The sequence below is a fragment of the Dryobates pubescens genome, chromosome Z, assembly GCF_014839835.1.
Source record: "Dryobates pubescens isolate bDryPub1 chromosome Z, bDryPub1.pri, whole genome shotgun sequence".
Taxonomy (NCBI): Eukaryota; Metazoa; Chordata; class Aves; order Piciformes; family Picidae; genus Dryobates; species Dryobates pubescens.
Window position 1 is genome coordinate 16,244,651 of NC_071657.1, and position 144,179 is coordinate 16,388,829.

Here is a 144,179-nt window from a genome sequence, read left to right on the forward strand (position 1 = left end):
AATTGACTCCATCGTCAGTAAGTTTGCAAATGACACCAAGCTGGGGGCAGGATTTGATCTGTTAAAGGGTAGGAGAGCTCTGCAGAGTGACCTTGACAGGCTGGACAGATGGGCAGAGTCCAACAGCATGAGATTTAACACATCCAAGTGCTGGGTTCTACACATTGGCCACAACAACCCCATACAGTGCTACAGGCTGGGGTCAGAGTAGCTGGAGAGTGGAGAGTGGCCAGGCAGAAATGCACCTGGGGGTACTGGTCGATAGTAGGTTGAACATGAACCAGCAGTGAGCCCAGGTGGCCAAGAAGGCCAACGGCATCCTAGCCTGGATCAGGAACAGTGTGGCCAGGAGGAGCAGGGAGGTCATTCTCCCCTTGTACTCAGCACTGATTAGGCCACACTTTGAGTTCTGTGTCCAGTTCTGGGCCCCTCAATTTAGGAAGGATGTTGACTTGCTGGAATGTGTCCAGAGAAGGGCAACAAAGATGGGGAGGGGTTTGGAGCACAAGCCCTATGAGGAGAGGCTGAGGGAGCTGGGGTTGCTTAGCCTGGAGAAAAGGAGGCTCAGAGGAGACCTTACTGCTCTCTACAACTACCTGAAGGGAGATTGTAGACAGGTGAGGGCTGCTGTCTTCTCCCAGGCAACCAGCATCAGAACAAGAGGACACATTCTCAAGCTGGGCCAAGGGAGGTTTAGGCTGGATGTTAGGAAGAAATTCTTCATAGAGAGAGTGACTGGCCATTGGAATGGGCTGCCCAGGGAGGTGGTAGAGTTGCCATCACTGGAGGTGTTCAGGAAGAGACTTGATGGGGTGCTTGGTGCCATGGTTTAGTTGATTAGATGGTGTTGGATGATAGGTTGGACACGATGATCTCAAAGGTCTTTTCCAACCTGGTTAATTGTATTGTATTGTATTGTATTGTATTGTATTGTATTGTATTGTATTGTATTGTATTCTATTCTATTCTATTCTATTCTATTCTATTCTATTCTATTCTAAATACATACTGGAAAGATTAGGGAATATTATAATGTTAATTCTAACATCTTTTCAAGGTTAGGAGTGGTCCTTGAAAGTAATTCTACTCCTTTTTCCTTTGACATCTATTTTCAGCTACAGATATGTCCTGATAGAATCCAAGATGTTTTTTTCATTACCTTTCTTCTGGAATCTGGAGGGATTGTTCAGGTATAAAGATAGTTCATTATGTTTAATTTAGGAGCATGCAGTACTCTGTCTAGCTTGCATGGTTATTCATACAGTTCTTTGTTTAGGTTTTGTGAACATCAGTGATGCCTTGGCAACCCAGATCTGCCAGAAACATGGCATGCCAGTACCCACTGAAATGCCCCAGGTGCCCCTGCAAAATAGATTCACTGCTCTGGGTGTATGTGATCTCAACAAACAATGTTCTGCAAGGGAAACCAAATAATGGCAGCTACGATAGCTTGCCTAGTTTGCACTATTCACAGATGCTAGGATGGAGCAAGCCTAACATCAGATCATCTGCAGTTAAGAAGAAAAGACAGGTCTTTGTCATTAGGGACTCACTTCTGAGGGTGTAGAAGGTCCTACATGCAGACCTGATCCACTCCCTAGGGATGGATGCTACCTCCCTAGGTCCAGGGTTAACGATGTACTGAGAAAACTTCCTACCCTGGTCCCTCCACCCTTTAATGATTTTCCAAATAGGCAATGATGGAATCTCGACAAGAAACCTGAGAGCAATGAAGAAATACTTCAGGGCCCTGGGATGAATGGTGAAGGGATCAGGGCAGAAGCAGTATTTACCTCTATCCCACCATTAGCTATCTTTGATGAGGACACAAACAGGAAAAGCCAGCAGATTAATGCCTGGCTACAGCATTGGTGTCATCAGCAGGACTTTGGGTTCTTTTATCAGAGGCTACTTTACAAGACTCCAGGCCTGCTGACTACACGTAGGAAATGCTTGTCTCAAATGGAAAAAAGAATCTTGGGGCAAGAACTAGCAGGTCTGGTTGAAAGGTCTTTAAACTAGATATGAAGGGATATGGGGACAGAATGGGGCTGTACAGAAAGAATACTAATGTGCCTGGCATGAACAATGAACAGGGGAAAATGAAGGCCATACCAGACAATAGCCAGTGTAGTGGTTTGAAACACACTAATATTCCCCATTATCAGAAATCATGAATTTATGACATTTTATGACTTTAGGGTGTTACCTTTCTGGACAGGATGTTCTAAGTGTCTCTCCCTTTTCTGGGTCTTGAGTGTGCGGGTGCATCTTTGCTTGGTTTTGGGATCCAGATGGTATTTCTCCTTTCCCTTTCTTTCCATTTCATATGTATACTGATGCAATCTGATACTTCTAGTGGAGGAGTAAAATATTCTTTGTAAATCAACTAAGAAAAATCTATCTGCTGTTTTTCCCTCATTGTCTTATCTCTTCATAAGAGGGGAGGGAGGAAGTGGGAGGGGGAAGGAGGGGAAATGGGGGAGTTTTTTTAACTCTCACACTAAACTATAACATAAGGATACTTCAAGAATCCAAAAGGATACTGATGGGCAACTGGTATTTATTGGTGTTTAACAACCCCACCATGAAGGGGCCCTTTGAAAGACCAGACAAGACAGTTAATTTTTCCTTTTCCTCTCTTTCCAAGGCAGCTTGGCCCCCCAGATGGGACCCAAACCCACAATCCATGCTTTAGGAGGCTAATGCCTTATCCATTAGGCAAGAGCAAAAAAAGTGTGAGAGTGAAAAAAACCTGCCCCCCTTCCTCCCCTTCTCCCTCCCTGTCTTATCTCTTGGTAAGAGGGGAGGGAGGAGGCAGGAGGGGGAAGGGGGAGAAGTGGGGAAGATTTTTTTTACTCTTGCACTAAACCATAACAGTCAGCTTCATTGGCTAGCCTGAGTAGTATTACATGAGCATCAGCTGTTTCCCTAAATGAGAATAAAAAGACCAGGCATCTAAAGTGCCTGTATACTAATGCACACAGTTTGGGAAACAAGCAGGAGGAACTACAGCTCTGTGCCCAGTCAGAAAGTTATGATACCTAAGGAATAACTGAAACATGGTGGGCCAACTCACACAACTTGGGAATTGTGATTATGGATATAGGCTTATTGTAAAGTCAGGCAGGATAGAAGAAGAGGAGTCACGCTCTACATCAAGGTGAACCTTGAATGTATAGAAGTCAACTATGGTAATTGTGGAAACCCTATCAAATACCTCCCAGTCAAAATCAGGGGTGTCATTTCCACAGTGGACTCCACAGTCTAGGGCTCCACAGCAGGTACCTGCTATAGATCTCCTAACCAAGACAATGAGACTAATGAAGTGATACTTCAGTCAATCAGGAAAGCTTTAGGTCAGCAAAACCTGGTTCTTATAGGAAACTTCAGCCACCCAGACATTTGCTGTAAGAACAACACCACGGTTCACCTGTCATCCATCAAATTCCTGGAATGCTTAGAGGACTCGTTCCTCATACAAATATTAGATATGCCAACCAGAAACATGGCACTGCTAGACTTGCTGCTCACTAACCAAGAAAACAGGCCCTGTAATATTCTGGTTAGTGACAGGCTTGGCTGCAGTGCTCATAATATTGTGGAGTTTGGGATATAGATGAGTACACTGAAGGTTAGATCCAAGACAAAGGTTTTAGACTTTAGAAGAGCAAACTTCAGCTCACTCAGGAATCAGCTTGAAGGGATCCCATGAGGAGTTTCCATGGAGAACAAAGGAGCCAGTGAGTGCTGGGAATTCTTCAAGAACATGCTCCTATACATAAAAAAACCTGCTCATCCCCTCCAGAAGCAAGGGAAGTAAGCAGTATAAGAGACTCCCTTGCCTTAACTGCAAGATTCTGGGTCTGCTCAGAACCAAAAAGGAAATACACAAAAGATGGAACAGTGGATCATTGCCTACTGAAAACCATAGGGGCATTGCCAGGGTGTGCACAGATGCAGTTAGGAAAGCAAAAGCGCAACTTGAATTAATATTGGCCAGGGATGTCCGAAAGTTCAAGAAAGGCATCTTCAGTTATGCTAAAAACAAGCAAAAAGAGGAGAGTATTGGCTCACTCTTAAACAGGAGAGGTGAACTAGTCACCAACACTGAAAAGGCAGAGGTCCTCAACACCTTCGTCAGCTCCATCTTTTCCAGCACTGTTGGGCCCCAGGTCACAGGAACAAAAACACACACTGATACAGACATAGATTGATCACCAATGAAGGATGGAGCAATGAAGGAAGAGTTGGTGTGTCAACTATTACAAGAGCTTGACCCATACAAATTGATGGGTGCAGATGCCTTCCACCTGAGGATGTTAAAGGAACTGGCTGATGCTGTTGTGAGGCCACTCTCCATAATATATGAGAAATTGTGGAGGTCAGGAGATGTGCCTGAAGACTGGAAGAAGGCTAATGTTACCCCTATCTACAAAACAGGTTCCAAGGAGGATCCAGGTCATTACAGACTCGTTAGTCTCTGAGAAAGTTATGGAGCAATTCCTCCTGGGGACAATTACAAGTAAACTGAAGAAGGTGATAGGGAAAAGCCAACATGGATTCACCAAGGGTAAGTCGTGCTTGACCAACTTGACTGCCTTCTATGACTCAGTTTATACGGGGCAAGTGGTGAACATTGTCTATCTGTATCTCTCCAAGGCTTTCCACAGAGTGTCCCACAGCCTCCTCTGAGAAACTAACACATTATGACCTAGACAAGTGGTTTGTGTGGTGATCTGGATGACATGCTATACCCAGAGGTAGGTAATAAGTAGCTCTTTCTCAGACTGGCAACTTGTCACTAGTGGGGTCCCCCAGGGATCAATATTCGGCCCAATTCTGTTTAGTACCTTCATTAACGATTTAGATATTGGAATTAAGAGCACCCTGATGAAGTTTGCTGATGGCACACAAGTGTGGAAATTGACACCCCAGAAGGGAGAGCCACTGTCCAGGAATCTTGACAGGCTGGTCGAGCAGGCAAGGAGGAACTGTATGAATTTTAATGAGGCCAAGTGCAGAGTCTTGCACCTGGGAACACATAAGCCAAGAATGAAGCTCAGGTTGGGAGCCACCTGACTTGAGAGCAGCACTGTGAAGAGGGACCTGGGGGTCTTGGTGGACAAAAGGCTCAACATGAGTGAACAGTGTGCTGCAGTGGTTAAGAAAGCCATTAGGATGCTGAGTTGCATTAATAATGTTATCATGAACAGGAATAATTGTGTCATTCTCCCACTCTACTCAGCGCTGTTAAGGCTGCACCTTGAGTGCGGTGTACAGTTGTGGTCCTTGCTGTACAAGGATGCAGACAGGATGGAAAGGGTCCAGAGAAGGGCCACAAGAATGATCAATGGACTGGAAGACCTGTCATATGAAGAAAGGGTAAGAGAACTGGGTTTGTTCAGCCTTTGGAAGAGAAGGCTTAGGGGAGATCTCATAACCATGTACAAATACCTGAAGGGCAGCTATCATGAGGAGAGGAGACTCCTGTTTTTACTAAGAGTTGCACAATAAAGACAAGAGATAATAGGTACAAGTTGCTACTGTGTTTGAGCCTTAAGTAGAGTTTAAGAGCTCAGATGATAGCAGTTTGAGAATTCCTCCCCCAGCCTCCCTCCCTTTCCCTCATAAGAAAATGGAAAGGAAAAAAGATTTAAAAAGGGGTGGGGAAAAGGGATGGAGGTGAATCTACAAAAAAGAAGTAATCTGGAGTTGGTGTGGAAGTAGAAGTAAATTTTTTAAACAAAAAATATATATAGCAGTAACAGGGAGGGTTTACAAGTGTAGGGAATAAGTATAAATAGGAAAATATACAAAATCAAGCCTAGATGACCTTGTATTTCCTTGGATATAGGTGGATTTAGTCCTTTAGAGAGCATGGGAGCAGCTTGGAGAGACCAGGCCTGACCACATGGAAGAATCAGGAAAAACTGCTGCAGCTGTTGTCCTCTCAAGCAGGCAAGGCAGGAGAAAAAGAGCAAATGGCAGTAGTGTCCTCCTTTTTATAGGCTTGCTGGACAGGTGGGGGAGTGGAATAGACCACCTTTGACCCAGGGGACCCCTCCTCCTAGGAGGGGGAAACCACGTCCCTTTTTGTTCACCTGGATCAGGTTTCTTTTATCCTTCAGGTGGAAACAAGGCATTCTCAGCCCTCTACCCAGGATGGGTGTAAACCAGCACATGAGGAGATTTGGACTGGATGCCAGGAAAAAAAAAAATCACCATTCGAACTATTGGACATTAGGATAAATAACCAAGGAAGGCGGTGGATTTCCCTACATTAGACAGTTTCAAGGCCCAGCTGGACAGAGTGTTGGGCCATCTCATTTAAACTACACTATTACCCCGAAAGGTTGGACTAGATGATCCGTGAGGTCTCTGCCAACCTGGTATTTTATGAATCTATGAATCTTTACACTTTTTTTTCCACACATCTTCTGGCATTTCCCATTCTGGGAGAACGAAGTAAGATGCATGCATTTCATACTGACAGAGCTTTTATTAGCTAGTCTAACAACAGATGAGCCATACTTTTCTCACAACAAATGTATGTTGGTTCACACCTCTTAAAGCATTTCTTTGTGCCTTCTCTCTCCTCCATCAGAAAATGCTTCCTATATTATCTTTTTTCTAACACATTCACTATTCCTCAAGTTCAGTAACTTCACAAAATGTATAGAGACACATTCTTCTAGACAGCTTTTACGTTCCTCTGACCATGAAGCGGACATTCATACTTCTGTTTCCAACTTAAGGTATATAGTGAAACTGGGATTAAATGACTGTGCAGTGTGGATTCTACCTAAAACTGCAGGGTATTGTTCTGCCACCTGGAAAAATAAAGATAAGGATTTAATGGCTAATTTGAATAGGGGGAAAAAAAAAACCAAAACATAAATGCAGTATTTTTGAAAGAGTAAACTGCTTACTCTTGGAAAAGAGTAAAATTTTTTTGGAGGTAGATGCACAGAGATGCTTCAGTGCTACATTGTCTGTATTGAACTTAATATGAAGGAATTTGCATTTTTCTTAAGATAAAGGTCTTGCCATTAAGTTTTTCTTATTATAGTGCCACTTCATTTTTTTAAACCAAAGGCTAACTACAAACTCAATCTCAGTCTGTATTTTAAATGTATTTTGGCAATGTGTATCAATGTGATTTTTCAGATGAGCTAAAAACTGATGTTTTTTTTCACATAAAAATGGGAAGCATGTGATGATACCTCTGGGCAGTGATACGTGTGTCAAGAAGCAACGGAGGGAAAATGAAGAAGATAAAACTGAGGATAAAATGTGAACCATAGAGCTGGAAATTTGCTTATGTGATTTCCTATAGACAAAAATTCTACCTCAAATTTAATTGGTTGAAGTAATATATAAATTCCTGGTACACCTGGTACACCTAAATCTAATACTTGACAACCTATTTAAAAAAAAAACACCTCACATTGTATTTCTCTTTCTACTTTCCCCAGATTGTTTTTTGGTTTTAATATATATTTAGCAGATGCCAGATTTTGTATTGCATTACAAATGCAAGGGTTTGATTTTCAGAAGAAAGTAGTTCACAGAAATTGCCACAGTAATCACTATTACCTGAGCTTATCATTTTACTGGCTATACTATCAGTTTTCCTGAAGAAAGAGGACAAGTTCTGGGGAAATAGACAAGTTTTCAGCACATGATTAGTGAACACTTTTTTTTAATTAATTGAAAGACAATGGTGTTAATGAAACTGAACAATTAGTATCTCAGCCTTTTTGTTCCACCTGACAATATAAATATTTTCTATTTCTAGATGGAGCAAGAAATCTTGATTTGCCCTTCAAATCCAGTCATTTCAAATCTAGACATTTAATACTCATGTCTTTAAAAGAAACATAGAATTTCTGTAGTGTTAACACTCAAATAAAATGAAATGTCAAGGCTTTCTAATTCACAGCCAGTGGAAGAAACTCCTAAGAAATCACTAGAGTAGACGGAAACATAAATAAAGCCACAAGAATCCCCTTTTGAGTGTGATTTAGTGTGTGAAATATAGTTCATTGATTTCACTTTCAGATAAAACATAAAATACAGTGATCAATTCAGTGCAGCATTTATATCTGGATACCGGGGCAGGGGTGAGAGAAGCATTACAAAATTGAATACAAATTTTACTAGGGAAAAACTAGTTATTTCCAAGAGAAAAGCAAGACTTATGTGATAGAATAGAATACATAGAATACATAGAATAAACCAGGTTGGAAGAGACCTTCAAGATCATCGCGTCCAACCCATCAACCAATCCAACACCGCCCAAGCAACTAACCCACGGCACCAAGCACCCCGTCAAGTCTTCTCCTAAAAACCTCCAGTGATGGTGAGTCCACCACCTCCCCAGGCAGCCCATTCCAATGTGCAATCACTCTTTCTGTATAGAACTTTTTTCTAACATCCAGCCTGAACCTCCCCTGGCGCAGCCTGAGACTGTGTCCTCTTGTTCTGGTACTGCTTGCCTGGGAGAAGAGACCAACATCCGTCTGTCTACAACCTCCCTTCAGGTAGTTGTAGAGAGTAATAAGGTCACCCCTGAGTCTCCTCTTCTCCAGGCTAAGCAACCCCAGCTCCCTCAGCCTCTCCTCATAGGGCTTATGTTCCAAACCCCTCACCAACTTTGTTGCTCTTCTCTGGATGACACATGCAATTTGCTTCTTTTTAAAATGTTAATGAGAAATATGTATTCCTATCAATTTTCATAAGAGCCAGTTCTTTTCTTCCCTTAACAACAGCTTTGAACTAACAGAATTTCCCTTAATGATTACTTCTCTCTCTAACCCTTTTTGGGAAAAAAGGAGGAAAGGGGAAAAGGGGTTTTGGGGGGAAACCCTCCTCCATTGAGGGCGGGTGTTGTGTTTCTCTGCTACATTCTTTCCTGTATATTTTTGTATATACTGTAAATACTGTATATTGTGTATATATTCATTGCATTTCATTCTGCTTGTAAAATACAGCTCTTTTCCATTTTGCTTCTCTGACTGACTTAGCTGTGGTTTGTGTGTGTGGGGACAACTGAACTTTCCTTACTACCACAATCTGTTCTGTTTTTTTATTAGAGTAATAGACTAAAAAAAAGTTCATAATTTTCCATTAATCAAACAACCAGTTTTATAGAAAGGGAAAAATGGAAATATAATCACATTTTGTACAGCAAGGCTGGAAAATGGCTCCTAGAATGTAAATAAGGAACATAAGGGATATTGCTTTTGTTACATGAAGGTAAAGGACAAGAGGATTTTGGATTGTGATTTTGAACAGTCAAAATTAGGGTATACACAGAATTAATGGCAGACACAGTGTCCAAAGTATTTCTAAGGAAAGGTGGCACACAAGAGGAATTTGTGTTTAAATAGAGGGAGCCCTTAATGTGTGAAGGAAATCTGTTTTACAGAGATTACAGAATATGTGATCTCCTAATAAGTAATGTTATGTGACATTGAAAGAAAAATAATTGGCTTTGGAAATAGGTGAGGTGATTCAGCAAACCAATTAATGAGTTCCCTCATACAAGTACAGTTCTACACCCCCACATGCTTTCCATTTAATTGATCTCCTGCTATATTTGATGACCTTTAACTATACTCAGTATAACAGCACACTGGCTAACATGGTGCCATTTTGACTTTGTCTCATCTCTCAGACCAAGAGACTTTCATAGGAAGCAAACAGAATAGAATAATATCATTACAGACTTGCTTTGGTGGGAAAAGACTTCTAAGATCATTGAGTTCAACCATTATATAACTCTACCAGGTCTGGTGCTTAACCATATACAGTATGCACAGGAGCAAAGTATACCCACAAGGAAGAAAGCAGGAAAGAATGCCAAGAGACCTGTCTGGATGAGCAAAGAGCTCCTGGACATGCTGGCACACAAAAAGAAACTCTACAAGAAGTGGAAGAGAGGACAGCTGGAATGGAGGGCATATAAGAAAGCTACCTGAGTAGCAAGAGACCTAGTTAGAAAAGCTGAAGCTCAATTAGAATTAAATCTAGCCAGGGAGATGAAAGGGAACAGTGAAAATGTCTATAGGTGTATTAATGGTTAAAAGAAGACTAGGGAAGGTGTGGCCCCCTTCAGAAAGGAAACAGGTGAGCTGGTGACCAGTGACATGGAGAAGGCTGAGGTTTTCAATGACTTCTTTACCTCAGTCTTCACTGACAAGAGCTCCAGACACACTCCCAGAGTAATGGAAGATAATGGCAGGGACTGGAAGAAGGAACTGCCCATGGTGGGTGAAGATCAGGTTTGTGACCATCTAAGAACCTCAAAGTGTTCAAGTCCATGGGACCTGATGAGATTACACCCATAGGTGCTGAGGGAACTGGCAGATGAGGTTGCTAAACCACTCTCTATTATATTCCAAAAGTCATGGCAGTCTGGGGAGGTCCCTGTGGCAATGCCAGCGACGAGCGGTGTGAGCAACCTGGCAGTGCAGGCCTGGAGCCTGACATGGTGGTAGGCCATGCTCAGCATAAGTGCAGAGCCAGCTAGCAGTGTACCAAACAGTGCTGTGCCTGCAGCATGTAACTAAAACAAGACACTGGTAGCTATAAACACAGCAAGTTATCTTGGGACAACAGGACATGCACCTGCATCAACAAACCTCGCGTGTCATCAGTAGTTGGACCAATAATCTATAACAGTGTGATGTGTGGTCACTCATAGGGAGCCAATGAGTCCATGCCAACAAGGCACTCCGAGTTTATATAAGTTGTAGCAGTTCCCTTGCTAGGCCCTTCTGCCTTTCCTATCCCCTCTTCTTCCATGCTTTACTGTGCTATACTCACACCTTAGGCCTGTGCCATAGGCCTGCAATACTGGAACAAGAAAGGATCGATACTTGATCATATTGGTCAGCCGTATTGATTCCAATCTCCACCACCGATAGGTCCCCACTGACTGGAAAAGGGGAAATATAACTCCCATTTTCAAAAAGGGAAAGAGTGATGACCCAGGGAACTATAGGCCAGTCAGTCTCACCTCTGTGCCCAGTATGATCATGGAGGAGATCCTCCTGGAGGTGCTGCTGAGGCAGAAGAATTACAAAGAGGTGACTGGGTACAATCAGCATGGCTTCACCAAGGGCAAATCCTGCCTGACAAACCTGGTGGCTTTCTATGACAAGGTCACAATATAAATAGATGAAGGCTGAGCAACTGATGTCATTTACCTGGACCTGAGCAAAGCCTTCAACACTGTCCCACACCACATCCTGGTCTCCAAGCTGGTGCAGTATGGGTTTGATGGATGGACCATTCAGTGGATAAAGAGTTGGCTTGATGGCCACACCCAAAGGGTGCTGTCAATGGGTCCATGTCCAAGTGGAGGCCAGTGACAAGTGGAGTCCCTCAGGGATCAGTACTGGGATGAGTCTTGTGTAAGATCTTTGTTGGTGACATGGACAGTGACATTGAGTGCACCCTCAGCAGGTTTGCTGATGACACCAAGCTGTGTGGTGCAGCAGACATGCTGGAGGGAGGGATAGCATCCAGAGGGACCTTGACAGGCTAGAGAGGTGGGCCCCTAATAACCTCATGAGGTTCAACAAGACCAACACAAGACCAAGTACAAGGTCCTGCATCTGGGTTGTGGCAACCCCAGGCACTGATAGAGGCTAGGCAGTGACTGGCTCGAGAGTAGCCTTGAAGAAAAGGACCTGGGGGGTGGTGCTGGTGGATGAGAAGCTCAACATGAGCCATCAGTGTGCACTTGCAGCCCAGAAAGCAAATCACATCCTGGGGTGCATCAGGAGAAGCATAGCCAGCAGGTCAAAGGAGCTGATTCTCCCCCTCTACTCTGCTCTGGTGAGACCCCACCTGAGTACTGTGTCCAGTTCTGGAGCTGCTATTACAGAAGGGATCTGGAGGTGCTGGAGAAGGGCCACGAGGATGATTAGAGGGCTGGAGCACCTCTCCTATGAGGACAGACTGAGGGAGTTGGAGCTGTTCAGTCTGGAGAAGAGAAAGCCCCAAGGAGACCTAATTGTGGCCTTCCAGTATCTTAAGGGGGCCTACAAGAAAGCTGGTGAGGGACTTTTTAGGGTGTCAGGTTATGATAGAACTAGGGGGAATGGAACAAAAATAGAAATGGGTAGATTCAGATTGAATATTAGGAAGAATTTCTTCACCATGAGGGTCGAGAGATGCTAGAACAGGTTGCCCAGGGAAGTGGTGGAGGCCCCATCTCTGGAGGTTTTTGAGGCCAGGCTGGATGTTGCTCTGGGCAACCTGATCTGGTGTGAGGTGTCCCTGCCCATGGCAGGGGGATTGGAACTAGGTGATCCTTGAAGTCCCTTCCAACCCTAACAATTCTGTGATTCTATGATATACCATATACACAGTATCATATCTACACTCTTTTAACCACCTCCAGGGATGAGGATTCAACCACCTCCCTGGGGACCCCATTCCAGTGTCTGGTAACACTTTCAATGAAGAAGTTTATTATCCAATCTAAACCTCTCCTGGTGCAACTTGAGGTGATTTCCTCTCATCCTATCACTTGTTACTAGGGATACTGACACCCACCACACTACAGCCTCCTTTCAGGAGTTGTAGAGATTGAGATGGTCTCCCCTAAGCCACATTTTCTCCAGTTTCCTCAGCTCCTCCTCATAGGATCCTTTCTTCTGCTCCTTCAACACTATTTCCCCCCTTCCCCAGACTCTCTCCAGCACATTGAAGTGTCTTTGTTGTAGTGAGGTTCCCAAAGTTGAACACTTAAGGTGTGGCCTCATCAGTGGTGAGTTCAGGAGAACCATCACTTTCCTGGTCCTGCTCATTATACTACCCCTAATACAGACCAGGCTGCTGCTGGCCTTCTTGGCCACCCAAGCAAACTGCTGGCTCATGTTCTGCCAGCTGCTGGTCAACACCCCTAGGTCTTTCTCTGCTGGGAAGTCTTCCAGCCACTCTTCACAGAATCATGGAATGGTTTGCTTTGGAAAGGACCTTAAAGGTCATCTGGTTCCAACCCCCTCTGCCATGGGCAAGGACACCTTCCACCAGACCAGGTTCCTCAAGGTCCCATCCAGCCTGGCCTTGAATACTTCCAGAAAGGGGGCCTCCACAGCTTCCCTGGGCAACAGTGTTGTAGTTTGAGCTGGGTGCCCCCCTGGTGCATTCACTTCCTGTGTCCAGAAGTCCAGCCCAGAGGGATGGACACAGGAAATTGTGTATTTCCTACCATAATTCTTTGCACCACTATAAGATCCAGTGCGGAGTCTGGCACTTCCTCTTTCCTTCCCTCTCCGAGACTTGGTAACTGGGGGAGAGATCTCCCGGCCATGGGCCTGACTGGGCCCAAGGCCACAGGGGGATGGGCAGTCTCAGGCCTGGCCAGCTGAGACTAGCCCAGCAGAGGGAGGGGGAAGAAGGAGCCCTGGGGGTTTTGCATGCACCCTCAGGTGGGGATGGGATCTTTCTTTGTCACTGCGCTTTGGGTTTTCTGTAACATTCACTGCTTTCTATTTAAACTTTCATCACCTTTGCAATCCGTTTGCCTGAGTCGTTATTTCTGCCTGTGGTGGGAAGGGGATCTGCCCCAACCCATTACAAACAGGTTCCAGTGTTTCACCACCCTCACTGTAGAGAAATTCTTCCTAATATTTAGTCTAAATCTACCCTCTTACAGCTTAAAACCTGTAACCTTCGTTCTATCACCTCAAGCCCTTGTGAAAAAGTCCTTCCACAGCTTTCTTTTAAGTCCCCTTCAGTTACTGCAAGGCTACTATAAGGTGTCCCTGAAGCCTTCTCTTCTCCATGTGGAATAGCCTCAACTTGCACAGCCAGCCCACATAGGAAATGTGCTCCAGCCTCTGATCATCTTTGTGGCTCTCCTCTGGACCTGCTCTAACAGTGTGATGTCCTTCTTGTGTTGGAGTCCCCTGAACTGGACACAGTACTCTGGGTGGGGTCTCACAAAAGCAGAAGGTGAGAATAAACTCCCTTGACCATCTGGTCAGTTCTCTTTTGATGAAGCTCAGGATACAGTTGGCATTCTGGGATGCAAGCAGACATTGCCAGGTCATTGTTGTAGTGTGATGGTTTAACGCACTGACATCAACAAAAAGCTTAGCTGAACTCAGTCGGAGAAGCGAATGAAGCAGTGTTTTACAAGCAATAATGGAATGCAATGAATGTACACAAAATATACAGTATTTACAATATCATACAAGAATTTATAAAAAGGAAACAACATAGAAATCCTCCTTGGGAGGAGGATTCCACCTCGGGTTCCTCCCAACCTCTCTCCCTCCCCTTTCCCTTTAGTTAATTAGAAGAAAAGAGTGGAAAAAAGGATCTTAGGGGTATTTCAGTTAGCTCAAAGCTTTGTTAGAAAAAGCTAGTAGAGCTTATCTGAAGGTTTGCTGGATAAGAGGCCTCTGTCCAAGGGCAGCATGCATGCATTCCAGCCAAGAGACACAAGACGGAGTGAGCAAGAGAAAGGAATGTGAGAGAGACTTGCTATGGTACATCTCACATATGACCAATGAAATTCATTTAGAATTAATCTTTGTTTTCCTTTTTACACCCAAACATTCAGCTAGAGAATTTTGCAGCTATCATTTCTTAAAGGCACAGCCTAAACTGTCATAGTCATGTTCCATTTTTTGACAACTGACACCCCCAAGTCCTTCTCCTTAAGAATGATGTCAAGCTATAAACCACCCAACCTACATTTGTGTTCTTCCTCAAGCTGTAGTGTTGCTTGGGGCTGTTGTCACCAAAGTCAGAACCCAGCACTTGGCCTCATTGAGTCTCATACAACTGGCCTCACCATATCAGTCCAGCCTTTCTGGATCCCTCTGCAGAGGCTTCATACCCTTAACCAAATCAACACTCCCTCCCACTTTAATGTTACTTGCAAAATTACTGAGGGTGCACTCAATCCCATTGTCTACATCACTGATAAAGATATTAAAGATAATTGTCCCAAACACTGAGCCCTGGGGAACACCACTTGTGACCAGCCATCAACCAGATTTAACCACTCTTTGTGCTCGGCCATCCAGCCAGTTTTTTTACCCAGTGAAGCATCTACACATCCAAGCCACTAGCAGCCAGTCTCTTCAGGATGATGCTTTGGGAGACAGTGTCAAATGCTTTGCTAAAGTCCAGGCTGACAACACCCACAGCCTTTCTCTCATTCACTAAGCAGGTCACCTTGTCCTAGATCAGGTTCATCAGGCAGGTCCTGCTCTTTGTGAATCCATGCTGAGTGATCCTGATATAACACAGACAAGGGTATACTGATGTGGGGAAGAGCAACAGCTCTAAGAGATGATGTGATGGATGCAGAAGTGTCTACAGAAAAAAAAAGTTGATACTGCATTTTTACCAGCTGCTTCTAATAGACATTCCTTTTTTTTTGCTTTTTTGGTCACATTACCTATTATGCAAATGATTAAGAGGCAGAGTGGGTGGGTCAGTTACTGAGAAACAGCAGTCAGAACAACTGGTTGGAAAATTTAAATTTTGCATTACAGAAAAGTTGCCTTATTAGTAGTCTTCTGGTGCTAAAAAAAATAGTGCTTTTACAATTCGCCATTGATTTTCTAAGGTAGAATTCAAGTCATAAACTAGAGAACAGGATTTAAGGGCAGGGTATTTGGGATACAAAGGGGATAAATCTAGAATGTAGCAAAGGACTATTAATTGGACTATTAATTGCCTCTCTTTAAGGGAATGGATTATCAGGACCTACAAGACAGATTTTGAATGCAGCTGGCATTAAAAAAAAAGTACAATTTATAGTGTAGTATAGTAGTAGTAGTGTAGTGTAGTATAGTGTAGTAGTCAGCCTGACCTCAGTGCCAGGGAAAGTGATGGAGCAGATTATCCTGGCGGCAATAACTGCGCACCTGAAGGATGGCCAAGGGCTCAGGTCCAGCCAACATGGATTTAGGAAGGGCAGGTCCTGCCTCTCCAACCTGATCTCCTTCTATGATCAGGTGACCCGTCTGGTGGATGTGGGGAGGCCTGTGGATGTAGTCTATCTGGACTTCAGCAAGGCCTTTGACACCGTCCCCCACAGTAAACTGCTGGCTAAGCTGTCAGCTCGTGGTTTGGACCACAACATTCTGTGCTGGATTAGGAACTGGCTGGAGGGCCGAGCCCAGAGAGTGGTGGTGAATGGTGCCACATCCGGCTGGCGGCCAGTCACCAGTGGCGTCCCCCAGGGATCAGTGCTGGGCCCCATCCTCTTTAACATCTTCATTGATGATCTGGATGAGGGGGTTGAGTCAGTCATCAGCAAGTTTGCAGATGACACCAAGTTGGGAACAGATGTTAGTCAGTTAGAGGGTAGAAAGGCTCTGCAGAGGGACCTTGACCGACTGGACAGATGGGCAGAGTCCAATGGGATGGCATTTAATAAGTCCAAGTGCCGGGTGCTGCACTTCGGCCACGGCAACCCCATGCAGAGCTACAGGCTGGGGTCAGAGTGGCTGGAGAGCTGCCAAACAGAGAGGGACCTGGGGGTGCTGATTGACACCCGCCTAAACATGAGCCAGCAGTGTGCCCAGGTGGCCAAGAGGGCCAATGGCATCCTGGCCTGTATTAGGAATAGTGTGGCCAGCAGGAGCAGGGAGGTCATTGTGCCCCTGTACTCTGCATTGGTTAGGCCACACCTTGAGTACTGTGTCCAGTTCTGGGCCCCTCAGTTTAAGAAGGACATCGAGACACTTGAACGTGTCCAGAGAAGGGCAACAAGGCTGGTGAGAGGCCTTGAGCACAAGCCCTATGAGGAGAGGCTGAGGGAGCTGGGATTGATTAGCCTGGAGAAGAGAAGGATCAGAGGCGACCTCATTGCCCTCTACAACTACCTGAAAGGTGGTTGTAGACAGGAGGGGGTTGGTCTCTTCTCCCAGGCAACCAGCACCAGAACAAGGGGACACAGTCTCAAGTTGTGCCAGGGGAGGTTTAGACTCGAGGTGAGGAAAAAGTTCTTCACTGAGCGAGTCATTCATCATTGGAATGGGCTGCCCAGGGAGGTGGTGGAGTCGCCGTCCCTGGAGGTGTTCAAGGGGAGATTGGACATGGCACTTGGTGCCATGGTCTAGTTGTGAGGTCTGTTGGAACAGGTTGGACTTGATGATCCTTGGGGTCTCTTCCAACCTTGGTTGCTGTGATACTGTGATACTGTGATACTGACATTTCTACAACTTACTGGAAACTGAAAACTGAGTAATGAGAACATAAAGAAGTTTATATTACTGGGGGAAAAAAAAGTTATCCTAAAAAAGAATAAATTTTGTATTACTAAAAGTAAAAGCAAGCTTCCTGTCTGATTCAGCTTATATTAAATTAATTACACTTGGAATCACAGAATTAAAATAAAGAAGTAGCTTCAGAGTAAAAACTAATGAATTAATTTCTAAATATTTTAATACCAGGATCAAGTTTTACTTTTAACTGTTATTAGGAAACATAGCTTTGAAAGTGATTATGGGACAGAAATCCTTTTTAAATGGCTCTTAAAATTTTTACAGAAATTTTTCTATCCATGTTTCCCTAAACTTCAAGTTTGGCTATTACTTTGTGGTAGTTTTAAGCTATGCCTTTAAAAATTTTCCACAGATCTTGAACAGAAAGCAGTAAAATGCAAATAAATCACCATTAGGTATAAAAAGGAAAATAATTGTAGTTCTAAATAATCCCATTGGAGAAGACAACAGACTTAAACTAGTTGTATGAAAACAATTTCTCTCTTTTTAGCTTATTCACTCTGGGAGAGACTAACTTGCTTCTGCTTGACCTTGGCTGCACTGCTTTGTTGTGACTGGTATTAACAACAGCTTCTCTCTGCACTTTTCTTTGTCCCTTTGTCTACAGGGAGTAAGGAGAAGGCAGGGAGGGAGAAGCTGTTGCAGCTCCCCTGGGTTTTGGCCAAGGGAATTCTTCTGCTGTTTATTAATTGTCAATACCTGTAAATATTATATATATTTTTTGTACATATTCATTGCATGCCATTGTAGATTGTAGTTTTGCTTGTAAATACAGCTTCATTTGCTTCAAACTGAGCTGGTCTGGCAAATTTAATGTTGGGTGGGAATTTTTCAACCTACCACATACTTTCATGTGAATGAAAAAATACAAAACTTACGTTCAACCTCTTGGATAAGTGACAATGTAATTATCATTGGCCTAGGTGGTCTACGGTTAAGTGTTTAAGTTTAAAACAAACAAAATTCTCTCTGTACTTGAAGCACACTTAGATCACTTATCTGCATCTCAAATTTGAGAATTCCAGCATTTTGTCAAAGTGCCTGTGTTTCTGTACATCATGTGGTTCACATGCATCCAGCCTTTTCAGTCCTTTCACTTGACATGGAAATGTTTTCATTTTACTGTTTAACAGGCTAATTCCCCAGTTGTACTGAAGCAGTTTTTGATGCAATTGAGGCACAGCATCAGTGAAGAGCCACATCCTCTTTTGTTGTATTCTGATTTCCACACGATTTTAAAAGCTAATTGTTGTCTATTGGTGTAGAAGGGACCTGCCTGAGCACGGTACTTTTTCACATCTTTCCCTTGTGTGAGGGTAAACCTCCCAAATTGTATAGAGCTATTCTGAAGTAAAATTGAGAACAGCAAACTGCTGAGAAGTCAGTTCAACCAACAACTTCAGGATTATGGAGAGAAAGTAGTATAGCATTTGTACATGGGTCAGATGACATAAAGAGCTAAAGCCTGTTGTTGGTTGTGGTGGGCTTTTTCAGTGTTTTGGTTTTTTTTTAAGTAATGATTTTCAAATTGAACATGCTTTTTGCCATCACCATTATCAATGACAGCACTGCACTAGCAATCGCATGAGTTCTTGCTTCATTGCTGGACACCAGTCACACACTACAAAAGGCAACTCCCATCACAAGATGCTAACAAGATTATGCTCCTTGCAATGCCCTCTACATTCAGATGATTACTATAAAAGGCTGCTTGTGGTCCTGAAATTTTGGAACCTACAATTGTGTCTCAACCCCAATCTGCAATGCACACTGCCACATACGGCCTTCTTTCTCTTCACAAACACTGCATGCTGCCAAACTGCAAGAACTTTGAAATAAAAAGTACCAAGTGTTGTTTGTTTTCTTTGTAGGTGCACAATTCCAGCAGCCAGGAACTGATTCTCTACACAGTCTCTTCATATAGGGCTAAAAGTTGGCTACCCATTGGATCATGACGCTAGTTCACTCTGGTGCAGAAATTTCTGAATCACACACTAGCAGCCCTTTTGTCTATGTCTAGAACAAAACTACTTAAGCTAAAGGTTAGTTAAGCAAAATTTGGATGATCCAAAATAAAGAATTAATTTGCTGCAATAGCTTATATCACTTTTTGTTTAGCTCTGGGTTTAGGTGTTGAGATCTTAGGTACGTGGGTTAAATTGCAGGGGACTGTGACAGAGATACCACAGAAAGCAATCATTCTACATGGGCTTGACTGGCTGAACTCATATGATGGTGGAAAAAAGACCAATATTTACAACTGAATAAGAATTAAAATAATTGGATTATGAGCATATGATTGTTTCTCCCACATGTGAAAAAAACCAGAGATCTTTACAAACTGAAAGAAACATTGTTAAGGGAAATACAAACTTTAATATGTAAATGCCAGAAGTTATGCCTTTGGTTTGTTTTTTTTTAGTGCAAGTCCTTAATTTACTAATAACTAGCAATTAAATAATTTAACATGGCATTGTTTTAAATTTTAACATTTATGCAGTGGCTCATTAGAAAGAAAACACTGCATAAATGAAATTATGTAGTCTTCTGGAAACAACTGTTGAAATCTTAGTGCAAAATGCTGAATATGAAAATTAAAATTTTACTCTGCAAAGTTAAGAGGCATGGTGTCTGTTATTTTGCTGTGTGTACAGGAATTTTCAAAAGATGAAGGCAATAATGCTTAGCCTAAGATTAAACACTGGAAATACTTTTTTCTTCACTTGGAACAGCACTCATGACTGTACATTGCAAGGTACATCACACTGAAAAGTTGAGGCCACAGCATTAATTTCCTGTTCGATGTACTTGACATATGTCCAATATGGCTATGTTCTTAATCATTTATACTAGAAACATTAGTCACTTTCTTCACCACTGCAAGCAGATGTGCTTTTGTGCATTTTTTGTTTAAAATTCTGAGGTGTGGAAGACATCTTTTCCTTTTGCCTTATGCTCTTCACCTAAATCCTGGAATTGCAGGTTATTAGTAACCTGATGAGCTGACCTAAAGGACAATGATTTTTTTTGTTGTTTTGTTCGTTTGTTTTTGAAGTCAGACACTCTAACTGATCCGGAAAAATATCTTGGAGCTTTCATATAACAGAAAGTCCCTATTTGTTAGGTTACAACACCATGTTTAGAAAAGGTTGAGAGAGGCAATATCAGTATTAGTGAGAATGTATCAATTTCTGATTAAAGTTGATAGAAAATTTGAGGACTAGTTCTACAAAGCAAATCTGTGACCACAGTAATGCAAGACTTGTTTAAATCTCTGCTTAGTTTCTTTTAAGAGAGGAATGCTTAACTGTTTGACAGCAACCTGCAGTACTAATTGGAACTAAGTATACGTTAACTCCTCTTTGAAAAAACTGTCTATTACAGAGTGGAAACTGCAAAACAGCACATTGTACAAATCTGCATCCTGTATGGTGCTAAAGAAGACCAGGTGAATTGCTGGAAGAGTGAGATATTATGAAACTGTGTGCTCTATGCAGTAAGCAAGGTGTTATACATTTACCTAAGTGAATAAGGACTTTAGTGAGATCTGCCTTATACACCTGCACATCACAAAACTCTATGAATACAGAACAGTTGTCAGTGCGCTTAAGTTACAGGATCACAGTTAAACACGAGCAAAATCTTGCTTAATGGGAGTAAAAACACAGGAGCAGTTTTTGGCAAAATAAAAACATCTACTGAGGCTAGGACTTCTTCAAGTCTATTGCAGTTATGTTTTTCTTTGTTCTGCAAGGATTCCTAGAACATTCTGGAAAAATGCAAACTGTCTCATAAAAAGAATATTTGCTCAAGCAATACTCAAAATCTGTCAGAAGTTGAAGCACTTACCTATTGCATTCCCTCTCATCCATATTCTCCCAGGCAGCCAGTACCAGAACAAGAGGACACAGTCTCAGGCTGCGCCAGGGGAGGTTCAGGCTAGATGTTAGGAAAAAGTTCTATACAGAAAGAGTGATTGCCCATTGGAATGGGCTGCCTGGGGAGGTGGTGGAGTCGCCATCACTGGAGGTTTTCAGGAGAAGACTTGATGGGGTGCTTGGTGCCGTGGGTTAGTTGTTTGGGTGGTGTTTGACTGGTTGATGGGTTGGACGCGGTGATCTTGAAGGTCTCTTCCAACCTGGTTTATTCTATGTATTCTATGTATATTCATGGCTGTAAAACAGTGTTACTAAGTTTCTAAAGCTATTACTAATTAATAAATAACAACAACAACAATATAATACAGAACCCTTTTACTTAAAGCAGGCACTCTGTGTGTGGGTATCTACTCTCCCCTCATGGGAGAACAAGGGCTTGAAGATGTTTTCTTTTTTGTACAAGTGCCAGCAGAATGTCTATTATATAGCGGTTTTAAGCCTGTTTTTTAGCATTTACGGGGTAGTTCTCACAGCCGTCAAACTGGGGTTCTTGCATGCACAAGAAGTGCACATGGCCCAAGTGAATCTAGCAGCTACACGCTAGACCCTCACCCACCGTAAATTACACTGACAAACAACAGGTGCTACCCCTATCGCATGTGATGACTGCATGATGGACTACTGCCTTTATGCGAAACTACCAAATGTAAACAGTCTGACGTCCATGCATATTGGCATTTTCGGACAAAGGATTAAGTAAAGCTCTATTTCCAAGAGCGTTGTGGTCGTGGTCTGCAAAGGACTCAGACGCTCCCAGGCCGAGGGCAGCCAGCCTCTTCCCATTTTAAGCAACCACACTAGTCCGTACTGAGGCGAGGCAAAGCGCAGACGAGCTGACCCGGAGGGGCTCACGGCCCGCCAGACACCGGCTGGCGCGCCTCCCCTCCGTCTCGAAGTTTTGAAGGGATGCTACGAGACTGGCGCAGCCAGGGATCGCTCATTAGAGGCCTCTAAGATCCCAAAGAGCACCTAAGCGCCGTCCTCAGACCGGACCCCTTCGGACCCAACCGATTACAGCACCCCAGCACGCCCTAACCGTTACCCGACCCGCAACAGCGAGCGGCAACCAAGCGGGAACAAGACATCCCGCCCGTGCCTCCCTCATTGGCTACCTCCTCCGCCCCCGTGCCAGCCCCGCCCCACCCAGGGCCTGGTGTTGGCTTCTCCTCTCTCGAGTGGCCTGCGCGTCTGTCAATCTCCGGCGCGAAGGGCAAGGGGCCCTTGGCCCCAGCGTCTCCCTCCCCGTTCTCCGACGGGCCCCGCCTACGCGCGGCTCTCTCCGCTCATCCGGGCTGAGGCGCGGCTCGCCCGCCCCGGGCTCTTCTCTGGTGCGCCGCCGCTTGTGCTATGCTTTGGAACACCTCTCCGCCTGCTCTCTCCTCCACTAGTCCCGTCTCGGAGCTCCTGCGGCAGGGCAGGGAGCTGTGCCCAGAAGTAAAAGGTTCGCCGCTGACTCTGCTGGCCTCACGCTGAACGCCGAGCCTCTTCATCGTCGCACGGCGCAGCCGGCTCCTCTCACCACCCCACACAGAGGCTCCTGCAGCTCTGCGGAGCCGGTAGGTAGTTGTTACCCGGCTGCCTTTCGACAGACGTTGATCGTTACAGCTGCAGCACCTTCTTCGGCCAAGGCCTTTAATCGGCTCTCTCCCTGTGCCTCCAGTAGCCCCTGGGGGGTGGAGCGGGGCGGAGCGCGGCAGCGGCTGCAGGTGGCGGGGCCGCCTGCGGTCGAGGGAGAGACACCGTCTGTCCTGGAGCTGCACCGGGCTCCTTCCTCCTGTTGGAAGGACGCCGGGGAAACTGCGTGCTCCTTCACCGGGTAAGCGGGACGGGAGGTTACGCCTCGGGGTGCGGACTGTGGCGGTACCGGCAGCGCGGAGCGGGGGGACGCGATCCACGGTGGGAGGTGGAAGAGCCCCTTGCTTTCCTTCTGGGTGGTAAAAGCTGTCGCCTTGAGATCTCCGGCTGTCCTCTCTGAAGAGGAGTTTGGTTTCCTGACTAATCGTCGATGTCGGTGCTGCTGCCGGTGGTTAGTTCGAGCTGAGCTGTTTTTGTAGGAACAAGTGAGTAAATGCGTTTTGTTCTGTAGAAGCCGGGTGCTGGACTGCGTTTGTATTAGCATATCAGAAGCAAACTAAGATGCCAGTGTTGTTGATTAAAAAAAAAATAAATATTTAATTTAAAAAGTGATTTACAAACACACTGTGAGTATAGTGGTTTAACCCCCACTTTATTAATTAGTATCTGTGAGAGTGATGTTTGCTCTGAAACTTCTACGGAGCTGCTTTCAGGCTTCCCTGTTGATTTTGCTGACAAACCTTTAATGAGAGTTAAAGTGACATGCTATATGTGAAAGCTATTCGAATATAATCAAACATTTTAAAAATGTATTTTATATATAAGACCTTTTGTAAGTACACATGTAGTTATGTACTGTGCAAAAATACCCTTTATTTTGTGTGTGCTCGTAAGTGTGTAGCACTGTTAAGCATACTAAGTATTGCTGCCTGGTTTATGACTACTTGTAGGGATAAACAGCTTACCAGCACTGTGGACTTAAATCTTTTTTGAACACTAGTTAATGTCTAGCAGATGCATTTTATCCTGAATTATGTTGAGATGTTAAACTCCAGGGTGCAAATAATGCGATTTTCCTATTAGAGGGAAAAGATGAGATAGAGGTTTCTTTGCAAAGTATGTTTTACGAATGTCTTCTACTGATCTCAGGATCCTTTTGGAAAATTCTATTGAATGAGGAAGTTTCCAAAAGTGAAACAGTATTTGCAGTGGAAGTAAGTGGTACCGTTTTGTGCTGGTCTGAAATAGAGAAATTACCCGGCAAATACCAGATTAGTTAATCATCTGAGAATGACTTTCAGCTGATTAAGTTAATATTTTTTTCTTGCTACTGTACTATTGAATCAAATGGATGTATTTGGTTATAAAATGTAAATGAATTTTAGAATCTAGAATGCCAGTTCTAATACAGTGTTAACGTCACATTTTCTGTAGGTGTTTTTTTCTGCATGATCAAGATGAAGAATATTCATGGTTAGTTAGAGCCTGATTATTTGGAAGACTTGCAGGTCCTGTCTTAATAACCTTTCTGATATTGTTCTTCCTTAAAGTCACTGAACCTGTAAAAGACTCTTTCCTGAGCCAGTTTACTTATGTACAGTAAACAACACTGAATCCCTATAGCAATTTTTCACTTTTTAATAGTTTCATAATTAGATTCAATAAGTTTTAAAGCTGATGCAGAGTACCACAACTTAGCATCCTTAGCATCCTAGCTTCATCTGCAAAGTGTGTAATCTGAAAATAAGAATGTTTATGATTCAGTAGTAACTTGCTAAGTTGTTCTGTGATTGGAAGTACTGAAGTTACATGTATCTGTAATATCTTTACACCAGTAAAGGAAGAATGAAGTTGTAAAGGTGCTTGTGGTGCTGCTTCTTCACAGTTTAAGATGACTGGTTCAACTGGAAACTAACTGCAAGAGTTTTCAGTCAGTCCCGTGTACCCTACCTGCAATTGTATGAGCAAAAGTGCTGACAGTGCTTAGGGGAAGAGTGGAACAATGACTTTCAGCAGTGATCTGTGGTTAGATGACTTTTAACTGATTGTGATACCCAAGTGTATCATTAAAACAGGGATGGTGTATTACCAAGGAGCACCTAGTGTAGCCCTGGAAGAGCAGGCCAAATGTAAGAATTGTGTTTGCTTGGTTTCTGGGCCTTCAACATTTTCAGAATTGTTTTGAGATTGCTCTTTAATTGTTTTTCTTGATCTTCTGAAAGGTAAAGAAGTAACATTTATTGTTGCATACTTTCAGGCAATCCTTAATTTGAGTTTATTTTTCTTTTTGGCTATGCAGGTATTTTAATGCTTCCTCAATGATGCTGCAGAATCAATGCAGTGAAAGCAGCTCTGCTGCTGAGCTTTTTATTCTGAGTGTAGTAGCTTTCTAGACATTGTCACTGGGCTTCTAGGGGTTCTTTGGAGCCACAGCTGGAATAGTTCAGTGAAGAAAAATGTGTGTGTTTAAGCTAAATAGCTGCATAAATAAAAGCAGATTAAGAAAGTAGTTAAAATTATGACCGTGGATAAAGACAGTGACTGGAACATCTGTCCCTCCCTGTGACCTTAGGTAAGCCACTTACAATTAATGTCTCTTCTTCATCAAAGGGAGAATGTGGAAGAGGAAACATTACACACCAGTCTATGCTGTAGAGTCAGTTTGAATTCTGGTTACATAGAGAGCTTTCTGAAAGCAATACTTTGAAAGGAAGTTTTGAAACTCTTAGTATAGTGTTCATCTGTTTTAAAAAAAAAGGTAGTAATTTTCATCAGATTTAGCTCACCTGTAATATTTAGTGCTAGTCTTCACACAATATGTTCATTGCCTTGAATGAGGGGAAGGATTCTTTCCAAGAAAAGGTGCAGATAATATTTTAAAGTATTAAATATGCAACACTTTGAGTATGACAAGTGTGTTTACCAGTGCATTCCCCTGGGATGACTATTCAACTGCATTGGCCTTCACCTGTTGTGTAGAATATTCTTGTTTGAACATGTCACTATAGTAACCACTTATTCATTCTTCTCTCTCCTGCTTATTCCTTATCTGGTGTTTTTAAGCATGTCTACATGTAAAAAGCTCAGCATACATTTTAGGAAAGCATTTTAATAAAAGATAGGTAATACTTACCTTTGGCTGTTCAAAGAGGGATATTTTATGTAAAATAAGTGTAACCTGTAGATGTGACAAAAATTAGACTTTCTTTTTTGTGTGTTTAGAACCCTACTGCTGCCTTGTGCACTGGAGTTAGGAATGGGAGGAGACATTGATCAGTCAGAACTGTCTTTGAAAAAATGTTTACTCAGATAACTGTAGGTTACAAAAGTCCATGACACACATGGAGGTAAAATTTGTGTACAAATAGATGCATTGCTGCAGAACATCACTAATGTAATTGCAAGTGTTTTCATATGTTTTATGATCTTCCCTGTAAGTTTACTAGCCTGTTTAACTTTTAACATACTAAGGCTTTATTAATAATTCTTCTACTTAATTAAAACCTGTCAGGAATTTGAAGTCATTTTCCTAGAAAGGATATTTTTATTTTTTTTAAATTCCACATTGCACGGATGTAATAGTCTCTGTGGGCATTTCTACTCTTCATCAGTCAGATGTTTAAATTACAGTATATTGTGGCAATGGAGGATAATGTCTTCAGTAGTACAAAACTACAGAGATGGTTTATGACAAACAAGGCCTAAATTCCAGTTTAAATAAGTGGTTTGCCACTCTTAGTTTCTCTGTTTATTCACTAAGTAATTCTTGAGGTGCCATGTTCTTTTGTCAGCAAATCGTGTACAATAGCACAAAGTAGATGAAACAGTTTTAATCAGTAGTTAATAGTGATTGGATGGCAGTTAGCCTGTGGAGATCATTGAGAACAAGTATAGTGTATTTTAAAAGATGCACTTAATCTGTTGTCAAATGACAGCCACTGAAATTGTTTCAGGCTAAGAACATCATCCTCTCCAATATCAGGTATTTCTTCCCTTGCCTGGTTCCTGGCTGTGCAGATTTCTGCTTCCACTCTTGCTCTGCATGTGTCTTCTATATCCTTCAAGGAGTTGATTCAGCTTATGTTCAGTGTCAAGTTACTGTTGAGCATGTGAACTTCCTGATAGGCTGGTGAGTCTAATGGCTGTATGGAGGTGCTTGAGCATTGATCCTGGTCTAGAGTAATCGGCAGATACCTCTGACCAGAGACAGCAGAAAAGGAGAGCCCTTGTGCTGACCTGTTATATTGTCTAATTGCATTTTTCAAAACAAAAGTTCAGACTTGGATTGTGTTGTAGACTGAAAACTGTTCTTTTTGGTTCAGTTGATCTTTGGACTCACAGTGCTAATTAGAATCTTCGTGGAATCCTAAAATTACCTAGCAAATTATTATCTCTTTATGTTTGGAAGGCTGCATGTGCTGTGTTTTTTGTACAAAAATACTGTTGTACTTCAGAAGTACAGATTCTTGGCAAATTACCTTTGTGATGCTGGTACTTGTGACTTAATCCAGTATAGGACACACCTTTGCATCCTAGTGGAAATTACTGTTTAAAAATTGTTTTATGTGTAGAGAGATCTCTTGAATGGACTTCTATATTTAAGGCATTAAATGCTTTCCATTTTAGGTTTTTATATATGGACCTAAATGAAACAGCTTGCATTTCTGTATATAAAGTGTTACTTTAGAGACCTTCCATTGGCTTAAAATCAAATACATAATTTAGGATATTCTATATATTGTTGATATCAGTGTAAACATAGATAATACCCATATAAATACAGATATTTTCAATTCTGCAGTGATCTTGGGAAGCTGAAATAGTGTAGAGATTTCAGTTAGGGATGTATTCTAAGGGTCATGGGAGACATGGTTCATTCTGACCTTGTCCAGTAATTTCTACTTGTGCCTTGCAAATACTGGTTTCCGAAAATGAAGAAGTGTAATACAAAAATTTTGTCAGTTTTCACTTTTGCTTAACATTTGCTGCCAGTAGAATGAGGCATCCCTAATTCTGGAGAGAAAAGTGGTGAAACTTCAATTTGCAAATACCAGTAAACAGGCAGGGAACAATTTTATCAACAACAGGAAGATAGAATGGCTAAACTTACGCTTCAGGTCTTGCAAAACTCAGTAGATAAGTGTCTTTGTGTTCCAGGAATGCGCTTTGAGTGTTTGCTTTTAATTTTTTGATTTTGAGCTTTAAGTAGGTCCTGTTGATTGTACTTGGAATTTTCTTCTGAAAAAAGGAGAGTCCTGTGTTTTCAGGAAATAAGTGGTTTTGATCTGTAGCTTTCTTACCTGCTTTCTGTACAAATGTGGAACTTGATGGGCAGTTTTTAACCTACCTTACATCTTTTTATACCTCTGAAAATACGTTGCTATAAGCTTCAAATACAACAATGTAGGCAGAGTAGCTGTTTGCTAACTATCCACAGTGAGCAAAGGATGCTGTTATGTGTTGTGTGTAGCAGATGCTTAAGAGCTGTTCAGCCTGCAACGTGTAGTACTGAGCAAGCAGCAGTATCTTTTAGCTGACTAGGAAGTGAAGGTTAGTTTTATTGTGGTAATAAACTAATGATTTTGCAATAAACGGACCTCAAGAGGGAGGATGGGAATACTAAGGAAACATGGAAGGTGCCCAACAGGCTGTGGCAGCGAGACTGTGTGGGCGTGAACACTAAGCTGTAGAGATCAACTACATTGTTGCTTTTGAAGAACAATTTGCTTCCTCTGAATCTATTTTAGTCTCCCTGAGTAGTAAATTAAGAGTTTACTACACAGTGTCAGCATGAAATACTCATGTTTTCTCATTTCAGTGCATGAGAATTTTGTTATAAAAATTAATTGCCCTCAGACCTTAGCAAAACTGATTATCAGTGGAATACAGGTTAATTTGTTCTCAGAACGTCTGATTTGCACCAGGTGATTTAAAATTCAGTGGGTTTGTGTAACCAGTGGTTTTGGGAGAATCAAGTTTCGTAGGAAGTCATTGGTTTAAGTACGTTTTTCATTAGATGAGTAATGATGACTTTCACATCTTAACTGTGGCTATTTTTTTCCTTTAAATTCATGTTACAAGGCCTCTTATGAGTTCAATATAAAGGTGGCAACCATCAATCTGGTTTATGTGGTATTCAAGGCTGTTTTCCATATAACATTTTATTCGTAAACTTACAAAGAAGACTTTGTAAAAGTGTTTTGTGAGTACATAATGATGTAGTTTATTAAAATGAAAGAAAACTTAGGTGGACTTTGTAATGAAAGCCTTGCATGTGAGAGGAGAGCTGTTGGTGTAGCTGATAGTAAGGCACCTGGAATTCAGTGCTCTAGGAGATACCTGTCCAATTTATAAAGACTATTAAAAGAACAGAATAGTTTGCCATGTAGTTTGCTATTGTCAGAAAACTTTGGGGATGCTTTCTTGAAAAGAGTTACCTCTTTTCTTATGTGTGCGGTTGGCAGGAACATCGATGGTTAGCTTTCCCACTAGTTTATGCTCAAAGAGAAATAGAACGAGTTTTAATTAAACCACTTGTCTGATTTGGAAAATAAGCATAGGAAAGAACCTGCCAATAAAAGAGGAGAAAACAAAGCCAAATAAGAACTCTCACATAAGTAACCAATTTGTTGGTAAGTTCTGATGCTGTTAAATTAAAGCATGTGCTAGAGTTTTCATGTGGTGGTTTATCTGTCTCTTTGTTGTTACTTAAGTTTTGCTGAGATCTAATGCTTTTGCAAATACTGTTTATTACAGTCCAACAGAACTGACTCTTTGGAGGAAATTCTGAAAATTATGTCCTGGCTGTTCAAGTCTGGGATGCATGAATGGAACAAAACTTTTCTGGAACTTGCTGTGTCAGGTGGAACCTGTTTAACACTGGAATTTAGCATGGAGTAACTTTCCAGTTTGTTATATGCTTTTTCTTTGTTTCTACCCAAGAAAAGGATGAAACATATGACTTAAACAGTGAGTGAGTGACTAGTGCTGTGACTTGGGCTTTTTCTGAACTGGAGGACTAAGGATTATTCCCCACTTCTTGGATCTCAGTGTGTCTATACTGGCCATGTATAGAATAGCATGCTTTAAGCTGACATTTAGTGCATTTGTAGCTGGACTGAAGTAAGCAAGCTGTGTGCTTGTTTTTCAGTTAATGTCTGATATGATTCTGGTCTCAAGCTGGAACATTTCAGAGCCAAAATACTTTAATATGAATTTGCCCACCCCATCCCCCCAGGTTCTTACAGTAGAATATGACTACGTAATTAAATATAAGGGCAATGAGAAATTGGTCTCAGTGAATTAAATGTACTTCTTAGTTTGAAAACTGCTCTTCCCAATCACTGTGGAATACTGAGAGCATATGTACTTTCTCCTGTCGAAATTCTAACCTGAAAACAGAATTAATCTTTTGGAGTCTCAGAAAATCCACCAACAGAACCTTCACCTTGGACTTCCGGAGGGCAAACTTCAGCCTCTTTAAGAAACTTATTTGTAAAGTTCCCTGGGTACCAACCCTCATGAGCCGAGGGTCCAGGAGGGTTGGACCTACTTCAAACAGGAGCTCTTGAAGGCACAGGAACTGGCAGTTCCCATGTGCTGAAAGATGAGCTGGCGGGGAAGGCGACTGGCCTGGATGGGCAAGCAGCTCCTGGAGGATTTAAGGGAATAAAAGAGGCTGGGTCACCTTTGGAAGGAGGGGAAGGCTTCTCGAGGTATGTTCAAGGAAGTGGTTAGATTATGTAGGAATAATCTTAGAGAGGCAAAGGCCCAGTTGGAACTGAAGCTGGCCACCTCTGTGAAAGACAATAAAAAGCATTTTTACAAATATATCAACACTAAAAAGAAAAGCAAGAAGAACCTCCACTCCTTATTGGACCTGGAGGGGAACACGGTGACTGAAGACGTGGAAAAGGCTGAAGTCTTGAACACCTTCTTTGCCTCAGTGTTTAACAGCAAGGCAGGAGTTCAGGACGAGTGGCCTCCTGAGCTGGGCAATAGGGTCGGGGAACAGTGTGATGCCTTGGAAATCCATGAGGAATTAGTTCAGGACCTGCTGAGCCACTTGGACAGTCACAAGTCCATGGGACCGGATGGGATCCATCCTAGGGTGCTGAGAGAGCTGGCAGATGAGCTGGCCAAGCCACTCTCCATTTTCCACCAGTCCTGGCTCACTGGAGAGGTCCCAGATGACTGGAAGCTGGCCAATGTGATCCCCATCCACAAGAAGGGTCGGATGGAGGAACCTGGAAACTCCAGGCCAGTCAGCCTGACCTCAGTGCCAGGGAAAGTGATGGAGCAGATTATCCTGGCGGCAATAACTGCGCACCTGAAGGATGGCCAAGGAATCAGGTCCAGCCAACATGGATTTAGGAAGGGCAGGTCCTGCCTCTCCAACCTGATCTCCTTCTATGATCAGATGACCCATCTGGTGGACGTGGGGAGGCCTGTGGATGTGGTCTATCTGGACCTCAGCAAGGCCTTTGACACCGTCCCCCACAGTAAACTGCTGGCTAAGCTGTCAGCTTGTGGCTTGGACAGCAACACTCTGTGCTGGGTTAGGAACTGGCTGGAGGGCCGAGCCCAGAGAGTGGTGGTGAATGGTGCCACATCCAGCTGGCGGCCAGTCACCAGTGGCGTCCCCCAGGGATCAGTGCTGGGCCCCGTCCTCTTTAACATCTTCATTGATGATCTGGATGAGGGGATTGAGACAGTCATCAGCAAGTTTGCAGATGACACCAAGTTAGGAACAGATGTTAGTCAGTTAGATGGTAGAAAGGCTCTGCAGAGGGACATCGACTGACTGGACAGATGGGCAGAGTCTAATGGCATGGCATTTAATAAGTCCAAGTGCCGGGTGTTGCACTTTGGCCACGGCAACCCCATGCAGAGCTACAGGCTTGGGTCAGAGTGGCTGGAGAGCTGCCAAACGGAGAGGGACCTGGGGGTACTGATTGACAGCCACCTAAACAGCAGTGTGCCCAGGTGGCCAAGAGGGCCAATGGCATCCTGGCCTGCATTAGGAATAGTGTGGCCAGCAGGAGCAGGGAGGTCATTGTGCCCCTGTACACTGCACTGGTTAGGCCGCACCTTGAGTACTGTGTCCAGTTCTGGGCCCCTCAGTTTAAGAAGGACATCAAGACACTTGAACATGTCCAGAGAAGGGCAACAAGGCTGGTGAGGGGCCTTGAGCACAAGCCCTGTGAGGAGAGGCTGAGGGAGCTGGGATTGTTTAGCCTGGAGAAGAGGAGGCTCAGGGGTGACCTCATTGCCCTCTACAACTACCTGAAAGGTGGTTGTAGCCAGGAAGGGGTTGGTCTCTTCTCCCAGGCAACCAGCACCAGAACAAGAGGACACAGTCTCAAGCTGCACCAGGGAAAGTTTAGACTCGAAGTGAGGAGAAAGTTCTTAACGGAGAGAGTCATTCGTCATTGGAATGTGCTGCCCAGGGAGGTGGTGGAGTCCCCGTCCCTGGAGGTGTTTAAGAGGAGATTGGACGTGGCGCTTGGTGCCATGGTCTAGTCATGTGGTCTGTGGAGACAGGTTGGACTCGATGATCCTTGGGGTCTCTTCCAACCTTAGTTATACTGTGATACTGTGAAAATGTGTTGGTGTTTTTTGTCTTTTAACACAACACTAGAGTGCTTCCCAATTGTGCTAACTTCTGTTTCCAGATGTAGTTGTGGCTTTAGATGAAAGGCAATCCTTGCTTTGCTTTCTAACTTTACAGCTTCTTTATCCTATCTTTAAGTTAATCTGTATCTTTCAGTAGTTCTGCTATGACAGTTGTGTGCTGATGTTACAATGCTTGATGTAGAAAATGGAAGCATCTATTATGCAGCATTAGCTATCTCAGCATTAGCTTTCCATCAGTGCATTTAAGTGTGTGTCAGGGATGGTGTTGTAAAAGTGAAGAAACATTACTGGAATGCTGCTTACCTGTCAGTTACCTGCTTTCTTTCCTTTCAGAAAATTTACTTTCAGCTCTTACTGTAACAAGATCCTTTGAGGAAAATGCATACATGGAACTTTTAATCAAGTAAATGCATTCACTTGTGTGGAATCATAAATGGAAGCTGGTTGGGTTTTGCAGTGAAAGAGTACAATGAATTGTGATTTGTGGATTAGGGCTAAACTTTTCTTCTAGGCCAGTGGGAAAGTACAAATGTTTCTGCACTGAAGAGAAAATGGCAGTTTTCAGTTGATGTTCATTTTAACTTTACAGAGATGAAGGGGTTGCTTGAGGATGTTAATTATATAGTTAGTCCAGTCTGCCATTTGGGGAAGAGTTACATTGACTTAGGGTAACCCTGAGTACTGTGCATGTCTTCTGATGTGACAGTATTTTGACCAGAAGTTGCAATTGCATTATTTTTGGTTAGGCAGTAGTCTTTCAAGTTAAAAACATAGGTCAAATACTAAAGTTTGGATATAGATAGCCCTTGAATTTTACATACTAAAGAAGAATTACACAAGGATATATATGGCTTGCTGAAGAACTTTCCGTAAGGAAATAGTTACAGGTGCAAATTTAAAAGCTTATTCTGGAATCTTGAACTGATTATGTTTGAAAATAATATGTGGCAGTTGATAAAAGGGAAATGTAGTTTTTGATTATTCATGTATATACACAACTTGATAGGAAAACCTAATGTTTTAGAAGGCTTGGCTTTATAATTTTTTATTGATGAGAAATCCACTCAGATTTACCTCGACATTTTCAGTTAGGCTGCTTATTTGAGTGAATCTTGTCTGTACATGTTTGTGATCGAAGATTATGTAGACTTGGATTCAATTACATGAAACTTAATGTTGTATGGGGAGAATCTTACAAACCTGTAAACAATTTTTAACTTTTTAAAAATGGGAATGTTGATAATCTAATTTTCATTCCAGAATTCATACATTCTGTTCTTTTGTTTTGCAAAACTGTTCTGTTAATCTAAGATTGGTTGATATATACAGAAAAAAGCTGGGTACTGCCTGAACAGTACAGTTGTCTGAAGTTTACATAGAAAGTGAACAGAAGAATCTCTGCAAAACTTAGGTGTTTAAGTAAAAGACAAGTGGTAATATAGAAGGTACTTCAGACAGAAAGACCTCATTGTTGGAAGTACTGGTGATGCAAACAATTTAAGCGCACTTGTGATGTGTTAGTTGCCTTGCAGTGTTGAAGAGCACAAATAGAAATAAAGATGTTTTGAGACAGTATACACAGTCTCAAAACATACTACATGTTTGAGCTTGTGCATTGTCTCTTGTAAAGAGATTTCATTTGCATTTGAAATGATGGTGTTATGCTTACTTTCTAAAATGTGAATCTTCTGAAGTGTGAAGAGTTTGATCTGCATGTGACCAAGAAATAGTATCATAGAACTGTTAAGATTTTGGAAGGAACCTCAAGGATCATCTAGTTCCAACCCTCCTGCCATGGGCAGGGACACCCCATACTAGATCAGGTTGCTCAGAGCCACATGCAGCCTGGCCTTAAAAACGTCCAGGGATGGGGCTTGTACCACCTCTCTGGGTGACCTGTTCCAGTGTCTCATCATGCTCATGGTGAAAAACTTCTTCCTAACATCCAGTCTGAATCTACCCACTTCTAGTTTTCCTCCATTCCCCCTAGTCCCTTCACAACCTGACATCCTAAAAAGTCCCTCACCAGCTTTCTTGCAGGCCCCCTTAAGATACTGGAATGCCACAGGCTCCTTGGAGCCTTCTCTTTAGACTTAATAGCCCAAACTCTCTCTCTGTCCTCATAGGCGTGGTGCTTCAGCCCTCTGATCATCCTCGTGGCCCTTCTCCAGCACCTCCAGGTCCTTCCTGTGACAGGTGCTCCAGAACTGCGCCCATATATAAATATATAAGTAGTAGCTGCTTTGCTTATTTTTCCTCTTTGCTGCTGAAACTCTAAGGATTTCCAACTTGTTAATATATTTGTGGAATACATGTAGCAAATACGGGATCCGCTTCTCAGTATTCTGAAAGGCGAGTTGGTTGGGAAAGAATGTGACCCGTGTTTTTTGATGGTCTGAATGTTCATGGCTGGTAGTGGTCTGACTGAAGTCCATCTACACTTCTTGTGTGTTCCATGTGTTCCTCATCTTATCCATGTAGAGGCACCTTTTGAACTGAAAAAGTTCATCCTTGTTTCTTGGATTAGTTCATATTTGCTGCAAATGATTGGATTGTTTTGGGGGAAGAATAGTGTTGCTTCAGAGGATTTGCAGTTTTACAGTGCTTCTGGGGTAGATGCTTATCTGACGGAAGCTAGAATAGTGAGTATGAATGGTAAGTACCTAAGAAATGGGAGAATAAAACCTACTTAGATAAATCAATTAGCATCTAAAAATAGGATGAATCCTGAAATGTACTGGAAGTGGTAGAAAGCTGAAAGGCAGAACATGGCAAGCTGTATTTCTTTTGTTTTGTTAAAAATATTGAAAAAAACCTAGGCTGCTTTAGCTTGCAGAAGTTAGACTCAGATTTCCGTATTTATCAAGTGGACAACACTGCTGGTAACAAACTAAGTTCATTATTTAGATAACATCTTCTAAGAAATATGAAGTGATACAGTAATGGAACAATTTCTATACAGGTTACTGAGAGCTGGAGAGAAACTGTCAGGAGAAATTTGTTTGGCAGAGTTGTTTTTTGCCTTTCAAAGCTCATGTAATGAGTTTGTAACTTTTGTGGAAGTTCTACATGCAAGCTATTTAAGCGTTCTCATTTTGTCTTTAGTTTTGACAGATGCTATGATTTTTTTTTTTTCCCTCCTGATGTCTAGAAAGTGATGAAATAAGTCAAAATCAGATTGGTTACATTTGAGTTATGCAATGAACTTTTTAACATCTGTTTTTATTTTGGACTTTGTCTATGAAAAAATTTATTTTCAGGCTCAAATTAGTGATCAAAGTGTTGTAACAGCAATATTACAGGCATTTATTTGTGCCCAGAATACACAGACAAATATAAATTATTGCAAGAGCAGCTCTACTTTTTTTTGAGGTCACGTGAAGATTATGTCAAGTTTTGAATTCCTCTCATTGGACTAAATATTAAGTACTTTCTGATTAAAAAGTGGATTTACTTTTCATTTTATGTAAGCAGTGAATCTTACAAAATAGTGTATAAATTTAGAGATTTTCTCATTCAAATTCTATCCCAAGAGTTTTTTGAGGTTAGAAACTTCCATCCTGAACTTTCAAGGACCCTTTGATTGTGAACCTTTTTGCTGGGAAACTGAAATTGCGCAGATGTCCTCTTGGTGCATGAAGACATATGTAAAAATGAATTAAAATTATGCATGTTAGAGCTAGGCCAGAAAGAACAGCTTAATCTTTTAATGAAGCATACTAATAATACCAGAAAGAGTTGATTAGATGTTACAATTGTGTATTGATTAGCTCACAATGAAGCTCTCACTCTGAGCTTGATTTCAGGTTTGTAGTATGAAATGCTTTTTTCTAGTTAAATTTAAGAGTTTTGCTGAATAGAATTATGTATTACTCTCCGTTGTCTAAACTTTTAACATTCAAGTGAATATTAGAAATTTAATATGACTGGTCTCTGTCTGAAATAAGAGCTACTTAATAGGTGAATTATTCCATTAAAACTGTGTTCTGTTGGAGGAAAGATCTTGGAAATCTGTAGTAGAGGCACTAGAAACTTTCTCTGGAATCCTCTAGAAGGTGTGAGAATAAGCTTTTTTCCTAGATTAATATTACTGGTAAAGCCCATGATACCTTGGAAGTAGAGGTACGTTAACAAAGAAGCTTGACAGATAAAGAAAACTTGGGATGTATGACAATGGTGGAATCCTTGTGTTTAAGCCCAAGATCTGTCTTTACTATCTTTTTGTTTTGTGGAATCTTTTATTTCCTCCCTAGTTCTTGTGCTGTTGTATGTTTTTTTCCTAAAACTAGATGAACATGTTGGTATACTCACAGTGATACAGGATATTGTAATTAAACTCAAAGAAAATGTGTACGATACCTAAGGGAGCAGTTATGGTTTCTTGTTTCATATAACTTTGTCACTTCCAGACAATGTTTATTTAGCAGGCTTAATGTTCTCTTAATAGATTTATTTAAGAGTAAATCTGGAACATAAGAAGGGAAGTAGCCAGTAAATTTTTGTTTTAAAGGCGACTTGCACATTTGAATGTGAACAGCATGGTATACACCTTGAAATATGTGAACTTGAATGAACTCTGCTGCAGACACAACCATTTGAGAGATGCTTAACCACACTGAAATGAGTTAGTCTTTTGCTCTGCCTTATGTAGGGCCCCAGGAGGTGGTTATTGCTCAGGAGGTTATTACGTTTGTGGTGTATAGTCTTTGGTAGTGTTAATTCGAACATTTTCAGCTGACATTGAGCAATGTTTTTATATATATCTTTGTAAGCTGGTGATGTCTGAAGTGTTTTCTAATCGTCACTTCTCCTTGTGTGCCAGTCCTTGTATTAGAATTTGTATTTTAGAAGCCTGCCAGTTTTTGGCAATAATTTGACATTGACCAAATAAAGCAAATTTGAATGTGATGTTCCTAGGTAAGTGTGGCTGTGCAAGAAATTAGAAATGCTTGTGTTATAATAGAACTTAGTGATAATTTAAATTGCTACCCTAACTGGGGCTTTTAGATATTCTTTTAATTGATAGTTATGCTTAATTTGACTGCATGTTCTGTATTTTAAGTTTTAGAATACATAGAATACATAGAATAGAATACATAGAATAAACCAGGTTGGAAGAGACCTTCAAGATCATCGCGTCCAACCCATCAACCAATCCAACACCGCCCAAGCAACTAACCCACGGCACCAAGCACCCCGTCAAGTCTTCTCCTAAAAACCTCCAGTGATGGCGACTCCACCACCTCCCCAGGCAGCCCATTCCAATGGGCAATCACTCTTTCTGTATAGAACTTTTTTCTAACATCCAGCCTGAACCTCCCCTGGCGCAGCCTGAGACTGTGTCCTCTTGTTCTGGTACTGCTTGCCTGGGAGAAGAGACCAACATCCGTCTGTCTACAACCTCCCTTCAGGTAGTTGTAGAGAGTAATAAGGTCACCCCTGAGTCTCCTCTTCTCCAGGCTAAGCAACCCCAGCTCCCTCAGCCTCTCCTCGTAGGGCTTATGTTCCAAACCCCTCACCAACTTTGTTGCTCTTCTCTGGACTCGTTCCAGCAAGTCAACATCCTTCCTAAACTGAGGGGCCCAGAACTGGACACAGTACTCAAGGTGTGGCCTAACCAGTGCAGTGTACAGGGGCAGAATGACCTCCCTGCTCCTGCTGGCCACACTGTTCCTGATGCAGGCCAGGATGCCATTGGCCCTCTTAGCTGCCTGGGCACACTGCAGGCTCATGTTCAGTCTACCGTCGACTAGCACCCCCAGGTCCCTCTCAGCCTGACTGCTCTCCAGCCACTCTGACCCCAGCCTGTAGCTCTGCATGGGGTTGCTGTGGCCAATGTGCAGAACCCGGCACTTGGATGTGTTAAATCTCATGCCGTTGGACTCTGCCCATCTGTCCAGCCTGTCGAGGTCCCTCTGCAGAGCCTCTCTACCCTCCAGCAGATCAACTCCTGCCCCCAGCTTGGTGTCGTCAGCAAATTTACTGATGATGGACTCGATGCCCTCATCCAGATCATCAATAAAGATGTTAAAGAGCATGGGGCCCAGCACTGATCCCTGGGGCACAGCACTGGTGACTGGCTGCCAGCTGGATGTGGCACCATTCACCACCACTCTCTGGGCTCGGCCCTCCAGCCAGTTCCTAACCCATCGCAGTGTGCTCCCATCCAAGCCATGGGCTGACAGCTTGGCCAGGAGTTTGCTATGGGGAATGGTGTCAAAGGCCTTGCTGAGGTCCAGGTAGACTACATCCACAGGCCTCCCCACATCCACCAGGCGGGTCACCTGATCATAGAAGGAGATCAGGTTGGTCAGGCAGGACCTGCCCTTCCTAAACCCATGCTGGCTGGGCCTGATCCCTTGGCCATCCTCTAAGTGTTGTGTGATTGCACTCAGGATGACCTGCTCCATAATCTTTCCTGGTACTGAGGTCAGGCTGACAGGCCTGGAATTCCCTGGCTCATCCAACCGGCCCTTCTTGTGGATGGGTACCACGTTGGCCAGCTTCCAGTCATCTGGGATCTCTCCAGTGAGCCAGGACTGATGAAAAATAATGGAGAGTGGCTTGGCCAGCTCATCTGCCAGCTCTCTCAGCACCCTAGGATGGATCCCATCTGGTCCCATGGACTTGTGGGGGTCTAATCTGCTGAGGAGAGCTCCTATCACTTGCTCATGGAACACAGGGAAACCATGCAGCTCCCTGGCTCCCTCTGCCAGCTCTGCAGGCCAGCTGTCTGGTAGACGTTCTTTCCAGCTAGTAAAAACTGAGGTAAAGAAGGTGTTAAGTACCTCTGCCTTTTCCTCATCCTGTGTTACAACATTTCCTTCCATGTCAACCAAGGAGTGGAGGTTGTCCCTGCCCTTCCTCTTGCTATTAATATATTTATAGAAGGACTTTTTGTTGTCCTTCACATCAGAGGCCAGTTTAAATTCCAAATGTGCTTTTGCCTCCCTAATTTTCCTCCTACATGCCCTAGCAACCTCTTTAAACATTCCATGGGTTGCCTCACCTTTCTTCCAAAGATTATACACCCTCTTTTTTTCCCTTAGTTCAATTAAAAGTTCATTACACAGCCAGGCTGGCCATCTGCCCCGGCGGCTCCTCTTCCAGCACACTGGCACAGCCTGCTCCTGAGCCTTCATCAGCTCTTTCTTGAAGCAGGTCCAGCCCTCCTGGACCCCTTTATTTTTAAGGGCTTTCTCCCAAGGAACCCTCTGAATTATTTCCTTGAGCAACCTGAAGTCCGCCCTCCGGAAGTCCAGAGTGGAGGTCTTCTTGCTGCCCCTCTTAGTTTGACCAAATACCGAAAATTCAATTATTTCATGGTCACTGGCCCCTAAACAGCCTCTGACCACCACATCACCCACCAGCCCTTCCCTGCTGGTGAAGAGGAGGTCAAGCATAGCCTTGCCCCTGGTAGGCTCACGCAGCACCTGGGATAAGAAGCTGTCCTCCATGCAGTCTAAGAACCTCCTAGACTGCCTCCTCTCTGCTGTGTTGAGATCCCAGCAGATGTCAGGCAGGTTGAAGTCGCCCATGAGGACAAGGTCAGGAGATCTTGAGACAGCCTTAAGCTGTCTATAGAATGCTTCGTCGACATCATCCTCCTGGTTGGGTGGTCTATAACAGACTCCAACCAGGATGTCTGCCCTGCTGGTCTTCCCTCTAATTCTTGCCCACAAGCATTCAACCTGATTGTCCCTAATCTCTAGCTCAATGGCATCTAGTGCCTCCCTGATGTACATGGCCACCCCTCCACCCCTTCTTCCTTGTCTATCTCTCCTGAAAAGCCTGTAGCCATCAATTGCAGCACTCCAGTCATGTGAGCTATCCCACCACGTCTCCGTGATGGCAACTACGTCATAACTTTCCTGCTGCAACAAGGCTTCCAGCTCCTCTTGTTTGTTTCCCATGCTTCGTGCATTAGTGTACATGCACCTCAGCTGGGCTGCTGGTTTGGCCTCTGACCCTAGCTTACTGCCCCCAGACTCTTGCCTGAGGGGACTAGTTTCAGCCCCTCCCCCCTTCGAAACTAGTTTAAAGCCCTGTCGATGAGAACTGCCAGTTCCCTCCCCAGAATCTTTTGTGTTGATACAGATCAGTAGCCTGGTTGTCTTTTGCAGTCAGTTGTAAAACTGAGTCTGAGGTTCCTTTTACTTTTGTGCAGGTGTTATGTGTATGACTACTGTCAGTCAGTTGAAACTACTAGCACCAGAACAAGGGGACACAGTCTCAAGCTGTGCCAGGGGAGGTTTAGGCTCGAAGTGAGGAGAAAGTTCTTCACTGAGTCGTTCGTCATTGGAATGGGCTGCCCAGGGAGGTGGTGGAGACACAGTCCCTGGAGGTATTCAAGGGGAGATTGGACATGGCACTTGGTGCCATGGTCTAGTCATGAGGTCTGTGGAGACAGGTTGGACTTGATGATCCTTGGGGTCTCTTCCAACCTTAGTTATACTGTGATACTATCTAGATACTGTTTCCTTGCTTGCCTTCATCACACCTCCTCCTGAACTTCTGGCATTCACTCTGCAATGCTTTGGAAATGTCTATTAAATTCCACCAAATAAATAAAACCTCTATTAGCTGATGTTAATTTTGCATCTCAGTTCTTCTGCTTCATTAAATGTCTTCTGTTTCACCTTCTATCTTCATCTATATGAATTGATGATTTAATTTCAACTTATGTGATTACTTTTTCTGTGTAATACCATTTTTAGTTTTTTCATAGTTTCCTTTTTATACTTCCAACTTAAATAGTAATTTCACTGCCATGACATTGCTTTAAGTTGGCTTTGGTGGGGTATTTGCCATTGTACTGGTACTTGTTAAAAATGTGATTAAGTATGCTTATTTAAATGCTAACAGTATTCTCCAATGTCTGGCTGAAGCTTATGGGTTAAGTGTGCTCATTTATGTAGGCAGAGATGAAAAATGAAAATTAAAGAGGAAATGAAGCTGTGAAATGAGGATGGCACATTTTCCAGACAGACTGTGTGTGAGGAGAATAGCCTAACTAGCACATAACAAGAAAAGTTTATGCAAATAATTTAGAATGCTCACACTGTATAGTGTGTTTTTTTCCACTTCAGATGATGCACACTTTTCAATGGTGCCTGACTTCTGAGCCCCACAAATTCTGCTAAGCCACTGAAAAAAATATTCTGTATCTTCCTTAACGTTTAAATTAACGCAATTCCTGTAATTTGTAGTTTACTAACATTCTGTATCAGAACTTTTGGCATGTCTGAGTAATTGCAAATACTTTTATTTGTCTTTGCCTTTTAGTGTTTCCCTCTAGAATGTGAGCATCATGGTGAAGAAAAGATTCTGCCTTCAGAGTATAACTCTGTCATAGGTAGGTGCATATAAATAAATTAATTAATGCCTTCTGTATTTCTGAGATAAATGCATCCTAAAATGTTGTGCAGGAGCTTCAATATGAAGAAAGTCTAAGTGCTCTCCCTATTTCAAACTTGCTGCAGATAAACAAATAGAGAACAATTTTGTCCTTGAGAAACTGACGCAAATGTTTGTGTCTCTACCTTCTGACATATGGTGTGTTGAAAATATATGAGGCTTCTGATACTTGTTTAGCAGGAATCTGATTATGCTAAAAAGCATACCTTGATTGTAGCTGGAATGTCTGTTGGTTCAACAGCAGAACAGAGAAGGGCACAAGTTACTATCTAATTCATAGACTAACAGAATGGTTTGGGTTGAAAGGGACCTTATTTCTGCCCCTATGCCATAGATAGAGGCACCTTCCACTAGGCCAGATTGCTCAAGGCCTCATCCAACCTGGCCTTGAGTGCTCCCAGAGAGGGGCTATCTACAACTTCTCTGGGCAACCTGTTCCAGTGTATCACTACCCTCAGTGTAAATTTCTTTCTATTATCTAGTCTAAATCTGCCCTCCTCAAGCTTCAGTCTGTTCATTCTTGTTCTATCACTACAAGCCCTTGTGAAAAAAACCCGTTCTGTTTTTCATGTAGGCACATTTCAGGTACTGGGAGGCTGCTGTAAGATCTCCCCAGTGTCTTCTTTTCTTTAAGCTGAACTGCCCCAGCTCTTGCAGCTTGTCACCATAGGGGAAGTGCTCCAGCCCTCTGATCAGCTTTGGAAACTGACATTGATGTAGTTAATGATGTATTTGGTTTCATGCATTGTTGCTTTGAATTTCAGTAAACATTCAAAGCATTGTGTAAAACATTGACATTTTTTAAAGAAGGAATTCAGTAATCAGTTTATTTACTATTTACTCCAAAGTACTTTATTGGATTTTGTTAGAACTTTTTTCTTCTCTCTGATTTGCTTTCAAAATGGTAATGCCATTTGCAAAACAAATCCACCTGATAGATTCTGAAATGTGAACTCCTCTTTATCCCTTGAATACATGGTAACTTAGCTCGTCTGTTAGTGCATTCTCAGGCTTTAAAATTATATCTGACAAACAGCTTTCTGGTCTGTGTGTAGACACAAAGTTTCAGAAGCAGTGGTTTCTTAATGGAAAAGTCTGTTTGGCTGCTCTCCTGGAAGCATTTGCTGCTTAGAAAAAAAAAAAACAAAACAGTTTACTCACCTGTAGTCTGCAATTTACCAAAGTTAATTTTCTAAATGCATTGGGTGTCTGTGCCCAGGTGTTGGCAGGGGTCCTGCAGGGGTCTCTGTGAGGAGAGGGCAGGGCTGTGCTGTGGCAGACATACTGCAGGGCACGGCTGAGCCTGGCACTGAAGGTTGTGGTGCCTGTGGGACAACATTTTTAAGAAAAGGTAAAAAAAAAGCCCCATGGTAGCTGTGAGAGGAACAGCCTTGCAGTCACAAAAGTCAGTGAAGGAGAGGAGGAATGTGCTCCAGGAACAGAAGCAGAGGTTCCCCTGCAGCCTGTGATGGTGATGCAGATTATTCTCCTGCAGCCCATGGAGGCAGCAGGAGCACGTTTTCACACTGCAGCCCATGGAGGACCCCACAATGCAGCATATGGAAGATACAGCACATGGAGGGCCTGCGTCAGAGTAGGCTTGTACCATGAACAGTGAAGAGATGGAGGAGCTCACAGTGGGGCAATTTTTCTGGCAGGACTCAGGAACCTGTGAAGGATACTTACTGGAGCAGTTCTTGAACTGCTGCTGTTGGAATGAACTCCATGCTGGAGCAGAGTAACAGCCTGAGGAAGAAGTGGCAGAAAAGAGCTGTTGTGAACTGAACAAACCCCACCCCTATTCCCTGCCCCCCTGTGCTACATGGGAGAGGGAAGGAGGTAAAGGAATGGGAAGTCCAGGAGTGAAGTTGTGCTTGGGAAGAAGGGGTGTAGGGTGGAAGTATTTCTAGCTTTGTTTCTCACAATTTTACTCTATTTTAATTGGCAATAATAATCTTGCCCATGTCAAATCTGTTCTGCCTGTGACCATCACTGGTGAGTGATTTTTCTGTCTTGATCTTGACACATCAGCTTTTTCATTTTGCTTTCTTTCCCCTGTCCTTTTGGAGAGGAGGAATTAGAAAGCATCTGGGTGGGCACCTTGCAGATGATTTATAAAAGGGCAAAAAAGATTTCTTATAAGTTAGCTCAGATTTCAAGATATCTGATGCATTAAGCCCTGACTTTTTTTTTTAGTTTTTGTTTTTAGTTCACTGTGGGCACACCAGTCTCTCTTGCCACTATGTGCTAGAATCAGAGGCTTTAAGCTTACAGTAGTGCTTTTTGCAGAACATCTGTGAAGCCAGTTGAAGTGAAAGGTAATTTTGTACAAGAATCCTACTGTATTGAATAACTTCAGTTTTCTTTAACAGAATTCCTGGAAATACTGCCGAATATTGCTGGTGTTGTGCATTCTGGATACCTGTTTTTACTACAGATGCTGCCAAGGCTTTGTGAATGGAACGAACATGCTGCTATTGACTGCTTACTGACAGTAACTAGCTGGACACTTCATTGGTGATGTTTCCATTCTCACTCTATCCAGCTGGCATTTGCTTACACTGAATTTTAAAAAGAGGAAAAAATCTAAGTGAAGTATTGTAAATCTGACATGGATAATAAAAAGAAATACAGGGACAAGCTGGATGAAAGAATAACACGGCCTAGTGGGAGGTCAGGCCATAATCCACGTGGCACTGGTTCTTCAAGTTCTGGAGTGTTAATGGTTGGCCCAAACTTCCGAGTTGGCAAAAAAATCGGATGTGGTAATTTTGGAGAACTACGGTTAGGTAAGATCCTTGTTTCTTTATTCCAGTTTACATTATCAAAGGCTATTGTATGCATTCCAGGCATGAAAATGTCTGTGGACACACCGTGCAGCTTTTCAAACTGCTTTCAGGCTTCAGATAGCTTAAATTTGCCTTGCACACTTTTTGTGACTTGACCCTGGCCAGTGCAAGCTCTATCACATGTTAAAAATCTCTGTAGCAGGAGGCTTTCTGGGACTAAAAATGTTGCAGGACTCTGTGCAGTTCAGTTATTTGTCTTTCAAGCTGCGTAAATGACTTGATGGTTACTGTGTTTTGTTACCTTTTCATGTCTTACTGAAGCAGTTTATTCAGATGTAGTTGTGGCTAAGTATGTGTGAAATGCATTGTTCTCCTGTAGGTCCACCTTATAGAACTGTGGTCTTAGAGTTCTTGTTGTAAGTGTAGTGGGCACTACAATGTTTTTAATAGAAGCACGCTTTTGGATTCCTTTGTTTCCTTTCATCATCAGCAGTGTAGTGAGGCTAAACAGTGAGCAGCCCCTCACTACAAGAAAGATGCTGAGGTCCTGGAGTGAGTCAAAAGAAGGGCAGTGATGGGTCAGGAGAACAAGTCTTATGAAGAGCAGCTGAGGGAAGTAGGGTTGTTTAGTCTGGAGAAGAGGAGGCTGAGGGGAGACCTAGCTCTCTACAGCTACCTGAAAGTAGGTTGTAAGGTAGTGAGGCAGGTGTCAGTCTCTTCTCCCTAGTAACAAGGGGGAGAAGGAAATGGGTTCAAGTAGTACCTGGGAAAATTGAGTTTGGATATTAGAAGAAACTTCTTCACCAATGGAGCTAACAAAGACTGGAATAGGCTGCCTAGGGAGGTGGTTTAATCCTCATCCTTTGAGGTGTTTAAAAGACAAATAGATGTGGTGCTAAGGGATATGGTTTAGTTAGATAGTTGTTGGGGTCTATGATCTTGAAGGACTTTTCCAACCAAAATGATTCTGTGTAGGTGTTGGGTTTCTGTTAATTTTCCTCTGGTACTACTACTACTCTTTACACTTCAAACACTAGTTTCAGTATAGTAGTTGCAGAAAATGTATGATGTATGCGTGTGTGTGTTTATAACATGCATAAAATAGGTTTTAATATAGTGCTCTGTGGGGGCTGTACATCTAGTCTGAATTAGAATGTAAACAATATATATATATTGCTGGAGCTCTGGCTGAAGATACTGTATTCAGTACAGTCTCAATAAGAGGTACTCTTGTTATTCCTGTTAATAGTTAAACAAGATTGATATATTTTGACCTTTGCAGTTTTATGTATGCCTCTGCAGTTCAGGAGTCAAGCTGAAAGTCTGCCTCCATTTTTTTTCCTAAACGGTCTCTGAATGGTAGTTTTTATTTTAAACTAAATGTTGCATTTACTACTGAAGGCAGCTGTAAAGTAATGAAGTTACATTTTTTCTGTTTGTTATCTTGGTGTGTTCACAATTCAATTTCTCTCATTCAGATCAATATAAGATTAACTCATTTGCTTGTGGCATATACAGAGTGAAATATTCTATTTTATTCTAAAAGAATATTAAAGTAGTTAAGACTTTAATAAGAGTGGCTAACTCTTTAACTTCTGCTTTTTTGCATATATGGAAGATATTTCAAATCCTTATTTATGGGGTAAGATGATTTAAATTAAGTTACTGAAAACAGGGATTTAGTTTGATATTGCAAATCCTGATCTAAATTGGCTATTTTTGCATTTATAGTAGTACGGTAGCAAGTAACTTAAAAGTTGGCATCCTTCCATGATGCACATAATTTGTTTTATATAATTCTACAAACTGGAATGTATTTTGAACATGTGTCAGATCATAAAGACTTAAAAGGAGGAATAAAGTTGTTGAAGAGCAGTGAAGTTGCACTTTAGAAGATGTAAGTTCCATTACAAATCAGTAGCCATTGCAGTTCTTCCCCCTGAGAAGAACGGAAAGGCCAAACTTCTGTAGTGTCTTGTGGATCAAATGGTAAATTGGCTGTATGTGGCAAGTGACTGACTGACTTGATTTGCAAAGGACTAAACTGTTTTCAATATTAAGCTGTTAAGACTAAGGGTTTTCCAAGTTACTGATGGGCAACAAAGAAAGCTTGTTCATGCTGCATCTAATGCATTACACAATGCCTGCTCTTTATTTAGATCAACAGTGGTGTCAAATCTGCCATATTTTAAAGACAATTGTCCTGAATTACCTCATGGGAAGTTCTAATGTCCTTTCTGATTTTTCTTCAGGATAAGCTTGTCATTACTGCATTTAGTTACTGGAACCCAAAGTCAAGTCATGTGAATGTAACTGAATTTGTTAGCTACTCCAATAACTGATTTATGTATCTAATAGACTGAATGACTAGGGCCAGAGATTATTTTAATATATTCTAGATTGTAGTGGCATGAAAAGGTGTAGAAGCAACTTGAAACAAAGTATGTTGTTTGTTAAAAATGTAATCCAAATGATCATAAGAAGAAATAACAATTGAATGTGTCTGGATTTCTGCTCTAGTCCTTGGAAAGGTCTTGGAATTATCCATTCTTTTGGTGCATAGATTCAGGCATGCTACCCATACAGATTCTGTGTTTATTATCATGTGGCCTTTAGTGACTTTTTATAAAGTTGATCCCTTAACAGATGCAACATTTTAATAGTGCCTTTCCCCCCCCCCCATCTTTGTAAGAGTAGTCTATTTTAAAAAATCATAATCAGAGCTGAGATTATAGTCTTTGACTATAACTGTCTTCACCAGTAACCTTTTCATTTTGGTCCATGACTTTTCCCTGTTTGTGCAAAAATGAGATAAACATGGGAAATTCAGTCCTGAACACAGAGGGAAAAATAGGTTTCATTAATACACAGTCTCATGTGTAGACTATAGACAAAGAAAAGTGTTGGAAGTAACTGCGTTTTCTCCTTTATCTGCTATTTTGTTTTACTTTTATACATACAACTCTTGTTTAATATTTCAGTGATTGTGTACAGTTTGAAGTAATGCATGTGGAAATATGCTTATCCAGTCATAACATCACTTCTAAAGCAGCAGATGCATTTTTCTAAATGGTGTAAACATTTAAATCAGTAATATTGTTGCCCTATTTGTTCTAACTTTAAGCTTAGTACATTGCAGAATAGAGGAAAAAGAGGCCTAAGTAATTCTAACTTTAGAGTCTGATTTTCCAAAATCATAGGACAATTTAAAAATAAATTTTAAATAGTTTTATGTAATAAATACAGAAATGTAGAATATCACATCCAACTTACTTTAATTTACCCATTGTCAAGCTTTTCTAATGTATAAAAATTATACAAACTTGGTGAAATAGCTGAAAATCTGGGTGAAACTTCTAGTACTTAACACTATTCAAGAATTGAGTTTTCTTTAGGGTATACTATAAGCCTAATAAAGCCAAGCACCTTAGATAAAAACTATTTCAAAGACTTTCTTCAGATTTTAATGGCACAGAAGCCAATGTCTCACATTCTTATTTTTTGTTCTCTTTTTTTCAAGGGAAAAATTTATACACAAATGAGTATGTGGCCATTAAACTGGTAAGTTGGGTTTTTTGTATTTTTTTTTAAGGATTTGGGATTAAAAAAACCTAGTCAGAATTTTCCTTTCATATATAGTAGCTTGATTTCCTTAATTGAAATCCCTAATAAGTTTTCAGATGAAAGCAGTGAGTGATAGATATAATTATGTACTCTGGCCATATTGAACAAAAAGCAGTGTTGATTGTTGTCACTGTTTGAAAGGCTAAATCTGTTGGTAAAGCTGGTGGTGATTAACTGCTGCCTCAAGACTTCTTAGTAGATTCATTTTCCATGCAACAAATGCTGGAACAAGAAGTTTAATGGGCATCTGACATCAGGTGACTAAGGAGAAGCTCTACAAACATGCATATTCCTACAACAAAGTGTTTTTGATCAGTGTAATGTAGTCACTGATATTTTGATACATATTCTATTTGCAGTGTAAAAGTTTCCCTCACTAATGAACTTGGTAAATGTGTGTAGTTTGTTCCTATGTCATTGTTCTGCTTTTTAATCAGAAATACACAGTTTACTTAATGTTTGTTTCTGGATACTTTTAACTTCTTGGTAAATGGTTGTGTTCATAACCAGAGTATTTAAAGATTAATTCTTTACGTTTTGGCATTGAACATATTTTAGGATTTGTATCAATTTCTTGTTGCTGCAGTAGTTTAGATTGTAAGTGCATATAATAAACTTCTGAAAAATACTTATGTCACTGTCCTTGCTTAGGAAAACAGACTTCAGAAGTTGTTACAGATTTAAAAAGGGCCATGTCATAGTTTGAAAGAGCAACACTGACTGCAACGTTTAAGGTTATTGTATGTGTGTTATACCAGATTTAAATTAATTTTCTGTTAAAATATCTTGAACTTGCTCTGTGCTTAAAACTTGAAAAAGTTCTGAAAATTCTTCAAGTTAATGGTGGTTTATTTTAAATTTCTTTCAAAAATAGTTTGCAAGACAGTGTTTACTGCTTTTTAATTCACTAACTGATCATATAGAGCAAAATAACTTTTAAACCTGATCAGTTGGTTGTGGCAAAACCATTTTTTATTATACATGTAACTATTAATAAACTCAGATATTATTTCAACCTATTTAAATTTCCAGGGGTACTGTTCAGTGGCAGCTTTTTTTTCTGAATTACTCAATCTTAGAGGTCTTCATTTACAGTTGAACTGTCATGAACCGTACTTAGAAGTTACAAAAGAACCAGTGTAGTAAAGTATGTATGTAATTTATTACCAGTGCTTAAAGAACTCTGAATATGTAGTGAACTTCTTGCATTGTCCTCTTACATTAGTGGTATGAAAAGGTATGTGGTAAGCTCATGGAAGGAAGGGGTCAGTGGAAATCAACAGTGGCACTTGGGTTGTCATTTTAAGGCAAAAATACATTTGCTAAGTAGAACTAGTGGGTTCTTTTTATATGGTTCTCATATCTTTCAGCTTGCTATAAGTTGTTTTGAAATTGGAAGAGATCTGGGTCTCTTAAAAGCAGCTGGCATCCAATTGTATTTAGTGGTGGTGTGGGTTTTTTGTTGTTTTGGTTTTGTTTTGTTGTTGTTGTATTGTACACAGTGCCAGGACTTTAACAGTTAAGTAGGTTGCAATTGCTCATGGTATACCATTTTTTTTTCCTTTTAAAGTTTTTTTCTTTTTAGCACTTACATCCTTTGTGTGTTATGTGCAGTCCTTAGGCCTGTGCTTAGGTTTCATTGTAAATGAGGCACTCCTCATTTCCTCTAGGTTTTGCACCTGTTGTACTTCAAAGTTTAGCCTTCCTGAATGAGATTACTTGATTTGTGTGCTAATTTGAGCAGTTACCCTTGGCAGGTATAGTTGTGGTAATCTCTCCTGCAATATCCTGAAGCTGTTTTTTGCATTCCATTGTTGGCATACTGTTTTCTTGAGCAGCAAGGCATCTCCTTTGCCAGATGTTCTGTGTATAACTAACTGTGTACTCTAATGCAGGAGGATTGTATGTGTTTCTCTCAAGAGCATGAGTTACATCTACACTTAAGAGCAGCTTGCAGAAGTGCTTCTGCTGTTAGAAGTAAATGGGTTTTATAGCAATTATTTTTACCTAAACTTTTCTTCATGCTGCATTTACTTCCCTCACGGACAAAATTATACAAGTATGTTCCTCTTTATGATGCTTATGGCAACTTCAGGACTTGTGTAAGGAAATGGTTAAAACACTTAATTTTCCTGTGTGAGGCCCTAGGGTCACAGAATGCATTTTAATCTGTGTGGTTTATATGTAAATTATGTTTGTTTTGCTAAAGCAGCTACACTTCCAGGATTTTACTCTTAATTTGGCTTTTTTTAAAAATTATGCCCTATTCTGGTTGGTCAGATAGTTGGAGAGGTTAGAATAAATTCTTCTAAGGAGCAAGACTCTTAAGAATTGAGATTTGAGTCTTGCACTGCCAGTGATATTTGTACGTTTCTGCAGATCTATTAGTGTGTAAATTGGTATCTTGGAATCAGGCAGTTCTTCAGGAATAATCATTTAAAATACATGAACTGTACCTTTTCTGCTTGCTTCTTCATTTAGCATTAGGTTTACTACTTATTACATGCCTATATACTTCACTTAAATCTCCTGGTCCCTTTTCAGATAATCCCTCTCCTCTGTCATTCTTCTTCCCTTTGATATTAATCTTCCGTTTCCCTCTGACAAATTTTCTCCATTGCCCAAAGTTATCTCCTTTGCAGGATGCTTAACCACTCACCAGATACCAACAAAGGAATTTCTTCTTGAGCTGCTTCTGAAAATAAGTCCACTTTTCTTTCTTTTTTTATTAAAGATAGCAGGTTATGAGGTAGCTGCTGTTGCTTTTAATCTGTAATTCACTGATTTATGAATTATTCAACTGTTAAGATTTTAATCCTTAAAATTTTAAGTGGGACATGTGGAAAAAGGGTTGTGGTTGGTTCCAAGGCTGGAATAATTTTTTCTTATTTTTTTTTTCCAAATAATTATTGTGGTCTAGAACAATGCCATTTCAGAACCTCTCTAGAAAGTTGTAAAGTGCAGCTCTAAACAGACTGATCTTTTCTTGTAACGAGTGTCTCACCTTGCAAAAGAATGTTTTCCTGAAAATAGCTTTTGTTGCTGAAGAAAATATGAAACAGATCTGGGAGATACAATTAGGAGTTAGCACTGGATTGCTAAACCTGTAAGAAGTAGATAGAAGCTGAATATTGTGCTTTGGGATAGCATTAGAGTTCTTGAAAAAGTCTAACATGGTTAGACTAAGCTTTTTAGTCAGAGCCCTTTAGAATAGAAGTGGCATGTCTTGTAAAGAGTATTGTTTGTTCTATGTATTTGGCACAATGTTATGAACTTGAAATGAATTTCATATTTCAAGTGTCTATTCTTTTGAGTGTATAGGCATCCACAGAAGGAAAAATGGATGGGGGAAAACTTGTTCAAAAGAACATCTACAATTAAGTAGCTTTTGTTTCTGTTTACATAGAATACGTATACATAGAATAAACCAGGTTGGAAGAGACCTTCAAGTTTCTCAGGTAACTGGTGCTTAGTAAACCGCATATTTAATTCCTTGGCAGCAAGATCTATATTAAGAGTGAGATGCTCTTTTACAGCAAAGAGAAGCTATCTAGTGTTTAATATAGAAGTCATTAGTAATCATTAGAATTGGATGTATAAGCAGTGTAGTGAAGGTTATTTACAGAACATTAGTAATCCTGGAACAGTTCTTCTAGCAAAGACCTGAGTTTTTTCAAGTAAACAAAAGATATTCGTAGGAGAACTTGGCTTCAAAGTTCTCTGGGATTAACATGATGTTTGAAGTTACATGTTCACAAGTCATGTGTTTTAGTTGAAGTGTACTGGAACACTAATGAAATAGAATGAACCATGATTATTTATTTTTAATAATCATATATGCTTTTTAGACCTTATGCTGCAACTACATTTTAACAAATATTCTTCAGTCTTACATTGTGATGGAGGATTACGTTTCAACATGACTTGTCTTGATGTATCCCTGTCTCTCTTCTCATTTAACAGTTGTCATTACCTGATTTCCCAAGCTAGCTGTGGGCAGCAGGGAGGTTGTGCTAGATTAAAAAAATTCTTGTAGAGTAAATTAAGGTGAACTGACAGCAAATGAGTTCTGTTTATCTGATCCAAGGATCCAGTGACATCTTCACAGGATTAGTCCAAGGTCTGTGGGGAGTGTACATCCAAGAAGGGCTTGTGGGCTATATGTAGCAACCTGGGCCCAAGAGGCTGTGGTCATTTCATACCCTTTGGGTATGGATTGGCTTCCTCAGCTCGCAAAGGGAGGCTGTGCTGATTTGCACAAAGCCCATCCAGTGGATGGAAGATTACATTTAATGTAACTTACCACTATCTGTCTCTTTCCTCATTTATTGATTACTGCATATTGCAAAGTGGGATGTGTAGAAACAAAACACATTTTATGTGAGGAGCTTATTGTGCTTGCCCTTTCACAATATTCATTGGATAAAACATCTTATTTCCTTTGTATGTTTGGAGTTACTGAACAGTCAGTAACAGTGAGCGTCCTTGCAAAAATAAGGCAGCTTCAGAAAACTGACAGGCAATAAATGGACTATAAATACATATTAACACTTCCCCCCCCCCCCCCCTTGCTTTAGGAAGTAAAATTATTTGTTTCTGTAAGACAGGGTTTAACTGAAGTCTTTGGCTGATGTTGTGAAGCAGATTTGTTTGACTGTTTGAGAACATCTTTTGAGTCAATTTATCTGTGTATCAATGATATCTTTTAAGAGCTGCAAGATACATCATCCATATCCTCTGGAGAGACAGGCTATTTTTCAGCTATTGTATTGTGGGTCTGTGATTGTGTTTTCATACTGAATCTCAGTCCTGTGGAGCAGTACAAGATGTAAATGTCCCAATGTACTCTAGTCTCACTTGATTGAGATTTAGGTTTCTTAGTCTCTTAATTACCAGTAATATTGGAAGCAGCTGGATTAGTGTGACAGGTAGTGTGTTAGTTCATAGGCTTTGGCAGTGAGGCTTTGTTTTAAATGTTGTTTTTGTTTTTAAATCAGGAGCCAATGAAGTCGAGAGCACCACAGCTACATTTGGAATACAGATTCTACAAGCAGCTAGGATCTGGAGGTAAAAAGCAGTGTGATATGTTTTACCGTGGTTTAATCCAGGATCATCTTTTTCACAGACTTTTTCTGGTTTAAAGGTATAAATCTATGTAACAAACAATCTTTAGTTACCTAAAGCAGGGAAAAGCCCAATGAGTCAGTGGAGTAATATAAATTTTTCTAGTGTGGTAAGACTTTTTATTCTATTCTTTAAAGTGTGTCTATGAAATCCTAAGACAAATCCTTATGTCTCAAATGTCACAGAACTTTTTCATATGGATATACCTTAAACTAAACAATCTTAGCTTAGTCCCAATGCATTGGTCATTCACAGTCTTTATTCAAACAGCTGATTTACCAATCACATATTTTTGTTTAAAATTGCTATGATGTTTCAATAGCTTCAGTATCAGTTCTACTTTATTTCCATTGATATATAATTTCTTACTAGTTTTAAGCCTCTTAAATACTTCAAAAAGATAGTTTAAATGCAGTTTAAGATTTGAATTTCTCCTTTTGCTCCCCTCTGGTTTTACACCCAGAACCATTCTTACTATGGTCTATTCAGTGATCCATTTATCACATTTTGCTTTTATAGGTGAGTGATACCTGAAAATTCTTACTGGTTTTTGTGTCTTTCACAGAACTCTGTTCTGTAATATGTGAAGCTTCTTAAACTAGGAAGTTGAGTACAAATCTTACCTAAATTGGTTCTTTCCTAGGAAGAAAGCTTAGATATTTTATTTGAAAACAGTCCTTTAATTGCCAGATTAATTTTTTCAGGGTTCTTGTGATTAGTTACTTTTCCCATTTTTAATTAATGTTTAATTAGTTTATTGTATAAAATAATTGTTTTCTACATACACACTCTTGTTTCTATCAGAGGCAGCATGGATTTCATAACGGTGATTTTGAACTTGTTCTTAATCTACAATGGAATGCTATTCAAGCTGAAAAGTTGTCTCTGAAAGTCATGGAATACAAAATGAACATGCCCCTACCACTTCCATGTGTGTTGTGATGAATTTTAATACTTTTAAAACACTGTCTCTCAAAAATTCAGGACATACATTCTTTGATGTACAGACTGGATAGTGGTTCTCTGTTTAGGTAGCTATCAAGGTGCTCTTCTTTTGAGGACTGTCTCTAGGGAAACGTAATGCTGTAGAACAAATACTCTGCAAAGAGGAATCTTTGGAGATGGCTCTTAGCAAGATATGACATTGTCTATTCCTGTTCTTAGATGCAGAGTTAAATTTTTTTGTAGGTAGTTGTAAATAGTCAACCTGTGATAGAGTAGCACTGTGAAATAGCTTGTAAGTGGAAATCAGAGATCTGAATTGCTCAACTAGTGAGACAAAACAACCCACAAGTTATGGACAGTAGCCAGCTGTGTGAAACCCAACTATCTAAAATTGATATGGAGCTGTGTAGTGGAGGTAGGGGAATGTTCCCTGTGAAAAACATTTGCAAATGTAACTTTTTTTTTCCATTTTGTTTGCAGAACAGCGTTTAATGTAAGAACATAGGCACATCAAAGTCTGCTTTACTTGGGTTATCCATCAGTCTTTAATCCTATTTGTTGGTTGTACCAACGTTATGAATTTTATTCAAGTATTGTAAGAGAATGATGCATGCAGGAAGATGGAGACTTTTGGGATGAAAACTGAGATATAAAGCTGATGAGTTACTAGCTATCCTCAGTATTTATGAAGAGCTTATTACAGTATCACAGATTGTTAGGGGTTGGAAGGTACCTCGAAAGATCATCTAGTCCAGTCCTCCTGCCAGAGAAGGATCACCTATACCAGGTCGTGCAGGAATGCATCCAAATAGGTTTTCTATATCTCCAGAGAGGGAGACTTCACAATGCCCATGGGCAGCCTGTTCCAAGTGTTCCATCACCTTCACAGTGAAGAAATTTTTCCTCATGTTTGCATGGAAGTTCCTTTGCCTCAACTTCCACCCATTACCCCTTGACCTGTCACTGGGCATCCCCAAAGAAGAGCCTGACTCCATCCTCTTGGTACTCACCTTTTATGTGTTTACAAACATTAATGAGGTGACCCATTAGTCTCCAAGTGACAAGAGAGCAGCCAATGGCTGAACTTGAGAATTTCAGTAGTCATTAAAGAACACTAGAAATAGGATCACAGGATGTTAGGGGTTGGAAGGGACCTCTGGAGATCAAGTCCAATCCCCCTGCTAGAGCAGGACCATGTAATCTAGGATAGGTCACACAGGAATGCATGCAGATGGGTCTTGAAGGTCTCCAGAGGAGGAGGACTCCACAGCCTCTCTGGGGAGCCTTTTCCAGTGCTCTCTGATCCTTAAAGTTCTTCCTCATGCTGTGGTGGAACTTCTTGTGCTGTAGTGTTGCAGTTTGAGCTGGGTGCCCCCCTGGTGCATTCACTTCCTGTGTCCAGAAGTCCAGCCCAGAGGGATGGACACAGGAAATTGTGTATTTCCTACCATAATTCTTTGCACCACTATAAGATCCAGTGCGGAGTCTGGCACTTCCTCTTTCCTTCCCTCTCCGAGACTTGGTAACTGGGGGAGAGATCTCCCGGCCATGGGCCTGATTGGGCCCAAGGCCACAGGGGGATGGGCAGTCTCAGGCCTGGCCAGCTGAGACTAGCCCAGCAGAGGGAGGGGGAAGAAGGAGCCCTGGGGGTTTTGGATGCACCCTCAGGTGGGGATGGGATCTTTCTTTGTCACTGCGCTTTGGGTGTTCTGTAACATTCACTGCTTTCTATTTAAACTTTCATCACTTTTGCAATCCGTTTGCCTGAGTCGTTATTTCTGCCTGTGGTGGGGAGGGGATCTGCCCCAACCCATTACATTTTTTGATGGCAAAACCTGCATTCAGAAGAATGTCCATGATTTTGTTGCCTTTCTCAAAGACTTCCTCAGCAGTTTTACCCCAGACGATGATATCATCGATGAACTGGATGTGTTCTGGAGCACCACCTTCCTCCAGAGCATCGTGGATCACTGCATGACAGATGCTGGAGCTGTGGATCCAGCCCATCGGCAGTCTGTTGAAAGTGTATTGGATTCCTCTCCACGTGAAAGCAAACTGAGGCCTGCATTCCTCTGCTATGGGAATAGAGAAGAAGGCATTAGCAATGTCTATGGTAGCATACCATTTGGCCTCTTTGGATTCCAGCTCATACTGGAGTTCCATCATGTCTGGTACTGCTGCACTCATAGGTGGAGTTACTTCATTCAGGGCTCGGTAGTCCACTGTCAGACGCCAGTCTCCATTCGGCTTTCGCACAGGCCACACTGGACTGTTGAAAGGTGAATGAGTTTTGCTGATGACTTTCTGACTCTCCAACTGACGAATCAGATTCTGAATGGGCAACAAAGAGTCACGGTTGGTTCTGTATTGTCTGTGATGCACAGTCTGAGAAGCAACCGGCAATTTAATGTCCTGAATCTTGTGTTGTCCCACAACTGCAGATTCATCAGAGAGTTCAGGTCTAGCAGACAGCTTCAGCTTTTGTCCATCAATTTCTACAGAAGCTACTCCAAAAGCCCATTTGTAACCTTTAGGGTCCTTGAAACGCCCTTCTCTCAGAAAATCAATTCCCAAAATACAAGGTGCATCAGGTCCGGTCACAACTGTATGCTTCTTCCACTGCTTACCAGTTAAACTTATATTAACCTCTACCTTACTTAACTCTTGAGATCCACCAGTGACTCCCAGAATAGTTATAGACTCTGATCCCTGATAATTTGATGGCAATATGGTGCACTGAGCTCCTGTGTCAACCAAGGCCCTGTACTTCCGAAAGTGTGAAGTGCCAGGCCACTGGATGTACACATCCCAATAGATTCTGTTATCTCCATTATCCCTCTCCTCCCCCTGGCGGGAGGCAGGGCACCCCTAATTGTGGGGAACATTTCCACAGGTGCAACGAGCACACTGTGCAGTGTTAGAACTGGAGTCACTGTTGGAGCTGTCATTGTTGTCCTGGGGAACTGTGGAAGTAACAGCTACCCTTCTGGTATTGCTACCCTGGGTTCTGCCACTTTGCAGTTCCCTCAGTCTCCTGAAAAGATTAGAAGTTGGTTGGCCATCCCATCTGTTCATGTTCTCACCAAACTGATCACGTAGAGTTATCCAAATGGTCCTATGTGATTGCCTTGGTGGTCTGTTTTGGTTTGGCCTGTTTTGGAATGACCCCCTTTGAGGACGTCTATTCCTCACAGCTGAAACCTGCACCCACCTGGAGGAAGAATTGGAATTATCTCTTTGTGCCAATTGGCATATGGAATCTTTGATTTCATCCTTCAGCTCTCTCATGCAATCCTTTATCTCACTAGACAGAGCTTTAATGGCTGAAACCAAAGAAACACGTGTCATGCTATCATCCAATTGTCTTAGTTGATCAGTGAATTGGCCAACCGTAGGAGGATCTCCACCATAATTTCTTGCCACAATTCTGCTTGCCAAAATGTTTGCATAATTGGAAGGAGCAAGCTTGATGAGCTTTTTAGCAAGACCAGCTGCCACAGGAATATCGTCAGGGTTCAGAGTATCATGGTCACCATAGAGTATCTCTCTAATGGCAAACTCTCTCAGACGCTTAATTCCCTCATCTATGGTAGTCCAGGGCTTAGGATTCCATGGAAGATCATCTCGGGAAGGGTATCTCAGGGAAACCGCCATTAAAAGGCGTATCCACAGATTAACCTTACCGAGAATCCTGGCTAGATGTCTATCTATTCCATTATCCTTTGAGAGAGTTCCTAGCTGGGCTGCTGACTTGTCTCCAACTATTAGAGCTGGAGCACCTGTATCATAACACCTAGCAAGCCAAGATAGGATGGGTTCCTTATCTGCTCTGAGGTAATCTTTGCGGACATTGCGAATCTCCTCCCTTGGTGACGAGCAGCTCTGCAGGTCATCCTCTTCCTCATCTATCACATCTTCCTGAACATTTTGTCCCCATAATCCTGCTGTCACTCTCCTAAGGATCTCTTTAAGCTGAAAAGCACCACTGCCAGCTGCTGTCTTAGCTGCATCTCCATCCTGTGATGATCTCAATAACTCAGCTATATCTCTAAGACAAATCTTCTCCTCATCTTCAGCAGGCACTTTCCTAGCAGAGGTTCCCTCACCAGGATCAGTCTCCTGCTCTTCTCCTCCATTAGCTCCACTAGCTCCTGGATCAGCTTTGGCCTTTCCACCTCTGGTCTTTAAGACTGCTACTTGTTTAACTGGAGCTGTGTTTGAATTTACAGCCATCCTGATAGAAGCTGACAGGTCCTGATCTAAATCAGCCGCCGTGGGGGCCCCTTCCGGTCCTGTCATGGCGGACGGAAATGACCTTGCCTCACTACCGGTCGCCATCTTGGGAATGGGAGCCACCCCTGGCTGCTTGCCAAAGTCATAGAGTGGAGCATTTAACGCAGCTTTTCCAATAGGTTTTGCTATTTTTCTAACTGACGCAGCCCCTTCCTCATCACTCGAGGACTCTGGGGCAGATTTAGAGGAACGCCTACGCTTCCTAGATTTTTGCTTAATCACAAAACATGGTCGAGAAACCTTTTTCTCTCTATATAGAGCCCACAGCAGATAGACATTAATTATCAGCGACAGCAGGATTACACCCGTCAAATAAATCACCTTAAGATCCCAGCCAGCACTTAAAGTTACTCTTTGACCTCCTGAAGTGTTAAACTCCCTTATCTCGATCGGCAAAGTGGAAGACGTTCTATTGCCGTAATTAGTGAGCCGAAAAAAACCCAAACAGTGTTTATACAACAGCTGGATCCTATGCATGAACCACAAATAGATTTTACGCATTAAATATTTACCTATCTGGTCTAACATCAACCCGATGCAGTACCGGTAGACCAACATGCCACAGACCGAGAAGAATAAACGTTCTAAAACCCAGAGCACCTTCATTTCGTTTCTCCAGCTGAGACAAGCAATAAATCAACTTAATTACTTAATTCCTTCGCTGCCCCACGTTGGGCGCCAATAAAAAGAGTGTGTGGTGGTTTGAAAGGAAAGGCTCTGCTTTCCCTCCCCCACTGAGAAAGAGACCACGGCTAAACCCAGTCGGAGAAATGAGATTATATTTTACAAGGAAACAGATTAGATGCAACACAACAAACACAGGTATTTTACAATATATACAGGAATATACAGCAAATGAACTCAACCAGAAACCAGACCCCCCACAGAGGGGGCTTCCCCCTGTGCCCCCTTCAACCCCCTACCTCCCTTCTCCCCCAAAGGAGGTAGAAGAAGAGACGAGGACAGTTAACAGGGCAGGAAAAGAATAAAGGCCTTGCACAGGGAGTTAGTATCTTATCTTAGTTGGCCAGAATCCCAGAAGCAGATCCAGCCGAAAGGGACAGCGAAGGAAGGAAGACTGAGAGAAAGTTCCCAGCTCCCCCGGGTCCAATCTGACCTCCCACAATCCTTGGCCAATGAAATTCGTTTAGAATACCAAAATATTTTACAAACATTTAGCCAGTGTGCCCCTTTCTTAAAGGCACAGCGTCAAACGGCCACATGTAGTTATCCATTGCCCCTTGTCCTGTCACAGGGCACAAATGAGAAGAGTCTGTCCCTTCTTTCTTGACTCACAACCCTCAGTTATATGCATGTATTAGATCCCCTCTCAGTCTTGTCTCCAGACTGAAAAAAAAACAGGTCTCTCAGCCTTTGTTCATAAGGTATGTGCTACAGTTCCTTAATGATTGTTGTAGCCAGGGATCAAGCAGATCCCTGGCCCTCTTGAACTGGAGGCAATATTCCAGGTGGGGTCTCACTAGTGCAGAGTAGAGGGGGAGGGTAATCTCCCTCAGTCTGCTGGACACAGTCCTCTTAATGCACCCCATGATACCATTGGCCCTCTTGGACACAAAGACACATTGCTGTCCCATGGATAACTTCTTGTCCACCAGGACTCCCAGGTCTTTTTCCACAGGGCTGCTCTCTAGCAGATTACCTCCTATTCTGTGCTGGTGCAGTTTATTTCTTCCCAGGTGCAGAACTCTGCACTTATCCTTGTTGAACCTCATTAGGTTGCTCTTTGCCTGGCTCTCCAGGCTGTCCAGGTCTTGCCGAATGGCCGCATAGCCTTCAGGTGTATCAGTCAAGCCTCCCAGTTTGGTATCATCAGCAACTTGCTGAGCAGACACTCTGTCCTCTCATCAGTGTCATTGATGAAGATGTTGAACAAGTCCAGACCCAGCACTGATCCCTGGGGGACTCCACTAGTTACGACTCTCCAGCTGAACTTGGCACTATTAACCTCCACTCTTTGCACTCTATTTTGTAACCAGTTACTAGTCCATCTTACTGTCTGTTCTATCCCACACTTCCTGAGCTTGCTTACAAGGATGTTATGGGAGACAGTGTCAAAAGCCTTACTAAGGTCAAGGTAGACTGCGTATACCCATTTGGTTATGATGTCATAGAACGCTATCAGATTAATCAAGTATGACTTCCCCTTGGTAGATCCACGCTAACTATTCCTGATCATCACTTTCTCTTCCATGTGCCTAGAGATGACCACCAGAATGATCAGCTCCATCATTTTTCCAGGGATGGAGGTGAGGCTCACTGGTCTGTAGTTTCCTGGAACCTCTTTCTTGCCCTTTTTGAGGACTGGAGTGACACTGGCTTTCCTCCAGTCCTCAGGCACCTCTCCTGTCTGCCAGGATTTTGCAAAATGATGGAGAACGGTAGAGCAACAACATCAAGTTGCTCTCTCAACACTCTTGGGTGTGTCTCATCAGGCCCCATGGACTTGTGATCAATATGATCCCTAACCCAGTCTTCATTGACTAGTGGAGAGTCTTCCCTCCTCCAGGCTTTCTCTCCTTCATCCAAGGTCTGGAGTTCACAGGGGCTGGTATTTAGCAACTCTGCCTTCTCTGAATCCTCAGTTATCAGGGCTGCCTCCTTGTTCAGAAGTGGGCCCACACTTTCCCTGTTCTTCCTTTTCCTACTGATATATTTGAAGAAGCCCTTCTTGTTCTCTTGTACTTCCTTTGCCAGCTTCAGTAAAGTAAGTAAGTAAAGTAAGAGGGCTTTGACCTTTCTTTTGCCTTCTTACATGCCCTGACTACTTCTCTATAGTTCTCTGAAGTGACAAGTCCCTTCTTCCATGAACTGTAAATTTCTTCCGTGAGATTTCCTTCACAAGCTCCTTGCTCCTCCATACAGGTCTCCTAGTATACCTACCTGATTTTTTTTCTCTAGGGAATGCATCTATCTTGGGCTTGGAGGAAGTGGCATTTAAAATTTATGGAATTAATAGAAAAGTTTTGTACTCTAAATAGTTTTTATATTAATATTTTACACCTTCATTTTTTCTCACACTAAGAAGATAAGCTGTAGAAGTAGAACTGATTTTGGGGGGGGGTGGGTATGCAATCAATAATTACTGGCTCAATTTGAGTACTGAGCAAAAAAGCTGAAGATTATTTTTTTTTAAAGGTGGATTTTTGTTTTTAATTTAAAATCCTTACCAGTGAAAAATTTTGAAGATGGTTTAATTCTTTCACAGTGAAGTACTGGGTGGTTCAGTTTCCTTTTGCAATGAGGAATCTGCATATTATTGTGTGTTGTGGTGAAGAGAGTAAATTATTTAATGTTTACTGGTTTTCCTAACATCTCTTAATAAATCTGTTGGTCATTAATCATGCTGTCTGGGAGTGTTTACAAGTCAGTGGACTGTTTTTGTACTCATCCATCTGGCAAGTTGGACAAAAGAATGGCAGGTGCCTCCTGCTGCTTAACCTGCTTTAGGAGAGCTTGTGCTGGCAATGCTGCAGTGCTTTTAAGTACCTGTCTGTATCAACAAGGGATGCCCATTGTTAAGAGTTTAATTTTTCACTTTTTTTCATTTTTCATTTTTAGAGGAGGAAAAGGTCTGATTGGCTGTGGAATACCTTGCTTCTGAAACCACTATATTAATGTTTCAGAGATGGCTATTTTGGTTTTGGCAGAGGAAAGTTAGTTTGAAATACTTTGAATGTCTGATTTTAGTTTACTTTTTGGTGGCAGACTGCCTTAGGGCTTGAGATTGAACACTACTACCAATTTAATGCTGACTGGTAGACATTGCTGTTTATAGTTTTTTTTAATTTGTTTTCTGTGTTGAAAAGGTGTTCCGTGGGCTGAAGGCTAAGAATGAAGTTCAGTACTTCAGTGTTCAGTGATTTTTCCTGTAGGTAAACACAAATATTTATCATAATGAATATGTGTTACTTCATCGAACTTCAGTTCAGACCATCTTGAGTGTGTGTGTGAGATTTGAATGTTCAATTAACACCTTTTAATTTTACTTTTTATTCTTTAAACTACAACTCTATTCAGGATATAGAATGCATGAGCTTCCGACAAAGGAAGGCTGTATTTAGGATAGCGATGGGTTATATTTTTCTTCTGTCTTTCACTGTGAATCACTAAAATTCTGGCTTTTATATGGGTGAAGACAGTGGGATTTCAGACTGCTATTGAGGTCATCTCTAGCTCATCCCTGTGGCTATAGCTATCCTGTTTGCAATTCAGCCTGTGGATGAAGATGCAGCTCAGCATGGTTTTGTCAGTGTGTCAGCATCTGTGCTATGCTATAACTCTTCCCAGGACAAAATTACTGTATGATCTCTTAATTACTATCTCAATTGGTATATTTTAATTATTTAGTAGATATTGTACTGTATCATGAAGTTGTATATCAATAACAAGTCCACTAGTGTTAGAAGTAAATTAACAATGTAAAATAAACCAATATAACTTACCCCATTTAATATTTTTTCAAAACATTTTGAGGTTAGCATCCTGCATTGGCTGTTGTTTATAGGATCAAAATTATGGAAGTTACCAGGGTTTTAAGTGAGTTAAAGCTTTTCCAAGAGTACTCTCTGTGATACATGTGCAAACATACTAATTTACTTTAAAAAAGTAGTAATTTACTGGAGCTTCAGATTTTAGAATAGAATTTAATTTCTAAACCAAGTGCATTTTTAACAGTCAGTAACAATAAAATGTGAAGATAAAGTGCCTAATTTTTAACTACAGAGATGCCAAGTAGTTCAGGGGGAGTCCTTAGTTTTACATGCGTAAGTAATGTTTTGTGAGTTCTTGTGTGTGAGTTGTCTGATTTCACAATCTGACCATGCACCTTGCTAACAGTCACTCAGTATAAATGCAAAAATGAATTTTTTTAGTAACTTCACAGGAATGTTGCTTTGAGCTGTATACTCCTGGGGTAGGTAGGTGAAAATGTGAAATTTGCTGTTAATCTGAAAGCTAATTTATTATGATTTTTTGGTAGTGTTGTCCTACTTTATATTTTCCTGCTTTGTTGCTGCTATGCAGGAGAATAAATGATAAGCAGTTAGTTGATGTGTGTTTTAATCTACTAAAAAAAATATAGGGCATAGAAAAGAATGCTATAATGTTACAAGCACTTAGGATGAATCAAATAATCTCTTAACAGGGGAGATGTCTATTCATATGCACTGTTTATGTACTGGTGACTGCTATGGTTTTGCTGTGTTGTTGGGGGAAAAGCTGACTCAGTTTTTGGTTCTGTTGTTGCTGATATACTATATAATGAAGGTTTGGCTGCTCATTTATGTGGATATGCTAATATTTATGTTTAAATGAATGATGGTATTTACAATATTTTTTTTTTTAAGTATAGTCCAACAAAAACTATGAAGAAGTATTGCTGGGACTTTTTCTTGGTTTATGACAGCCCTTTCTAGCATTTGGCTGAATGAACTATTCACAATTAACTGTTTATTTGTAAGTAATTTTTTTCCTCTGCAATAAGTGCAAGTCGTTCCATTCAGTGACCCATTACTCACCACTAAGAAACTGGGACTAGGAAAAAAAAAATTTGTTTTCCTTTTGCAGTCTCTGTTTATGAAGCAAAGTACAAGTCTGTGTATATGCAGTGTATAGAGTTGAAGGGAAAAAACTGCATAGTATGTGCTCTTTATTTGATTTTTTGATAATATTTTTTTTATTCTGGTATTTTGATGCACAATTTTCATCACAAGAGGATAATTATGCAGAATACTTAGTGCAGTTTTCTGAAAGGTAGTAGGCCTTCTGTGGTTAGCTTTTCAAGAAATTATTCTTGAAAATAAGATTATGCAAGGTGTAGGAGTGTCAGCTGCTGTTTCCTTACTTCTTCGTGTTAGCATTGGTAGTATTATCTTTACTCTGTAGTGTCTTTGTAGTAACCGATTTATGCTAATTGTCCCCTTTTGTGAGGGGTAGTTTAGTGAAAACTGGACAATGTAATCCATAAATGTGCTTAACAGTGCACACACTGAACTATAATAAGCCGAAAGTGAGGGAATAAATGAGTGCAGTGCTGTCATCTAGGCATTCCACTCTTATGCCAAAATCTCTACTGTGCACACCATATGTGACAACCATCTGACTGAGAGCTCCAGTGTCAAGTCAGATATATTTATCTAATAAAAACACAAATTAAGCTTTGCTAATATTAAATAAGTTTTCTTTTTTTCCAGCACCTCAGTGGAGACTCTTGCACACTTGTTGGGTCTGTGTGCTCAGTTTTGGAAAACAGTGACATAACAGGAGAAGTATTTTAGTTGCCTAATGAAAATTAACTTTTCTAGAGAAAAACTGGAATCCAAGCAGTATTCAAGAAGTGAACTTCCAAGTTAAGGCATCCTTGTTTTTGTAAAATGGGGTTGAAAATCATGCTAGTTTAAAACAAATTTACAGATTTTTTACAGGGCAGTTACATAAAGTATTGTGGGTAGCTTTAGTAAATTGAGTCCATTCAAGTCTAAATATCTGGGGATAAACAACTGCAATTCATATGTAAAAATAAGGTTATGGTATTCAGTGTTGTAAATTTAGAAATGAATTAAGTGTTTTAGTGTTAATGTAATTTAGTGGGACTGTGTGATACTTTTTTGTCCACAAGTAAGTTTCTTCATTAGTGGAAGAATAAAAAGTTACTTATAACTTTATAGTGACAGCACTGTTCAAAGCCTTGAATTCTGCACATAATTTTGGGGGTGTTTGTGTACCTTTTAAATGGGATTTTTGAGGGGTCTTGAATTGTAAGCAGAGTAATTATTCAGCCAGGTACTCAAGAGCACTGATTTCTCTAACGTTTTTACAAAAAGAAGGCTGGGATGTCTTAGAAGTTCCCAGTATTTCCTCCTTATAATCTTGCCCCAGAGGGTCTCAGTAGTTGAAGGCAGACTAATTCTGAATGGAAATAAAACAGATGCTCTTAACGGGTAATATGTATTGAAATATCTTGTCAACAATAGAGTGAAATATTAATTTCCTAGAAGTAAGGTTTCTTTTTCTAACTTAACCTTAAAAAAAAAATAAATAAATGTAAGAGCTTACAGGAAAACCTCAGATGCCATTTATTGCTAACGTGGATCTTTCTGACTTTTGTTTCTTCTGAATATCTATAGAGACGTAGAGAAAATGCAAGTAACAGAATGATGTTTGGTTATTGTTTTTAAGCTAAATTATTAAAATTGCTGTGACTAAAAAAGCCCAAAACCTAAGCCAGATTAACCCCCAAACATCTCTTACTTTGAACTGTTAATATGAAATAACTTCACAAACATGGGAGATTTTAGATGTAATATTTCTTATCTGCCTTGCAGATGTCAGCAACAACATGCTAAACAATTTGGGGATATTTTCAAGTTTTCTTCTGATCAGAAGATCAAATGTTCTGGGTGGAATAAGTAATGTTCTTGCCATGTAAAATAAAATGAAATTTATCACAGCTGAAATGCATATTTCTTTCCCTGGATGTATGCTTCATAGGATTTGCTGTAGTACTTTCATGATACAGTGTGGCAGAATGAAATATTAAATGTTGGTTTTGGCATCTCTGTAAGCACAGTTCTGAAACTGGCAGCTCTGCCTACAAGTCTGTCAGTGTCACAAACGCCCTTCTACAAGTGTTTAATCTTTTAGTACCATATAGTCATGCAAATTAATTCTGTAAATGTAGACAAAGTTGAGATGTCTTCTGTCATCTGTATTTTTGAAGTATGTCTAATACATTAAAATGCTATTAAGAAGCAGAGCAGATGCAGTGGTAATAGAGGAGAGTAACTTCTCTTTAAAATATTTTGAAGTTAATGTCTTCAAATGTGGAAATATGAAAATAGATTCTCAGGATGCGTTCCAGACCATTACAAATGGTATTTTTTCCAGTGATTTTGTTTCTTTTCAAAAGACAAAGTGGTGGTGGTGTTTTTTTTGTGGTGCGTGGGGTTTTTTGTGTGGCTGTGTGGGTTTTTTTGTTTGTTTTTTTGTTTGTTTGTTTTTTTTAATGGGGGCTTACATTCTTGTGCATCTTTTTCAGAACTGCATTTTACTACTGCAGATAGATCCACATTTCCATGTGTGATTTCATAATACTGCAAAGTAGAGGCAAGACAGGAAACTTACAGTTAATGAAATCCCCTTACGTGTACAAATATATTTTCTGATCCTTTATCTGATGATTGTGGGTGATTTTTTTGTTGGTTTTACTGTGTTCTGAGGCAGTGTACAGTGTTTCATTACTAGCAGTAAGCTTTCCAAAGTGGTTGTGATTATGCATGTGAATACGTGTATTAGCGTAGGTATGGCTGTAATCATACATAAATGGAAGCTTTAGTTTTCAGAAAATGGAACTGTTAAACTCTTAAGGCATTATGTTTTTGTCTTTGGTACTTGTAGGGAAAGATTAACAAAAATGCTACATTCAGTTTCTTTTTTGGTAAAATTGTGAGTTGGAGTTTTTTACCCAGAGCTGTAGTGGATACAATTAAAAATTGGTGCTCTGAGTGCAAATAGCACTTTAGTAAGGTGTGAAAAACTTGAGACCTGATGTCCCTTAAATGACACCTAGATTCACTGATGTCTTTATTTTCATACTTGCATTTGATCTGTGGAGAAGGAAGGCAAAATCCAGTGTTTAATCATTAGAGTGTTCTAAAAATAGATCTTGTAGTTCTCGATAGTACAGTATTGTAATAAAAGACACCATAGAAAAAGCACACAGGAAAGGACAAGTACACTTTTAGAGAACTGGTTATTTAGAGAAAATGAGATGCATACTAGAGAACAATCAACTAAAAACTTCAAGGTAACTAGCTTCCTTAATGAAAGCCATCCTGCTGAATGTCTCCTTCTCTGGAAACATTCAAGAACCTTCTGGATGTGTTCCTGTGTGGTCGTCTCTAGGTGATCCTGCTCTGGCAAGGGGATTGGACTAGATGATCTTCTGAGGTTCCTTCCAACCCCTAACATTCTGTGATTCTGTAACTGAGGAAGTCTTGTGTGTATGAGGAAGTGCAATGATGTCATGCTTTTCTAATTACATGGGCACACAATGCATATGTACAAAAAGGTGGAAGTAAAACTGGATCATAAGGCTTTAAAAACAGTATTTTAAACTTCTGAGTTGCCTGGCTTCTTAAGGCAGTTGTTTATCTGAAGCTAGAAATTCCAGAAGTGCAGGATATTTTTGTATTAATTTTTATAAGAGATATATATACTCTAATCACTACATTGATAGTGTAGATGAGTATATATGAAGATACATGAAGACAGAATGTGGCATTATTGCTAGTGCAGTTGTGAATACAGTGCTTGAGAATATCAAACATTTCTAGTTTGTTTTTTTTAATTCTTGCATTTATTTTGTCAAATACTCTTTCAGGAAGTACTTTCTAGTAACTTGAGGATTATTCATTAATTCCTTTCGGATTCTTAAATTATTTGTATTGATATTAAGGTGGGCTTATTCCTGAATGTAGGTTAGTCATAGCCTTAATTTAAATATGTATTTATTTGAAAAGCATCTTATTGAAGCCCTTCTTCATTTTAAAACCCTGTTCCACTTTGCTGTTATGAAACCCAACATATTTTTGTCTGACTTTTTAATTAAGAAAGCTTTAAATCTTTCACAAGTCAAACATGTAATAGTCAAAATATTTAATGGAACTAGTTGTCCTGTTTCATCTTTTACCTATAGTTTTTAGGAGGTTTTAACTGCTTTTTTTTATGAAAAATATATTTTACTTCAGATCAACTTGAAATTGGGTAAAAAGGTTATTGATATGTTCATTAATGTTATTTACCCATTATAATTACTTTGTGCCTTCATTTTACAGATGGAATACCTCAGGTTTACTATTTTGGCCCATGTGGCAAGTATAATGCTATGGTGATAGAACTACTTGGACCTAGTTTGGAAGATTTATTTGACTTGTGTGGTAGGACATTTTCCCTTAAAACGGTTCTTATGATAGCCATACAGTTGGTAAGTAGATAAGTTGTTAATCTGAGTATTCATTAGAATAACTAAGTCAGTCTTCAAGGGATTAAATGCTTATTTCACTTACACAATTTGTAGTTCCTGTGTTTTAAATTGATATTGGTAGCTTCTAAAGAACCTGGGATACTGTTTTAGAAGAAAGACTGGTTTAGATCACTTTCATTTACTTTGTTCTAGTTTTGCAAGAATCATTGCATGAATGCAGTTTCATTGTTCCTTCTGAGTATTTGTAGTTACAGCTCAAAATAGTTAATTTTAGTTTTGACATATTCTATGCATGAAAACTATCATGAAATAAAAACAGTTGTAGTCCAGGAAAAAACTTGGGTGATGGGATGCCTAAATAGCAAAAATACATTTTCTGGGAATTGTTAGAAAGAAAGACCAAACAAAATCCCCCAAAGCTTTGCAGAAATACTAAAAGAGAGAAAATTGTTTCATGAGGGTTTTTTTTTTTTTGCCTCGTCCTGATTTGGTTCCCACCCGAGGGAGGGTTGAAGTGGAAAGAGAAAGAAATGAGGCTGTGCATGTTTAACTTGATGCAGTGATTTCTAAATAAGTCCTTATAAAATATTAATGATACTGTTTCTCTACTTCCCTAAATAGGGTACCCACAATGTGCAAAAATAGTTGTTTAAAACACAACTGTAATTGCATAATAGGCCTGCAACTGTAGACATATTCAGCTTATCTATAAGCAAACCATCAAAGTTGTGGGGTGCTTTTTTGTTTGTCTTTTTAAATGCTCAAATCATCACAAGTCCACAGGTCATCTTTAGTTAATACTTCTTGTTCCTTTCTGAACATACAAATTGTATCAGAAAACAAATTAATCTAGAATAAAGGTTTATATGCACAGTGGTGAACTTCCAGTGTTTGTTTTTTTTATGCCTTTGATATATAATCAATCTACGTGGAACTTTGCTGCTCAGTGTTTGATGACATAATTTCTGATTATAGTTCTAATGTACACAATGTAATTAGTGCCAGCTGTTCTTAAAGGTAACTTGGTTATAGTCTGCTTCATGTCATGTATGAACGTTTCCAATACACCACATCATGTGTCTTCTTGGGGGATGTGTACAGTTTTCATTGACTAACTAGGAGATACCCACATACAAAGAACAATAGCATTTGGGTTTAAAGTAATAGGTGGGTGATTTGTTCTAAATACAAAGTCAATATAAATTATGTAACAATGTAAGTTATGTGGCAAACTTAAACTTACTGTTGTTTTGTATTTTATTTTTTAAAGATTTCTCGTATGGAGTATGTCCATTCAAAGAACTTGATATACAGAGATGTAAAACCTGAGAACTTCTTAATAGGACAACCTGGAAACAAAACCCAGCAAATTATTCACATTATAGATTTTGGGTTGGCAAAGGAGTATATAGATCCAGAAACAAAGAAGCACATACCATATCGGGAACACAAGAGCCTTACAGGAACAGCTAGATACATGAGTATAAATACACATTTAGGAAAAGGTATGTGTGGTTTTAAAGTGCAGAAACACAGGAATTAACAGCTGTCATTGTCTGAAATCCTCTTATTTTCAATTTGTAATTTTTCATGGTCTGTAGTAACAAGAACTGCATGTTTTGTGTACTGTGCAAAATCAGTTTGTATGAAAATACTATTTAGTTGAATAATGTTCTCTAGGTCTCTAGTACTCATGGTCATGTCTCAGGAAATAATTGTTATTTTTCTTAGCTACCTATAGAAGATAAGATGTATTTTCTTGTCTCATAACATCTTCATGCTGCCTTCTCTGTTTTGACATCTTTGAAACATGCCATGTAGTGGAATAAAAGTAGCTTATATTTGATGCTGATTTCTTGTCTTTTAGCTTTTTTAATACTTATACTCTTAATGAAACTTTGTCAAACTAGTTGAAGATGATGCTAGTGTTGTATATATGATGAGCTAAAGAAGTGATAGGATAGGATATCTCTGGAGAGGTAAGTTGTTATTACTAAATGAATAAATTTACAATGATAGAACCATTTAGGTTGGAAAAGACCATCCATTAAGATCATTGAGTCTAACTGTAAACCAAGCACTGCCGAGTCCATTGCTAAACTATGTCCTTAAGCATCACGTCTTTTCAGCATCAGGGATGGTGACTCAAATACTTCACTGGGCAGTCTGTCCCAATGCTTAACAGCCATTTCAATGAAGACATTTTCCCTAATACCAAATCAAAACCACCTTGCTATGACTGCTTTAGTTAAAGTCTCCATTTCTCCAGGGTAATTACTTCCAGTTCCCTCAGCTGCTCCAGACAAGACTTGTTCTCTAGATCTTCCACCAGCTTCATTGCTTTTCTTTGGACATTCTCCCACACCTCAAATGTAGTTAAATATTAAGTATTTTTTAATACTAATGTTATAATATATTTCTTCTAAAGGACAATATTTAGGCATGTGCCTTTTTCAGAAAGGAATTGAATTACCTTGTCTATAGGCAAGGTGTGTTTTTGCTTAAGAAGCTTCTTAACTCTGCTTTTCTCTTGGTGCCTGCCTCAGTCTCAAAATAGAGATGAAAGACCTGTCTTACTTTCTTGAGTACTAAATTAACTTCAGATACGCTTTTTCTATGAAAGTGTAAATAAAGATTATATGCAATTACTTTATGCCAAATGTAGAACTGTGCTTGCAAAATGTCATTCATAACCCTTCAGAAAAGCAAATTTGCAGTATCTTGAAGCAAGCTGAAGAATGCAGAGATTTTCCAAATTAAACAAAGCTTGCAAATCTTCAAAACAGGAGAGACATAAGCAGGTACATTTAACTGACGATGGAGAGAAGATAACTTTTTATGTTAGCATTTCACAGTCAGAATTGTTTTGATTGGAAAAGACCTTTATGATCATTGAGTCCAATCATTATCTAACTCTGCCATAAAGTCTGGTGCTAAACCATGTCCCTTAGCACCACATCTCTTTGTCCTTTTAAATATTTCCAAGGATTGAAATTCAACCACCTGCCTGGGGAGCCTATTCCAGTGTTTTGTAACCCTTTTGGTGAGGAAGTTTCGTCTAATACCTGATCTAATCCTCCCCTGCTGCAACTTGAGACCATTTCCTCTCGTCCTGTTACTTTTTACTAGGGAGGAGAGACCAACACCTGCCTCACTACCCTACCATCTCCTTTCAGGAACTTGTAGAGAGTGAGAAGTTCTCCCCTTAGCCATCTCTTCTCCAGACTAAACAACCCTACTTCCCATAGTTGCTACTTGTAAGACTTGTTCTCCAAACCCTTCACTAGCTTTGTTGCTCCTCTGGATATCACAGTACATTAGAGGTTGGAAGGGACCTCAAGAGATCAAGTCCAATTGTCCTGCCAAAGCAGGATTGCTTAGGGTTTTCTGTACAGGAATGCATCCAGTTGGGCTTTGAACCATCTCCAGAGAACGAGACTCCACAACCTCGATGGACAGCCTGTTCCAGTGCTCTGTTGCCTTCATTGTAAATTTCTCCTTATGTTGAGGTGAAATCTTCAATGTTGAAGTTTGAACCCATTGTTTGTTGTCTTATTAGTGTGCACCACTGAAAAGAGAGAGGCCCATCCACTTGACACCCACCCCTCAGATACTTATACACATTGATGAGATCCCCTCCCAGTCTTCTCAAAACTAAACAGCCCCAGGGATCTCAGTCTGTCTTCATAGGGGAGTTGCTGAAGTCCCTTAATCATCCTCATGACTCTCTCCAGCAGTCTTTCTCTTGAACTGCGGAGCCCAAAACTGGACACAGTATTCCAGGTGTTGTCTCATCAGGGCAGAGTAGAGGGGTAGAAGTACCTTCCTAGACCTGCTGGACACACTTTTCTTGAGGCACCCCAGAATACCATTGGATCTCTTGGCCACAGGGGCACATTGTTGTCCCATGGAGAACTTGCTGTCCAATAGGACTCCAGGGTCTTTCTCCATGGAGCTGCTTTCCAGCAGGCCAACCCCTAACCTGTACTGGTGCCTGTTGTTATTCCTCCCCAGATGTAGGACCCTGCACTTGTCCTTATTGAATTTCATGAGGTTTGCCTGCACCCAGGTCTCCAGCCTGTCCAGATTGTGTGGGATGGCAGTGCAGCCTGACATGGTGTCATCAAACCCCTGTTTTGTATCATCAGCAAACTTGCCGAGGGTCCTCTCAATCCCCTCATCCAAGTTGTTGATCTTGGACAAAACTGGATCCAGTACTGATCCCTGGGGAACACCACAGGCCTCCAAGTTGACTCTGTGCCACTGATGAAAGCTCTGGGAGCTGTTGAGCCAGTTTTCAATCCACCTCACAGACCAACTGTCTATGGTGCATTTCTTCAGCTTTTCTATGAGGATGTTATGGGAGACAGGATCAAAAGCCTTACTGAAGTCAAGGTATATAACATCCACTGCTCTTCCCTCATCCACCCATTTGGTCATAGTTTCATCGAAGGCTATCAGATTAGTCAGGCAGGATCTCCCCTTGGTAATCCAGGTTGGCTGCTCCTGATAACCGTCTTCCATGTGATTAGAGATGACTTCTAGGATGAGCTACTCCCATCATGTCAGAGATGGAAGTGAGGCTGATGGGTCTGTAGTTACCTGGGTCTTCCTTCTTGCCTTTTTTGAAGACTGGAGTGACATTTGCTTTCTTCTAATCATCAGGCACCTCTCCTGTTCTCCATGGCTTTTCAAAAACGATGGAGAGAGCATCAGCAACAGTATCAGTCAGCTCTCTCAGCACTTGTGGATGTGCTCCATCAGGGCCCATAGATTTGTTTGTCTTTAGTTGGTATAAGAGATCTCTAACGTGGTCCTGACTGACCAGTGGAATGTCCACATCCCTCCAGTTCTCCTCTCTTGCTTCTACAGACTGAGGCTCCCAAGGGCTGGTCTTAGCAGCATTCAGCAACTCTGCTGTTTCTGCATCATCAGTTGCCGTATCTCCCATATCATTCAATAGTGTGCCCAACTTTTACCTGTGCTTCCTTTTATCATTGATGCATTAAAAAAGTCTCATCTTGTTCTCTTTCACCCCCTGGTGAGATTCAGTTCTAAGAGGGCCTTGGTCTTCCTTGTTGCATCTCTATATTCTCTGCTTCTATCTCTATAATCCTCCCAGTTGAGCAGACTCTTCTTTCCACATGTTGTAAACCTCCTTTTTCTTTTTGAGTTTTACTAAGAGTTCCTTACTTATCCATGCAGGTCTTCTCACATTATTTTTTCTCAAGGGAATACATTTTTCTTGAGCTCAGAGGGGGTAATGTTTAATTTTGAACCAGTTCTCTTGGGCTCTCCTTCCTTCCAGAGCCCTAGTCCACTGGATATTTCTAGGTAGAGTTTTAAAGAGGGTGAAGTTAGCCCTCTTAAAGTCCAGGGCTGAAATTTTACTTATCACCCTGCTTTTTTGTCTATTAAAATTAAACTCTACCATGTCATGGTCACTACAATCAAGATTATCGCCAGCCAGTCCTCCTTTGTTAATATCAGGTCCAGCATTGCACTTCTCCTTGTTGGCTCTTCAACTACTTGAAGGAGAAAGTTGTCACCAATGCACTGCAGGAGCCTTTTGGACTGTTTATGCTTGGCTGTGTGATCTTTCCAACTAATATCAGAGTGGTTGAAGTCACCCATGAGCACCAGGGCACTTGATCTTGAGGCTGCTTCAAGCTGCCTGTAGAAGGCCTCATCAACAGCTTCTTCCTGGTGTGGTGGTTTGTAGTAAACACCCACAACCCTATCACCTGTGTTTGCATGTCCCTTCATTCTTGCCCATAAGCTTTCAACACTTATCTCCTCCTGGGTTAAGCTCAACACATTCTAGTTGCTTATTCATATAGAGAGCAACTCTACCTTGTCAGTCATGGAAGTGAGGTTTAAATCCCTGGTGACTGGAAAAAAGGAAATGTTATTCCCATTTTTAAAAAGGGTAGAATAGAGGATCCTAGGAGCTACTGTCCTGTCAGCCTCACCTCTGCGCCTGGGAAGATCATGGAACAGATCCTTGTGGAATAGAATAGACCAAACCAGGTTGGAAGAGACCTTCAAGATCATGTCCAACCTATCAACTAATACAACACCACCTAATCAACTAAACCATGCAACCAAGCACCCCATCAAGTCTCCTTCTGAACACCTCCAATGATGGTGACTCCACCACCTCCCCGGGCAGCCCATTCCAATGGGCAATCACTCTCTCTGTATAGAACTTCTTCCTAACATCCAGCCTAAACCTCCCCTGGCACAGCCTGAGACTGTGTCCTCTTGTTCTGGTGCTGGTTGCTTGGGAGAAAAGACCAACTTCTGCCTGTCTGCAGCCTCCCTTCAGGTAGTTGTAGAGAGCAATAAGGTCACCCCTGAGTCTCCTCCAGGCTAAGCAACCCCAGCTCCCTCAGCCTCTCCTCATAGGGCTTGTGCTCCAAACCCCTCACCAACTTCATTGCCCTACTCTGGACACGTTCCAGCAAGTCAACATCCTTCCTAAACTAAGGAGCCCAGAACTGGACACAGTACTCAAGGTGTGGCCTAACGAGTGCAGTGTACAGGGGCAGAATGACCTCCCTGCTCCTGCTGGCCACACTGTTCCTGATGCAGGCCAGGATGCCATTGGCCCTCTTGGCTGTCTGGGCACACTGCAGGCTCATGTTCAGTCTACCGTTGACCAGCACCCCTAGGTCCCTCTCTGCCTGGCTGCTCTCCAGATGACATGCTGAGGCACATGAAGGACAGGGAAGTGGTTCCAGACAGCCAGCATGTCTTTAATAGGGTCAAATCCTGCCTTACCAACCCTAGTGGCTTTCCATGACCAAGTGACTGTATCAGTGGACAGGGGCTGATCTATGGATGTGATCTGTCTTGACTTCTTCAATGCCTTTTACATGGTCTCCCCCAGCATCCTCCTTGCCAGGTTGGAGAGGTACAGATTTGATGAGTGGACTGTTCAATGGATAAGGAATTGGTTGTATCCAGAAGGTGCTGCTCAAGGGCTTGAATTCCAGATGGAGATCAGTGACAGGTGGTGTCCCTCAGAGGTCTATACTGGGATCTGTACTATTTAGTATTTTTGTCAGTGATCTTGGCAGCATGATTGAGTGCACCATCAGCAAGTGTGCAGATTACACCAAGCTGAGTGGTATTGTTGATATGTCAGAGGGACAGGATATCGAGGGACCTGGACAAACTGGAGAGGTGGGCCCAGGTGAACCTCATGAGGTTCAACAAGAACAAATGTAGGGTCCTCTACCTGGGTCAGAACAATTCTCTCTATCAATACAGTCTGGGAGAGGAGGTGGTACAAAGCAGCCCTGTGGAAAAGGACATGGAGAAGCTGATGGACGAAAAGCTGAACATGAGCTTGCAACCCAGAAGGCCAATGGCATCCTGGGCTGCATCAAAAGAAGCATGAGAAGTGATTCTGCCACTTTGCTCTGTTAAGAACTGATCTAGACTACTGCGTCCAGCTCTGGAACCCCCAATACAGCAAGAATCTGGACCCAGTGGTGCAGCGGAGGGCCATGAAAATGAGCAGGGGCTTGAAAACACCTCTGCTACAAAGACAGGCTGAGGGAGCTGTAGTGATAAGACTTGGGGCAATGGTTTAAAACTAGAGAAGAGTAGATTTAGATTTAGAGATTCTCCAACTGACGAATCAGATTCTGAATGACCAACAAAGAATCCCGGTTGGTTCTGTGTTGTCTGTGATGCACAGTCTGAGAAGCAACCGGCAATTTAATGTCTTTTATTTTATGTTGTCCCACAACTGCAGATTCATCAGAAAGCTCAGGTCTAACAGATAGCCTCAGTTTTTGTCCATCAACTTCTACAGATAGCTTTTCAGTATTTCCAAAGGGAGTGACTCCACAACCTCTTTGAGCAACCTGTGCCTGTAATAACGTGTTCTGTAGTATGTGAGGAGCAGAAAACTTTCCCTACTTTCTTACCAATTTAAGTAGTTATTTTTATAGTAGTTGCAGATGAAGTTCAGGAGATGGATAAAAGGTTTATTTTTATTTAGTATTTATTAGAGGTAATGGCCATATGTTCAAAGTAGTGTTTTTCTGTGGCTAGCAGTTAAATTTATTTCCACTATGGGATTGAAACCATATCTGAGACCTGGCCTACTGGAACACATTTTTTTTGCTTTCTCTTACACTGGAAATATGGTATACCAGTGTCACTTGAGCAGTTCCTTTAGTGACTCAAAGTGGAAAAAGAATCCTGCCTTTATAACACAGCAATATTTGCTAGAGTACTATGATATTTTCTAGTTATGGCCACAATGACACAGTATCATGATCACCTTAAGCCATTTTGTCAGGGTGACAAATACAAGCATCATAAAAGAAACCAGTTACCAGAGGGTGTGCAAAAACAAAATATGCATGACAGCCTATATGAAAGCTCATATAATGCCACCAAAAGGTAGTGGAGCCAAGAAAGTGAACACATTATCGTGAAGGGAAACATTCTTTGTGTACTTCAATGCAGCACTTTCCTGCTAAATTAAATACTTTTCTGTCTTAATTAAATACAGCTGCTTTTGCTGCTTTTTGTGCCCTGCGTTGGGTATCGAAAAGGAATGTTAAGGTTTTAGTGCGAGATGGAAGAAAAACTCCCTCATTTCCCCCATCTCCCTCCCACTCCCTCCCTCCCCTGTTACCAAGAGATAAGAAAGGGAGGAGAATAAAAAGAGAAAGTTTTCTCAGGTGATTTATACAGAAGATGTTGTTCCTCCACTATGGAAGTATCAGATTATGTCAGTATATATATGAAACAGAAAGAAAGGGAACGGAGAAATACCATCTGGATCCCAAAACAAGCAAGGACACACCCACGTGTTCAAGACCTAGGAAAGTGAGAGAGCCACTGAGAATCTGCTGTCCAGGATAGAATAGAATAAACCAGGTTGGAAGAGACCTTCAAGATCATTGTGTCCAACCTATCATCCAACACCACCTAATAACTAAACCATGCAACCAAGCACTCTATCAAGTTTCCTCCTGAACACCTCCAGTGATGGTGACTCCACCACCTCCCCAGGCAGCCCATTCCAATGGGCAATCACTCTTTCTGTATAGAAAAATAAGGTCACCCCTGAGTCTTCTTCTCTCCAGGCTACGCAACCCCAGCTCGCTCAGCCTCTCCTCGTAGGGCTTGTGTTCCAAACCCCTCACCAACTTTGTTGCTCTTCTCTGGACTCGTTCCAGCAAGTCAACATCCTTCCTAAACTGAGGGGCCCAGAACTGGACACAGTACTCGAGGTGCGGCCTAACCAGTGCAGTGTACAGGGGCAGAATGACCTCCCTGCTCCTGCTGGCCACAGTGTTCCTGATGCAGGCCAGGATGCCATTGGCCCTCCTGGCCACCTGGGCACACTGCAGGCTCATGGTCAGTCTACCGTCAACTAGCACCCCTAGGTCCCTCTCAGCCTGACTGCTCCCCAGCCACTCTGACCCCAGCCTGTAGCTCTGCATGGGGTTGCTGTGGCCAATGTGCAGAACCCGGCACTTGGATGTGTTAAATCTCATGCCGTTGGACTCTACCCACCTGTTCAGGCTGTCGAGGTCCCTCTGCAAAGCCCCTCTGCCCTCCAGCAGATCAGCACCTGCCCCCAATACTAACACCCTACTGTCATAAAATGTAAACTCATGATTCTGATAGTGGGGAATATTAATGTGTTTCAAAACCACTACAATGCTAAAAAAAAAGAGGACTCTGCAGGTAGCCTGCTGAATGAGTCTGTATTCTGTATTAAAAACAACCTATTTGATATGATATATTTATCTACAACTTGCAGACTAAGTAACTGTTACTAATTTCTTACTAATTTAGCTAGACTCAGGTGATCCCAGTGAGAATCTGTTTGCCTTAAAGCTTTGTTTTTCTTGAAATCTTACAATTGTAGTACCTTTTAGGCAGCAGATCTTCTCAATCTCTTTAAATAGTGATGCATATGATCAGCAGCTCTTCCTCCAGCTGATGAATGAAATCCTTTTGTGTTCCAATTGGTCTGCTGCTAGTTATTTTCCAGTTCTCAGAGGTACTTCCAACAATAGCAATGTAATAATTTGGTTTCCTAATTCTAAGGCTTATGTTGGAGAATTCCATCTTGAGTGATCAGTGAAGAATTCAAAATTAATTCTAAATGTTAATGACCCTAAAAGTTAAAAAAACAATTTTTCATAGGTTATTGAGAGCATTATGAGTTCAGATGGTATATTCCAGAAGTTGTTCCCATACATCTATCCTACAGAAATCTCTCCAATGGTCTAAAGCTCATTAATGAAGAAAAATAATCTTCTTAATTAGATGTCATTGCAGTGTAAAGATAGAAAGTTTCTGTTTTCATAGAAAAGACTCTCAGTGAAGGAGCAATTACCTCAAGGGATTTTTTGTGGGCCTTTTTTGTGTGTGTGTGTGAAGAAGAGTTTTAATTTTGCTTTTGCAACCTATTAGGCACAGAACTGCACTGCTTATTCCTGCTTTCATTTAACCTGCATGTTGCATCAAGATAGCATATGGGATGTTGTAGGATTTGCAGAGAAATTCAGGCGAGACCAAATTGTCTGAGGCAGCAATGGACCACGAGAATGGAGGCATGGACAACAACAAGGAGAATATGGGCAAAGGAATTGAAAACACAGAAACAATTGAAGAAGAAATGACTGTGAAAGACTCACAACTGGCAGATGTGTGATGAAGCAAGCATCTAGATGTAGCCCACACTGTGGACTACCATACTTATGTGTTTTCTTACTAATTCGTTAGTGTTTGTTTACTCAATGTTCAAATGAGAAGATGGGTCTAGAAAACTAAATAACCACTGGATTCTTTTTATATGAAGATTAGGAATTGGTTTCCATATGCAATATGTTTGTGAAAATATGTTGTTGTGTTAGGACAGGTTAATGTGGCATGTATTAAAACAGGTTAACACTAGATGATTGGAAGTGGTCCATGTTGACTTGCATATTTTTGAATGTGTAGACAGAGGATAAGGAACTGGCAGGAAGGAGTCTTGGAGGAAGGCTAATTAGGAAAGCAGGCAAAGCAGTTTGGGAAACAACTGTTGGGACTTCAGTAATGACCCCCACTGGTGCCTGTGGTTCCCCCCACCCCCCATCTCTTCTTTCCCCTTGCAAACCAAGCAGAAGCATGCGCAAGAACCTTTACTCACGTAAGTGGAGTCTGGCACCTCTGCCTGCATGTGCTGGCCTCGTGTAAAGGGACTAAGGGCTGGACCACAGTATCATAAGAGGGGAGACTTCTCCCTGGGAGCTTGGGCAGCTGTGATACCAAGGGCCACATTGCCTCCATAGGGATGCCTGTGAAGAGTCACTCCTACTGATCCTCTGGCTGACACAGCTATAATGGGGAAAAGCAGTAGCACCTTGACTCTCATGTCTATGATTGCGTTCGGGTTGGTATCACAGTATATTAGAGGTTGGAAGTGACCTCTAGAGATCATCACGTCCAACCCCCTGCCAAAGCACAATCACTTAGGGTAGTCCGCACAGGAATGCATCCAGGTAGGTTTTAGAATACATAGAATACATAGAATAAACCAGGTTGGAAGAGACCTTCAAGATCATCGTGTCCAACCCATCAACCAATCCAACACCACCTAAACAACTAACCCATGGCACCAAGCACCCCATCAAGTCTTCTCCTGAAAACCTCCAATGATGGCGACTCTACCACCTCCCCAGGCAGCCCCTTCCAATGGGCAATCACTCTTTCTGTATAGAACTTTTTCCTGACATCCAACCTAAACCTCCCCTGGCGCAGCCTGAGACTGTGTCCTCTTGTTCTGGTACTGGCCGCCTGGGAGAAGAGACCAACATCCGTCTGTCTACAACCTCCCGTCAGGTAGTTGTAGAGAGCAATAAGGTCACACCTGAGTCTCCTCTTCTCCAGGCTAGTCTCCAGAGGAGACTCCACAGCCTCAATGGGCAGTCTGTTCCAGTGCTCCCTTACCCTCACTGTAAAGAAGTTTCTCCTCATGTTGAGATGAAATCTATATTCAAGCTTGAACCTGTTGTTTCTTGTCATACTACTGTGCACCACCTAAATCTGTGTAATCACTGGAAATTAATAAAGGGACATGCAGTATGCTTTGCTTATTTGAATGTGTGTGAGTGCCTTTGTCCGTGGGTCTGGTGGGACAGACCCACTTTGGAATCTAACTAGAATAGTTGTTCAGATCAAAGTCAGACTGGCTTTCTTAACTTTCCTGTGCACAAAATCTAACAAAGATTTTTTCCTTTTCTGCTCAGTCTGTGTTGTCAAAGCATAGTTATTCTATCTTTGTGAAAATGCTGATTAGAAGCAATGTTAATATTTCATTTTTCTATGTTGTGTCAGGAAGGAAATCAAAGCTAATACTAATCAAAGTAAATACTACTTGTTAGTATGAAACATATACCATGTAATGGTTGTTTCAACAGTAGTATGGAATGAAGTCAGTTGAAAATACAAAACTCAGTTTTCCACTAGGCATTTAAAGATTCTTCATATTCTCTATTATATTCGTTTTCCTAATAATAATGAATTTTATTTTAAAACAATATTGAATGTATTTTGAAAACTTTGAATATATTGCTTTTTGCTTGTTACTCTTTTTTTTTCTTTAACCTTCTGTGATATTATTGAAGGACTGACCCTGCTCTTCTGTGGGTAAAAAATTGTGGCCATGCCAGCCATTGTATTCTGCAGCAGCCTTTAGGTCAGATAGGTGTTAGAGCAGCCTGCATGTACCTGCCTCTTCATGCTAATTTTCTGATCAACTAATATTTCTGTGCCTTCTTCAGGCCCCCTTTAGCTTACTTATATTCTGTGTGGTTGCTGAGATGCATACAGTCTCTTCAAAGATTCTATAGAGGAAAATGCAGTTCAATTAAATCTTGCTTAAATTGTATCAAGTTCACAACTAATGGATCAAAAAATACTGGAAGTAAAATGTGGTTATGTATGTGAAGGGTCAAAAATATGGTTAAAATGAGAACAATTTCTTACAATGCGAATTTGTTTGAAGTACTGCTGAGATGAGTATACCTGCAGCATGCACTTCAAAAAATTTTAGCTGTATTCTCAGTAGAGCTCATACTATACAAGAGGCTTCACAAAGTGCTCATTTTGATTTCAAGTTATTTATACCTTCTGGTTATTTTTACATAATTTGAAAGCTAACTTCTAAAATAGAATGTAAAATTATGCAGGTTGAATATCCTAATATTATTTGAATTTTGTTTCAGAGCAAAGTAGAAGAGATGATTTGGAAGCTTTAGGTCACATGTTTATGTATTTTCTCAGAGGAAGCCTTCCATGGCAAGGTTTAAAGGTAGTAGTTTTTAATATCTTACTCTGTGCTATTTTCATATCAGCTTTTCTTGCCATGATCATTCTTTTAGGAAGTTTGTCTGCAAACGGTATGACCTAAGAAGTTTGTTTTCTTTTTGTATCATAGGCTGATACATTAAAAGAACGTTACCAGAAAATTGGAGACACAAAACGAGCAACCCCTATAGAAGTACTGTGTGAAAACTTCCCAGGTATTGGCTGTTGTTAATAAAAATGTTGTATATTGATGTACAAAATGAAGCTTGAATAGCTAATTGTTTAAAATATGGTTTTAAAAATGCTTCCAAATATGGGTCTTGTGTAATATGGTGTGGATGCATGAATTATCCTGTGAAGTAGCAGTAAGCTAATTCTCATGTTCCTCAGGGAGATTCCTCTAAAGGAAACACTTAAAGTTATGTTATACATTCTTACGGTGATAATTGGGTTATTCTTTTATTCTACATAAAATGTAGTAAATTTTTCAACTCAAATCTGGTATTGTCCTGCTTCTAAAAATAACCTTCATTAGGAACAGCTTGAAATAATATTTGTAAGTGTTTTCAAGTGTCACTTCTAGTTCTCCTTCAGTGCATGGAGAAGCAATGAAGTATTGGAAAATTGTAGAGAATCCAATATGACATTTTCATAAAGTTGGACTAGTCACCTTGTGCAGGGAGTGCATACAGATCACATGGACATGGTTTTGTCAAAATAAAAGTAAACACTTTGAGAAGTAGTCACAGTATCATTGATAAGCAAAATGGATTTTTTGAGAGTAGCTCACAACAAGCTAATTTGACTTCCTCTTATGAAAGGAAATCCTGTTCATATCAGACCTTGAGAACAGGTGTTTTATGTCATAAAATCTTAGTGCTTTTCCTGCTGTCTTTAAATATCCTCATAAGCAATCTTAAAATGTATTGAAGAAGGGATCTGCTGCAGGAAGAAGAGTATAAAACAATTGGAAGCAAATTGTTGCCAAATTCAAAACTTGAAATGGTACTCCACAGAGATCTGTGTTGGATCTGTGAAGTATTTTTGGGTGCTTTGTATAATTGAGAATTTTTATTAAACTTTCAAATATCAAGTTTTAATTATGTGGGCTTAGAATGAAAGCATTCTGAGAGATTTCAAATACAGCCTTAGAAAGATAAGATATAGTTCAAGATGGTGTAAGAATATAGGACCAAATCTGAATTAAGAATTTTGAGTAGGAAAATATTTCTTAAGTAATGACTCAGTCAGTCACAAAGTAATGCAAGTGAACGGTGTCATGCTGCTACTTTCTAAAATGAACAAATGCTAAATTGGATTATGTAAATAGGATATAGCCTGAAAAATGCATGAACTGTCATTTCCATGCTACTCAAATCTGAAAGCCTCTGCTGAAGCTGTATGTTAAATTTTGGGAACTGTATTTCAAGAAAATATATCCTGTTTTAAGGGTATCTCATAATGAAATAGGAGGGTTTCCATGCTGTATTTGCTATACCTATCACCAAAGATAAAGATCTGTTTGGTCAAGATTGTGTGGGTAAGAACTTCTGTGCCTTTTGGCTGCTACAAACACCGAAGAAATCAGTTTGCTACTTCCACAGCAGCTGGAACAAAGTAATGGATGTAATACAGAGCAATTAGGTTTAAACTTGAATTCCTGTGTTTCAAATATAGTGAAAAACACGATGAGATTATCATTACCAGGGAGACTATGGAGCTTCTTTGGTTGGAGTTGTGTGAAAACAAACTAGAAAAGGCTGTAACCAATTTTCAGTGGGATAGGGTGGTGTACTAGGTGACCTTTTGAAGTTCTTTCCCACTCTATGGTAAAAATTAGTTCTTTACCAATTTTTCTTATGTTTTTCTTTGCACTTTCTTCTTTTTTAAAAATCAAAAAGTCTGGTGAATTGACAAAATAGAAATCTTCTACATCCAGTAGTGCATCCATGTTTTGCACTTTAGTTTTAATGTAGTTGCTAGAATCATCTAAATATCTAATTTAAGGTATATATGGTGCAGTTCCTGGAAATAAGCAAGTGGAAATATAGATGTAGTAGCCTGTTTCCATCAAATTTAACCAGATATGTGCTTGTTGACAGGAATGAATCTTAAAATAGAACAGGAAAAAGACACTTGACAGTTGTTTCTTTCTTACATCTTTTAAAAGACTAAATTCAGAATTAATGAAGTCTTGTATGTGGTAGTTTGTGTGTCAGATATCCATGGATTTTCTGCCTTCTCCTGTCCTTTGACACTGATGACAGAATAGAATGGGAAGTGTACCCACCATCATTTCAGCTCTTTTCAGGTAGCCAGCAGACTGAGCTAGCTGACTGATATTCCATAAGGCAAGATAACTATGGTATCATTGGAAGATACTTGGTCTTGGACATGTGAAAGACTTTTCTTTTTCATTCCCTGTTCTGTGGAATTGTACCATTTTGGAGTGTGTTAAGCCTTGTATAAGATATGAGTGAGATTTAAACTCTGGAGTTCCTGCTTCAAGTACATGACAAGGTACTTGATTTTTTGAGTCAGATAATTGTAACAGGTTCAGCTGCAGTTCCAGCTTTCACACCTCTGAAGACATGTCATGCATGATTTGATTTCCAATCTACATTGAGAAAGTATTGATTAAAGAGTTCCCTAGCATCATTTCACCTTCTTCAAGCACTGCTCTCCTCTGCTAGTATTGAAGTCTTGCTTGGTTTTGGAGTTGGATCTCAAGTACCAAGGATTTCCTCCTATTCACGTCTCCATCTGTTTATGCCTAAAATACTCTGTATTTGTCAAAAGTTTCCCTATGATTGTTCTGTGGTGGGTTCTTGACAGCACCAATATGATGCTACCTCAAGACTTTCTTTTATCAAACTGATCTCAAAATGTCACTTCTCCCTCTTTCTACCCCACTATCTCTGAAAGAGTTTAACATACCATAGTTAATTCTTAGCACTGCTTCTGCACTTCTCAGCCATTCTCTATCAAAAGATTGTCTTCTTTAGAGCACCTTGTTGGGACCATAAAATGTCAGCTTCTCCAGACTTAACACAGGGTGGATGTCCAGTGATACCATTGTGCTGCTTCTGACTTACATACCTCTTCACAGAATTAGTAAATGTTGTCGGTACCTACTTTTAACCTTACTCATCCTCTGACTTTCTAGTCATGTAGAGGTATCTTCTCTTGTATGTTGGAACCATGAGGACAGCCTTTTTGGCTTGGCTGTAAGGTATCATTGCTTCTCTCAGAATGGCTTGCCAAGTGGGGTTTTTCCCACTCTTTTGTGATCTGCAAAGGTTCCTAAAGAAGATAGTTTTTAAGAGCAGTGTTCACCTGGTATTTGGGTCTCAGATCAAGTGCTTCACCTGATCCATACTAAACTGCAAGAAGTTGTGGTAGTACTCTGTTCCAAACCACTGTAATATCTTTGTTTCTTTCCTTTGGTTATTTTTTGTTTGGTTTGGGGTGTTGCTTTTATTGTTGTTGGTCTGGTTTTCTTACTTTCTTTTTTGTTTGTTTTTGGGGTTGGGGCTGTTTTAGTTTGGGATTTGTTGTGTGGTTTTTTGTCTTGTTTTGGTTTTGTTTACTTTTTTGTGGGCTTTTTTGTTGTTTTGGGGTGGGGGGTTTTGGGTTTTTTTGGGGGGGGGTGAGGGGGTTGGTTTGTTTGGAGTTTTTTGTTTGCTTTGGTTTGGGTTTGTAACAGAAGGCATGGACAGATGCAGTCTAAAGGAACCAGAATTTCAGTATGTTTAGGTTGTTGTTCTCTTCACTCTTCCAATACATTATTTCTTCTGTATAATACTTGCTGGAGTGGAAGGACCTGTAGGACTTGGTCTTTTGTGAAACCTTGTTAACATTTCTCTTCTCACCATCTGTTCTTTTCTCAGGTTGTTGTAGTTACACATGCTGTTCATTTCATTCCTGGAGGCCTTACTGCAAATGTAGTCAGATGTCTAAGCAATTTCTTCATGGGATTTGAAGCTTGTGCTTCAGGTGTTCGTGGGTCTTCCCTTTCAGCCCTTGGATCCTCGTAATCTCCTGTGCATAAAGATGCTTCTTCCTTAGAGTTGTTCTCAGAAGTCTCTTATGGTTTAAACCCATTATCAAAAATAGGGGATCTGTATGCTTTGCTCACCTTTGAAGACATTTGTACTGGAACTCTTGGCTTAACTAGAAGGTTCTGGCTGCTACTGCACAGTCTGCACTTCATACTCTTTTAGCAAGTAGGAAAGCTCTTTCATTTTATCTTCACAGGTCCAGGCCCTTTCAGAAATCTCCCTGCTTGTCTCCACTACTGGGAGAATTTTGTAATTTCCATGTAATACCTACCCAAATGAATCTCCATTTGTATGCTGATATGGTATTTAAACAGCGATATTAAACTGACACTGGTCAGAAGTCATTCTCCAAGAGCTCAGGTAACCCTAGTACTTCTCTGCAGTGTTTCTGTTCCAAACATTTGCCACTTTTCCTTACATAACATGATGCTTGAAATATTCAGTGCTATTGCAGCCTTCTATAGTCTTGCTACATTTATAACTCAACATAATCTGAGTGGTTTTTGTCAGGAAAGTTGTCCACTGTAGAACATAACATGTGGATCTTCTCTTAAAGGAAGGTTACATTCTGGTAATAGCTGTTCTTTGGGGTGTAGTCCACCCTGCACGTTCACATGACCCCTTCTTTACCTTTCCTAAGGCTTTTCTTTGTACAATTAATTGGAGATCAAAAATTGAAAGAGGCATTTCTCTCCTTGCTTTCTTGGTACACTGTGCATCAGGAATAGAAGGTTGAATAGAAGATCTTCACAGGTAATGCAAAGGGAAAGTTAGTGGGGGGGATGACTTCTTAGGGTATGCTTGGAATCATTCTGGTGATTCACAGACTTATGGTGAACAACTGTTCATGTTTTCTGATGAGGTAGAACATGCTTTAAAATGCAATAAGTACTGTGCTTTGAGTGCCATTAAACCAGCTATGGCAATTGTGTGCATTTCTTATTTATACAGAGGAAATGGCTACGTATCTGCGTTACGTAAGAAGGCTGGATTTTTTTGAAAAGCCAGACTATGACTACTTAAGAAAGCTCTTCACAGACTTACTTGATCGGAAAGGCTATATGTTTGATTATGAATATGACTGGATTGGCAAACAGTTGGTGAGTACAACTAAGCCGTTAATAGAATAGAATAGAATAGAATAGAATAGAATAAACCGGGTTGGAAGAGACCTTCAAGATCATCACGTCCAACCCATCAACCAATCCAACCCACCTAAACAACTAACCCATGGCACCAAGCACCCCATCAATCTCCTCCTGAAAACCACCAATGACGGCAACTCCACCACCTCCCCAGGCAGCCCATTCCAATGGGCAATCGCTTTCTCTGTATAGAACTTCTTCCTCACATCCAACCTAACCCTCCCCTGGCGCAGCCTGAGACTGTGTCCTCTTGTTCTGGTGCTGGCTGCCTGGGAGAAGAGACCATCATCGGTGTGTCTACAGCCTCCCTTCAGGTAGTTGTAGAGAGTGATAAGGTAACCCCTGAGTCTCCTTCTCTCCAGGCTAAGCAACCCCAGCTCCCTCAGCCTCTCCTCATAGGGCTTGTGTTCCAAACCCCTCACCAACTTCGTTGCCTTTCTCTGGACTCATTCCAGCAAGTCAACATCCTTCCTAAACTGAGGGGCCCAGAACTGGACACAGTACTCAAGGTGTGGCCTAACCAGTGCAGTGTACAGGGGCAGAATGACCTCCCTGCTCCTGCTGGCCACACTGTTCTTGATGCAGGCCAGGATGCCATTGGCCCTCTTGGCTGTCTGGGCACACTGCAGGCTCATGTTCAGTCTACCATTGACCAGTACCCCCAGGTCCCTCTCCACCTGGCTGCTCTCCAGCCACTCTGACCCCAGTCTGTAGCTCTGCATGGGGTTGTTGTGGCCAATGTGCAGAACCTGGCACTTGGATGTGTTAAATCTCATGCTGTTGGACTCTGCCCATCTGCCCAGCCTGTCGAGGTCCCTCTGCAGAGCCTCTCTACGCTCCAGCAGATCAACTCCTGCCCCCAGCTTGGTGTTGTCAGCGAATTTACTGATGATGGACTCAATGCCCTCATCCAGATCATCAATAAAGATGTTAAAGATCACAGGGCCCAGCACTGATCCTTGGGGCACACCACTAGTGACTGGCTGCCAGCTGGATGTGGCACCATTCATCATCACTCTCTGGGCTTGGCCCTCCAGCCAGTTCCTAACCCATTGCAGTGTGCTCCCATCCAAGCCATGGGCTGACAGCTTGGCCAGCAGTTTGCTATGGGGGACGGTGTCAAAGGCCTTGCTGAGGTCCAGGTAGACTACATCCACAGGCCTCCCCACATCCACCAGGCGGGTCACCTGATCATAGAAGGAGATCAGGTTGGTCAGGCGGGATCTGCCCTTCCTAAATCCATGCTGGCTGGGTCTGATCCCTTGGCCATCTTGTAAGTGCTGTGTGAATAGTACACTGAGGGTTTTGTGTGATCGTTTCCAGCCAGTGTTAATCTTGAATCTCACAATACCCATGCATCTCATGGCTGCAATTGCAAACCCATTTTCAAATATTATCTTTTGGCTTGAGATGTTTACATATTGAGTGTTTTTTCAAACACATACTCCTAATATGACACTCCGTCTCTGTTCAATCCAAAACAAGGTTTTGGGAATTCAGATTAGTTTTTAAGGTGGAAGAGGGGTTTAAAACTTTCAGATGCATTGTCTTTATTGCACATATATTCCTACTTTGGGGGCTTGCTTTCTCCCAATATTTTTAAAATGTTAGAGCAATCATTTCTCTGCATCAGAAGTATACTCGAGATATTTATCAGTTCATTGTTGAGAAACTGTCTATGCTTTATATGCGTTGATTTAATGAAATATGGTTTAGAATATCAGTTTATGTTACAGTTACAGAAAATACAGTGTAAATTCATTAAAGAAAGGATCACAGAGTCTCAGAATGTTAGGCATTGAAAGGGATCTTGAGAGATCATCTAGTCCAACCCCCTGCCAGAGCCAGATCACCTACACCAGATCACAGTATCACAGTATCGCAGTATCACAGTAGCTAAGGTTGGAAGAGACCCCAAGGATCATCAAGTCCAACCTGTTCCAACAGACCTCACAACTAGACCATGGCACCAAGTGCCACGTCCAATCTCCCCTTGAACACCTCCAGGGACGGTGACTCCACCACCTCCCTGGGCAGCACATTCCAATGACGAATGACTTGCTCGGTGAAGAACTTTTTCCTCACCTCGAGTCTAAACCTCCCCTGGCACAGCTTGAGACTGTGTCCCCTTGTTCTGGTGCTGGTTGCCTGGCAGAAGAGACCAACCCCCTCCTGTCTACAACCACCTTTCAGGTAGTTGTAGAGGGCAATGAGGTCACCTCTGATCCTTCTCTTCTCCAGGCTAAACAATCCCCAGCTCCCTCAGCCTCTCCTCATAGGGCTTGTGCTCAAGGCCTCTCACCAGCCTTGTTGCCCTTCTCTGGACACGTTCAAGTGTCTCGATGTCCTTCCTAAACTGAGGGGCCCAGAACTGGACACAGTACTCAAGGTGTGGCCTAACCAATGCAGAGTACAGGGGCACAATGACCTCCCTGCTCCTGCTGGCCACACTATTCCTAATACAGGCCAGGATGCCATTGGCCCTCTTGGCCACCTGGGCACACTGCTGGCTCATGTTTAGGCGGGTGTCAATCAGCACGCCCAGGTCCCTCTCTGTTTGGCAGCTCTCCAGCCACTCTGACCCCAGCCTGTAGCTCTGCATGGGGTTGCCATGGCCAAAGTGCAGCACCCAGCACTTGGACTTATTAAATGCCATCCCATTGGACTCTGCCCATCTGTCCAGTTGGTCAAGGTCCCTCTGCAGAGCCTTTCTACCCTCTAACTGACCAACATCTGTTCCCAGCTTGGTGTCATCTGCAAACTTGCTGATGACTGACTCACCCCCCTCATCCATATCATCAATGAAGATGTTAAAGAGGATGGGGCCCAGCACTGATCCCTGGGGGATGCCACTGGTGACTGGCCTCCAGCTGGATGTGGCACCATTCACCACCACTCTCTGGGCTCGGCCCTCCAGCCAGTTCCTAACCCAGCACAGAGTGTTGTGGTCCAAACCACGAGCTGACAGCTTAGCCAGCAGTTTACTGTGGGGGACGGTGTCAAAGGCCTTGATGAAGTCCAGATAGACTACATCCACAGGCCTCCCCACATCCACCAGACGGGTCACCTGATCGTAGAAGGAGATCAGGTTGGAGAGGCAGGACCTGCCCTTCCTCAATCCATGTTGGCTGGACCTGAGCCCTTGGCCATCCTTCAGGTGCGCAGTTATTGCAGCCAGGATAATCTGTTCCATCACTTTCCCTGGCACTGAGGTCAGGCTGACTGGTCTGTAGTTTCCAGGTTCCTCCATCTGTCCCTTCTTGTGGATGGGGACCACATTGGCCAGTTTCCAGTCATCTGGGACCTCTCCAGTGAGCCAGGACTGGAGGAAAATGATGGAGAGCAGCTTGGCCAGCTCATCTGCCAGCTCTCTCAGCACCCTAGGATGGATCCCATCCGGTCCCATGGACTTATGGGTGTACAAGTGGCTCAGCAGGTCCCGGACTAATTCCTCATGGATTTCTGGGGCATTACACTGCTCCCCGACCCTATTACCCAGCTCAGAAGGCCACTCATCCTGGACTCCTGCCTTGCTGTTAAACATCGAGGCAAAGAAGGCGTTCAGGACCTCAGCCTTTTCCTCATCTTTGGTCACCGTGTTCCCCTCCAGGTCCAGTAAGGAGTGGAGGTTCTTCTTGCCCTTCTTTTTAGCGTTGATTTATTTGTAAAATTGCTTTTTATTATCTTTCACAGAAATACACACAGAAATTATTATCACACAGAAATACATCCAGGCAGGTTTGGAGTATCTCCAGAGAAGGACACTTTACAATCCCCAAGGCCAGGCTGTTCCAGTGTTCTGTCATCCTCACAGTGAAAATTTTTTTCCCTCATGTTTCCATGAAACTTCCTGTGCCTTAACTTCCAGCAACTGCCCCTTGTCCTGTCATTGGGCACCACCGAGTAGAGCCTAACTACATACTCTTAGCACTCACCTTTTACACACTTATAATGAAGTCACCCCTTAGTCTCCTCTTCTCCAGCCTAAAGAGACCCAACCTACTCAGTGTCTCTTCATAAGGATGATGTTTCACTCCCTTAATCATTTTTGTGGCTCTGCGCTGATCTCTTCAAGCTTTTCCCTGACCTTAGACTGAACACAGTATTCCAGATGCAGCTTCAGCAGGGCAGAGTAGAGAGCGAAGAGCTATTCTCAACCTACTAACCACACCCCTTCTGGTACATCCCAGATTGGCATTGGCCATTTTGGTCACATGAGCACATTGCTGGCTTGTGGTCATCCTTCCATTCACCAGGACCCCCAGGTCCCTTTCCCCTTCACTGCTCTCCAACAGATCAGTTCCCAGCCTCTGCTGACCCATGGGGTTATTCTTTCCCAGGTGCAAGATTCTACATTTGCCCTTGTTAAATTTCATTACGTTTCTCCCTGCCCAGTGTTCCAGCCTGTCTAAGTCTCATTGAGTGGCAGCACAACCCTCTGGTGTGTCACCCACTCCACCCAGTTTTGTGTCATCAGCAAACTTGCTGACAGTGCACTCTGTTCCCTCATCCAAGTCACTGATTAATATATTTAATAGTATTGGTACCAGTACCAACCTCAATACCTCAAATTTTTCCTTCCCTCTTTTTAATAAGTAGAGGGGTTATATTTGTAAGTTGGACGATTTTAGATTATACATTTTACCCTGAAGTGTCCTATGTGAGTCTCTGAAAGAACTGCAGTATGTTTTGCTAAATCTCATTTCAGGATTTAGGATTTAAAATTTAAGCCTTTCTTCAGTCTTGCATCAAAATACCTTAACTGCAGGAAGTATCAGCCTAAAGTCTTCCAGAAAAAAATAATGTCTGGTGTATCAGAATTAGTACTTCATGAAATTTTCAAAGTCTTGGTTTGCATTTTTTTTCTCTTTTGTATTAATAAATATCTAATGAAGCTTTTGCTTTAATTTGATGATGTTGAGTTACGGGAAACTATCTGATTTAAAGATTATTGAAAACCAACAAATTTTGGTAAGACTTAGAAATGTGTTTTTTTACCAGTTGCTACATATTGTTTATATTTGTAGCCTACTCCTATGGGTTCAATACATTCAGACCCTGCACAGTCATCAAATAGAGAAGCATATCAGCACAAAGTGCAACAATCCAAACATCAGGTAAACTGTCCATGTAGTATGACCAGAATTACTTTATCATCTGTTTAGTGGTTTGTGCTTTGTTGTTGTTTTGTTAGAACTCAAAATATAATTGGCTTCAGGTTTTCTTTGTTTAGTTTTGTTTGTTTGCTGTTAATATAAGTAGATCCTTGTTAATGTAACTCTGTCCTAAAGGATTGCTTGTTTGTTACTGTGATATACTGTAGCCTGTGTTTTTGTAGTTCTGTAGTTTTAATCACCATCTCTTCCCCATGTGCTGTATCATCTGTTTGGGTTCTAACATGAATGTATAGCACTGTCACTTTTGTTTTAAAACCAGATAATGAGCAAGGTGGTAAAAATGTTGGGAATGTAGATCTGTGTCCACTTACCAAAGCTGTTACAGGCTTTATTGGTGGACTTTTTTTCTCAGCAGTGTGTGTAGACATGCATAACTATGCAGATAATATTGATGTGCAGTCTTTATAAGAATTGTGTGTATTGCTTCTGTGCTTTTAAAAACTAATATATAGTAATTAATGCATGGTTTAAACTTTTATTATTTCTTCTTTTGCATATATTCCTGATAAATGAAAAAATGAAAGTCAACAGACCATAGGGCAGCTTGGGTCTCACAAGCCAATCCACATCATTTGAGGGCTCATCTAGCAGTTGACAGACATGGTGGCTCAGTACAGGTATTTCCTATCTCTTCACGTGACTTAATCAGTCATTTTGCTTTGTATAACACTAGTTGTTCCTGCAGTACATGACATGATTCCTGTTTTCATACTAGATTCATTTTCCAAAAATGTTTGGAATATTCCTATTGTTCCCTACTTCACAACTGGCAAACTGAAATTGAGAGAGGTGCAGAAAACCATGGATCTTTTTGTATGTGGAATTTTTGCTAAAAATTTCCTACTGAAAGCCTAAAAAGAAAGAATTCTTTCTGAGGGAATGTACACTTGCATCAGTGCAGGCAACTGTTTAGGCTTTTGATGTGTTATTTTAGTTGTATTAGCAACTAAGCCACTGACGGAATCCAGTGTTGTTCAAGTCGCAATTTTTGTTCCCGTTGCAGTTAAAGGTTCATAAAGGATAAGGCACAATGGAAAACTGTATATGCTGCTATGTAGTTTAAAAGTAATTTGTTTACTATAATAGCAAAAGCAATTTATTACCTGGCACTTAGCATAGCAAAAGCATAATGCTTACACACATGCTATCATCCTCACTAGGTATGGTAGCACACAGTGGAGCATAGTCTCGACTTGCAGATGGCAAGACACCAACACTTAGCGAGTGTCTTCATGATGACAGTACTGATTGAAATTGGTTGCTGCACTGTGTTGTAGCTCTGGGTTAATTAAATACCCTCTGCATCCTGTCACATAGGACCAGTATGTGCCAGGAGGCAGGCAAAGCATACCCTTAATGACATAATGCAAAAGCACCGCTGCGCTTCTGCTATAACAGAAGGGTGGGTGTCTTGGACCCATGAGGGTCCTAACTTCATCCTCCCTCCTTTTCATCACCAATGATCTTCCCCCCACCCAACATTGTCCTTTGTGGTTTCAGTGGCATACAGCATGGGTAGAGATCTATTTTGCTGCTCACTTCTTCCAATCTTTAACTTTCAGTTATGCTTTAACATTCAGTTGTTACATTACGTGGACTTAAATAGTCTTGTTTAATAGTCTTGTTTAGCAGTCATGCACATGGAGTCATGTACAATGAAGTCTTATTGACAGTATCACAGTATATTAGGGGGTCCAACCCCCTTGCCAAAAGGAGGATCACTTAGAGTAGTCCACACAGAAATGAATCCAGATGGGTTTTGAAAGTCTCACAGAGAAGGAGACTTCACAACCTCCCTGGGCAGCCTGTTCCAGTGCTCCATCACCCTCACTGTGAAGAAGTTTCTCCTCATGTTGAGGTGAAATCTTCTATGTTCCATTGGAAACAGACTACAGATCAAAGATGATTCTTCCCACCACAGACAGTTTTTCCATCACTAACACAGTTCCTTAAGAAAAATTCAAATACAAGTGTTAGGTAATGATTTTTGCTAAAATTTTACTTACGTTGTTCAAACAATAGTTGATTAGAAGAATGTTCCTCAGGGCAGTACTTAAAGCTTATCAGTGGAAAATTGAACAGAAACCAAAGTGTTTTCCTATATTAGTTCATTTCATCTTCAAATAACTTGTTTTCCTGGTTTGCTCTTAATTTTACTTTCTGATACCTTGCTCTTTTGAGTATATTTAGAGGTGAGATAATTGTGGTAACACTTAAGGAAATTGAAATGTAATGTAGAAGGGCTCAAAACACCAGCTGCAAAGTCTATGTGAAGTTTCAGTGTGAAATGAAAATAGTTCAGCTTGGTAAAGAGTTATTGGGGTGGGGGGAAAGTTTGAGTGGTTTTTTGTTTTGGGAAAGATTTGTCAATTGAGGAAACAATAAGAAGCCCAGGGTAAAGAAAACAGTGCTCTAGTCTCCCCAAGTTTGATAACTCCCTATTTTCTTTAAGTGCTTTGAAACTCAATCCAAACTTAATATTTTCTAAATTTTACTGGTTTAGAACTGCTGTCACATGTCACAAAAGTAAAGCTAGTAGATTATAAATACCTCTGTGTATCAGGAAAAGTTGAGAAACTGTCTTGTGCTTCCCATTAACAAACATTTTAAACCTTTACCTGTATATTTAACTTAAATTGCAATGGTGCTCTCAGTAACATCAGTTTTGAAGGTAAGTAATTTGTCTTTTGAGAACAGTGTAGTAATGTGGAATCAAAATTGGATTTGAAGTTGCATCTTCTGATATTTATTTCTTAATTTATTTATTTTTTTCATTAGAAAAACACATATTTAACTTGAAAAATTCCAGTTGCTCAAACTTTCGTATTTTATCACTATTTTGGTAATCATAGTGCTCAAGGAATGTTTATTCCTTCTCAGGTAAAATATAATAATTGCAAGAGGTTATATTCCAGTAATAATATCTGTTAAATATCCTTTTTAGGAGCAGGGAGAATTTTTTTTCTAGAAAGTACCAGTAGTATTCCTTTGTGTTATTATGCTCTTCTTACAGGTAAAATGCCTGTGGTATGACAGTCAGTTTTGCTAGTTTGTATAACCTTATTAGTAACAGAAACTTTTATCTCCCAGCAATTAATTCAGTCATTAATTCTTGTGTCTTTATTGTTGCTTGCTGCAGTTCCCAAAAATGTCAGTTGTACAGCACTGAATTGTTTCCTTCTCTGCTCAAACTGCAAATTGCTTATGCACTCATAAAGACTGTACTGATCTGTTCATTACCTTTTTTTCATCACTTGCTAGCTGGTCTCCTTCCTCTTATCCTTTCTTTTTCTCTTTTGCATATCCTTTGAAAGAATATTAGATAAGAGTCCCCAGTAAAGTGCCATAGGCCTTAAGATGTGCTCAGCAACTGCTTGAGAAGTTAAATGTGTGAAGTAAATAGTTTTGAGCTGCAAGATGCAACTTCAAGAAGTGGAGAAAGCAGTGCTTTAGAAAATACAAATAATTTCCCTAAGATTCTGTGAATTAAAAAGGTTATGTGGATTGGTTGGCCTGTTTGGTTTTTAAATTCTTTTGTCTTAACTGTAAGATTTTTGATGATAAATTACAGTGTCACTGATGAGTTTCTTAGTCATGAGAGCTGTCTCTATTTTTGAAGAATGGAGACTTCAGATGCTGAGATTGTTAATGAAATGAAGGGTTCTTTTCTACATCTTTTTAACATTTTTACAATTTCCTATTATGATTATCAGCATGAAAATCAGCAAGTAAAAGATTAGTTTATTAATCCAAAATGAAGCATGGGGCTGTTACAATTTATGAGGAATTTTTACTCAGGTTTAACTTCATCTTATCATACCTGTCCCTTATCAGGCTTCTAAAGGACCATATACCTAAGAAACAAATCTGTTTCACAATTAGTATGTGTCGCTAAGTAGTCAGTCCAGTATTTAAAGTTTGCCTTATGGCATAGAGAGTAGCAAGAAACACCCAGTGTGACTTAAGCTTCTTTGTGTTCTCTTCAAATGCAAGTCTTAAAGAACTGATTAAATTTAAAGGAACTACATTTAAACCAGGATGAGATCTGTTACCAAATTTCTTGAAAGTGGTTTATATTTTCAGTTTAGCCCTCAAATCTCCTACTTGTGTAGCTTAAGTTAATCTTCAACATTGCAACACTTCTAATCTGAAATGTAGTTTCAAGTACTATTTTCATAAGCCTGTGACTGTTCATGGCAAAATGTTCAAGTACATTTTGTTATCAAAGTTTAGGCATAAAAACAATTTCAGTATCAACGTTTTTTCACTATGACTGTATGCAAATCTATGGAGAATTTAACTGTGCCTCCCATTTTTCATCATGCTGCTGAGAAAATCCAGTCCCATTCCAGGCTTAAGTAGATAAATTAAATGTTTCTCTTCATGCACTGTTAGCATTGTGTGTTAGTTCTTTCTCATTTCCTAAAGTTGCAGCTTTTTTTTATGTGTATCATCTATGATGAATCTTTTTTGTTCCTTGTTTGTGGTACATCCTGGCAACAGAATTTGGTGTTTCACACCTTCAGTGCATATGCTGCCTTCCATGTGACATATTCTTGTTTTATTTTGTTATAGTCCCCTATCTTCCTGACTGCGTTGTGTGGATTTTTGAGATCATTGGCATGTAGTCTGAGAGAAAAGTAATGATTGGTCTAATTTAAGCCCATGTGCTCCATGATCAGTAGTGTACAAGTATTAACACTGCTTCATTTACCCTGTGTTACCAGTGCTTTACCAAATGCACTATTAGGTCAGATCATAAAATATTTCACTCATGTCACAAGATGTTAACTTCTGGCATTCCACATTATTTTAGCAAGGTGATAAAAGTGTTGTAGCCTTACTGATACTGGAACTGAAGTACTTCTGTATATTTCTTGCACTGTTCTAGGTGAGTCTTTGTTAGGTTTCTTTTGAAACTAAATATGTTTCTTTGTTGCAGGTGTATTAATTCTATGTTGTCTTACTAACATAGGTCATAGAGCTGTTTTCATAAGTAGTAGACTTCTGCCTCTGAAATTGAAACTCAGGATGTTTTGATACTGAAGAAGCATGACTTACTGTTTTTCAGACCAATACCCTTTGATTTACTTAGACTTTCACAATGATTTCTTGAAAGATGTTATGTTATTCCTTCCCTCATCTAAGCTAAGCCATGCAACTTGATAGTATTTGATTGTGTGGTTGTCTGGTGTATGCATACTTGAAAGACTGAGGTCTCTTTTTCCTTGATATCTGTCTCAAGTCAGAGTGAGGCAGGACAGTGTTCTGCTGTCTGACGTAAATGTGTTTCTACAATGGTCCTGTTGAAGACTTCTACAGCAAAAGACAATGTCATCAACTAAAGGAAATCACTGTCCTGTTTGTTGATTGTAACCTACCCTTAAGTAAACGTCAGACAAGTTCTTCTGTTTCTGATCAACAGTTGTTACTAAACCTTACAGGTCTGAGTATCTTTTCAGAAAAGTCTAGATCATGGGGCAGAAATCCTGAATTATTAGGACTACAGGAAAGGTTTACTACAATACTGACTAGGTCTCTTTGCCTTATATATCCATATATATCTAGTGGTGTATATATCATGGCAGTCCAGGGAGGTCCCACTGACTGGAAAAGGGGAAATATAACCCCTGCTTTCAAAAGGGGAAAGAGACATGACCCAGAAAACTATAGGCCAGTCAGTCTCACCTCTGTGCCCAGTAAGATCATGGAACAGATTCTCCTGGAGGTACTGCTGAGGCAGAAGAATAACAGAGAGGTGATTTGGTACAATCAACACAGCTTCACCAAGGGTAAATCCTGCCTGAAAATCCTGGTGGCTTTCTATGACAAGGTCACAATAATAATAGATGCAGGTCAAGCCACTGATGTAATTTACCTGGACCTGACCAAAGCCTTTGACACTGTCCTGCACCACATCCTAGTCTCCAAGCTGGTGCAGTGTGGGTTTGATGGATGGACCATTCAATGGATAAAGAACTGGCTTGATGGCCACACCCAGAGGGTGTCTGTCAACAGGTATGTGACGAATGGAGTCCTGTGACGAGTGGAGTCCCTCAGGGATCAGTACTGGGACCCTTCTTGTTTAAGATCTTTGTTGGCAACATGGGCAGTGGCATTGAGTGCACCCTTAGCAGGCTTGCTGCTGACAGCAAGCTGTGTGGTGCAGCAGACACTCTGGAGGGAAGGGATGCCATCCAGAGGGACCTTGACAGGCTGGAGAGGTGGGCCCAAGCCAACCTCATGAGGTTCAACAAGACCAAATGCAAGGTCCTGCATCTGGGTCGGGACAATCCCAAGCATTGATATAGGCTGGGCAGCAACTGGCTTGAGAACAGCCCTGAAGAAAAGGACTTGGGGGTGCTGGTGGATGAGAAGCTCAACAAGAGCAACCAATGTGCACTTGCAGCCCAGAAAGCCAATCACATCCTGGGGTGCATCAGGAGAAGCATAGCCAGCAGGTCAAGGGAGGTGATTCTTCCCTTCTACTCTGCTCTGGTGAGACCCCACCAGTGTCTAGTTCTGGAGCCCCTATTACAGGAAGGATCTGGACATGCTGGACTGTGTCTAGAGAAGGGTCATGAGGATGATCAGAGGGCTGGGAACACCGCTCCTATGAGGACAGACTGAGAGAGTTGGTACTATTCAGTCTGGAGAAGAGAAGGCTCTGAGGAGAGCTTATTGTGGCCTTCCAGTATCTTCAGGGGGCTTGTGAGAAAGCTGGTGAGGGACTTTTTTAGGGTGTCAGGTAATGATAGGATTAGGGGTAAGTGAGCAAAACTAGAAATAGGTAGATTCAGACTGGACGTTAGGAAGAAATTCTTCACAATGAGGGTGGTGAAGCACTGGAACAGGTTGCTCAGGGAGGTGGTAAGAGCCCCATTTCTAGAGGTTTGTAAGACCAGGCTCAGTGTGACTGTGAGCAATCTGATCTAGTGTGAGGTGTCCCTGCCCAGGGCATGGGGGTTGGAATTGGATGATCTTTGAGGTCCCTTCCAACCCTAACAATTCTATGATACATCCATAGTGCAGGCTATACTTGTGATACAGCTGAAGTTTGATCCATTGGATCCAAAACTCATTTGGTGGATAAGTTGAGCAAATAATTTTTTTACCCTTACAGTTTCATGAATGATCCTGTCTGTCTTTATAAGTACTTCCCATGCAAACACATTGTATTTCCTCTCTGATTATTACTGGTAACAACTGGATATTTCACAAGAAACAAAGAAATTACCTGCACAGTAAGACACCTGGTGAGATGGTTATGGTACAAGTAAATATGGATAATGATGACAAGTATTAAGATACTTGGGGGGGGGAGAAAAAAACACCATCTTATGTCTTGTCAAGCTATACTTACTATTTCTGTCACTAAGTGTTTAATCCTGTTGCCTTCCCTGATGATATGAAACTAAGCTGAAGCCACATGGTTGAAACACTGCTGACTTCATCACAGAAATAATGTCCAGTTCTCTGAATTCCTTCTGTTGCATTGACCAGAATTTAAGTAATTACGTTCTTCTATCTCATAAATCTTTCCATTTTTTATTGGGCTGCAGAGGGTTGGTGTGTTGGTTTTTTGGTTGTGGGGGTTTTTTTTGGGGGGTGGTGGGGTGGTTTTTTTGGTTGTTGTTTGGTGTGGGGTGTTTGTTTTGGGGGGTTTTGTGTGTGGTGTGGGTTTTTTTGGCAGGGGTTTGAGGAAGAAAAATCAGCCTGATGTAGACACAGAAGAATGGCTTGAGTTCAGCAGACTTGAGTTCAGCAGACTTCTGAAGCTCTGTAGTTATAATCGGTATCAGAATGTAAACCTCAGGGCTATTAACTCTGGTTATAAATAGATGAAGCATCTGCTGCACTGAGAACTTGGGAGGGCGAGGGGAATAGTAACATTATGATGACTGACTTACCTTCCTTCCATTTTCGTCTACCTTAATCTCTGATTTTCAGGCAACAACTGGGAAGAATCTTGCACTATGAATTACTGTGTGTTCATCTTCCTGCAGCTGATTGTTTTACAGATATTTCCCGCAGACTCTTGCGTTTGTTACTTAGCCAGAATGACATGTTTGTTTAATGTTGCTTGGACAAGCATTTGTTGCTGCAATGTAGCTACTAGACCTCTTGATACTTGAATGGGTCAGTTTACACTATCAAATGCCCTGACCAGATGCCTGCTTGTCTGTATCCAGTTAACCATTTTCCTGGCAGATTCTGTGAGTTAAATTAGGGAGAGGCCTCTTGAATAACTCCATCTGTCATACAAGAAAACTGACAGGAATTGAAGAGAGACCCTATTGGATTCCATGTAGTTTAAAGTCAGAACAAATATTCCTGGGGAAACACATCTGTCTCAGTGGCTCAAGATTTTACAGAGGAATTTGTGAGTGAATTAATAATTAGTGGGAATAAAGATGAATCTTTTTAATTTTCTGTGATGGCAGTAAGTGCTATTGTGCTCTTAAGACTGAAAACAAAACACCCTTGCATTTTTATCTTAGTTTCTTGCCTCTTCTGATGACTATTCTTTGAAATAGAGCTGACTCAGGCCACATAAAGAGGAAAATTCCACCACTTAAATACCCTAGAAAAGTGGAGATAGTGTAAGACTGACAAAATGTGTATCAGGAAAGAAGTTAGTACCATCCCTTAAGGCTCTGAAGAGACATTAGGGGGTCAGCAAACTTGATCAAATTGCTTTGCTTAGTGTGCTTACTTTGAATGGATCATGTCAGTGTCAGTTCCCCTAGTACATGTAAAAAAATATGGCAGGTATGTAGGAATAAAACCTTGAAAAAGATAACTGTGAATGAAATAAAAAGTGTTTTTCACTTAACAAAAGTACTGATATTTTTAAGATGTACTCTAATGCAGGAGCTGACAAATAGATGGCTGGCACTACCATAATTTCAGTTATTTTCATAATTTCAGGTAGTAAGCTCAACAAATGGAGAACTGAACACAGATGACCCAACTGCAGGCTGTTCAAATGCACCCATCACAGCTCCCGCAGAAGTGGAAGTAGTGGATGAAACTAAGTATGTCTATCTTTTTGTGTTCTTTGATGTTGTCTGCTCAGCTACTTAGACATTTTGTTGGCTATTTATTAAAACATTGCTGTCTAAAGTGAATAGGTACTGGTGAGGGGCAAAACTATAGTCCTATACCTAATTTTGGCTTTAAATAATGTACTTTCTGTAGCTTGTGCTTTTTAGGCTAAGCCCTCAATAACACATTTCCGAACTAGATAAGTGTGTGCATGTTTTGTATTTCAACTAGTTTGGAAATATTTCTTTTAAGATAGTCTGCTGATTACCAAAAGTTACATATGAAAGATGTGAAATTCTTCCTCTATGTGGTATTCTGATTCTCTCTTTTCCCTTTACTTTCTTTCTGTATAGCTGCCAGAAAGTGTTGAACATGTGGTGAGTTCTACAACACAAGCAGGCAGAAGTTGCCTTTTAATTTAAAACCAATTTCATTTAAAACCAATTTCATTTAAAACCAATTTCAGAGAAGTTTAAAGTAACAAGTCCATTTGGAAATCACAGGACATGTTTAAATATTGTGAAACAATTAAGTGTTTTTACAGACAGCCACCTCAAGAGCTGTTCTTCCTGCTTTAAATCTTGCTTACTTTTAAGTTGTGCAGTCTGTGATATACTTGATTTATTCCTTTTTAGTGGGTAGTAGAATATTGTTTTCTTACTTGCTGTCCTCTTTTACAGGGGGCAAACATTCTCTTCAGATGTTGTAGCATTCAGCTAGTACTTTATCTGCTAGAAAATAGCTGATTTATATGAACAAGTAACAAACCACTAGCAGATGTTTGAACTTCACCTGTTATCTCTGTAAGCATGTATCAGAGCAGTGGTCTTGGACAACCTGCTAACTAATTATTAAAATGTAACTTTAGGATTCTTTAAAGTTACTATGCCATGAAAGGGAAAAATATTAAGGCCTCTTAACATGGGTTGGATACCTGATGTGTATATATATTTGAGTAATAAACAAAGACTTGCAAAATAATACAGAAAAATATTTATGATAGCTAAAGACAGTGTATTTTTCGAACAGTTTTCTATATTAATTTTGGTTAGAGTAGGTTTTTACAAGGATATGGATTTAGTTTGCCATAAAATAGAGGTACTCAGGTGTCAAGAGTACATTAGTAGCAGAAAAATCTAGTAATCATTCCTTCATAGCAATAAGGGCCCACTTTCTAACTTTTATACAAGGGGAAATTTCTCAAAGCAAGAAGTTTTTCTCTGAGTGATTGCTCTGCAGGTTCTGCTTTTGGTGTGTGAGATTTATGTGCTTGTGTAGTTAAAGTTGTGGTGAGTGGTGGTGTCTGTTTTGTCATACATGTATTAGCTTCCTCTGAGCACTGAGAAAACCAACTCTTCGTTTGCCATCTTTGCAGAATACTGTTTTATTTTTTCTGTTGAGAATTCAGTTTTCTTTCAAATCAAAAAAGATCTCAAAGAACAAGGATATTTATAAGTTGCACATAGAGAAATTCCCTATACCCTCCCTTTGCATAAGTGCAGTGATAAACTTCCCAATATGCAGTTTACATACACGCAGGAAAAGATTATATTTCTAGAGTTTTAAAGGAGTGTTTAACCTAATTAAATCTATGGCTAGTTATCTACAGAAAGTAAGAGAAATCTCAGAAGTCAAGATGCTGTAGCTGCTTTAAAAATGTGGAAGTTCAGTGCTGATGTTAAACCCCAGCCAGCTACTGAGCACCAGCAGGCACTTGATTACTTCTCCCCTCTCCCTTTTGGATGGGAGAAAGAATTGGTGGAAAAAGGTGAAACTCATGAGATAAGAACGTTTGCATAACTAAAATGAAATAAAGTATAATAATGATAGCAAAATGTAGCAGTAATAATAATAATTGAATTGAGAAGGAATATACCAAAAAGAGAAAAAAAAAAAAAACAAGAAAAGACAAGTGATGCACAATGCAGTTACTCACCACCTGCTGACTAATGATTGAGCAGTGATCTGCCCCTCCCTCCCAGCCACCTCCCTCCAGTGATATGGAATATCCCTTTTGCAGGTTACCTGTCCTGACCCTGCTGCTTTGCAGCTTCTTGTACATTTGTTTGCTTGCAGAGCGTGGGAAACTGAAAAGACTTTAACTGAGATGTGTGTGTGTGTACATATATATATATAAAACACACTGGAACATCAGTGTGTTATCAAGACTATTCTCACACTAAAACCAAATCTAGATACCAGTTACTGGGAATAAAATTAACTCTGCCTCAGTTGAAGCCAGGACATCAATTTCTTCTGGTAGCATATTGTACATCAGTTATTTCTATCCTTGATCATTTTAGCCTAGGTTTCTCTGGCATTGTTGCAGACATACTATCTAGTCTAAATGCCCTTTTCTTGAATCTTTTTTTAATACAAAACACACAAATTGGTTTCCTATCGGTGTCTGTAAACTGTGCTTTATTCACTGTTTTGGGGGGCTGGAAATTGGTTTGTTGCAGTGAGCACTAAAGCAATGCATGCATGCACACGCACACTCCTCTCCCTATCCCCTCCCCAGGATAGCCATAGACATCAATGTATGTTTTATGTTTTAATATGACAGTTACAAGCCTAATCAAAGATATTTTGAGACATTTAACCATCCATTTATAGATTTTACACTGCTGAAATGCAAGTGTTGGTATCATTCATGTCTGTGGTGCAGATATTTTTGTTTTTAAGGAGACTCTCTCTTTGTACCTCTTAATTTTTTCTCCATATGAAAATATCAACAAATTTAACCTCTTTTGCTGATACCTTCTGTTTGTAGCATTTCCTTATCTGAGGAGCAAAAATTAAATAATTTTTAGAAAAATTGCATTTCTTTCCCCAAATGTTTTCATTGGTTTGGAAACTGAAAGTAATTGTCTTTGTTTAAAAGAGTTGAAGAAAGGGTGTCCTTTGAACACAAATTTTTTTTAGATGACTATTAGATCTTCTGTTGCTATTTCAGTGAGATGCTGTAAATTGGAAAGAATAAGCACTTTTTTCACAGTAAGCATTTTATTGTTTTGTGACATTTATCCAACACTTTAATTTTTTCTATGTTTATGTACTTTCATGCAGTATGTGTTCTAAATCTGAGGCCTTGTCATCTCATCCAGCCAGGTTTTAAACACTTCCAGGGATGAGGTGTCCACAACATCTCTGGGCATCCTGGTCCAGTTTCTCACCACTCTTACAGTAAAATACTTCTTGCTGGTGTCCAATCTAAATCTACCCTGCTCTAGTTTAAAACCATTGCTCCTTGTTCTGTCACCACATGCCCTTATAAACAGTCCCTCTTCAGCCTTCCTGTAAAGCCCCCTTCAGGTACTTGAAGGCTACTATAATATTTCCCTGAGGCCTTCTCATCTTGAAGCTTAACTCAGCACCCTCAGGCAGCTCACTTTTTGGAGAGGTTCTAGCCCTATGATCATCTTAATGGCCATCCTCTAGACCCTTTTCAACACATCTATGTCCTTCTTGTGCTGGGGGTTCCAGAGCTGGACACACCATTCCAGGTGGCATCTCATAAGAGCAGAGTAGAGGGGCAGAATCATCTCCCTGTATCTGCTGGCCACTCATCTCTTCATGAAGCCTGGGATACAGTTGGCCTTTTGGGCTGCCAGCACACATTGCTGGGTCATGTCAAGAGCCTCATCCACCAGAATCCCCAAGCCCTTCTCTGAAGAGCTGCTCTCTGTCCACTGAACAGCCAGCCAGTTTGTGCTTGCCACAGCGCAGGTGCGGGACCTGGGTGTACTTTATGAGGTTGGCATGGGCCCACCTTTCAAGGCCGTCAGGATCCCTCTGGATGACATCCATTCCCTCCAGCATGTTGACTGCACCACACAACTTGGTGTTGGCAAACCTGCTGAGGGTGCACTCGATCCCACTGTCCATGTCACCCACAAAGATATTAAACAGCTGGCTTCAAGCAATAGAATATACATTTAAAAGTGATCATGACACCCCGTAGTGACAGTATTCTTAGGAACATGTCTGCATTTCTGTTATACTTTTAAAGAGATCATGCACTATGGATTTCTTAATTTCAGAGTTAAATTTCTTCCATAGAATATATTATTAGGCCATATAATCTGATCTGTCTTATTCCCATGTAAATGTGCATATATATTTTTAATTACATTTGTTTGGTCATGGAAAAATTTGACAGGTCTGGCATTTTTAGGCTGATAAATATAAATTGCAATTAGATTCAAAGCTAGTCCTGTGGTTTACAATACTCGATGGAATTTACATTTCTTTACCACTTTCTAGGTATATATTAGTAAGTTATTTATTTTCCCACACCAAACAAGTCTTCAGCATTTAGTGAAATCCTGTGAACTAGAATACAGATGAATACTGAAAAAAAAAAATTAAACCCACCAAAGAAAGTTGATAGAAACTAGATTATTTGTAACAGAATTATGTGAACTTCAGAAGAGTAGGAGATTTAAAAAAGCAGTGGTTTACGCTGGTTAAAGATAGAACTCTTCAGTTCCTCTCTGCATAAGACCCTTTTTCTCTGGTTAACAGGGAAGCGGTAAACAGATTGTGGAGAAGGAATAAAGAACAGTGTGAGATGGTGATTTGTAGCAAGGATGGGTTGAAATTTTCTGGGAAGAAAAGCAAGAAAACCTTAAAGTGCCTTTGATTTACACAGAAGATCTAAGCAGTCCTAAGCATTCAGGAAGTGTGATCTGCTGTTCCTTGAGACATGTTTCATATCATAAGCTTATTTTTTAAAATGTAGTTAAACAGTGAAGAGTTAAAATTCTAATTTATAGTTTTTTAGAACATAAATTGTCTGCCATGCTTTCATCTTCTTACAGTTAATTATGTAACCTGTGCTCTATATATACCTAAATTATGAATTGAAACAGGATTTTTTTTTTTCTGTAAGCTTTCTTTGAGGCCTCTTAATCTGAAGCGTGTAAAAAGTGATTTGCCATAGCAGTCCAGAGTAGGATTTCTTCACAGGACAATACGTATTGGAAAATGCATTGCTTTGATGTGACATTTGTTATTTATACATATATAAAATATTTGGTAGAAGATTGGGGTGAAAGAAGGATTAAACTAAACCGAACACTGTATATCTGCATATAAATTCCAAGCTTAAGTAATCACAGGCATTAGTGATTGTAAACAGATGCTAAAAAGGGATTAGGGCATATAGGGGAATTCTAATTGCAGTTGGTATCTACTAGTATTCAAAAATAATTGTCTCTTTTAGAAGTACTTTGAAGTTAATAAATGCAGTATGATATTTTGGCTAGCTGTAAGAAATGCTTATATATGTAGTTTTCCCTACTGAATTTTAATTTTGGACTTCCTCTCCATCAATAACCAATGTGTTTTTTCTGCTGAAAGTTATGTAATTCTCAGAGCAGCTCTGGTCTGCCTCTGCCCACTGCTACTTTTTCAGTGACTGAACGACAGGGTGCCCTTGGATGTTTTGAGAAGGTAACTTTTGCCTCCCCTTACTTTGGATGTTGTTCTCACACCCTGTAGAACCTTAGTTTTTTAGACCCTTCTTCTCCCTGGTTTTCAAATGTTTTCCCCATTTCCCATATTCCAAGCTCAATTGGCAGGATTATATATAAATTTTAGTGACAAAATGCTTAGTGAACTTAAACTTAATGATGGGCTATTGATGCAGTACATTTATATTTTCATTTTTGTTGTTCATCATAGTTCTAAGACTCTTGAGTATATAGCACTGCAAGTGATGTTTCAATAAACAACCTGCAGAAGGAAGCTTTATTTTTAAAGGTAGTGGTCAGGAGTTGGGAGTTGATTAAAGTAAGGGTAACCCTACAGGCAAATGAAAGGTTTTCTTTGTGTATTTTTATTGCTTCCTGAATTTATGCAGTTCTCCTTTGTTATCTAATTTCCTCCAATTATTTTCTCCTTTTCCTTATTTTTTTGTTTTTGTTTGGTTTGCTTGTTGTTTTTTTCTTTGTTACTCTCAGATTTTTAATATTTCCTAAGTGAAATTCATGATGTTTGTCAATTTTAGTTTCCTTCACGTAGAGTGCAATAAAACCAAAGAATGAACAAACATCAGCATGCATCAATATACTTACTACTATGCTTTGTTCGTAGTAGTATCATCACAGCACTGAATCAAAAGCTTAATTATATTATTAATGAACATTTTCTTATAAAACTTTTGGGGGAGCAGCCTGGGAGAAGGTTTTTTCAATTTCTGCTTGACAGGAAGCTCAAATCGTTTTGTTGTATTGGCAACAGCAGGGTTTAAAGTACACAGTTCAGGTGACACAATCTTAAGCTCATGCTTCTATTTTGTATATGATCAGTTAATGTGAAAGAGTATTTAGGTACAACGGAACATTTCCTAATTCTTACAAATACGTTGTCAGCCTATGATGCCTATGCTTTTGATACCCTCACACAATACTCTAAGCTTAATGGCCATTTTTATTGTAACTTTTCTTTTCATTTGATAATTTTTTTTGAAAAAAAAAAAAAGTGAAATGTTTCAAAACTATACTAGTAAAATTTTTCACTAATAAATCAGTCACAAGCAGTAGAGCTTAATGTGTTCCTTGTGATGTTGGCTGTACCTGAACCACATTCTTCAAGTGTAACAAATGCAGTAAACAGTTTAGCTTGCCATTCCTTTTTATATCATATGTAATTCATGTCACACCTGCAGGTGCTGCTGTTTTTTCAAGCGAAGGAAAAGGAAAACCATTCAGCGCCACAAATGACTAGAACCATGCTGAACGTGGGAAACTGACGTTTGTTCAACTGCTGTCTTGTGATCTTAAGGAAACCCAAGACCTCTGTAATCACCACAAGTTTTCCAAGGACTGTTGTAGAAACAATGCTTTGATTTTGGTTCTCCTGAATCCATCATTTCTTTAAATCATCTATTCTGAAAGCTTTAAGGTTTTGTCAAATATGAGTCCTCTTTGACTGTCAACAACTGGACCAATGATATGGTACAAATGGACATCATCTTCAGCAAAACCAAACCTGTGAAGTCATTCTCCTGTCATAAAGAAATGCTGGCAGTGTCAACTGAAGACAGGTGTCATAAAACTGTTGAATTGGTAGCAGCTTATCAACAGCAGTTTTCTTCAAAAAATGTGGAAGAAAATCACAGATGCACAACCAGATAGAAAAATAATAAACTAATAAACTCTTAAGATTTTTTTCTGACACCTACATCGTTTTACCATTTTTTTTTCATTTGTCCCACTCTTCCTGGTGATCCTATAATCAAAGTGTGTCAGCATTAAACCTGCCTAGAGATACTGAGGAGGTCGATTTAACTCTTGACAATTGTCTAAATGTCAGCAGTTCTAATGAACAGAAAGTATTTCCAGTAGCATCTAGGTTTGAAAACCTAGTTTTGTTACGCCTACAATGAAATTGCAGTACAGTAGAGATGACAAGAGTGTTTGTACAAAGAATGCAGAGTTTTGTATAATTTACTTCAGTAATTATAGTGAGATTTAAATACCTTCAAGGAAGATCTCAGAAGAATTATTAAAGAAGACATAAATGTGAATCTGGTTAAAGTGGAATCGATAATAAAACCTTTGTGCTCACTAAGGTAATTGATGACTGACAATTATGACTGACAACTTGAAAATACGGATGTGCCATATAATGTTGGGGATCTATCTGAAAATTCTTTGACATTTAGAAAACAAATGCAATGAAAGCAAGTTTGGTGTCTTCCTTCTCTTCATACTAGCTCATGGCACCCAAAATTTCCTGAGATTTTTAAATTTTCTTGGAAATTACTTGTCTTTCAGTGTAATGTCGCTGCTATAGTAGTAGAATGGCAAAGAGGTGTCAGGGACAAGGCAGCCCATTTGATATTTTCTTCAGAAAATATTCTTCTTTTAAAGCCATAACAACAGAGGTGTTTGTCATGTTTACCTGCCAGTTATTTATGTGTGAGAAATGGAAATGACTAGACAGATTTATTGACCCCAACTCAGATTGTTTCTTTTGCAGTTCTTCTAGAGCTAATTAGTAATTTTTTTCTATCCATACATGCCTTTTGGCATACTTACTTATTTTTAGTCTGTTCTGTGGTAGCCTTTAAAATATGTGTTGAAAGAAATGCACACCTTTGAATTCATTATTACATTTACAAGAATTTTAATTGTATTTTGTAATTTATTTTACCTTTACAGCCAAATGTGTGTTTTGGTTTGTTTTTTTTATATGTGCTTGTATGTGTACTTTGATCTTTGTCATTATTACTCTTCATGATCTGAAGTTTTTGTTTTTGAAAGACCTGGATTTGGGCTACAAAAACCTGCTGTGTAACAGATTGTATGTTTCTACTCCCCGTTTGTTACAGATTATCTCAAACTTGTGTAGTTACTTCTTTTGTTTTTCATTTGAGCTATGAGGTTCAGTTACTTGACCATTCTTATATGGAAACACATCCTTCTTCGTAGTACTTGACCAAATTTGCTGCTTTGTAAGATTTGTACAGAAGTGTGGTATGTGTATTTCTCACACACCTGAGATTAGTTTTATTCTCAGAGGATTTTGACCTGTACAGTGTTTGTATAATCTGAACTCCATACACATAAGGAAATGTGTATATTATGAACTTAAAATATTTAAATATATAAAAGCTGTTTATTTGCTGAAATGACCACTATTTAAGCACTTGCTTTTCATCAAGGTTTTTTTTTTTTTGTTTAAAGTGTTTGATCTCACTGCTGAAGAAGGCTTTCTTCTAGTAAAGCAGAGTGGTCAGTACTAATGCAAGTGTGTTCCAATTATGCCAATATTTCCACTTACCAGTAAACATTGGCTGGATGTCTAAAAATGAAATGTAGCCCTGTTTAAATGTAAAACAAACAAATAAAGATAGTTTTTTAACATTTGCCTTTCTTCCCCCTTTCCTACAGTTTCAGATGAAACAATGAAAGCTTTTATTTTATGAATTGCTGGGCAGTTTTAATCATTTTTGGACATCAAGGAATTTGAATGTGTTACTGAAAATACTACCTCACCAATGCAGTCATAGTTATGTTTTCTTAGCTAGCAGCTGTTACTTCTGCATGCTTTAATATGCCTAATGATAAGGAATGGAGTGAAAGAACTTAAATATATGTGTTTTCAACTAAGAAATCTACTCAGGATCTGCATGGATTAAAGTCCATGCTGTATGTGCCACATAGAATAAAAGTAATTGCAGATTCTGTGACTTATTCCATATTCCTTAATTTTGCCAAGTAGATATGCAGAAAAGGATGACTTCTAGTTAGTTCTTCTGCCACATTTTTGTTCAGTAGAGATGATTGTTCCTAGCTGTAGAGCATTTGATATGATATTGTAAAGGGCATATTTACTTGAGAACAAAATTTTTGCTAGACTTCTAGTTCAGATTCCTAGCATTTTTGCCTTCATAAGTAGATATTTGAATTTGTTTGTGCTCTGACATATCTACAGAGAAAAAAACCTTGCTTTGTCTTTTCATTTTACTAAGACTAAAGGTTTCACCAGAACTTCTTGTAAGATCTGGAATTTAACACCTGACTGGTTAATAATACACCCCTGTATATTTTCCAGTAACATTTAGTAGCTCTTTTGAGGCATATTTCACACATGAAGTTGCAGAATTAGTTGTATCAGAACTCAGCCCCCCTGTACAGCTTCACTGATTGTCTCACTGAATTAAATAGTATATTTCCTGAGGATATTACTTAAGAAAAAAGTAGTTTATGACCTTTGGAAGGAGGCTCAGACCAGTCAGGAGGACTAAAAGGATGTAGTGAGGTTATGCAGGGAGAAAATTAGTAGGACCAAAGCCCACCTTAATTTAACTAATTCCATAAAAGACAATAAAAAGTATTTCTGTGAGTACATTGACAACAAAAGGAGGGCTATAGAGAATATCCTTTATCAGATGTGGAGGGAAATAAAATGGACAAGGATGAGGAAAAGTTTGAGGTACCGAATGCTTTCTTTGTCTTAGTCTTTAACAGTAAGACCAGTTGTTCTTGCACCTAGCACACTGAACTGGAAGATTAAGACAGGGAGCTGAATGAAACCCATAATCTGAAAGTTAATGAATGATGACCTGCTAGACTGCTTTGATGCACACAGGTCTGTGGTACTGAGTGAGATCCACCCAAGCGTACACAGGAAGCTGTTGGAAGTGCTCACCAATCCACTTTCCATCATTGACCAGCAATTCTTGGCTAACCTAAAGATGTCCCAGTTGACTGGAGGTTAGCAAATGTGACACCTAAGAGCTGGAAAGGAAGATCTGAGGAACTACAGGCCTGTCAGTCTGACCTCAGTGCCAGGGAATATTATGTGGCATGTTAAGGACAACTAGGTGATCAGACTCGGTTCAGCATGGGAACCATGCAATTAGTCATGAGTCTGTTGTTCCTGCTCTGACTGGTGAAATAAAAACTCATTCCAAGATTTGGCTGTAAAGACAAGAAGTTTATTCCCAGAAGTCTGACACCCTACTAACTAGGTACCTAGTGTGTCTGCTTGATTTAGTCTAATGGGCAGTGGCCCTGAGTCCATCATCTGCACTGGCAGTGGGGTTGAGTTGTAAGTGCAATTCAGGCATTGAAGGGTTGCTGTAATTCTGACATGGCCAAAGCTGAGCTTACTTCTAGCATAGGCAACTGCAGGAAACCATGGTGCCAGAAGGTGGGGAGGAGGCAGCCCTGGGGCATCTGCAGTGATGGAAATGCAGTAAGCTCCAACCCTGGAGATGTCTAATTATTGATGGAAGGTATGCCCTGGCTTTGTGAAGGAGCAGGTGCACCTGGGGGCCACGTGGAGCCTGGCTGTGCTGTGGTTCTAAAATGGGGGGTGTGAGGCTTGACAACAAGGGTTGCACTCCTTTTTTTTTTTTACGTTATCTTTCAATGCCAGGCCTGGTGAAAATGCACTGTTTCAGTGTTTCACCATACTCATTGTAAAATATTTTGGTTTTCTATCTAGTATGAATCTCCCCTTGTTTAGTTTAAAACCATTACCCCTTGTCTCGTTGCAGTAGGCTCTGCTGAAAAGACTGTCCTCTATTTCTTAGAAGGCACCTTTAAAGTACTGAAAGTCTTCAATAAGTTTTCCCTGGGGCCTTCTCCAGGTGGAACAACCCCAAGTCCATCAGTCTTAAAAGAAGTATAAAGAAGAGGTCTTGAAGCGTTCATTGCTAACCTTTGGAGAGAGTGGAATGGAGCCTTTATAATGGCCAAAGACCCACTTACTCATTTAACCAATAGAATACAGCCCTGTGTACAAACTAAAAATATTTCCCTGTAAAGACACTTCCAAAGGTCGAGCTCGTGCAGGATGTTGTTCTTGGCACAGTCAGAACGTTATTGTTTTGTTCTTCACAGCATGTGATTCCTCAGCTAGGGAATGTTTCATAATCCCATCTGTTCTGCATGCATCTTAGAAGCTCGTTTGTAGAACAGCAGCTGCCACACGTCTTCTCTGGTCCATCTTTTCTGCAAGGTTGGAAAGCCTTTCCATTCTTTATAGATACTATGCATCACAAACTGCTCTTCTGCTCAGTCCTGGAATGACAGATGATGTTGAGTCTGCTGCCTCCAAGAACAACATCTGGAGCAGAAGGAGATGGTGAACGTGCTTTCCTCACCAGCAGGCCTAGGCTGAATTCTTTGTGGTCACTCAAAGTAGCTGGTGGTTGTGTTAGCCTACCTAGAAGTCTGAGATCTCTAGGGAATTAGAAGCTTGGTATCTTTCAAAAGCATAATAATTTTAAAAAGTAAATGGGCTATTTTTTCTCTGAGATATCATGAGGACACTCTGTCCTGCTGAATGAAAATGGTCTCCACCTGTTGCAGTTGCAAGGTTTGATGCTGAAACCCAAATAGAAGCAGTATAGTCTACCTGTGCTGACATATCTACCAAGACAGACCTCCCAAGGACTAAAATATCTGTCCCAGCTGTAGGTTAGGTAGAGGTCCAGCATCTGGAACTAACCTTAGAACCTGAATTGGTACTTGTAGCCCAGAAGGCCAATTGCATCCTAGGCTGCATTAAAAGAATCACAGAACTGTCAGGGTTGGAAGGGATTGCAAAGATCATCCAGTTCCAAACCCCCTGCCATGGGCAGGGACACCTCACACTAGATCAGATTGCTCAGAGCCCCATCCAGCCTGGCCTTAAAAGCTTCCAGGGATGGGGCTTCTACCACTTCCCTGGGCAACCTGTTTCAGTGTCTCACCATGCTCATGGTGAAGAACTTCTTCCTAACATCCAATCTGATTCTACCCATTTTTAGTTTTGCTCCATTTCCCCTAGTCCCATTACTACCTGACATCCTAAAAAGTCCCTCACCTACTTTCTTGTAGGCCCTCTTAAGATACTGGAAGGCCACAATAAGGTCTCCTCAGAGCCTTCTCTTCTCTAGACTGAATAGCCCCAACTCTCTCCATCTGTCTCCATAGGAGAGATTCTTCAGCCCTCTGATCATCTTTCTGGCTCTTGTCTAGCACGTCCATATCTTTCCTGAAATAGGGACTCCAGAACTGGAAGTGTGGGCAGCAGATGGAGAGAGGCAATTCTGTCACTTGGCTCTGGTAAGATCTCACCTGGAGTACTGTCTCCAGCTCTGGTGCCCTCAACACAAGGATGTGGACCTGACAGAGCAGATTCCAGAGGAGGGCCATGAAAATGTTCAAGGGGCTAGAACACCTCTCCTGTGAGGACAGGCTGAGGGAACTGGGGTTAATCAGCCTGGAGAAGGGAAGACACTGGGGAGACCTAGTGACATTTCAGTACCTGAAGGGGGCCTACAGGAAGTCTGGAAAGGAACTGAGAGGCATTTCATCAGAGCCTCTAGTGATGGGAAAAGGGACAATGTTTTTAAAATGAAAGAAGGTAGGTTCATATTAGATAAAATGAAGACATTTTTTCATGATTTGGGTGGTGAGACCCTGGACCAATTTGCCCAGAGGAGTTGTGCATGCCCCATCTTTGGAAGTGTTTGAAGTCAGGCTGGATGGGGCTTTGAGCAACCTGATCTAGTGCAAGATGTCCCTGCCCTTGGCATGGGAGTTGGACTAAGTATTCTTAATGGCTCTTTCCAACCCAAACTGTTCTGTAGTCCTATGAAACTTAGAGGTGAAACGTCTGATTCACAGCTAATGGTAGCTCAATCTCTATGCTGCTGAAATTCTTCCTTTTCAATTTACAGTAACAGTTAGCTAGGTCTTCCAGAAAAAGAAAGGGAAAGTTTGTGTTTATGATAAACTAATTTTAGATATCATATTTTCACATGATTGTAATTTTTCTTTTAGAAGCTATGTATATAGTTTCCATTTATTTTCTTGATACTTTTCCCTTTTGTGTCATTTGGTGCTTTAGTTCACCTTTTAGGAATATATAGCATAACTTTGAAACAATTGCAATAGCTATTGAGAGAAACTATTTTGACATCAAAATGACAGTTGAGATTTCAGATTTTGTAAAAGCCATATTGTTTTACAAAGCAGTTACCAACTGCTTTTTAGAAAAACAGCTGCCAAATTTGAGGAAACTGTCAATATACTAGATAGCTCCTTTTAGCAGATGTATTCACACAGGGTGAAACTAACTGTGCAGATGGGCAATCCAAAGCTTTTTCTTTAGTGTCATGGAGGCTGGATTCAAACCATGTTTTATTTTGACTACAAGGCACTCAATTTGTGGAAGTTTTCTTTCAGTCCTTATGAATCTGATGTGTTACAGGGATGATACAAAATAATGGGTCTCAGTGTATGAACTAACAATCTAAAACTTCCAAAAAGATAAATGTAGCTGTTGATATTAAGTCTTGCTATAAACTTCTAGTTTGCTAAGATGGCCATTGTATATACAATGTTCTTGCAAAATAATTTAAACATGAGACTATTTCTGAGTAGCACAAATACATTTTACACAGGAGACCAACAGTAGGCTTTTCTGACCTGATGTGAAATAATTCTAAGGAAGGCTAGTACCAAAAATACATATTCAGCATTGATATTTGAACAAGTTTTATCACCTTTTGACATAACTTAAAAGATGTGTGGTTGTTTTATTTCACTGTTACTTTGAATTGCTTACATCCATATTAAAGAAAAAAAAATTTATTTTGAGAAAATGAGTGAAGTCATTTCTGCTTTCTTTTGCTCTGACTCTGATTTATGTGATTCATGAGCTTTGTTGATCCCAAAGTTAGGAGCTATTTAGAGGAAATTTGTTTGTTGAGCATGGAAGTGAATGGAAGTGGAGCTGCTAGAGACCAGTAATGAATAACTGACTGAATAATAAATATGATGGACCTTTTTAGACCTGTTTGTCCTGCTGTTAGAGAAACTTGGATTAGTGCTTTTATTTGTAAGTTTGCTAGGTTGCTAGACTCTTTCTCCTACCAGAGACATGCACTCCTCACCTTATATGAAGAAAATTGTTTACAAAATCAAAATTGTAGACTACATGGATTAGTCTACAGACTGTTTCCTACTCAAGACAGCATTCTAAATAAGAGTGGAGTCTCTGTGAGGAAATCATATTCTTGAATTAGTAGTTACTACAAGTGTGTATTTTTAGATAGTCTGCATGCCCCACACAAAATGACTGTTGAAAGTACAGTCTGACTTCAGACTGAGAATATTTAATGATGCATTAGGATCCTTTAAGGGAATCTTGATAGTTCAAAATTTGTATTAATCATAAACATACAAAATTTCTATCTGAAAATTGTACTGAATTAAGATGTGCATTTTGTCTGCATAGCAGATGATTTGGTAGCCATCATGTGTCAGTTCTGAGATCTGAATTGTATTTCGTACTTTCAGTACCTTAGAAATTCATGAGTTTATAATGTAGACTGTGATACAAGAAGGTAATTAATTGCTGTAATACTTCAGAGATGAGTGTATGAAACACGTTTTGGTTTGTGATTGAAGCCAGGTTTCAAAATTCACGAGTAGTACACACAGCACAAACAGCTCTTGGTACTTCAAAGGCATAAGCCCTGCACTAAGCTTGAGTGTAACTGCTATATAAAACTTGTTAAGCACACTGTGTGTAAAGGTGTATGAGGGGAAAAATTAAGAGGCAGTAGGTTAGACTTTGAAATTTTTAAAAGAAGAAAAATAATTCCAATCTTTATGTATCTAGCTAAAACCCCCCAGCTTGGTATTTTGCAATGTTGATTTCAATCACCCAGAAAATTAAGCCAGTTCAATACTGTATTTTCTGGACCTATTTTAAAAACCAGCCATTTTAGAATGATACCTAGTGATGGGTAATTTTGCATTCCAAAGAAGACAATTTTATTCAGCCTTTTGGCTGCAAAGGTTTTCTTTTTAGTATGCTTATTGGAAATAAACTTGGATGAATTATTTGCCCACTAAACAAACGTGATCCCTGCAACTGGAACAGCTGGTGTGGAAGGTGTTCTAAAAGTCATAGATAACTGCTATATTCTTAATACAGAAACATGTTAAATTACATCACACTTATACTTGATTTCACGTTGCAACTGCTATCTAGCAGGTTATTCATGCAAACGATCAGACACAGAACTCAGTGGTCTGCATTTTTCTAGAGTCAAAACATTTTGGAGGGAGAGGAGTGACTACACTAATTCCTGTGTAAAATTTGTCCCATGAGGCAGAATGCAGCCTTGCCTAGAAGCATATCAGTAGCAGCCAAACTGTTTTATCATGTGGCTGTTTGCCTAGTCCTGTCAAATTGCACACTGCTTCTCAATATTGAAGTCTATATATAAACCAGTGAATATCCTTGTTGTGTATGTATAACATCCAAAGTTAGGAGTGGGTTCCACAGTGAGTATGCTACCAGGTTTTTGTATGCAACTTTTGAGGGACTTTAGAACATAGAATAAACCAGGTTGGAAGAGACCTTCAAGATCATCATGTCCAACCCCTCAACCAGTCCAACCCACCTAAACAACTAAATCATGGCACCAAGCACCCCATCAAGTCTCCTCCTGAACACCTCCAATGATGGTGACTCCACCACCTCCCTGGGCAGCCCATTCCGATGGGCAATCACTGTCTCTGTATAGAACTTCTTCCTAACATCCAACCTAAACCTCCCTGGCGCAGCCTGAGACTGTGTCCTCTTGTTCTGGTACTGGCTGCCTGGGAGAAGAGACCAACATCCACCTGTCTACAACCTCTCTTCAGGTAGTTGTAGAGAGCAATAAGGTCACCCCTGAGTCTCCAGGCTAAGCAACTCCAGCTCCCTCAGTCTCTCCTCACAGGGCTTGTGTTCCAAACCCCTCACCAACTTTGTTGCCCTTCTCTGGACTCATTCCAGCAAGTCAACATCCTTCCTAAACTGAGGGGCCCAGAACTGGACATAGGACTCGAGGTGTGGCCTAACCAGCGCAGTGTACAGGGGCAGAACCACTGTTAAAGGCTCAAAATTTGACAGTGGGCTGCAAGTACTATGCTTTACCCTATACTTTTGTACCACTTGTGTGGACACACAAATAATATTACTCTTTATTTCAGCTGTGCTGCAATGTTGTCACACAGAGCTGACATTTGACAAAATCCTGTGTAGCTGAAATCAATAATTATTTCCTAATAAAATATCTTCGTAAGGAATTGTAGCTAGTAATGGACTAAGTGCTTCAGAACATCCTCCATTGTGTAGCTAAAATGTGCAACTTAAAAAAAGACACTAAAAATGCACACACAAACCCTCAGCCCAATTACTGATCTTGTGTTTGATATGTAACATTGTTGTAAATGTGATGCTCTGTGAATATTCAGTGGGTGTCTCATGTAATTATCCTACTGTGAATTTGTTTTCTAAGAACTATCCTATAAATATTTGTAATGTTTTACCACCTATTGAAATTGCATTTTAAAATCTAAATCATACAGCAGAGCAGTTTCTGTGAGCATGGAGGCATACTTACAGAGTACATTTATCTGCCTAAAGAAAAAGACAATGGATATTTTTAACTAGAAAAATGCACTCAAAAGTTCAATAGCTGTCTTCTCATGGTTGTAGTATCTGTTACTTGGACACTTCCAGTAACTTTGGAATTGCAATGCACAGATTAGTAATGCACAGAAACTGGCACAGTAGCTGTGGGTACTGGGTACTGATGACCAAGTAGGAACTGAGTCGGTAGTGTGCAGGGAAAACTGAATCATAAATTGAGCTTATCTTCCATCATGAAAATAGTCTTGTGCAGTTACTCTTATCAATCTGGTTGAATAAGAACAGAAATCCTAACAGCTTATAGCTGTCTTTGTGATAATTTCTTTGAATTTGTACTCCAGAAATGTAAAGTTATTTTGCTAATAGGGTAGGAATGTTTGAATAAAACTGTGGCACAGGCCTGAGACTCTTTGGTTGGGGGGTTTTCAGCTGTGCTGCTCAGTAAGTTTTGAATCTGTGTATTTGAGAGGTTTAACCTGTAGGTGAAGCAATACTAAAAGTAAATTATAGATCTGCTCTATTACAAGTGATTATAGCAAGGAATTTAAAATGTATGTGACAGTTGAAAAACATGAAAAATTATATTTCCTTTATGTCAAGCTGGTGTGACCTTCATTGTCTGAAATAGCAGGAAATGTTATTCCTACAGTAACTGTACAACACTCAAGCTTAGTGCAGGGCTTTTGCCTTTGAAGTACCAATCTGGTTGTTAAGCAGATGTGTTAGCATGATTAAGTATAGGTAGAAGTCATCAGGTCATATTTCAGTGCGAGTTCCTGTTAAACAGTAATATAAGTGTAAGTGCTTACAATTAAATTCATAATGTAAAGATCAAACCTGCTTATAAGGGTCTTTTAAGGAAAGCTATTGGACTGAAAGGATTCCAATTTTGTTTCAACAGTTGATAACATAGTACAATAATACTAGGGAATTTCTGCTGGCTAAAATGTTACATAAATTAGGATCCTATTCAACAGAAGGGAAAAAAAAGCATCTGCTTGCATGTGAATTCTCTTACCAAGCAACAAAGATGACCTTACTTGTAAAATATAAATGATACTCTTAGATCAAAACAAAATAAGAGCACAGATAAAAAGCCAGATGTTTTAACTTTAGAATACTCACACACTGAATTTTATGGTTTCTGAAGTGTTTTAGTGATTAAAATCCAAAATGTTCCCTATTAGCATAAACAATAATGGACAAGATATTCAAGTCAAGTTCCTTGCTCACTCCTTAACACCGTAAGTACGGTTTATGAACTGTTTATTGCAACGTTAGGCACATGAAAGCATGAAATACCTGGCTTCAGCAAACCCAGTCTTCCATTGTATCAGTAATTGGCTGTGTTTTCTGGTTGTAAAACTCTGAAAAAGACCTAGTAATACTGTAATTTCATAAAGGTTGTATTGGCCAGTTATTGTATGTTTGTCATTGTGTTGGATTTTTGTCTGACTGTGTTTGGTTAGCAGAGGATTGGCCTGCTGACCTTCCTGTAAGAAGTCCTGTGGAGGACCCCATGCTAGATAAATGGCTGCTTCCGAAGAAGTCCATGACTCTAAGGTAAGCCTACACTGGAGCAATCGGACACTGCAAGGATTGCATCTAGTGGAAAGGACCAAAGCTGGTAGAACTTCATGGAGGACTGTCATGGGGGAGGACTGTGAGGTTTTTTCTGCCGACATAGAAAAAAGCAGCAGAAAAAATCATGGAACAGACTGGGACCAAGGTAACCACTGTTCCCTGTCCCCCTGCACTGCTGGGTTGAGGAAGAGATAGCACAGCTGGGCCAAGGAAGAGGGGTGGAGGGAAAGTGTATTTAAGATCCAGTTGTATTTATCACTGTCCCACTCCAATTCAGTTGGGGAATTTGTGGTGATTTTTTAAAAATTGTTTTGATTTTTCTTCCCCAAGTCAAGTCTGTTTTACACAGGACCACAATTGGTGAGTGAGCCCTCCCTGTCCTGGTATTGTCCTTCAAGCCTGTTGTTGCATTTTCTTCTCCCCATCCTGCCAGAGTGGGTTAGGAGCAAGCGAAGGGCTGTGGGGAGTGCTTTGTTACTGTCTGGATGGGCTTAAACTGTGACAGTATGGTCCTTCTGTGGATCATGCTTGTAACAGTGTGGCTGGTGATGGGTAAAAGTTGCAGGTGTATGAAAAATAATTGGTTTAGATCTCTTTTTTTCAAGATGAAGGTATGCTTCATTGTAAGCTGCCCATGGAGAAATGATGCATGAAGGAAAGAGTCACTGAGGTCGCTTAGATAATTTGAATGTTTCACAGGCAAACTAAATAAACAAAACAGCTCTTTCCCCAAATAAATTTTCTGGAAGAAAACCAGCAGTTTTCTTTCTCATATCTCCATGTGTCTCAATAGCTGTGAAAATGGTTTTAGACATGCTTCAGTCAAGAAAAGTTTATTTCAGTTTCTTATTGAAGAAGTACCTTATCACGTGTTTCATACCCATTAAGTGTTTTTGGGGAAGGTAAGGTGGACTTCTGTATTTGGGGTATTCTGCTCTACTTAGCACAGAAGCATACTGGATACTGCCTTGCTTGTGAATTCTTTGGAGACAGTCACATGATGGTGAGTGCTGAGAGTCCTTTTCTCTCTTTGACACTTGGAACTTGTGGAATATATTTAACATCCTAAATTCTGTGCCAAATAGAACTATAAAGTGTTTCCCTTTTTTTCTGAGCTGTGTCTATGAGCAAGAGTATTTCTGAAAGTGGCAAGATACTCCTCCTAGAATCACAGAATGGTAAGAGTTGAAATGGACTTCTGGAGATCATCTAATCTAAGCTCCCTGCTAACATAAGTACACCCAGACTAGGTTACACAGCAATGACTCTAGATGGATTTTGGTATCTCCAGAGAAGACTCCACAACCTCTCTGTGCAGCCTGTTCCTGTCACCCTCACACTAAATACATTTTTCCTTAACTTAAGGTGAAATGTTCCTTGTTCTAGTTTGTACCTGTTATACCTTATCCTATCACTAGGAACATCTGAAAAGACCTTCACCTTTTAGATATTTACATGCATTGAAAAGGTCGCTTCCCAGCCTTCTTTTTTCCAGGTTAAAGAGCCCCTCTTGTAAGACAGATGCTTTGTTCTACTAATCATCTTTGTGGCCCTCTGTTAGACTCCCTCCAGCTGTTCCCTGTCCCTCTTCAACTGGAGAGCCCAGGACTGAACACAGAGAATACTGCAGGTGTGGGCTTACCAGGATAGAACAGAGGGAATGAAGCTTCCTTGACCTGTGGGGCACACTCTTAATGCACTTCAGAATACTGGTGGCTTTCTTGGCCAAGGAGGCACACTGCTACCTCATAGTTAACTTCATGTCCATCAAGGCTACAAGGTCCTTCTCCATGAAACTGCTTTACAGTAGTTCAGACCATAACTTGTACTGATACATGGAGTCAATCCTCTCCACAGGTAGGACTCTTGCTCTTGCTAAACACATGGGGTTATCATCTGCCCAGTTCACCAGCCCATCCCAGTCTTGCTGAGTAGCAGCACAGTCTTTTGGTGTGTCAGCCAATCCTCCCAGTTTTGTATCATCAGTAAACTTGTTGAGGGTACATTCAGTCCCTTCATCCAGGTCATTGAAGAATATGTTGAACAAGACTGGACCACTGGCAGATAGAGGCCTCCAACTAGACCCTGCATCATTTATCACAACCCCCATCTTCTGTTATTCAGCCAGTTCTCAATACACCTCACTGTCCACTCATCTAATCCACAGTTCCTAAGCTTACCTATGAGGATGTTACAGGAGACAGTGTCAAAAGCTCTGCCAAAGTCAACATAGACAACATCTACTACTCTCCCCTCATCTACCCAGCTAGTTATACTGTCATAGAAGGCTCAGATTGGTCAAGCATAATTTCCTTTTTGTGAATCCTTACTGACTATCTGTGATAATCTTTTACTCCATGTACTTACACACAATCTATAGAATAAGCTGTTCCATCACCTTTCTAGCGATGGCAGTGAAGCTGACTGGCCTGTAGCTTCTTGGGTCCTCCTTCTTGCTCTTTTTGAAGATTGGACTGATGTTGGCTTTCCCCCAACCCTTAGGCACTTCCCCTGTTCTCCATGACCTTTCAAAAACCATGGAAAGTGGCTTAGCAATAACCCTAGCCAGCTCCTTCAGCAGGGGCCCAGGGATTTGTGGGTGTTCATCTTGTCTAGGTAGTCTCAAACACAGTCCTTGAAAAAGGAGGACCATCATCCAGACTTTCTCTCTTATCTCCAGGGACTGAAGACTGGTCTTAGCGGCAAAGACTGAAGCAAAGAGGCACTCCTCCTCTGTATCCTCTGTCACCAAATCACCCACCTGACTCAAGAGCAGGCCCATACTCTGCCTGGAGTTCCTTTCCTTCCTGACGTATTTTAACAAGACCTTTTAATTTGTACATCCTTTGCCAGATTTCATTCAAGAAGGCCTTATCTTTCCTTGTAGTATTCCTATGCACTCTGGCACCATTTTCTGTATTTTTTCCAGGTGGCCAGTCCCTTTTTCAATATAATGTGAACTTCTTTAATCTATCAGAGTTTTTTCAGAAACTCCTTTCTCATCCATGCAAGGTCTCTTGCTTTCTTTGCTTGATTTCTTACTCATAGCACCATCACTGAGCTTGCAGGAAGTGGTGTTTGAATATTAACCAGGTGTCTTGGGCTCCTCTACCTTCTAGAACCCTAACCCATAGAATTCCTCCAAGCAGGTGTCTGAAGAGGTCAAATTTGGCTCTCCTGGAGTCCAGGGTTGCAATCCTATTTTCTTCTCTGCTATATCCTTGCATAATCCTGAACTCCACCATCTTATGGTTGCTGCAGGCAAGGCTGCCTCTAACCATCACATCCCAAACCAGATCATTTTTTCATCAGCAAGAGGTCCAGCAGTGCACCTCCTCTCGTAGGTTTCTCCACCACCTGTATCAAAAAGTTAGTAGCAATGCACTACAGGAGCCTCCTGGACTGTTTGTGCCTTGCTGTGTCTTCGTTCCAGCATATACCAGGGTATTTGAGATCTGGGTTTATCTCTATCCTCTTTCAAACTTAGTTTAAAGCCCTCTCGAAGAGCCTTACCAACTTGTAGATGATAATCCCTTTTCCCCTTTGAGATAACTGGACTCCATATATTGCCAGCAGGCCTGGTGCTCTGTAAACCTCCCCATGATCAAAGGAACCAAAATTTCACTGATGTCACCAGCCTCTGAGCCATGTGTTACTCGGGTCTGTTTTATGGTTCCTCTCAGTGTTCTTCTGTTCTACTGAAGGGACTGAGGAAAGCACCTGTGCTCCTGATCCTTCAACCAATTGCCCTACCACCCTGAAGTCCTTTTCGACTGCTTTTAGATTTGTCTCTGACACCTGATTTCTGCTGACCTGCATAACCAGTGGTAACAGTCAATGGGCCAGACCAGATCAAGAAGCTTCCTAGTAATGCTGCATGGAGGCAGCAGACCTCTGTGGGATGGGTCTGTTCACCAAATTGGGCCCTTGGTGTCCCTCAAAAGGGAAATGCCTATGACAGCTACCTTTCTCTTTTTCTTAATTGGGGCTCTCATAATGTGCTAGGGCTGACTGACACACCCTGGGCAGCTACTTGAATGGACCTTCAGCTACATCCTCATTTGCCTGGCACTCAAGTTCAGAAGCCCCATATCTGTTGTGTAAGGGCAACTGGGAAAGTAAGGGAGGCTGGGAGGGGATTTGTCTGCTGCCCTGAATAGGCATGTTTCTACTCTCCCCACCTTTTGACTGGGGGCAAGAGGGCCGGGGATTCTCCTCTTCACGTGGAGCCTCCACCTGCTGCCTTTGCCTATTTCGTCTCTGCTGCCAGGCTGAGCAGATCGTTCACCTGGTCCCATCACACACAGGTGTTGTCTCTGCTGCCCTCTAGTACTAGCAATAGGCTCAGGCACTCACTGTAGCTGGACACCTAGTCAGCTGTATCCTTGAATGGGAGCTTCATTTGGGTCCCCACATTCCTTTTTGTGATGGGTTTTGTCCTGTCTGCACTAACAGTCACACCAGCTGCCACTCCACCTGTTTCTAATGTGCCATGCCCTGTTTTCATGTCCTGGTCACATGCCCCTGGTTACATGCCCTGGGTTGCTTGTGCTCACCAGCGGCTGCTATTGTATTGCCTGCACTGAGTCAGAACAGCCTCTTGCTAGGAGATTATCTTTCTGCAAGGGTGTGTGGGGGAGGCACTGGGGTGCTGTCTCTTCGCCCTTTTTGCCTTCATGCTTTTGCCATAGTTTTGCTGGTTTAGCATGCTTTTCCTGTTGTGATTCTCTGCTCTGGATCCCTTTGCCTCAGTGACTTTACTGAAATGGCTTTGTCTGACAAGAAGATGAAATTTTCTCATAGATATTTTGAGTGACTTAAAAATGCATGGACATAGATACACTGAAGGTCTGTCTTGAAGAGAGGCTTGCCTGGTTTACACCTTCTTGGGGTACTTGCTGCTTTTTGTTACACCCCTGATCCTAGTAGATGGTAATGGGTTGAGTTTCGGGTGCCCAGGAGAGCAGAGAGCTTGAGCAACAGTGTCTCCGTGCTGGAAGACTTGCTTATGCATTGGAATCCAGAGTACAAAAGCAGTGCAGAAGAATTTTGCATTCCTACCATCTCTTCCTCGCGCTCCTCCTCTTCGTGCGTTCCTGCGAGGTAGCCAGGAGCCAGTGGCTGGTGCAACTGCTCATTTTGCCACGCGATGGCAGCATTGACTATGGATTTACCCTCAGCTGCACCATTCCAAGGCTCGGCTGAGCTCTTGTTCAGCCTCGTTAAACATCAGTGGTGTAAAAGATTGATAGCAATGCAAATGTATTTATAGCCACTAGAGATAGTCACCTTCCACCCCAATTAGCCTTTGAATTGATTTAGTGAGAAAAACATCTATTATGGAATAAAAGTCTTAGAGATTAGTATTGTGTTATTTCACTGCATTTCAAATAGCTGTAGGTAGAAGGGCCTTACAAGCATCAATAAGCTATAATAAAAGTGCTTTTAGGCTACATCAGAAGCAAATTCCAAGCCGATGGTTTGTTTGCTGAGTGAAATAGAACCACAGGTAATCTGGGTTATGCTGGGTCTCCTTGGCATTTACAAAATCCAGTTCACACAATTTTTCTTCTCATTCTTTTTTAAAAGGGATTAGTTCATGAGAAGTTGCTTACAATTAAGTAATTCATCACAAAAACGTGATTCTTTTTGCAAGATAACAGAAATCAACCATGTTTAGAAGCTGTCTGATTTTTTTTTTTTTCTTTTCTATTTTCCCTCCTTCCCAAATGCAGTTTGCTGAAAAGAGTCTGGAGTGAAAGCGCTGCTAATGGTTCTCACTGTGGCGTGCAAGTGCTATATAGATCCTGGTGACTGACTAGCTCTGCTAGGAAGGGATCCAAGAATGAAGAGAGTTCTTGGCTTGACATGAAGCAAATAGAAATTATTGTAAAGGGCTGGTATGATTTAATGCTTCTAATTGAAAGACCTGATTTAGGTCACACTGAATTTCTGTTACAGATGAGAAGTACTGTTTCTTTTAAAGGAGAAATTTTCCTGATATTTTGTGATATTGTACTGCATTTGCTGTTTTGTAGCTATGATGTAAACTGGCTTTTTTTCTTTTTGGTGTATGAGGTGAACGAACAGCTTTTTTTGAAAACAGAAACGGAGCTGTAGCTGGGTGCTTCCCAATTAAGATTCCTCTCCTCCCCCCTTTTCTAGTGTAAAATCTGTGCAAGTCTTTGCTTTCTATTTATGTATTTATTTGTGTTTACATAAAGGATGAAGCTTAATGAAGTCTATGCAGCCACAGCAGGGTAAACCAGATCAGATGTGGCCTTATGCTGTGAGTGAGATCAAGACCTTTGAGCTGTGAGTGTTCTTATTCTCTTCATTGTTCCTCAAACCATCTTTATTTAGTGTGTAGCTTATAGTGTTAACACCATTTAAATATAAATGCAGTTTCAAAATACAACCTTTTTACTTTTACAGGAAAATGATAAAATGTTATTATTTTTATGACATTATAAAAAATAATTTGCATAATTTAGCCTGCTGGTTTTGAGGATTGAAACCATAAAGAACACCTTCCATGCCACACAGCAACCGTTGTGACTATTTCAAAGCCTAGTCTGAAATTTACCTTAATTCATAAAGAATACTTGCTTCCAGATGGCAAAATATTTTTATTGTTGCCAACAAAAACACCCTCCTTGGTATGAAGTTGTATATTTATTTCAAGTATTTGTAGTTGTAGTTTGCATCCCACAATTTCGTCAGTGAGGACAGGGACAAAGGAAAATGCTAAAACAAGTTAGAAACAGGTTATCCGTGTTTGCAAAGTATTTCTTTGAAAGTACAGCAATGCTGAAAGGTTGCTAAATTGAAATTGCTGTGTATAAATTGGGGAAGAGAAGTGAATAACTCTACTTGTAAATTCTTTTGTAACGCTGTTTTGGATATCTATGGTGCACTGCAGCATTGATAGTGGATAATAAAATGGTATCACTCTTAGTCACTGTGAAGCATGCTTGACAATCAATCAAAAATCAGCTGGAAGCAAAATCTCCTGAAGGCAGCCTAGATCTGATGGGATTTGTCTTTCTGTGTGTGTACATAAGCGTGAGATACACAAGCTTAAAAGGTAAATGGCATGAATGAAAACTACACTGGGATTTAAAACATATATTGGACATTCTGCAAAATGTTTACTTCTGCGTATCTCCAATTCTAAAGGAATAATCAGTGCGATAAAAGCAGTATCCAGGGAGATAAAATTGGCATTGATTTTTAATTTACACAGAAGTTATTGCAAATATATATCAGTGTCAATTAAAGCCGTTTCATTTCTTACAACATATAGGAAATCAAATTCCATAATTACATTTGCCATGTGGATGGTAACACTACTTCTAAGGTTCAAAGGTTACTGTCAATTAGCATAAGATTTTAAATTAAATTATACTAAATATTGTTCACTTTCATTGCTTGAAAATTTGACAGGAGAATGTGAAGGTTAAATATAAATAATATATTCTGGCAGAAAACCTTACTTGTCTTTTTTCCCTAAGGTTTACATTTCTAGGTGTTTTTGTATTTCTTTCATAGAAAATGGTTTGTGTTGTGCCTAGGTAACCAGATAGATCGTATTTACCGTATAAACAAGGCTTTGTGCAATGTTTGTATTAGCCTGGGAACACAGCAGTGCAGATAAGATTAATAAAATGGCAAAGGTAATGATCTCGCACTGGTTAAACATTTCACAGAATAGTAACAGACAATGTCAGTTCAACCTATAACTGCAGGATTGTATTTACATTTATTAGTTTTTGATTATCTGATTTTTCCCTACAGAATTTTTGGTTCTTTTTTTTTTTTTTTTTTTTCTTTTTTTCTTTTTTCTTTTTTTTTTTTCTCAGATTGTATTATGTTCTAATGACTAAAGTATTTATGTGCTCTAAGACTAGTGGATGAAGAAAACACAGATCAAAAATTATCATGCTTTTAGTCTGAGTTACTATATTAATAAGAAACCAAACCATTTTGAAACTTTGGATTAAAGATGAAATGTGCATTATTTACAGAGTAAGAAGTTTTCCTATTTTCAATATAGTAAGGAAGAATTATTTTTAGAAAGTGTTTAAGGGTAGCAGTGAACTAATGATTATAGTATCCTAAATGGAAAGTTTATTGTTTAACTACTTGTGCGTCATAGAATGTTTTCAAATGGCTATTTGAAATCACTGTGAAGTGTTTCTGCACAAAATTTGTGGTAATATTAATGTGTTAGTCTTAGTGGAGACAAGATTTCCACTGGAAAGGTAAATGCATTTGAAGCAAAGGTGAAGCAAAGTCTCAAGAAATACCACAATGTTACAGACTCATTATATGTGAATATCAGTTTTAGGTAACTGCTAGACTATAGTCCAAAAATGGTGAAGATTTGCTTGATAGAAAATCAAAGACTATGTTGACTCTAGATGATTACTCTAAAATGACAAAACCATAATTTTAAACTTGTATGTATGTTGACTGCTAAGCAGTGCATCAATTGCGTGCTGGGTTACACCCATCCTGGGTGGAAGGGCTCAAAGAGCTCAGCCTATCAGGAGTATGAAAGAAACTTGATCCTGATGGACAGAGAAGTACATGGTTTCTCCCTCCCAGGAGGATGGGTGCCCAGGTCAAAGGTGGTCTATTCCACTCTCCCTTCCTGTCCACCATGCCCATAAAAAGGGGGATATTTGCTGCAGTTGCCCTCTTCTGCCTCAGCTGTTTGAACCAACAGTCAGCTGCTGCTGGTTTCTTGCACTGGCCATGTGGCTGGGGCTGGTTCTCTCTCCAAGCTGCATCCATGCTTTCTAAAGGACTAAATCCACTTACATCCAGGGAAACATAAGGCCATCCAGGCTTGGTTTTATATATTTTCCTATTTATCTGTATCCCTTACCCCTGTAAACCCTCCCTGTTATTGCTATATATACATATATTTTGTTAAAAAATTACTTCTCCCACTTCCAAACTGACTCCAGACTATTTCTTTTGTAGACTAACCTCCTTCCCTTTTCCCTACCTCCTATATCCCCCCCCCCCCCCCCCTTTTTTTTTTTCTCTTTTCTACATTTTTCCTTTCCTTACCAGGGAAAGAGAGGGGGCAGGGGAGGAATTGTCAATTTGTTATCATCTGAGTTAATTCCAGTTAAAGCTCAAACCAGTACAAATTGTTATGTCAGATAATGAGGCAAAATGCAAATGTCTTGACTTGCAAAAGCTTACTACTTTTAATGCTGGTGTGTAAACCCTATTGCTGCATGGAAAAAAAAAAAGAGTTTTAAAGAGCAGTAATACTTTCAAAGTTGTATGGTAGACACCTTATAAAAGGAAAGATAATTGAAGGTTTTCTTATTTCTTTTCTGCTTGACAGAAGATTCAGGGAAAATGATGTTGAGTCTTCATCTCAGAGGAAGAAAAGAGTTGCAGGTGATCATACTATACCAGGAGAATAGACTTCTGAAGAACAATACGGAGCTGTTTAAAAAATTTATAAAGCAGAGAAGATTGAATCAGAGGCTGAATAACATTTTTATGATGATTACTGCATACTTTCTTAGCAGAGAAGTGGAGTTATTTGCTCCTTAGAGCTTTGGCTAAGACGTAACACTTTTAGAATATTCCAGTTTAGATTATATTAATTAACGTCCTCTGCCGTATCTCTTGAGAAATGTGCGATTCTCTCATGCCATCTCTCCCTTGTTTCATTTAGTATCTATCCCTCTATTCTTTTATTATGCTAAAAACCTTTTACTTATAACCTCTGTCACTGACTTTTCCTTAGTTACCAGAGATAGTAGCTATGCTAGAATTGAGAGAATGTTTTAAAGCCACATGAATACCTAATCTTTCTCATCTGAAAATGTTGAAACATACCTCTAAGTAACAGCAATGAATGTTTACCCTGTGCAGACAGTGCTAGGAAATTTGATGAAATTTCTGGTTATAATTGGTCTTTGCAAAACCAAAACTGGCATACAGACTTTTCACAGGTGTAATTTCTGTAGCAAAAAAAACAAAAAAAAAGGAAAGCATATATCTTGGTTTTCATAAAGGGAAAGATCTTTTGGACTAAAGAAACATAAAACAATAGGTTTCATTTTACTGATTTCTAGTTTTACTTTATTTTATCTTAAAAAGGATGTTTTGAATTTCTAGAAACACTTTCACTGTTTGTACTGAAACATCATGGAGGAATAATACTGAGGATTTATTACCTCCCAGTGTAGCCATATGAATATTGAACAGCACTGGAGAAACTTAGTCTGCCTTTAATGCAGATTACTTAAATTCAATCCTAGTAATATTTATTACATTCTATTTTAAGTAAAGAAATTTCCAGATTCTTTAGATAATTTCTGCCTTCCTCCCCCATCTTTATTGTTTTGCAATCCAAGCTGAAGAAAACACTTGTTTTAAAAGAAACTTTCTGAAATATAAGGATTAAAGTATAGTTTAAAAAAATCTACCAAAAAACCCCCAACCAACAAACCCAACCCCCCTCTTCTCTGCCCCAAAAGTAATAAGGCGGCTTTTAAAATATATATATATATTTCCTGGTGCAGTCAGGATAGATCTGTAACGCATTACAGAGGTCTGTTGACTTTTAGTCAATTCTCATTTTTAAACTTTTTCAGCTTATGTGACTGAATATATATACTGTTCAACTTCAAAACTTGTGATGAATATCTTGCAACATCTCAAGCATCTCTTAGAAATACCTACTGAAAAAAAAAAAAAAGAAAAAGCTGAATACAGCTTTTGTATGTTGTTTCCTCAAATCTGGTTTAGGTTAAGAACAGTTACTATCTGATGTACTTCAGTGTCATTAATGCTTTGAAACTGGTTTATAACTGACAGGAATTCATGTGATATGAGCCATTATCAGGACTGTCACATTCATTGGCATTCTCCGAATAGTGTTTAATATCAACATAGTGATTAAACAAGGTTAAAATGATTGACAAGGATTTAGAGTATAAACTGTGCGTCAAACTCAGCAGGAGGATGATACCCTCCCAACCTTAGATATTTTGAGACTGTTATCACCCAGAAGCAGGAAACTTTGCAAGCACATTCCCACATCAGAACCGTTACTGATTATTTTTATGTAGTATGGATAAGAAAAGGACTTCTGGAGTATCAAGAATTCTAGTACCCATTCATCCAATAGTAGAAATTCCATGAAATTAGGTGAAAGAAGGACAACTGATCCCCAGTTGTGTATATTCTCAGCTTCTAACCCTTGTGGTTAGTGGCTTCTAGCCATTTTTCATATGCTTTTAGGTCATGTATAATCTGAAATGTATCAGACCTTGTTATAAAATAGGTATCAGGAGATGCGTCTGTTGACCTCTACAGAGAATAGAGACAACGTTGGGAATAACAGCTTCTTTGTATTGCTCAAGGTCACAGATAAACATCATGAAATGTAAACAGAGCAAAATTTGGCAATTCTATGATTGGGTAGCCACGTAGATAAATGTTAAGCAATACCTTTCCCAAGTATTACTTGCTGTTATAAGCTTTGCCATCCCCATTTTATGCAAAGAAAACCAAAGCTGTGAGAGATTAAATCTCTCTAATTGCCTAATGCAGGCAACACTTTGAGTATACACTGCTTGAATCTGAAGCTTCAGCCAGCAGTTCTGCCTCCACTTAGGTTACAGGATAATTTGTTGTTTAGTGGCACCCTTATCACATATTAGCAGTACAATGGCATGTTGTAAATACACTGTGAAAATGCTTCTTTGGAAGAAACAGTGTGGGGGTTTAAGTTTGTTTGAGATGGTCATATGAGAGCTTTGGAAGGCAGATTAATTTTTTAACCATCTAATGAAAGTGCCACTCTTTTTTTCCTAACTGCTTGCAAGCTGGTTAGCCACAGTTAGCAATGAGTTAATACTTTAGCCTCCCCCCAAACCCCCGACTTCTTTCTTTTATTGTTTGTTCCTTTCTTTCTTTCTTTTCCCTCTCTTCTTTCTTTTTTTCTTTTCTTTTTCTTTCTTTTTTTTTTTTTTTTTCAAACTGGCTTTTCCAGTTTGTGGAAATGTAGATGTTGTTTCCATGGCAACTTTTAGACTTCAAGGCTTATGGGGAAAAGACTGATAAGTGTATGATTTAGATTATACCTGCTGAGTTTTATTGTGTTTAAAATGTAGTTAAGTTGGAGCAATTTAGAGTAGCAAGATTTGGAAGGTTTGACTGAAATATTTTGCTGATGTCTGTGTTATTCCAATGAAAATGTGACTTAGACTAGGTTGTTTTGGTTTGTTTTGTTTTTATGAAGTAAGCTTATTATGCAATAGTTCCATTTGTGCACTAAAGTGGTATTTTCATGCTGCTACTTCAGCAGAAACATTATGTTGAGATACTTGAACTTTCTATGGGTAATTACTGTACTCGATGGTCTAATTAAATTCTTTGTATTTGTTGTTGGCACTTATATTTATAAGATGTGTATTTCTTTATTACTGATTCAGTTGCCAAAGTTACCAGAAACTCCCAAATATTGTTACACCATTTCACCTCAAGCAGTCAAAGGGAGGCTCTTGAAATAGAAGAATAGTTCTGCAGCTTTAACCTATGATCTTGGGCTTTGAGTAGTGCCAGATCTAAAGGTGAACATGTTCTTGATTCAGCTTCAAACTATGGGCTGTATTTAATGTGTGTATGGTTACTGTCTTCTTAAACTTGATTTTCTTTTCTTGTAGGAATTCAAGGTCATTTATGGACACTTGATCTACAAGGCAGGCTTTTGTTCATCCTAGGGAAACATCTTACATCTTTAATATTTTTATGTTAAAATGCAAAAATTATGAGCAACTTTGACAGGAGACAGAGGTATAGAGTTTTAAATGTTAAGGAACCCATGTTATATGTTGAATATGTTGAATTTTGTGACTTTCAGTGTAAGTCATTATCTCTGACAACACGACAGCATCTGAACTGTTACTAAAACAAATGTTTGGTTTTCTTTAGCTTGCTTTCCTTTGATAGGATATATTTTAAAGGAATTTTTAGCTTTCATAATAAAAAAAAATCATTTTAGTGCATCTGTTTATGGGTATGGAAAATATTTAATGTTCATAAAACGAAAGACCTTATAAAGAGTAAGAAAACATAGTGTGGAGGTTTTAGGCTATGCCTTTAAAATTTAGTTACAGAAAAGTAGAAAAATATAAATAAATCACCATTGAGTGTAAAAAGGAAAACAAAAGATTATTCTAAACAAATTAATTGTATAAATATCTAGAATAAGATGGGCTGTACCTAAACAATTTTTCTGTTCTTTCCTGATCTCTGCTGTTTTGCTTCCCTTGGGAGAGATAAACCTGTTTGTTGGCTGGCCTTGGCTGAAATTGTTTAGTTTAGTCTAACCCCCTGCTTTCTCTCTGATTCTCTCTCTTGGGGGACAGGGGGAGGGGGCCAGTGGAATAGCTTCCCTGGTCTCTGACCAGGGGGTGTCTTCGTGTTGTTTGCTAATTGTAAATATCAGTATAATATTGTAAATACTGTATACTTTGTACATATTCATTGCATTCCATTGTAGAGTGTAGTTTTTGCTTGTAAATACAGCTTCATTTACTTCTGAGTTGGTCCGACAAAGTTACTGCTCGGGGTCCGGGTGGGGGAACTTCAACCCACCACACATAGTACAGTAAGATCTTGGATGATAAATTTTTCTGTTTAGGAGCATTTGGCACTGCCTGAAGTTGATGGGTCAATGTAATTCAACTTTTCTTCTCTTCCAGTTCTGGGCCCCTCAGTTTAAGAAGGACATTGAGATACTTGAATGTGTCCAGAGAAGGGCAACAAGGCTGGTGAGAGGCCTTGAGCACAAGCCCTATGAGGAGAGGCTGAGGGAGCTGGGATTGTTTAGCCTGGAGAAGAGAAGGTTCAGGGGTGACCTCATTACCCTCTACAACTACCTGAAAGGTGGTTGTAGCCAGGAAGGGGTTGGTCTCTTCTCCCAGGCAACCAGCACCAGAACAAGGGGACACAGTCTCAAGCTGCGCCAGGGGAAGTTTAGGCTCAAGGTGAGGAAAAAGTTCTTCACCGAGAGAGTCATTCGTCATTGGAATGGGCTGCCCAGGGAAATGGTGGAGTCACCGTCCCTGGAGGTGTTCAAGAGGAGATTGGACGTGGCACTTGGTGCCATGGTCTAGTTGTGAGGTCTGTGGAGACAGGTTGGACTCAATGATCCTCGAGGTCTCTTCCAACCTTGGCGGTACTGTGATACTGTGATTTTATTTGGATCTTCTCCACAGAATCTCTATGCTTTCCCAGTTTCTTGGTGGACATGAATATGCATTTATATCTACAGAATAGATACCAACTCAGTCCACTTGCTAATAACATGTACAAGATCAGGTTGACCTTGGCTAGATGCAAAGTGCTCACCAAACCACTCTTACCACTTCCTTTCCTGAGTTGAACAGGCAAAAAATACCCCAAAAAACAACAATGAAAAAAAACCCAACCCATAACCCACCACCACCAAAAAAAAACCTAAGAAAATAAAAACCAAAGAAACCCGAAACCTAAAGCTTCACAGGTTAAGACAAGGACAGGGAGAGATAATTTGACTTGGGGAAATTAGCTTAATTTATTGCCAATCAAAATCAGAGCAGGATAATGAAAAATAAACCCAAATCATAAAACTTTCCCTCCCTTCTTCCAGGGTTCCATTTGACTCCCTATTTTCTCTACCGCCTCCCCCACAGTAGTTCAGTGGGACAGGAAATGGGGATTGCAATCAGTTCAACACACATTGTTTCTGCCACTTGTTCCTTCTCAGGCAAAGGACTCCTACACTTTTCCCCTGATCCCATGTGGGATCCCTCCCACAAGAGTCAGCCTTCCACAAACTTCTCCAGTGTGGATTCTTTTCATGAGCTCCAGTTCTTCACAAAGTGCTGCAGTGTGGGTCCTTTCCATGGGGTGTAGTCCTTCAGGAATAGACTGCTACAGTGTGGGTCCCCAGTAGGGTGACAAGTCCTGCCAGCAAACTTCATCTGGTGTGGGCTTGTTTCCCTTCACACATTCACAGGTGCTGCCTGAAGCCTGCTCTCCAAGAAGCCAGAGCCTCTTTTGGGCATGCACCTGCTCTGGCATAGGTTTGTCCATGGGGTGCAGTGGGTATCTGCTCCACCATTAAGCTCCATGGACTGCAGAGGGACAGCCTGCCTCACCATGAACTTCACCACAGGCTTCAGGGGAATCTCTGTTCCAGCAGCTAGAGCACTTCTTCCTCCTTCTTCACTGAACTTGGTGTCTGTAGAGCTGTATTTCACATATTTTCACTCCAAGCTACTGTTGCCCAGCATTTTTTTTACCCACTTCTTAAAAATGTTATCACAGAAACACTGCCACCATTGCTGTTTGCCTCAGCCCTGGCCATTGGTGAGTCCATCTTGGAAATGGCTAGCACTGGCCCTGTCAGAATTGGGAAAACTTCTGACATCTCACAGAAGCCATCCCTGTATCCACCTTGCTACTAAAACCTTTCCAGGCAAGCCTGTAGTGGTTTGAGCCTTAACTGTGAGTTAAGAGCTCAGATGGGGGCAAGGCTGAGAATATCTCCCCTGCAGCCCCCCTCCAACAGAGAGGGGAAAAAAAGGGAAGGAGCAAATCCACCAAGCAATAATTTGGAGTCGGCTTGGAAGTAGAGAGGTAACAGGTATGGTTCACAAGGGCCAGGAGCAAGGACGGATGGGAGGGAAAGAAAAAAAAAAGACCAAAGACAAAACCAGTCTCTCTCTGAAGAGGCACAGAAGCAGCAGGGAGAAGGATCAGGAAGGCAGCCACAGTAGCTCTCCTTCAGGAGAGGCAGGAGCCAAAAAAAGGCCTAATGGCTGCAATGCCCTTCCTTGTATGCCCTAACTGGGCAGGGAAGGGGAAGTGGAACAGACTCTGTTTCCCAGGGGGAAAACGCCCTGCAGGGAGAGCAAAGCACTCACAAGCACTTCCCCCCTTTGTTTTCAGGATGTGCATTAACCCACCACAAAGCCAAATACACATCCTGCTTCTTTCCAACTTAGCTTTGCCAGCCAGCATAGCAGTAACAAGCTTAGCAACAAGGGAAACTGGGTATCTTTCCAGTGTGCATGTGTTTAACACCAGTTGTGGTTTGGTTTAAAATCCCAGCATTTTAGCCTGCAAGGTATTGTAACCTACGGTTTATAAGGCAGCACCCTGGCTATACCCGGAGCCATAATTTGTGATCAAAATTGATTCAAGTCTCTGAAAGATTCCCTTAATTGTATGCCCTGACACTGTCTCTTCTGGCTGTCTTGCTGAGCCACAAGTGTCTTCTCAAGTCACCATCTCTTGGACACGTGGTGGAAATGCACTCTTGGTACTTAATTGAATAACTGTTTCATATTTCTTCAACTTGATTCAAAATTGTTATGCTGTACCTGTTTATGTGATATTTATTCCATGACCGTGCAGTAGAATCTGCATATATATCTGTATGGTTATTAATAATTATTTATATTGACAAATAATAAAAATATTCTAATTTTTTGTAATTCATAAATTAATAACCTTATCCATCACAACCACATCAAAGGTCTTACAGAAGTCCAGATAGATCACATCTGTAGGTTGTCCCTTACCTACTGACATAGTCACTCTATCATAGAAAGCCACTAGGTTTGTTCAGGCAGGACCTGCCCCTAGTAAAGCCATGCTGGCTGTCTTGAATCATCTCCCTCTCCTCCATGTGCCTCAGCATGGCATCTTGGACGATTTGTTCCATGATCTTCCCAGGCACGGAGGTGAGGCTGACAGGTTGGTAGTTCCCAGAGTTCTCCTTTCTACCCTTTTTAAAAACAGGGGTGATGTTTCCTTTACTCCAGTCCACAGGGACTTTACTTGACTGCCACTACTTTTCAAGTATCATGGAGAGTGGCTTTGCAACTACATCAGCTAATTTCTTCAGAACTCTGGCATGTATTTCATCAGGTTCCATGAACTACTGTATCTTCAGGTTCCTCAGCTGATCCCACACCTTGTCTTCACTTACAGTAGGAGGGACTTCATCACCTTGGTCTCCATCTTGTGGGCCATCAACATGAGAGCTAGGGAGAGGGGTGTTGGAGTGAAGTCTGAGGCAAAATGCTGCTGAGAATCTCAGACTTCTCTTCATCCATTGATACAAGCTCCCCGCTGTTGCTCATCACAGGGGTACACTTTCTTTAACCTTCCTTTTCTGGAGGTACCTGTAGAAGCCTTTCTTGGTTTTCTTTACATCCCTTGCCAACTTCAGTTGCAGCTGTGCCTTGGCCTTGCTGTGCCTTGGCCTTGCTGACCTTGCCCCTACACAGCTGGGCAATGTCTCTGTACAATTCCCAGGATGCCTGTCCCTCCTTCCATTTAATTTGTAGCTGAATCTTGCCCTTTAGTTTGACCAGCAGGTCACGTCCCAGTTTCTTACATGTGGAGATTGAGACCTTTTGTCCTCTATAGAGAACATCCTTAGAGATTTGCCATCTCTGTTGCCTTGCCCCTGAAGGCTGTTTCCCATTGTGTCCTATTTACTAACTCCTTGAAGAGATGGAAGTTTGCTTTCTAAAAACTTAGAGTCCTAACTGTGCTTCTTGTGGGCTTCATACTTCTTGGGACAGTGAACTGCACTAGCACATGGTCACTGCAGCCCAGGCTGCCTTCTTTGATTCAGTCTGTGCTTCTAAAACCATCCCTCAACACTAAATTGCCAGACCAGCTCAGCTGGAAGCAAATGAAGCTGTATTTACTAGTAAAACCACAGTCTAAAATGAAATGCAATTAATATATACAAAATATACAATGTTTACATATATTTACAAGTATTTACAGTTTGTAAAAAGCACAAGAACCCCCCTGGACAAACCAAGGGATCTAGTAATAGCTCCCCTCTCCCTACCCTCTTGTACATGATAGAGGAGAGAAAGAACAGAGAGTTGTTTTGTTAGTACTTAGCCAAAACAAAGCAATGCAGCTAAGGTCAGCAAAGAGCCATCAGAAGCACCAGCCAGAGCAAGGAAGCTGAAAAGAGAGAAAAAGTTATTCTACCTTACTAACTTATGTTTGTTATCTATCCAATGGGATTGTTTAGACTTTATCATTATTTTTGTTTTTACACCCAATGTTGATTTATTTACATTCTACTACTTTCTGTTCAAGATCTGTGGAAAATTTAGAAGGCACAGCCTGAAACTACCACATCTCTTTATTCTGGAAAAGAGAAGACTTCAGTGCTTTAAGGAGTGAGTGTCAAGAGGATGGGCCAGACTCTTTGGTAGTGCCCAGTGATAGGACAAGGGGCAATGGGCATGAACCATAACCCAGGAAGTTCCACTTAAGTATTAAGAAAGACTTCTTTACGTTGAAGGTCACAGAGCACTGGAAGAGACCACCCAAAGTGGTTCTGGAGTCTTTCAGAACCCACCTGGGCATGTTCCTGGGCATGTCTAGACAGGACTGTTCTAGGAACAAGGTTGAATTAGATGATCTCTCAAGGTACCATCCAACCTCCATCATTTTGTTATTCTGTGATTCTTCATCATTTCATTACCTGACTGAGTGTGAAAAGACCCAGAAGGCAGATAAAAGTTATCTGTTTAACAGTTTCCTCCATCCCACCAAAAAATGATCAATTTCAAACACATTTGAAAGAAAGTTAGATTTCTGAAAGATAATTTTTTTTTTTGGTCATTTGTATCTATATCTAAGGTATTTGCACCTGTGTCTTCAGTAAGGAGTCATCTCATGTTCTGTCGGCATTTCAGTACAGCAGAAAAAGAATATGGTCTAATCTGAAGAGTCTAAGCTCTGTGTTTTAAAGTCTTCTGGCACCCCATCTGAGATACTGAGATGCATTTCTAGAAAAAAGTCTCTGTGTGTAATTCTGATGCTGTTAAAGACAGTAGCTTAGATAAAAGCTGTGTCCTGGTTCATGGGACAAAGAACAGAGTCAATATTCAGGAATCTGCACATAGATATACCTCCTGCCCAGGAGAGAAAACAAGCTGTATCCACATACTTAATTTGCTTGGTGCAGTCATGATTTTAACCTAAACCACTCCATGATTCTATGAACATCTAGAAAATGAGATAGTTTTGAGTATTTTATGTTATGGTCACAGATAAAGAAGAGAAATAAAGGAAGAGGTAGGTAAATGTACTTTTACATGCTGTAATATGAAGTGGAATGTAGTACCAGAACAAGAGGACACAGTCTCAGGCTGCGCCAGGGGAGGTTCAGGCTGGATGTTAGAAAAAAGTTCTATACAGAAAGAGTGATTGCCCATTGGAATGGGCTGCCTGGGGAGGTGGTGGAGTCGCCATCACTGGAGGTTTTTAGGAGAAGACTTGACAGGGTGCTTGGTGCCATGGGTTAGTTGTTTGGGCGGTGTTGGATTGGTTGATGGGTTGGACGCGATGATCTTGAAGGTCTCTTCCAACCTGGTTTATTCTATGTATTCTATGTATTCTAAATTTTGGTTTAGTAGTGAATTTTGTACTAAAATTGGTTTTGTTCTGTACAAATCCAAAACATCAATGATATCCTTTCAAGTTCTGTTTTAATTCTTTAGACTTGAGAAGAGTTATTACTACAAAGATATGCTTTGCTATTTGAGTAGGTCTTCATGGTTTGTTGCTCTTAAGTGTCATAAACATGGATGATAATCTTAAAGAGAATAAGTGTAATGCATCATAGTAGTGTGAATGGAGATCACAGATCTCTGAATCAGGTCTCTGAATTTTCCGGTCACTCCTGTACCAGTGCTATTTCTTTTCAACCCCTTGCTTTGTTCTCTTACCTCACTATAACATTAACTTTTAAAGCATTACTTTTTATTTTGCAGTTCATAGAGATGGAAAAAGCAGATAAAAGAAATGAATAGTTACCTAAAATGAATAATTAACTATTGTAATAATAATGTAACTGTTAAACTCAATTCTTTAGTGTCACTTGCTTAATCTAGAATCAAAAATACACCTGTAATTAAGAGAAGGAGGCTGTAGTAGAGGTGGCCATCATAGAGATAACAGCCATGGCAGTTACAGAAGCTTGCAACTTAGTTTCACATCAGCAAATAGTATTATTTTACGGTTATGGACGATGATTTTTGAGGTGGATAGTCATATATTAATGTATTGAACACTTAAGGGAAAATCTGATCAAACATCAGTTCTGCAGGACTGTTTTTGTGCTGGTGTTACATTTTATTGATGGATTATGTTTCTGGGAAAAAGGAGGTTTCAAGATAAGTAGTGCATTCTTTCAAATTGAAAAATATGAAATGTAGTAAGAGTTCCTGGGGACCTGACTGTGAATAATCAGTAGTAGGAGCTTTGCCTGCCTATAAGACTCAGCTTTGCTTCTCTGTAAGAGTCTATTGGTCCTTAGGGCCTAAAAGAAGCAAATATTGACAGCAGTGCTTAAATCAGTGTGATGGTTTTTACTGCAGGCAGTTTTTTGCTTTGCAGAGGCAGAATGGTCACGCTGTTGTATGGTGTTCTTTCTTTTTTCTGCTTTTTTTTTTTCCCCCTTATACATTTGATTTTCCAGGTGAACGGGACTTCAAGCACTCAATTGACCCAGTGTTCCTCCCAAGAAATTATATAAGCAAGGTGAAATCTTCTCTTATTCCACTTTGTCAACAAAAACCTTGCTACCAGTAAACTCCTCCAAACAGCACAAACAGCAATGGATTGTGCTGCCCAATTTTATGTCATGTTGGCAGCAGATGGCATGAAATAAACAACCCACTCTTTTTATTCCTGTACGCTTTCTTTTTTTATCCAAATGAGCAATAGGTTTAGGGCCCAAAATAACATGGAATGTGAGTGGAGAAGGCTGCACTTGTTCTGCTGAAGCAAGTATTACTTGTTACTTGTTTTTCTTATCAGAAACCACAAAACAGCTATACCCATGGAATAGCTGTGATGTTCGGTTCACTGACCACTAGAGAATATATTTTGGTATGTGCTGATAAAGCATTCAGTGGCATCTGTTACAATGAGACTTATATTGCTGCTTCTGTTATTTCACTCTTTTCTCCCTCTTGCTTCTCCCACCAATCAGGAAATAAAAGTACATTTTATTCTTGTTCTTTCTAAAATAATAACCAAATCTATATTTTAAATTCCTCTGGATCATACTTTCCATTCTGCTTTCTTTCTTCTGCTGTATTCTAAAATCAACTCACAGGGAAATTTAGTTGTACTATTATTTGACTGCAGGATAAAAAATTGGTTTGTAAAAGCCAGTTCCAATTGGTGGTGATTTGTTTGGTTTTGAAAATATCAAACAGCTGAATGTTTGATAGCTCAAGATCAAATTGGAAGTAATTTCCTTGATTTTTCTTTAATCTCCAAAGACAGCAGGAACTTACCTTTCTGAATGTTTTTTGACTGTAGGTTGAAATAAAAAAGAAATTGAAAAGAAGCTTGTGTGTGTATCAGGGTTCATTATATTCTGAATGACCCGCAGGGGTATTACAGTTTTGTCCTCAATAAATAGACATATTTAATTCAAATACATCTATAAATATTGCCATTTGTAGGATTTTAAGTCGTGACCATTATAACTGTTATAATTGATCATCCAATCTTTGTTCCATGGTAACGATTTGGATGTTCATGTACTACAATAAAATTGCCATTGCTATGCCTGCACCAAGTGATGCTTTGATCCCAAATGAACTTCATGTGAGAACAGAGGTTTACACTTGTCTAATTGCTGGCATTTTCACACCCTGTTGAAATCAGCTGGCAAAACACTCGGGCATGTGCAAGAAAGACTGCTACTCCCAAGCACATTTATGTTAATCCTTCTGCATTAAGGTCAGCAGAAGGCATTTTAGAAATAATTTTCTAACAAATTTAGAAATTCAGTAATGACAGAATAGGGAGTGTGTAATGGGCTATGTATATGTAATAAGGAGTGACTGAATGCTAAACAGGGCAAACCTTTTTTTCCTAGTATGAATAAGTAAGATTTGAAATCCACTGACTTCACAGAATCACAGTATCACCAATGTTGGAAGAGACCTTGAGGATCATCGAGTCCAACCTGTCACCACAGACCTCATGACTAGATTGTGACACCACGTGCCACGTCCAATCCCTTCTTGAACACCTCCAGGGATGGTGACTCCACCACCTCCACGGGCAGCCCATTTCAATGGCTAGCGACTCTCTTGGTGAAGAACTTTCTCCTCACCTCGAGCCAAAACTTCCCTTGGCACAGCTTGAGGCTGTGTCCTCTTGTTCTGGTGCTGGTTGCCTGGGAGAAGAGACCAGCCCCCTCCTGGCTACAACCACCCTTCAGGTAGTTGTAGAGAGCAATAAGGTCTCCCTTGAACCTCCTCTTCTCCAGGCTAAACAATCCCAGCTCCCTCAGCCTCTCCTTGTAGGGCTTGTGCTCAAGGCCTCTCACCAGCCTTGTTGCCCTTCTCTGGACACATTCAAGTGTCTTGATGTCCTTCTTAAACTGAGGGGCCTAGAACTGGACACAGGACTCAAGGTGTAGCCTAACCAGTGCAGAGTACAGGGGCACAATGACTTCCATGCTCCTGCTGGCCACACTATTCTTGATGCATGCCAGGATGCCATTGGCCTTCTTGGCCACCTGGGCACACTGCTGGCTCATGTTCAGCCAGTTGTCAATCAGCACCCCCAGGTCCCTTTCTGTTTGGCAGCTCTCCAGCTACCCCAACCCCAGCCTGTAGCTCTGCATGGGGGTTATTGTGGCCAAACGTTGTAGTTTATTAATTTATTGGCTGGAAATATAATAAAATATGAATATTATTTATTAAATATAAAAAATTGTTTTCCTGAGCCAATTTTATTCAGGTTCATTTGCCTAGTTGATAACAGGTTGATTACACACGATAGAAGGCTAATAAATGTTAAAGTAGCATTCTAGAATAATCAGAACTTGGAATACAGAGGAACACACTGGAATCTCCCTATGTGCACGAAACCAAACATCAATACTGCCTTGGGTGGTGCAGCCAAACCACTGTCGAGTTCACAACAGAGCTAACTAAGGGGTAACAAGCTATAAACCTCAGAAATAACCAGGTAAAATAACATATTTTACAAACTGCCAAGCTGCTAACTACCAAAACCTTCACTATATGGAGAGATGTTTCAGCTCACAGTTATAGTCCAAAGGGCAGTATCCACAAATTCAGAGGAAATGAGAAAGCATGCTGCTGTAGTGGAGGCCTAACTCGAGCACTATACCACTAAAACAAAAGAAGCTAATTGCCCTGAAGAAAGGAGCAAGTAGGGTGCTTTTCACCGCTTTGAATCCCATTAACGAATGGGGGAGAGAGGTGAGAGAGTAAGGAGCATGCAAGCTATGAGTGAGCCAAAGATATAGGAGGTCCTCCCCTATAACTTCTGCTGGATCTGCTGGAGGGTAGAGAGGCTCTGCAGAGGGACCTTGACAGGCTGGAGAGATGGGCAGAGTCCAACGGCATGAGATTTAACACATCCAAGTGCCAGGTTCTGCACATTGGCCACAGCAACCCCATGCAGAGCTACAGGCTGGGGTCAGAGTGGCTGGAGAGCAGTCAGGCTGAGAGGGACCTGGGGGTGCTGGTCGATGGTAGACTGAACATGAGCCTGCAGTGTGCCCAGGCAGCTAAGAGGGCCAATGGCATCCTGGCCTGCATCAGGAACAGTGTGGCCAGCAGGAGCAGGGAGGTCATTCTGCCCCTGTACACTGCACTGGTTAGGCCACACCTCGAGTCCTGTGTCCAGTTCTGGGCCCCTCAGTTTAGGAAGGATGTTGACTTGCTGGAACGAGTCCAGAGAAGAGCAACAAAGTTGGTGAGGGGTTTGGAACATAAGCCCTATGAGGAGAGGCTGAGGGAGCTGGGGTTGCTTAGCCTGGAGAAGAGGAGACTCAGGGGTGACCTTATTACTCTCTACAACCACCTGAAGGGAGGTTGTAGACAGACGGATGTTGGTCTCTTCTCCCAGGCAAGCAGTATCAGAACAAGAGGACACAGTCTCAGGCTGCGCCAGGGGAGGTTCAGGCTAGATGTTAGGAAAAAGTTCTATACAGAAAGAGTGATTGCCCATTGGAATGGGCTGCCTGGGGAGGTGGTGGGGTCACCATCATTGGAGATTTTCAGGAGAAGACTTGATGGGGTGCTTGGTGCCATGGGTTAGTTGTTTAGGTGGTGTTGGATTGGTTGATGGGTTGGACGCGATGATCTTGAAGGTCTCTTCCAACCTGGTTTATTCTATGTATGTATGTATG

General features: G+C 40.6%; 1 protein-coding gene across 3 annotated transcripts; it reads left to right on the forward strand.

The window, feature by feature from the left end:
- Positions 1 to 44,428: 44,428 nt before the first annotated feature.
- CSNK1G3 (casein kinase 1 gamma 3) lies at positions 44,429 to 108,562 on the forward strand. Of its 3 annotated transcripts, XM_054178542.1 has the most exons (14): positions 44,429 to 44,628; positions 48,149 to 48,189; positions 53,250 to 53,319; positions 68,469 to 68,617; positions 69,888 to 70,122; positions 81,871 to 81,956; positions 82,083 to 82,167; positions 86,965 to 87,113; positions 92,186 to 92,275; positions 92,860 to 92,952; positions 101,267 to 101,373; positions 101,737 to 101,760; positions 106,748 to 106,840; positions 108,057 to 108,562. In XM_054178542.1, exons 1-13 carry the CDS (start codon positions 44,451 to 44,453, stop codon positions 106,803 to 106,805), a joined length of 1,365 nt encoding a protein of 454 aa, XP_054034517.1. In that variant the 5' UTR covers positions 44,429 to 44,450; the 3' UTR covers positions 106,806 to 106,840; positions 108,057 to 108,562. The 3 variants fall into 3 exon arrangements, with proteins under 3 accessions (XP_054034517.1, XP_009898950.1, XP_009898952.1); XM_009900648.2 differs by lacking the exon at positions 106,748 to 106,840; XM_009900650.2 differs by lacking the exons at positions 101,737 to 101,760; positions 106,748 to 106,840.
- Positions 108,563 to 144,179: the final 35,617 nt, after the last annotated feature.

Excerpts from the sequence above, each read along its gene's own strand:
- CSNK1G3 (XM_054178542.1), top strand. The coding sequence starts at position 44,451 with ATGGATAATAAAAAGAAATACAGGGACAAGCTGGATGAAAGAATAACA. Across the intron at positions 68,618-69,887 it reads TTATGATAGCCATACAGTTG|ATTTCTCGTATGGAGTATGT; the intron begins GTAAGTAGATAA and ends TATTTTTTAAAG. Across the intron at positions 82,168-86,964 it reads ACTGTGTGAAAACTTCCCAG|AGGAAATGGCTACGTATCTG; the intron begins GTATTGGCTGTT and ends TTATTTATACAG.